The 136,517-nt window shown below is 48.9% G+C and overlaps 2 protein-coding genes across 10 annotated transcripts in view; one reads left to right on the forward strand and one right to left on the reverse strand.

Annotated features, from left to right (window-relative positions):
• Positions 1-956: 956 nt before the first annotated feature.
• LOC138768125 (uncharacterized) lies at positions 957-71,995 on the forward strand. 9 transcript variants are annotated; one of them, XM_069946185.1, is made up of 9 exons: positions 961-1,499; positions 6,129-6,413; positions 15,470-15,712; positions 29,939-30,031; positions 37,063-37,110; positions 46,437-46,484; positions 49,057-49,104; positions 54,332-54,379; positions 71,429-71,995. In XM_069946185.1, exons 1-9 carry the CDS (start codon positions 1,442-1,444, stop codon positions 71,470-71,472), a joined length of 915 nt encoding a protein of 304 aa, XP_069802286.1. In that variant the 5' UTR covers positions 961-1,441; the 3' UTR covers positions 71,473-71,995. The 9 variants fall into 9 exon arrangements, with proteins under 9 accessions (XP_069802295.1, XP_069802289.1, XP_069802294.1 ...); XM_069946194.1 differs by lacking the exon at positions 15,470-15,712 and having other exon boundaries at positions 957-1,499; XM_069946188.1 differs by lacking the exon at positions 37,063-37,110 and having other exon boundaries at positions 959-1,499.
• Positions 71,996-91,138: 19,143 nt separating this feature from the next.
• Positions 91,139-136,517, reverse strand: part of PWP2 (PWP2 small subunit processome component) — a 63,524-nt gene continuing 18,145 nt past the window's right edge. The window contains exons 3-21 of the mRNA XM_069946039.1: positions 136,452-136,517; positions 136,276-136,375; positions 134,582-134,725; positions 134,351-134,486; positions 132,300-132,496; positions 131,215-131,358; positions 130,834-130,904; positions 130,243-130,379; positions 128,657-128,805; positions 101,805-101,952; positions 100,348-100,498; positions 98,092-98,272; positions 97,137-97,284; positions 94,196-94,304; positions 94,050-94,115; positions 92,853-93,071; positions 92,126-92,276; positions 91,937-92,011; positions 91,139-91,521 (exon numbers count right to left, since the gene is read on the reverse strand). The exon at positions 136,452-136,517 is cut by the window's right edge and continues 29 nt beyond it. Of these exons, the coding sequence (XP_069802140.1) occupies positions 91,371-91,521; positions 91,937-92,011; positions 92,126-92,276; positions 92,853-93,071; positions 94,050-94,115; positions 94,196-94,304; positions 97,137-97,284; positions 98,092-98,272; positions 100,348-100,498; positions 101,805-101,952; positions 128,657-128,805; positions 130,243-130,379; positions 130,834-130,904; positions 131,215-131,358; positions 132,300-132,496; positions 134,351-134,486; positions 134,582-134,725; positions 136,276-136,375; positions 136,452-136,517 (2,543 nt within the window). The 3' untranslated portion in view covers positions 91,139-91,370. The remainder of the gene's footprint in view (positions 91,522-91,936; positions 92,012-92,125; positions 92,277-92,852; positions 93,072-94,049; positions 94,116-94,195; positions 94,305-97,136; positions 97,285-98,091; positions 98,273-100,347; positions 100,499-101,804; positions 101,953-128,656; positions 128,806-130,242; positions 130,380-130,833; positions 130,905-131,214; positions 131,359-132,299; positions 132,497-134,350; positions 134,487-134,581; positions 134,726-136,275; positions 136,376-136,451) is intronic.

Below are 136,517 nucleotides of genomic sequence, written 5' to 3' on the forward strand. Positions count from 1 at the left end.
TATACTATCACACAGGAGTATATACACTATCACACAGGAGTATATACTATCACACAGGAGTATATATACTATCACCCAGGAGTATATACTATCACACAGGAGTATATACTATCACACAGGAGTATATACACTATCACACAGGAGTATATACACTATCACACAGGAGTATATACACTATCACACAGGAGTATATATACTATCACACAGGAGTATATACTATCACACAGGAGTATATATACTATCACACAGGAGTATATATACTATCACACAGGAGTATATACTATCACACAGGAGTATATATACTATCACACAGGAGTATATACTATCACACAGGAGTATATATACTATCACACAGGAGTATATATACTATCACACAGGAGTATATACTATCACACAGGAGTATATATACTATCACACAGGAGTATATACTATCACACAGGAGTATATATACTATCACACAGGAGTATATATACTATCACACAGGAGTATATATACTATCACACAGGAGTATATATACTATCACACAGGAGTATATATACTATCACACAGGAGTATATATACTATCACACAGGAGTATATACTATCACCCAGGAGTATATACTATCACACAGGAGTATATATACTATCACACAGGAGTATATACTATCACACAGGAGTATATATACTATCACACAGGAGTATATACTATCACACAGGAGTATATATACTATCACACAGGAGTATATATACTATCACACAGGAGTATATATACTATCACACAGGAGTATATATACTATCACACAGGAGTATATACTATCACACAGGAGTATATACTATCACACAGGAGTATATATACTATCACACAGGAGTATATACTATCACACAGGAGTATATATACTATCACACAGGAGTATATATACTATCACACAGGAGTATATACTAGGATGAGAAATCCGGAACCCGGTTAGTTTCGGTTTCTCTTTCTCCCGGGCGCCATCTTGCGCCTCCTCCCGGGTGTGAGGTGTCGGTTGTCCCCGGTGTCCCGGTGTGAGGTGTCGGCTGTCCCCGGTGTCCCGGTGTGAGGTGTCGGCTGTCCCCGGTGTGAGGTGTCGGCTGTCCCCGGTGTCCCGGTGTGAGGTGTCGGCTGTCCCCGGTGTCCCGGTGTGAGGTGTCGGCTGTCCCCGGTGTCCCGGTGTGAGGTGTCGGCTGTCCCCGGTGTGAGGTGTCGGCTGTCCCCGGTGTCCCGGTGTGAGGTGTCGGCTGTCCCCGGTGTGAGGTGCGGCTGTCCCCGGTGTGAGGTGTCGGCTGTCCCCGGTGTGAGGTGTCGGCTGTCCCCGGTGTGAGGTGTCGGCTGTCCCCGGTGTGAGGTGTCGGCTGTCCCGGGTGTGAGGTGTCGGCTGTCCCGGGTGTGAGGTGTCGGCTGTCCCCGGTGTGAGGTGTCGCCTGTGCCCGGTGATAGGTGATGGGTCCCCGGGCTCAGCTCCTCCTGCTGCTCGGTCTCCTGAGCTGCTGCTGCCGAGGTGAGTGATTAGGGAAGCGGGAAACCATGAAGGGAGAGCGGGGAGGGGAGAGGACCGCGCCCGGGAGACGGAGCCATGGCTGTAATACTGGTATATCATCCACAGGACTGTATATACTCCTATATATCATCCACAGGACTGTATATACCTCCTATATATCATCCACAGGACTGTATATACCTCTATATATCATCCACAGGACTGTATATACCTCTATATATCATCCACAGGACTGTATATACCCCCTATATATCATCCACAGGACTGTATATACCTCTATATATCATCCACAGGACTGTATATACCCCTATATATCATCCACAGGACTGTATATACCCCTATATATCATCCACAGGACTGTATATACCCCTATATATCATCCACAGGACTGTATATACCCCTATATATCATCCACAGGACTGTATATACCCCTATATATCATCCACAGGACTGTATATACCTCTATATATCATCCACAGGACTGTATATACCCCTATATATCATCCACAGGACTGTATATACCCCTATATATCATCCACAGGACTGTATATACCTCTATATATCATCCACAGGACTGTATATACCCCTATATATCATCCACAGGACTGTATATACCCCTATATATCATCCACAGGACTGTATATACCCCTATATATCATCCACAGGACTGTATATACCCCTATATATCATCCACAGGACTGTATATACCCCCTATATATCATCCACAGGACTGTATATACCCCCTATATATCATCCACAGGACTGTATATACCTCTATATATCATCCACAGGACTGTATATACCCCTATATATCATCCACAGGACTGTATATACCCCTATATATCATCCACAGGACTGTATATACCCCTATATATCATCCACAGGACTGTATATACCCCTATATATCATCCACAGGACTGTATATACCCCTATATATCATCCACAGGACTGTATATACCCCCTATATATCATCCACAGGACTGTATATACCCCTATATACTGGTATATCATCCACAGGACTGTATATACCCCTATATATCATCCACAGGACTGTATATACCTCCTATATATCATCCACAGGACTGTATATACCCCTATATATCATCCACAGGACTGTATATACCCCTATATATCATCCACAGGACTGTATATACCCCTATATATCATCCACAGGACTGTATATACCCCCTATATATCATCCACAGGACTGTATATACCCCTATATACTGATATATCATCCACAGGACTGTATATACCCCTATATATCATCCACAGGACTGTATATACCCCTATATATCATCCACAGGACTGTATATACCTCCTATATACCGATATATCATCCACAGGACTGTATATACCCCTATATACCGATATATCATCCACAGGACTGTATATACTCCTATATATCATCCACAGGACTGTATATACTCCTATATATCATCTACAGGACTGTATATACTCCTATATATCATCCACAGCACTGTATATACCCCCTATATATCATCCACAGGACTGTATATACCCCCTATATATTATCCACAGGACTGTATATACTCCTATATATCATCCACAGGACTGTATATACCCCCTATATATTATCCACAGGACTGTATATACTCCTATATATCATCCACAGGACTGTATATACCCCTATATACCGATATATCATCCACAGGACTGTATATACTCCTATATATCATCCACAGGACTGTATATACCCCTATATATCATCCACAGGACTGTATATACCCCTATATACCGATATATCATCCACAGGACTGTATATACCCCTATATATCATCCACAGGACTGTATATACCCCTATATACTGATATATCATCCACAGGACTGTATATACTCCTATATATCATCCACAGGACTGTATATACTCCTATATACCGATATATCATCCACAGGACTGTATATACCCCTATATATCATCCACTGGACTGTATATACCTCCTATATATCATCCACAGGACTGTATATACCCCTATATATCATCCACAGGACTGTATATACCCCCTATATATCATCCACAGGACTGTATATACCCCCTATATATCATCCACAGGACTGTATATACCCCTATATACTGATATATCATCCACAGGACTGTATATACCCCTATATATCATCCACAGGACTGTATATACCCCTATATATCATCCACAGGACTGTATATACCTCCTATATACCGATATATCATCCACAGGACTGTATATACCCCTATATACCGATATATCATCCACAGGACTGTATATACTCCTATATATCATCCACAGGACTGTATATACTCCTATATATCATCTACAGGACTGTATATACTCCTATATATCATCCACAGCACTGTATATACCCCCTATATATCATCCACAGGACTGTATATACCCCCTATATATTATCCACAGGACTGTATATACTCCTATATATCATCCACAGGACTGTATATACCCCCTATATATTATCCACAGGACTGTATATACTCCTATATATCATCCACAGGACTGTATATACCCCTATATACCGCTATATCATCCACAGGACTGTATATACTCCTATATATCATCCACAGGACTGTATATACCCCTATATATCATCCACAGGACTGTATATACCCCTATATACCGATATATCATCCACAGGACTGTATATACCCCTATATATCATCCACAGGACTGTATATACCCCTATATACTGATATATCATCCACAGGACTGTATATACTCCTATATATCATCCACAGGACTGTATATACTCCTATATACCGATATATCATCCACAGGACTGTATATACCCCTATATATCATCCACTGGACTGTATATACCTCCTATATATCATCCACAGGACTGTATATACCCCTATATATCATCCACAGGACTGTATATACCCCCTATATACCGATATATCATCTACAGGACTGTATATACCTCTATATATCATCCACAGGACTGTATATACCCCCTATATACCCCTATATATCATCCACAGGACTGTATATACTCCTATATATCATCCACAGGACTGTACATACTCCTATATACCGATATATCATCCACAGGACTGTATATACCCCTATATATCATCCACAGGACTGTATATACCTCCTATATATCATCCACAGGACTGTATATACCTCCTATATATCATCCACAGGACTGTATATACTCCTATATATCATCCACAGGACTGTATATACTCCTATATATCATCCACAGGACTGTATATACTCCTATATATCATCCACAGGACTGTATATACCTCCTATATATCATCCACAGGACTGTATATACCCCTTTTTACCAATATATCATCCACAGGACTGTATATACCCCCTATATATCATCCACAGGACTGTATATACCTCCTATATATCATCCACAGGACTGTATATACCCCCTATATACCGATATATCATCTACAGGACTGTATATACTCCCTATATACCGATATATCATCCACAGGACTGTATATACCCCTATATATCATCCACAGGACTGTATATACCCCCTATATATCATCCACAGGACTGTATATACTCCCTATATATCATCCACAGGACTGTATATACTCCCTATATATCATCCACAGGACTGTATATACTCCTATATATCATCCACAGGACTGTATATACCTCCTATATATCATCCACAGGACTGTATATACCTCTATATATCATCCACAGGACTGTATATACCTCCTATATACCGATATATCATCTACAGGACTGTATATACCCCTATATACCAATATATCATCCACAGGACTGTATATACCCTCTATATATCATCCACAGGACTGTATATACCTCTATATATCATCCACAGGACTGTATATACCCCTATATATCATCCACAGGACTGTATATACCCCTATATATCATCCACAGGACTGTTGCTGAGCGGCAGTGATGATGATGATGATGATGGTTGTTGTTGTTATTACAGGTTAGTGATGATGATGATGATGATGGTTGTTGTTGTTATTACAGGTTAGTGATGATGATGATGATGGTTGTTGTTACAGGTTAGTGATGATGATGATGGTGGTTGTTGTTACAGGTTAGTGATGATGATGATGATGATGGTGGTTGTTATTACAGGTTAGTGATGATGATGATGGTGGTTGTTGTTATTACAGGTTAGTGATGATGATGATGGTGGTTGTTGTTATTACAGGTTAGTGATGATGATGATGATGGTGGTTGTTGTTATTACAGGTTAGTGATGATGATGATGGTGGTTGTTATTACAGGTTAGTGATGATGATGATGGTGGTTGTTATTACAGATTAGTGATGATGATGATGGTTGTTGTTATTACAGATTAGTGATGATGATGGTGGTGGTTGTTGTTATTACAGGTTAGTGATGATGATGATGGTTGTTGTTGTTATTACAGATTAGTGATGATGATGATGGTTGTTGTTGTTATTACAGGGTAGTGATGATGATGATGGTTGTTGTTATTACAGATTAGTGATGATGATGGTGGTGGTTGTTGTTATTACAGGTTAGTGATGATGATGATGGTTGTTGTTGTTATTACAGATTAGTGATGATGATGATGGTTGTTGTTGTTATTACAGGGTAGTGATGATGATGATGGTGGTTGTTGTTGTTATTACAGGTGAGGAGCAGGTAAAGTTGCTGAGCGGCAGTGACGCGGTCTTCCGGGCAGACGTCAGTGATCGGCCCTCGGAGATCACCTGGCTGATTGGTCGGGATAAGATTGTGGACCTGGAGCAGGGGAGGCTGCCCGACTTCTACAGGATGAAGGAGCGAGTGGTCGCTGATCTAGAGAAGGGGACGCTGATCCTGAAGGTGGTGACCCCGGCAGACAGCGGACAATACCGGGCCAATCGGTTGGTCGAGGGCAAAATATTCACCAACGACTTCAGACTCCTGGTGTTCGGTGAGTGCGGGGGGAGTGACCGCCATGTAGGCGAGGGCGCCATCATCTGTGGTGTCACATGGAAACTCAGGGGCGGAGAGGCTCTGTGCTGTATATGTAACGATGGTCTGCAGACATATCCTCTATACATGGGTGGGGGTATATAAGGTGTAATAGTCTGCCGATATATCCTCTATACATGGGCAGGGCAGCGGTATATAAGGTGTGATAGTCTGCAGACATTCTCTATACATAGGCATGGCGGGGGTATATAAGGTGTGATAGTCTGCAGATATATCCTCTATATGGAATATCTTCCTATATACAGGCGAAGGCAAAAGACAGCAGCAGTCGAAAAATTAAAAAAAAAGTGTCTTTATTTCAGCTCAATTCTACAACATTTTGTTCTAAGATTAAGAGCCTTATCAGGCAGTGTTCAGACATGTGCTCCGGCAGGGTATATACCACATCACAGATCAGCAATACTAGTGCAATCAAATTCATAGAGTATAAATAGCAGTAACAGTGCTGTGATATACAGGAGATAAGAGTCCCCACACACCGTACAGTGCCTGATCCTAATGATAGACAGCTGGGCAAACAGCGGGATCACTCACCAGGTGACCTCACAGCAGTGTCAGCGCATGTCCTGACCTCACAGGTATCTACCGCTTTCCCATTGGCTCGCTCAGCGTACGGGTCATATGATAATAGAGAATATATGGCCTATTGTGCTGATGGTAAATAAAGAATACACACTCAATGACTGTGCTCTCATGGGTGATGTGTACCCACAGGTAAGTATCGCAACCGAAAACCATGGCCTCCCCACTTACTGAGACACAAGGAGATACCGTGCTTGGGACTCCAATCCCCCGTGTGAGATGGGATAAGGTATATAAAAACCGCAGCAGTGTGCACAATAGCCTAACAGTATATAGAGAACAGACGGCCACCATCATCCTGGTTCTCTATTGCCCTTTGTTGCCCACAGGACAATAAATAAACCACCAAAAGCCTAGATATTTACATTACAATGCTCCAATGTACCCAGTATGGAGGCAGGTCTCCTGAGCAAGCGTCCCGCATTATACTTGTTCAGTGACCATTTTGTTTGGCTCATCTCCGTCTGCTTAGAAAGTCCGCCATCCGAATCATTTTCTAGGGCTACTGTTGGACTCTTCCCAGCAAATGTCTTTTCTCCCAGCAGCAAAATAACAGGCAATAGGAGTAAGAGTCCAGGAGCTATTTCTAACTCACAGGCCTACCTTCAGACAAGCAATGTCCGTTCTAGGCTTATTAACCTCTTGCATCCCAGCAGTATAATGGGCGCAGTTCAGAAGCAGGTTCCTACAGGCAGAGATATTGCAGAAGTGGGATGGGTCCTAAGGGTCGCTAGACAGCTCCTTCCTCCTTTCCCTGCAGTGGTGACTGGAACCACAAAATCTAGCCAGAGGGGTCCAATGGTCCCCTCAGCATGTGGTTTGGATCACCACGGATGCCAGCCCATGGGGATGGGAGGGGGCTCACTCTCAACAGAGCTACCTGCAGGGCTCATGACCAGAACATCTAGCTCACTCATCATCCACTTACAAAGAGCTCTATGCAATAACTGGCCTAAAGTCTCTGATTGGTGGCAGGAACGTCCAAATATACTCAGACAATACCACAGCCGTGGCATACGTCAACAAACGGAGGCACAAGAGCACCCTCACTATCAAGCCTTTCACATCACATTTTTTTGTTGGCAGAGGAGAACCTTTGCTCACTCTCAGCGGTTACCCAGAGGGAAAAGAAAACCGGATGGCCGATTTTCTGAGCAGAATGGAGCTGAACCAAACAAAATGGTCACCGAACAAGTATGTTTTCAACCTAATAACAAAAAGATTTGGTTCTCCAACGTTCGATCTCTTTGCCTCCAGGGAAAACAAGAAACTGAAAAGATGTTATCCCCTGAAGCCAAAATACTTCCCTACAGCTATAGATGCCTTCTCGCAAAACTGGGAGGTGGAGAGGGGGTACGCCCCCCTTTCCCTTAATTTCCAGAGTTATCAGGAAGGTTAGAGAAGACAGGGCCTCAATTATTCTAAACGCAACATTTTGGCCCAGAAGGACGGTGTTTACGCTTCTGAGGCAACTCTCAGTCACACAACCGTGGATCCTTCTGGAGTAGGACGACCTGTTCTGCCCCCAGCATCAAACAGGTTACATCTGACTGCTTGGGAGCTGAAAGGCTAGGGAATCTCAATCAGTCGGATCCTGTCTGTGCTATGGAGAGGGGAGGGGGGAGAAGGTAGATTAGTCAGCAGCAGAGAACAAAGGATTACACAAGGGGGGAGCTATTCAGAGGTCAGAGAGGTCAGTGGTGACATCAGAGGAGATAGCCCGGCCATGTAAGCTCATTCCTGGACTTTAAGTTGGCAGATAACTCCCTTATCAAGAAGTTCATTACAGCAACTTCTAGGTTGAACCCGCCTGAAAGGATCACGGTACCACCCTGGGACCTGAACTTGGTTCTAGGCACCTTAACAGCACCCCCCTTTGAGCCCTTGCAGGATCTCACAATTAAAATACATACATCGGTTTAAAGGAAACCTCTCCCCCCCTGTGTCGGGGTGACAGGCTCCCGACCCCCCGTTAGATCCCCCTATACTTACCTCATCGCGCTGGGTCCCGCTTTCTGAGCCAGTCGGGTGACTGAGATTTCAGTGCCCCAAGCCCAGTGCGCGCGCTCACAGGAGAGTCCGATGCCCATAGAGAATGACGGAGCATCGGACTCACCATTCATTCTCTATGAGCATCTGACTCTCCTGTGAGCGCGCACGCCGGGCTTCAGGCGCTGAAATCTCAGTCACCCGACCGGCTCAGGAAGCGGGACCTGGCGGGATGAGGTAAGTATAGGGGGATCTAACGGGGGGTCAGGAGCCTGTCACCCCGGCACGGGGGGTGACAGGTCCTCTTTAAAAAAATTTGAGAAACTTATCCTTAAAGAAATACTTAATTTTTTCTTATTAATTAATATAGAAAAAACTGAGTTCACTCACACCAAACCAAACAACAACTACGCTCAGACAAATTTAAAACCAAGATCCACATTTCACCCCATCAACGAGTATTCGAAACCTTCGTTACCTTGGATACAGCAGATATACGTAAAGTGAAAACGTATAAAAAAAAGGGGATACAACAATTTAACAAAAACTGAGAGAGAATCCTTAACTAAACTCCAAGATGATAAAGCAATCACCATCCGACCAGCGGATAAAGGAGGAGGGATAGGGATTCAGGACACGTCAGAGTATCGATGTGAGGCATTAAGGGTCTTGAATGATAAAAAAAAACATATAAAATTCTCAAGAAAGATCCAACGGATGAATTTTTTAAACTTTTAAAAATCTTGGTAGATCAGGGGCAAGAGCAGGACCTTATCAATGAAATGGAGGCAAAATTTATCCTAAATAATACCCCCCGACTACCTGTATTTTATCATTTGTCAAAAATCCATAAAGATGACAAAAAAGCGCCTGGCAGACCTATAGTGTCAGGCATAGAATGCCTGACAGCTAATCTATCCAAGTATGTGGATACACATCTGCAAAGCTGCCTATCTGAAAGACAGTAAACATGTTCTGCAGATTCTAGAGACCTTGGAATGGAGAGAGGATTACTTCTTAGGGACACTTGATGTGACATCCCTCTACACAGCTATAGAAAATGGAAAAGGCAGGGAAGCAGCGGAGTATTTTTTGAAAAAAATCTAAAAAAAAATACCCAGAGGAACAGGCAAATTTTATTGGGGAGTGCATAGAATTTATTTTAACTAAAAATTATTTTCTACATGAAGGAATTTTTTATATACAGTCGTGGGGTACCGCGATGGGGACGAGGTTCGCGCCGGCCTATTCTAATCTATACATGAGGAGGTGGGAAGAGGCCACCATATTTCCCACGGGAGGGCTGAGTGCGAACCTCGTCCTCTGGAAGAGATTTATAGACGATATTGTGTTTATATGGAAAGGGGGCGAAGAGAACCTTCAAGGATTTTTAAAAGATTTAAATAAAAATTAATTTTATCTACATTTTGCACCCACGTATAGCACAAAATCCATTAACTTTTTAGATTTGAATATTTTTATTAAAAATGGAAAAATATGCAGCAGGACATATAACAAACCCACTGATAGCAATAGTTACATTGCATTAGATAGCTGCCATTTGCCATCTTGGCTATTGAATATACTAAAAAGCCAATTTCTGAGACTTAGGCCCCCTTCACACGTCCGGAAAATCTGCCCGGATTTCCTATCAAGAAATCCGGACGGATTTCTGGACCCATAGACTTGCATTAGACACGGACACCCTTCCGGATAATAGGTCAGGATTTTTTAGATCCTGTCCTATTTTCATCCGGAAACCCGGTCCGGACGCTCCCGTAGAAGCCTATGGGAGCGCCCGAGCTCCGGACGCTTTCCTGATGCACATCAGGAAAGCGTCCGGACCTCCGGATGGCCTGACAGAGCTCCCCTCACTACCCCTTCGCTCCTCATATCCCTCATCCGCCACCCCCCACCCCCCGAACCTCACTGGCGGCCTCCTGCTCTAATCGGCTGGCCGCCGGGACTTCTCACCCACCCCCCCCGGGACCTGATGATGAAGCCCAAACGCCGCGCCCCCCCCCCTCCCCCCCGGAACTCAACACCTGCAGGTTCCCCCCGGGACTCAACACCTGCTGTGCTGCCGCTGCTCCCGCTCCGCGGTCCCCAGCCTCCCGTCCCCGTGCCTGGAGATCGTCCCGCGCAACCCCGCACCTGCAACACCCCCCCCCCCCCCCCCCCCCCGGCGACCGCAGCAGGTTGCCCCCGCTCCCCGGGACTCACCACCGCCTGCCCCTGCTCCCGCCGCTCCTGCTCCTTCAGCGCTGATCAACGGCCGCCGAGACTGGTGAGATAAACCCCCCCCCCTCGAGTAAAACTCCCATCATGTGTCCTGCTAACAGGTCATGATGGAAGTTGTAGTTCTGCAGCCTGTGGCCATCCAGGTTGCAGGACTACTACTCCCATCATGCCCTGCTGACAGGTCTTGATGGGTGCTGTAGTTGTGGCCATCCAGGTTGCAGAACTACAACTCTCATTATGACCTGTCAGCAGGGCATGGTGGGAGTTGTATTTCTGAAACCTGGATGGTCTCAGATGGCAAAACTACAACTCCCATCGTGCCCTGCTGACAGGATATTATGGGATTTGTAGTTCTGCAACCAGTGGCCATCCAGGTTGCAGAACTACAACTCCCATCATGGATTGCCTTCATGGCATGATGGGAGTTGTAGTTTTGCAACCTGCGGCCCTTTCAGGTTGCAGAACTACAACTCCCATCATGGATTGCCATCAGGGCATGATGGGGTTGTAGTTTTGCAATCTGCGGTCATCCAGGTTGCAGAATTACAACTCCTATCATGTGCTATTGGCAGTTCAAATGGGAGTTGTAGTTCTGCAACAAATAAAAGGTTGACACGGTATAAGAGGGGTGAGGCAGTGGCATAGTAGAACTACATTTCCCATCATGATGTGTGTGGTAATATGCAGGACTACATCCCCCAGCATGGTATATAGGGTAGGCTGTAGAACTACATCTTCCAGCATAGTGTGTAATAATATGCAGGACTACATCACATAATGGGAGTTGTAGTTCTGCAACAGATAAGATGACACATGGTATGAGGGGGAGATGTGACACAGTACACAAGGGGGTAAGGGGGCACGATACACATAGGGGACACAAGGGCACGGTGGCACGGTACATGAGGGGCAGAGGGTGGCACGGTACATGAGGGGGAGACGGTGGCACGGTACATGAGGGGGAGACGGTGGCACGGTACATGAGGGGGAGACGGTGGCACAGTACATGAGGGGGAGACGGTGGCACGGTACATGAGGGGGAGACGGTGGCAGGCTACATGAGGGGGAGACGGTGGCACGGTACATGAGGGGGAGACGGTGGCAGGCTACATGAGGGGGAGATGGTGGGACGGTACATGAGAGGGAGATGGTGGCACGGTGCACTAGGAGCGATGTGGGTACTTGTGATGTATGTTGGCATACTAGACCATATTAAACACTTTTTTTTCTGATCAGGAAATCCTGAAGGCTTTTCCTGATGGTTTCCTGAAGGTAAAAACGGATTACTGTCAGGAAATCCTGAAGGTTTCCTGATACTTTCCTGATGACATTTGAAGCCTCCTGATCAGGATTTCCTGACAGTAAAAACTGACACTGACGTGTGAATGGGGCCTAAGGAGGAACTACACAGATGTGGGGGATTTTCAGGATGAAGCTGAGGAATTGAAAGGCAAATTTATACAGAAAGGATACAATGGAAGCGTACTACAAGGTACGATAGAGGAGGTTTTACAACTGAAGAGGGAGAACCTCATAAAAGAAAGAGAAGAACAGGATGAAAGAAAAGAAGTTTTAAAATCCCTATCATAACCACCTACTCCGATAAATCGGGAGCCTTCAAGAAAATGATAAAAAATAGGTGGGAAATACTTAAACAGGATAAAATTATAGGCGATCTAATCCCAGCAAATCCCAAATTCATTTTTACAAAAACACAAAATATAGGGAATATTGTAGCTCCCACAGTGCGTAATAAGGAGAATAGAAATATGGGTAGTAATAATGCTATACTAGCACATAAAGTAGGTTTCTATCCTTGTAGATTTTGTAGGCCGTGCAAAAAAAATGGGTATGAAAAAGGAGGTAATGGAGATCGCTAACCAGGATGGGTCACATAGGGTTAAAATCAAAGAGCACATTACTTGCCATTCAAAAGGAGTGATCTACTACATTACGTGTCCGTGTCAAAAAATGTATATCGGAAGGACAAAGAGCTTTACATACAAGGATTAATGAACATGTCTACAATATCCAGAGACAATATGAGGGACATCTTCTAAGGAGAAACATGAAGAAAAAATAAACTATTCATCATTCTGTGCAATAGAGAAAATAAAGAGAGATTGGAGAAAAGGAGACTTCATCAAGAAGATGTCCAGAGCAGAAAGTAAACACTACTTTAATACAATACTGCCATCAGGATTCCATTCAGAAATTGAGTTATTTGCATTCTTGCAAGGATTGCAGGGGTTAAGTCTCTTGGAGTTCAAGCTGTCTATAAAAAGCCACACTAGATGGAAGGGCGGATCTTCTTGAGAAAGAGGGGTGTACCCCTCGAAACATGTCGGAGGTATTCTGACCCTTTCAGGAATCAGTAGTAGATGTGACGTCACACTGAACTTCTGAGACTTTGAATTTTTGAGAGGCTTACCTGTTCTACATAAGTACCAGATAACAGAGCCGTCACCGGCCAGGACGCAAAGAACTGAGGACCGAGGATTAGAACAGCAAACCAAGTATTGTCTTGTATATTGGAACAACAGACTAAACCCGCTGTACTACCGGAGCACATCAGGACTCTGCTATGTAATCACAGTGAGAGGGTGAGCGCGTTTATCTTCATAAGTATACAAACTGACCTTGGAGAGTATACTGCTGTGATTAGGGGAACGCTGCTATCTATACTGAACATAATGCCTATCATTTAATATATACTATTTGTGTCTCTATATATATTTATCTTCCACACTCCATTGTAGTGAGAGGATTAACCATAGTGTGCACACAGCCTGAGAATAAATAGGCACTACTTCAAGCCAACGCCCTGAGGACTTAGCAATTAAGAGGAGCCGATCAGATACCTTGTTTTATATAGTTCCATAAACAGCAGGAAATTGTGCTACCATCTTTTTGTGACCAACCAAAGAACACAGGGGAGGAAGCTTTTCAGAACCTTGCTGTTAGGAGGTGTCCTAGATGCTACTAAAGAATTTTGCTCATCAGAGAACCTTCTGGTCCAGTTAAGATGGCAGCAAATCAGTAGATGGATCAAACAAGCATTGGCCTACTCTTGTAAGGGGGAAACCCCCCCCCCACCACCACCACCATACTTTTCAGCAGACTTACAGGTCTGTATCTACATCATGGGCGGAAAGGGCAGAAGCGTCTATACACAAATTAGTAGAGCCGCTACATGGAGCTCAGTGCATACCTTTTTGAAGCACTATAGACTTCAGTTGAGTCCTCTTTCCGATATGTCCTTTGGCCGGAAAGTCCTCTCGGCTGTTGTCCCTCCCTATAATTATTTCTTTTTTAATTCTCCAGGGGTGCGGTCATGGGCAAAAGGGTAAAAGCAGAATTACTTACTGGTAATTGTGTTTTCACGAGCCCATGACAGCACCCCTCACTTATACCCGTCCCTTATGTTATATTTATGAGTTGTTATAATTATTTAAGTAGTTTGCAAATATAGAGTCTCCTCCTGCTGAGTACTTTTGTAGAACTGAGGCGTGGAGAGGGGTGTCCTTCTTTTCTATGTTTCCTGTCCGGCGGTGGGTGCTTCTCTCCCCAGGGATGCTGTCATGGGCTCATGAAAACACAATTATCTGTAAGTAATTCTGCTTATATGGGTGTGGGTGTGTGTGTGTGTGTGTGTATGTATGTGTATATATATGTATGTGTATATATATATATATATATATATATATATATATATATATATATATATATATAATCAGGCACAGAGCCCTGTACCACTTGGTGCCTACTGTTCGGGGCTTCATCAAAACCTCAGATGGTCACTCCTTCTCCGAAGTTTTATCAGTAGAAAAGGCTTCAGTTTTCACATCAGTGTTGGGACCAGGCTACATTGGATGGGAATGGACTGTCTCCTCCCCTTGTCGGGAATGGGCTGCCTCCTCCCTGGGTTGGGAACAAGCTGCCTCCTCCCCGGGTTGGGAATGGGCTGTCTCCTCCCCGTGTCGGGAATGGGCTGTCTCCTCCCCGTGTCGGGAACAAGCTGCCTCCTCCCCGGGTTGGGAATGGGCTGTCTCCTTCCTGGCGGCGGAATCGGGTTGTCTCCTCAGCCCCATGAGTGCTCATGCAGATGTGTTATAGGCAGATGGGGGCACACTTATATGTGCACGCTCTCTCATCACTATCTAATGGATAATTCTTCTACAGATCATGTTTGTCCAGTTGTCATCCGTAACTCCACAACGGGGAACAATGTTACGCTGCAGTGTAAGTGCTCTGACCGGGGAGCTCAGCCCTCAAAGTATGAATGGTACAACCATACTAGCCGTTTGTCCGGAGAGGAGAGCCTTATGGTCCAGAAAGGGGAGTCCGCACAGTTGTACCGATGTGTCGCCAGCAATGACCTCTCCAAGAGTGAAGCCAATGTCACCGTGCCTGCCCAGACAACAGGTGAGTACGAGTGATAGGTGTCCGTGGTGACTCGTGCCCCAAGGATCGGATGGTTACCCCCTTGTTTACTCATCTGACACATTCTCTTCTCCCGCTGTCTTAGCGATGGCGTAGTCTCCACAATCCATTATGTGCTGCGGCTGGATCATAGGGAAGAGTCACCAAAGAGATAGAGGAAGGTGACCATCTTTGTGACATGCCACCCAAAATCTGAAGATGAATCCAGCCCATGTATTGCAGCGGGCGGTTCAGGCCGTTCTCAGGATCCCTACTAGTTACTGTGTGAAGAGATGTAAGGCCTGTAGTTATAGTCAGGAGAGGATGGGGAGGTCTGTCTGTGGAGCTCGGGTCAGTATGAGTCCAGGATCCGGCCCGCATCTTCCAGAACCCATGTGTCCTCCATACTGTGGCCCTGCAGCAGGGTTTCTGACACAGCTGTTGCCCAGGGGTTGTCGAGTCTGTACTGCTGTTTTTGCCTGGCGAAAGGTTACATAAGAGCACATTCACCATTGTTATACCCGCTAAAGCTGATGACCTTTACGCCGCTTGGTTTAACCCCTAGGCGTATATTAGCATGAAATCCTACAAACTCTAGTAACCACCCTACTATCTTACATAAAGGATACCATGGACCTCTTGTCCAAAATAGAAGGCCTTGTAAAAGAGGAACAAGCCTTAATATGCAGTATCGACATTGAGACCACATTTTTCTCTATAGAGATCTGGATCCATCTGACCGGCCGTGTTTCTCCCGAGTGATCCGTTTGTCTGGGCCATTTTATCGGGATCCATCTGAGCCGCCATGTATCTTTATAGAGATCTGGATCCATCTGACCGGCCGTGTTTCTTCCGAGTGATCCGTGTGTCTGGGCCATTATATCTGGATCCATCTGACCGGCCGTGTTTCTTCTGAGTGATCCGTGTGTCTGGGCCATTATATCTGGATCCATCTGACCGGCCGTGTTTCTCCCGAGTGATCCGTGTGTCTGGGCCATTATATCTGGATCCCTCCGACCGGCCGTGTTTCTCCCGAGGGATCTGTGTGTCTGGGCAATTATATCTGGATCAATCTGACCGGCCGTGTTTCTCGCGAGTGATCCGTGTGTCTGGGCCATTTTATCGGGATCCATCTGAGCCGCCATGTATCTCTATAGAGATCTAGATCCATCTGACCGTCCGTGTTTCTTCTTAGTGATCCGTGTGTCTGGGCCATTATATCTGGATCCATCTGACTGGCCGTGTTTCTTCCGAGAGATCCGTGTGTCTGGGCCATTATATCTGGATCCATCTGACCGGCCGTGTTTCTCCCGAGTGATCCGTGTGTCTGGACCATTATATCTGGATCCATCTGACCGGCCGTGTTTCTCCCGAGTGATCAGTGTGTCTGGGCCATTATATCTAGATCCATCTGACCGGCCGTGTTTATCCCGAGTGATCCGTGTGTCTGGGCCATTATATCTGGATCCCTCTGACCGGCCGTGTTTCTCCCGAGTGATCCGTGTCTGGGCCATTATATCTGGATCCATCTGACCGGCCGTGTTTCTCCCGAGTGATCTGTGTGTCTGGGCCATTCTATCTGGATCCATCTGACCGGCCGTGTTTCTCCCGAGTGATCCGTGTCTGGGCCATTATATCTGGATCCATCAGAGCCGCCATGTATCTTTATAGAGATCTTGATCCATCTGACCGGCCGTGTTTCTCCCGAGTGATCCGTGTGTCTGGGCCATTTTATCGGGATCCATCTGAGCCGCCATGTGTCTCTATAGAGATCTGGATCCCTCTGACCGGCCGTGTTTCTTCCGAGTGATCCGTGTGTCTGGGCCATTATATCTGGATCCCTCTGACCGGCTGTGTTTCTCCCGAGTGATCCGTGTGTCTGGGCCATTATATCTGGATCCATCTGACCGGCCGTGTTTCTCCCGAGTGATCCGTGTGTCTGGGCCATTTTATCGGGATCCATCTGAGCCGCCATGTATCTTTATAGAGATCTGGATCCCTCCGACCGGCCGTGTTTCTCCCGAGGGATCTGTGTGTCTGGGCAATTATATCTGGATCAATCTGACCGGCCGTGTTTCTCCCGAGTGATCCGTGTGTCTGGGCCATTTTATCGGGATCCATCTGAGCCGCCATGTATCTCTATAGAGATCTAGATCCATCTGATCGGTCGTGTTTCTTCTGAGTGATCCGTGTGTCTGGGCCATTATATCTGGATCCATCTGACCGGCCGTGTTTCTCCGGAGTAATCCGTGTGTCTGGATCCATCAGAGTCGCCATGTATCTTTATAGAGATCTGGATCCATCTGACCGGCCGTATTTCTCCCGAGTGATCCGTGTGTCTGGGCCATTTTATCGGGATCCATCTGAGCCGCCATGTGTCTCTATAGAGATCTGGATCCCTCTGACCGGCCGTGTTTCTTCCGAGTGATCCATGTGTCTGGGCCATTATATCTGGATCCCTCTGACCGGCCGTGTTTCTCCCGAGTGATCCGTGTCTGGGCCATTATATCTGGATCCCTCTGACCGGCCGTGTTTCTCCCGAGTGATCTGTGTGTCTGGACCATTATATCTGGATCCCTCTGACCGGCCGTGTTTCTCCCGAGTGATCCGTGTGTCTGGGCCATTATATCTGGATCCATCTGACCGGCCGTGTTTCTCCCGAGTGATCCGTGTGTCTGGGCCATTTTATCGGGATCCATCTGAGCCGCCATGTATCTTTATAGAGATCTGGATCCATCTGACCGGCCGTGTTTCTTCCGAGTGACCCGTGTGTCTGGGCCATTATATCTGGATCCATCTGACCGGCCGTGTTTCTTCCGAATGATCCTTGTGTCTGGGCCATTATATCTGGATCCATCTGACCGGCCGTGTTTCTCCCGAGTGATCCGTGTGTCTGGGCCATTATATCTGGATCCATCTGACCGGCCGTGTTTCTCCCGAGTGATCCGTGTGTCTGGGCCATTTTATCGGGATCCATCTGAGCCGCCATGTATCTCTATAGAGATCTAGATCCATCTGACCGGCCGTGTTTCTTCTGAGTGATCCGTGTGTCTGGGCCATTATATCTGGATTCATCTGACCGGCCGTGTTTCTCCCGAGTGATCCGTGTGTCTGGGCCATTATATCGGGATCCATCTGACCGGCCGTGTTTCTCCCGAGTGATCCGTGTGTCTGGGCCATTTTATCGGGATCCATCTGAGCCGCCATGTATCTTTATAGAGATCTGGATCCCTTCCGACCGGCCGTGTTTCTTCTTAGTGATCCGTGTGTCTGGGCCATTATATCTGGATCCATCTGACCGGCCGTGTTTCTCCCGAGTGATCCGTGTGTCTGGACCATTATATCTGGATCCATCTGACCGGCCGTGTTTCTCCCGAGTGATCCGTGTGTCTGGACCATTATATCTGGATCCATCTGACCGGCCGTGTTTCTCCCGAGTGATCAGTGTGTCTGGGCCATTATATCTAGATCCATCTGACCGGCCGTGTTTATCCCGAGTGATCCGTGTGTCTGGGCCATTATATCTGGATCCCTCTGACCGGCCGTGTTTCTCCCGAGTGATCCGTGTCTGGGCCATTATATCTGGATCCCTCTGACCGGCCGTGTTTCTTCCGAGTGATCCGTGTGTCTGGGCCATTATATCTGGATCCCTCTGACCGGCCGTGTTTCTCCCGAGTGATCCGTGTGTCTGGGCCATTTTATCGGGATCCATCTGAGCCGCCATGTATCTCTATAGAGATTTAGATACATCTGACCGGCCGTGTTTCTTCTGAGTGATCCGTGTGTCTGGGCCATTATATCTGGATCCATCTGACCGGCCGTGTTTCTCCCGAGTGATCCGTGTGTCTGGGCCATTTTATCGGGATCCATCTGAGCCGCCATGTATCTTTATAGAGATCTGGATCCCTTCCGACCGGCCGTGTTTCTCCCGAGTGATCCGTGTGTCTGGGCCATTTTATCGGGATCCATCTGAGCCGCCATATATCTCTATAGAGATCTAGATCCATCTGACCGGCCGTGTTTCTTCTGAGTGATCCGTGTGTCTGGGCCATTATATCTGGATCAATCTGACCGGCCGTGTTTCTCCCGAGTGATCCGTGTGTCTGGGCCATTTTATCGGGATCCATCTGAGCCGCCATGTATCTCTATAGAGATCTAGATCCATCTGACCGGCCGTGTTTCTTCTGAGTGATCCGTGTGTCTGGGCCATTATATCTGGATCCATCTGACCGGCCGTGTTTCTTCCGAGAGATCCGTGTGTCTGGGCCATTATATCTGGATCCATCTGACCGGCCGTGTTTCTCCGGAGTGATCCGTGTGTCTGGACCATTATATCTGGATCAATCAGAGCCGCCATGTATCTTTATAGAGATCTGGATCCATCTGACCGGCCGTGTTTCTCCCGAGTGATCCGTGTGTCTGGGCCATTTTATCGGGATCCATCTGAGCCGCCATGTGTCTCTATAGAGATCTGGATCCCTCTGACCGTCCGTGTTTCTTCCGAGTGATCCGTGTGTCTGGGCCATTATATCTGGATCCCTCTGACCGGCCGTGTTTTTCCCGAGTGATCCGTGTCTGGGCCATTATATCTGGATCCCTCTGACCGGCCGTGTTTCTCACGAGTGATCCGTGTGTCTGGGCCATTTTATCGGGATCCATCTGAGCCGTCATGTGTCTCTATAGAGATCTGGATCCCTCTGACCGGCCGTGTTTCTCCCGAGTGATCCGTGTGTCTGGGCCATTTTATCGGGATCCATCTGAGCCGCCATGTATCTTTATAGAGATCTGGATCCATCTGACCGGCCGTGTTTCTTCCGAGTGATCCGTGTGTCTGGGCCATTATATCTGGATCCATCTGACCGGCCGTGTTTCTTCCGAATGATCCGTGTGTCTGGGCCATTATATCTGGATCCATCAGAGCCGCCATGTATCTTTATAGAGATCTTGATCCATCTGACCGGCCGTGTTTCTCCCGAGTGATCCGTGAGTCTGGGCCATTTTATCGGGATCCATCTGAGCCGCCATGTATCTCTATAGAGATCTAGATCCATCTGACCGGCCGTGTTTCTTCTGAGTGATCCGTGTGTCTGGGCCATTATATCTGGATCCATCTGACCGGCCGTGTTTCTCCCGAGTGATCCGTGTGTCTGGGCCATTATATCGGGATCCATCTGACCGGCCGTGTTTCTCCCGAGTGATCCGTGTGTCTGGGCCATTTTATCGGGATCCATCTGAGCCGCCATGTATCTTTATAGAGATCTGGATCCCTTCCGACCGGCCGTGTTTCTTCTTAGTGATCCGTGTGTCTGGGCCATTATATCTGGATCCATCTGACCGGCCGTGTTTCTCCCGAGTGATCCGTGTGTCTGGACCATTATATCTGGATCCATCTGACCGGCCGTGTTTCTCCCGAGTGATCCGTGTGTCTGGACCATTATATCTGGATCCATCTGACCGGCCGTGTTTCTCCCGAGTGATCAGTGTGTCTGGGCCATTATATCTAGATCCATCTGACCGGCCGTGTTTATCCCGAGTGATCCGTGTGTCTGGGCCATTATATCTGGATCCCTCTGACCGGCCGTGTTTCTCCCGAGTGATCCGTGTCTGGGCCATTATATCTGGATCCCTCTGACCGGCCGTGTTTCTTCCGAGTGATCCGTGTGTCTGGGCCATTATATCTGGATCCCTCTGACCGGCCGTGTTTCTCCCGAGTGATCCGTGTGTCTGGGCCATTTTATCGGGATCCATCTGAGCCGCCATGTATCTCTATAGAGATTTAGATACATCTGACCGGCCGTGTTTCTTCTGAGTGATCCGTGTGTCTGGGCCATTATATCTGGATCCATCTGACCGGCCGTGTTTCTCCCGAGTGATCCGTGTGTCTGGGCCATTTTATCGGGATCCATCTGAGCCGCCATGTATCTTTATAGAGATCTGGATCCCTTCCGACCGGCCGTGTTTCTCCCGAGTGATCCGTGTGTCTGGGCCATTTTATCGGGATCCATCTGAGCCGCCATGTATCTCTATAGAGATTTAGATACATCTGACCGGCCGTGTTTCTTCTGAGTGATCCGTGTGTCTGGGCCATTATATCTGGATCAATCTGACCGGCCGTGTTTCTCCCGAGTGATCCGTGTGTCTGGGCCATTTTATCGGGATCCATCTGAGCCGCCATGTATCTCTATAGAGATCTAGATCCATCTGACCGGCCGTGTTTCTTCTGAGTGATCCGTGTGTCTGGGCCATTATATCTGGATCCATCTGACCGGCCGTGTTTCTCCGGAGTGATCCGTGTGTCTGGACCATTATATCTGGATCAATCAGAGCCGCCATGTGTCTCTATAGAGATCTGGATCCCTCTGACCGTCCGTGTTTCTTCCGAGTGATCCGTGTTTCTGGGCCATTATATCTGGATCCCTCTGACCGGCCGTGTTTTTCCCAAATGATCCGTGTCTGAGCCATTATATCTGGATCCCTCTGACCGGCCGTGTTTCTCACGAGTGATCCGTGTGTCTGGGCCATTTTATCGGGATCCATCTGAGCCGTCATGTGTCTCTATAGAGATCTGGATCCCTCTGACCGGCCGTGTTTCTCCCGAGTGATCCGTGTGTCTGGGCCATTTTATCGGGATCCATCTGAGCCGCCATGTATCTTTATAGAGATCTGGATCCATCTGACCGGCCGTGTTTCTTCCGAGTGATCCGTGTGTCTGGGCCATTATATCTGGATCCCTCTGACCGGCCGTGTTTCTTCCGAGTGATCCATGTGTCTGGGCCATTATATCTGGATCCCTCTGACCGGCCGTGTTTCTCCCGAGTGATCCGTGTGTCTGGGCCATTATATCTGGATCCATCTGACCGGCCGTGTTTCTCCCGAGTGATCCGTGTGTCTGGGCCATTTTATCGGGATCCATCTGAGCCGCCATGTATCTTTATAGAGATCTGGATCCATCTGACCGGCCGTGTTTATTCCGAGAGATCCGTGTGTCTGGGCCATTATATCTGGATCCATCTGACCGCCCGTGTTTCTTCCGAATGATCCGTGTGTCTGGGCCATTATATCTGGATCCATCTGACCGGCCGTGTTTCTCCCGAGTGATCCGTGTGTCTGGGCCATTATATCTGGATCCATCTGACCGGCCGTGTTTCTCCCGAGTGATCCGTGTGTCTGGGCCATTTTATAGGGATCCATCTGAGCCGCCATGTATCTCTATAGAGATTTAGATACATCTGACCGGCCGTGTTTCTTCTGAGTGATCCGTGTGTCTGGGCCATTATATCTGAATCCATCTGACCGGCCGTGTTTCTCCCGAGTGATCCGTGTGTCTGGGCCATTTTATCGGGATCCATCTGAGCCGCCATGTATCTTTATAGAGATCTGGATCCCTTCCGACCGGCCGTGTTTCTCCCGAGGGATCTGTGTGTCTGGGCAATTATATCTGGATCAATCTGACCGGCTGTGTTTCTCCCGAGTGATCCATGTGTCTGGGCCATTTTATCGGGATCCATCTGAGCCGCCATGTATCTCTATAGAGATCTAGATCCATCTGACCGGCCGTGTTTCTTCTGAGTGATCCGTGTGTCTGGGCCATTATATCTGGATCCATCTGACCGGCCGTGTTTCTTCCGAGAGATCCGTGTGTCTGGGCCATTATATCTGGATCCATCTGACCGGCCGTGTTTCTCCGGAGTGATCCGTGTGTCTGGACCATTATATCTGGATCCATCAGAGCCGCCATGTATCTTTATAGAGATCTGGATCCATCTGACCGGCCGTGTTTCTCCCGAGTGATCCGTGTGTCTGCGCCATTTTATCGGGATCCATCTGAGCCGCCATGTGTCTCTTTAGAGATCTGGATCCCTCTGACCGTCCGTGTTTCTTCCGAGTGATCCGTGTGTCTGGGCCATTATATCTGGATCCCTCTGACCGGCCGTGTTTTTCCCGAGTGATCCGTGTCTGAGCCATTATATCTGGATCCCTCTGACCGGCCGTGTTTCTCACGAGTGATCCGTGTGTCTTGGCCATTTTATCGGATCCATCTGAGCCGTCATGTGTCTCTATAGAGATCTGGATCCCTCTGACCGGCTGTGTTTCTCCCGAGTGATCCGTGTGTCTGGGCCATTTTATCGGGATCCATCTGAGCCGCCATGTATCTTTATAGAGATCTGGATCCATCTGACCGGCCGTGTTTCTTCCGAGTGATCCGTGTGTCTGGGCCATTATATCTGGATCCCTCTGACCGGCCGTGTTTCTTCCGAGTGATCCATGTGTCTGGGCCATTATATCTGGATCCCTCTGACCGGCCGTGTTTCTCCCGAGTGATCCGTGTGTCTGGGCCATTATATCTGGATCCATCTGACCGGCCGTGTTTCTCCCGAGTGATCCGTGTGTCTGGGCCCTTTTATCGGGATCCATCTGAGCCGCCATGTATCTTTATAGAGATCTGGATCCATCTGACCGGCCGTGTTTCTTCCGAGTGATCCGTGTGTCTGGGCCATTATATCTGGATCCATCTGACCGGCCGTGTTTCTTCCGAATGATCCGTGTGTCTGGGCCATTATATCTGGATCCATCTGACCGGCCGTGTTTCTCCCGAGTGATCCGTGTGTCTGGGCCATTTTATAGGGATCCATCTGAGCCGCCATGTATCTCTATAGAGATCTAGATCCATCTGACCGGCCGTGTTTCTCCCGAGTGATCCGTGTGTCTGGGCCATTATATCTGGATCCATCTGACCGGCCGTGTTTCTCCCGAGTGATCCGTGTGTCTGGGCTATTATATCTGGATCCATCTGACCGGCCGTGTTTCTCCCGAGTGATCCGTGTGTCTGGGCCATTTTATCAGGATCCATCTGAGCCGCCATGTATCTCTATAGAGATTTAGATACATCTGACCGGCCGTGTTTCTTCTGAGTGATCCGTGTGTCTGGGCCATTATATCTGGATCCATCTGACCGGCCTTGTTTCTCCCGAGTGATCCGTGTGTCTGGGCCATTTTATCGGGATCCATCTGAGCCGCCATGTATCTTTATAGAGATCTGGATCCCTTCCGACCGGCCGTGTTTCTCCCGAGGGATCTGTGTGTCTGGGCAATTATATCTGGATCAATCTGACCGGCCGTGTTTCTCCCGAGTGATCCATGTGTCTGGGCCAATTTATCGGGATCCATCTGAGCCGCCATGTATCTCTATAGAGATCTAGATCCATCTGACCGCCGGGTTTCTTCTGAGTGATCCGTGTGTCTGGGCCATTATATCTGGATCCATCTGACCGGCCGTGTTTCTTCCGAGAGATCCGTGTGTCTGGGCCATTATATCTGGATCCATCTGACCGGCCGTGTTTCTCCGGAGTGATCCGTGTGTCTGGACCATTATATCTGGATCCATCAGAGCCGCCATGTATCTTTATAGAGATCTGGATCCATCTGACCGGCCATGTTTCTCCCGAGTGATCTGTGTGTCTGCGCCATTTTATCGGGATCCATCTGAGCCGCCATGTGTCTCTATAGAGATCTGGATCCCTCTGACCGTCCGTGTTTCTTCCGAGTGATCCGTGTGTCTGGGCCATTATATCTGGATCCCTCTGACCGACCGTGTTTTTCCCGAGTGATCCGTGTCTGGGCCATTATATCTGGATCCATCTGACCGGCCGTGTTTCTCCCGAGTGATCCGTGTGTCTGGGCCATTTTATCGGGATCCATCTGAGCCGCCATGTATCTCTATAGAGATCTAGATCCATCTGACCGGCCGTGTTTCTTCTGAGTGATCCGTGTGTCTGGGCCATTATATCTGGATCCATCTGACCGGCCGTGTTTCTCCCGAGTGATCCGTGTCTGGGCCATTATATCTGGATCTCTCCGACCGGCCGTGTTTCTCCCGAGTGATCCTTGTGTCTGGGCCATTATATCTGGATCCATCTGACCGGCCGTGTTTCTCCCGAGTGATCTGTGTGTCTGGGCCATTATATCTGGATCCATCTGACCGGCCGTGTTTCTCCCGAGTGATCCGTGTCTGGGCCATTCTATCTGGATCCATCTGACCGGCCGTGTTTCTCCCGAGTGGTCCGTGTCTGGGCCATTATATCTGGATCCATCTGACCGGCCGTGTTTCTCCCGAGTGATCCGTGTCTGGGCCATTATATCTGGATCCCTCTGACCGGCCGTGTTTCTCCCAAATGATCTGTGTGTCTGGACCATTATATCTGGATCCCTCTGACCGGCCGTGTTTCTCCCGAGTGATCCGTGTGTCTGGGCCATTTTATCGGGATCCATCTGAGCCGCCATGTATCTTTATAGAGATCTGGATCCATCTGACCGGCCGTGTTTCTTCCGAGTGACCCGTGTGTCTGGGCCATTATATCTGGATCCATCTGACCGGCCGTGTTTCTTCCGAATGATCCTTGTGTCTGGGCCATTATATCTGGATCCATCTGACCGGCCGTGTTTCTCCCTAGTGATCCGTGTGTCTGGGCCATTATATCTGGATCCATCTGACCGGCCGTGTTTCTCCCGAGTGATCCGTGTGTCTGGGCCATTTTATCGGGATCCATCTGAGCCGCCATGTATCTCTATAGAGATCTAGATCCATCTGACCGGCCGTGTTCCTTCTGAGTGATCCGTGTGTCTGGGCCATTATATCTGGATCCATCTGACCGGCCGTGTTTCTCCCGAGTGATCCGTGTGTCTGGGCCATTATATCTGGATCCATCTGACCGGCCGTGTTTCTCCCGAGTGATCCGTGTGTCTGGCCCATTTTATCGGGATCCATCTGAGCCGCCATGTATCTCTATAGAGATCTAGATCCATCTGACCGGCCGTGTTTCTTCTGAGTGATCCGTGTGTCTGGGCCATTATATCTGGATCCCTCTGACCGGCCGTGTTTCTCCCGAGTGATCCGTGTGTCTGGGCCATTTTATCGGGATCCATCTGAGCCGCCATGTATCTTTATAGAGATCTGGATCCCTTCCGACCGGCCGTGTTTCTTCTTAGTGATCCTTGTGTCTGGGCCATTATATCTGGATCCATCTGACCGGCCGTGTTTCTTCCGAGAGATCCGTGTGTCTGGGCCATTATATCTGGATCCATCTGACCGGCCGTGTTTCTCCCGAGTGATCCGTGTGTCTGGACCATTATATCTGGATCCATCTGACCGGCCGTGTTTCTCCCGAGTGATAAATGTGTCTGGGCCATTATATCTAGATCCATCTGACCGGCCGTGTTTATCCCGAGTGATCCGTGTGTCTGGGCCATTATATCTGGATCCCTCTCACCGGCCGTGTTTCTCCCGAGTGATCCGTGTCTGGGCCATTATATCTGGATCCCTCTGACCGGCCGTGTTTCTCCCGAGTGATCCGTGTGTCTGGGCCATTATATCTGGATCCCTCTGACCGGCCGTGTTTCTCCCGAGTGATCCGTGTCTGGGCCATTATATCTGGATCCCTCTGACCGGCCGTGTTTCTCCCGAGTGATCCGTGTGTCTGGGCCATTATATCTGGATCCATCTGACCGGCCGTGTTTCTCCCGAGTGATCTGTGTGTCTGGGCCATTATATCTGGATCAACCTGACCGGCCGTGTTTCTCCCGAGTGATCCGTGTCTGGGCCATTATATCTGGATCCATCTGACCGGCCGTGTTTCTCCCGAGTGATCTGTGTGTCTGGGCCATTATATCTGGATCCATCTGACCGGCCGTGTTTCTCCCGATTGATCCGTGTCTGGGCCATTATATCTGGATCCATCAGAGCCGCCATGTATCTTTATAGAGATCTTGATCCATCTGACCGGCCGTGTTTCTTCTGAGTGATCCGTGTGTCTGGGCCATTATATCTGGATCCATCTGACCGGCTGTGTTTCTTCCGAGAGATCCGTGTGTCTGGGCCATTATATCTGGATCCATCTGACCGGCCGTGTTTCTCCGGAGTGATCCGTGTGTCTGGATCCATCAGAGCCGCCATGTATCTTTATAGAGATCTGGATCCATCTGACCGGCCGTGTTTCTCCCGAGTGATCCGTGTGTCTGGGCCATTTTATCGGGATCCATCTGAGCCGCCATGTGTCTCTATAGAGATCTGGATCCCTCTGACCGGCCGTGTTTCTTCCGAGTGATCCGTGTGTCTGGGCCATTATATCTGGATCCCTCTGACCGGCCGTGTTTCTCCCGAGTGATCCGTGTCTGGGCCATTATATCTGGATCCCTCTGACCGGCCGTGTTTTTCCCGAGTGATCTGTGTGTCTGGACCATTATATCTGGATCCCTCTGTCCGGCCGTGTTTCTCCCGAGTGATCCGTGTGTCTGGGCCATTATATCTGGATCCATCTGACCGGCCGTGTTTCTCCCGAGTGATCCGTGTGTCTGGGCCATTATATCTGGATCCATCTGACCGGCCGTGTTTCTTCCGAATGATCCGTGTGTCTGGGCCATTATATCTGGATCCATCTGACCGGCCGTGTTTCTCCCGAGTGATCCGTGTGTCTGGGCCATTATATCTGGATCCATCTGACCGGCCGTGTTTCTCCCGAGTGATCCGTGTGTCTGGGCCATTATATCTGGATCCATCTGACCAGCTGCGTTTCTCCCGAGTGATCCGTGTGTCTGGGCCATTTTATCGGGATCCATCTGAGCCGCCATGTATCTCTATAGAGATTTAGATACATCTGACTGGCCGTGTTTCTTCTGAGTGATCCGTGTGTCTGGGCCATTATATCTGGATCCATCTGACCGGCCGTGTTTCTCCCGAGTGATCCGTGTGTCTGGGCCATTTTATCGGGATCCATCTGAGCCGCCATGTATCTTTATAGAGATCTGGATCCCTTCCGACCGGCCGTGTTTCTCCCGAGGGATCTGTGTGTCTGGGCAATTATATCTGGATCCATCAGAGCCGCCATGTATCTTTATAGAGATCTGGATCCCTCTGACCGGCCGTGTTTCTCCCGAGTGATCCTTGTGTCTGGGCCATTATATCTGGATCCATCTGACCGACCGTGTTTCTCTTGAGTGATCCGTGTCTGGGCCATTCTATCTGGATCCATCTGACCGGCCGTGTTTCTCCCGAGTGGTCCGTGTCTGGGCCATTATATCTGGATCCATCTGACCGGCCGTGTTTCTCCCGAGTGATCCGTGTGTCTGGGCCATTATATCTGGATCCATCTGACCGGCCGTGTTTCTCCCGAGTGATCCGTGTTACTGGGCCATTATATCTGGATCCATCTGACCGGCCGTGTTTCTCCCGAGTGATCCGTGTGTCTGGGCCATTATATCTGGATCCATCTGACCGGCCGTGTTTCTCCCGAGAGATCTGTGTGTCTGGGCCATTATATCTGGATCCATCTGTCCGGCCGTGTTTCTCTTGAGTGATCCGTGTCTGGGCCATTCTATCTGGATCCATCTGACCGGCCGTGTTTCTCCCGAGTGGTCCGTGTCTGGGCCATTATATCTGGATCCATCTGACCGGCCGTGTTTCTCCCGAGTGATCCGTGTGTCTGGGCCATTATATCTGGATCCATCTGACCGGCCGTGTTTCTCCCGAGTGATCCGTGTTACTGGGCCATTATATCTGGATCCATCTGACCGGCCGTGTTTCTCCCGAGTGATCCGTGTGTCTGGGCCATTATATCTGGATCTATCTGACCGGCCGTGTTTCTCCCGAGTGATCCGTGTGTCTGGGCCATTATATCTGGATCCATTTGACCGGCCGTGTTTCTCCCGAGTGATCCGTGTGTCTGGGCCATTATATCTGGATCCATCTGACCGGCCGTGTTTCTCCCGAGTGATCCGTGTGTCTGGGCCATTATATCTGGATCCTTCTGACCAGCCGTGTTTCTCCCGAGTGATCCGTGTGTCTGGGCCATTATATCTGGATCCCTCTGACTGGCCGTGTTTCTCCCGAGTGATCCGTGTGTCTGGGCCATTATATCTGGATCCATCTGACCGGCCGTGTTTCTCCCGAGTGATCCGTGTGTCTGGGCCATTATATCTGGATCCTTCAGAGCAGGCCCGGTTACTCCGATCACTGATGTGATTTTATAGTGAAATTGATCCGTAGAGTTTGGATCTTCTGCTGCTCTCCGGGTTCAGGGGTCGAATATCCATACAGGTAGGATCCAGGGCCTGTGACACACATGATAGATAGATAGATATGTTACTAATCATAAGAAATGGGAGGAATAAGAGGTGTGAACAGTGTGATAGAGTGTGAGGTGCTGTCTCATCCCTGATCTCTGCTTTATCCAACAGCTAGTGGGAAAAGGTCATATGGTCTTTACGGTCTGATCATCCTGCCGATCATAATTGTCTTCATCGGCCTTGGAGTACTACACAGAAAAGGCAGTAAGTACATCCTGCGTGTCCAGAATCTGCCCCTGTACAAAGTACATCCATCAGCCATAACATTAATAACCCGTCTCCTCGGACCCGGCCTGACTATGACCCCCTCCATGACTGTGACCCCCTCCTCCATCACTGTGACTGTGACCCCCTCCTCCATCACTGTGACTGTGACCTCCTCCATCACTGTGACTGTGACCTCCTCCATCACTGTGACCCTCTCCTCCATCACTGTGACTGTGACCTCCTCCATCACTGTGACTGTGACCTTCTCCATCACTGTGACTGTGACCTCCTCCATCACTGTGACTGTGACCTTCTCCATCACTGTGACTGTGACCTCCTCCATCACTGTGACCCGACCTCCTCCATCACTGTGACTGTGACCTTCTCCATCACTGTGACTGTGACCTTCTCCATCACTGTGACTGTGACCTCCTCCATCACTGTGACCTCCTCCATCACTGTGACTGTGACCCCCTCCTCCATCACTGTTACTGTGACCCCCTCCTCCATCACTGTTACTGTGACCCCCTCCTCCATCACTGTGACTGTGACCCCCTCCTCCATCACTGTGACTGTGACCCCCTCCTCCATCACTGTGACTGTGACCTTCTCCATCACTGTGACTGTGACCCCCTCCTCCATCACTGTGACTGTGAACCCCTCCTCCATCACTGTGACCTTCTCCATCACTGTGACTGTGACCCCCTCCTCCATCACTGTGACCTTCTCCATCACTGTGACTGTGACCCCCTCCTCCATCACTGTGACTGTGACCTTCTCCATCACTGTGACTGTGACCCCCTCCTCCATCACTGTGACTGTGACCTTCTCCATCACTGTGACCTTCTCCATCACTGTGACCTCCTCCATCCCTGTGACTGTGACCTTCTCCATCACTGTGACTGTGACCTCCTCCATCACTGTGACTGTGACCTCCTCCATCACTGTGACTGTGACCTCCTCCATCACTGTGACCATCTCCTCCATCACTGTGACCATCTCCTCCATCACTGTGACCATCTCCTCCATCACTGTGACCATCTCCTCCATCACTGTGACCATCTCCTCCATCACTGTGACCATCTCCTCCATCACTGTGACCATCTCCTCCATCACTGTGACCATCTCCTCCATCACTGTGACCATCTCCATCACTGTGACCTCCTCCATCACTGTGACCCCCTCCTCCATCACTGTGACTGTGACCTTCTCCATCACTGTGACTGTGACCCCCTCCTCCATCACTGTGACTGTGACCCCCTCCTCCATCACTGTGACCTTCTCCATCACTGTGACTGTGACCCCCTCCTCCATCACTGTGACTGTGACCCCCTTCTCCATCACTGTGACTGTGACCCCCTCCTCCATCACTGTGACTGTGACCTTCTCCATCACTGTGACCTTCTCCATCACTGTGACCTTCTCCATCACTGTGACCTCCTCCATCACTGTGACTGTGACCTTCTCCATCACTGTGACCTTCTCCATCACTGTGACCTCCTTCATCACTGTGACTGTGACCTCCTCCATCACTGTGACTGTGACCTTCTCCATCACTGTGACTGTGACCTCCTCCATCACTGTGACCCGACCTCCTCCATCACTGTGACTGTGACTTTCTCCATCACTGTGACTGTGACCTTCTCCATCACTGTGACTGTGACCTCCTCCATCACTGTGACCTCCTCCATCACTGTGACTGTGACCCCCTCCTCCATCACTGTTACTGTGACCCCCTCCTCCATCACTGTGACTGTGACCCCCTCCTCCATCACTGTGACTGTGACCCCCTCCTCCATCACTGTGACTGTGACCTTCTCCATCACTGTGACTGTGACCCCCTCCTCCATCACTGTGACTGTGAACCCCTCCTCCATCACTGTGACCTTCTCCATCACTGTGACTGTGACCCCCTCCTCCATCACTGTGACTTTCTCCATCACTGTGACTGTGACCCCCTTCTCCATCACTGTGACTGTGACCCCCTCCTCCATCACTGTGACTGTGACCTTCTCCATCACTGTGACCTTCTCCATCACTGTGACCTCCTCCATCCCTGTGACTGTGACCTTCTCCATCACTGTGACTGTGACCTCCTCCATCACTGTGACCTCCTCCATCACTGTGACCATCTCCTCCATCACTGTGACCATCTCCTCCATCACTGTGACCATCTCCTCCATCACTGTGACCATCTCCTCCATCACTGTGACCATCTCCTCCATCACTGTGACCATCTCCATCACTGTGACCTCCTCCATCACTGTGACCCCCTCCTCCATCACTGTGACTGTGACCTTCTCCATCACTGTGACTGTGACCCCCTCCTCCATCACTGTGACTGTGCCCCCCTCCTCCATCACTGTGACCTTCTCCATCACTGTGACTGTGACCCCCTCCTCCATCACTGTGACTGTGACCCCCTTCTCCATCACTGTGACTGTGACCCCCTCCTCCATCACTGTGACTGTGACCTTCTCCATCACTGTGACCTTCTCCATCACTGTGACCTTCTCCATCACTGTGACCTCCTCCATCACTGTGACTGTGACCTTCTCCATCACTGTGACCTTCTCCATCACTGTGACCTCCTTCATCACTGTGACTGTGACCTCCTCCATCACTGTGACTGTGACCTTCTCCATCACTGTGACTGTGACCTCCTCCATCACTGTGACCTCCTCCATCACTGTGACCATCTCCTCCATCACTGTGACCATCTCCTCCATCACTGTGACCATCTCCTCCATCACTGTGACCATCTCCTCCATCACTGTGACCTCCTCCATCACTGTGACCCCCTCCTCCATCACTGTGACTGTGACCTCCTCCATCACTGTGACTGTGACCTCCTCCATCACTGTGACTGTGACCTCCTCCATCACTGTGACTGTGACCTCCTCCATCACTGTGACTGTGACCTCCTCCATCACTGTGACTGTGACCCCCTCCATCACTGTGACTGTGACCCCCTCCATCACTGTGACTGTGACCTCCTCCATCACTGTGACCCCATCCTCCATCACTGTGACTGTGACCCCCTCCATCACTGTGACTGTGACCCCATCCTCCATCACTGTGACCCCATCCTCCATCACTGTGACTGTGACCTCCTCCATCACTGTGACCCCATCCTCCATCACTGTGACTGTGACCCCCTCCATCACTGTGACTGTGATCTCCTCCATCACTGTGACTGTGACCTCCTCCATCACTGTGACCATCTCCTCCATCACTGTGACTGTGACCTCCTCCATTACTGTGACTGTGATCTCCTCCATCACTGTGACCTCCTCCATCACTGTGACCCCCTCCTCCATCACTGTGACCTCCTCCATCACTGTGACCTCCTCCATCACTGTCATCTCCTCCATCACTGTGTTCTCCTCCATCACTGTGACTGTGACCTCCTCCATCACTGTGACCTCCTCCATCACTGTGACCTCCTCCATCACTGTGACCTCCTCCATCACTGTGATCTCCTCCATCACTGTGACCTTCTCCATCACTGTGACTGTGACCTCCTCAGGTACAGCTACAGAACACTGTCACCCCCTTAGGTACAGCTACAGCACACCGTCACCACCTCAAGTACAGCTACAGCGCACCGTCACCACCTCAGGTACAGCTACAGCACACTGTCACCACCTCAGGTACAGCTACAGCACACCGTCACCACCTCAGGTACAGCTACAGCACACTGTCACCCCCTCAGGTACAGCTACAGAGCACTGTCACCACCTCAGGTACAGCTACAGCACACTGTCACCAGCTCAGGTACAGCTACAGCACACTGTCACCAGCTCAGGTACAGCTACAGCACACTGTCACCAGCTCAGGTACAGCTACAGCACACTGTCACCACCTCAGGTCTCTCCTGCGTCACTATTATCTGCTGAGTGTGTCCTGTGTCACTATTATCTGCTGAGTGTGTCCTGTGTCACTATTATCTGCTGAGTGTGTCCTGTGTCACTATTATCTGCTTAGTGTCTCTCCTGTGTCACTATTATCTGCTGAGTGTGTCCTGTGTCACTATTATCTGCTGAGTGTATCCTGTGTCACTATTATCTGCTGTGTCTCTCCTGTGTCACTATTATCTGCTGAGTGTGTCCTGTGTCACTATTATCTGCTTAGTGTCTCTCCTGTGTCACTATTATCTGCTGAGTGTGTCCTGTGTCACTATTATCTGCTGAGTGTCTCTCCTGTGTCACTATTATCTGCTGAGTGTCTCTCCTGTGTCACTATTATCTGCTGAGTGTGTCCTGTGTCACTATTATCTGCTGAGTGTGTCCTGTGTCACTATTATCTGCTGAGTGTATCCTGTATCACTATTATCTGCTGAGTGTCTCTCCTGTGTCACTATTATCTGCTGAGTGTCTCTCCTGTGTCACTATTATCTGCTGAGTGTGTCCTGTGTCACTATTATCTGCTGAGTGTCACTCCTGTGTCACTATTATCTGCTGAGTGTCTCTCCTGTGTCACTATTATCTGCTGAGTGTGTCCTGTGTCACTATTATCTGGTGTGTATGTGTCACTATTATCTGATCAGTGTTTCTTGTGTCACTATTTTCTGGTGAGTGTCTCTCCTGTGTCACTATTATCTGCTGAGTGTGTCCTGTGTCACTATTATCTGCTGAGTGTCTCTCCTGTGTCACTATTATCTGCTGAGTGTCTCTCCTGTGTCACTATTATCTGCTGAGTGTCTCTCCTGTGTCACTATTATCTGCTGAGTGTGTCCTGTGTCACTATTATTAGTGACACAGGAGAGACACTCAGCAGATAATAGTGACACAGGATACACTCAGCAGATAATAGTGACACAGGACACACTCAGCAGATAATAGTGACACAGGAGAGACACTCAGCAGATAATAGTGACACAGGACACACTCAGCAGATAATAGTGACACAGGACACACTCAGCAGATAATAGTGACACAGGAGAGACACTCAGCAGATAATAGTGACACAGGACACACTCAGCAGATAAGTGACACAGGACACACTCAGCAGATAAGTGACACAGGACACACTCAGCAGATAATAGTGACACAGGACACACTCAGCAGATAAGTGACACAGGAGAGACACTCAGCAGATAATAGTGACACGGGAGACACTCCAGATAATAGTGATACATGACACACTGAGCACATAATAGTGACACAGGAGAGACACTCAGCAGATAATAATGACAAGTGAAACACACTCAGCAGATAATACACACAATACAGACACTGACCCCAAAGTATACGTACAACACAAACAGGGGAGACAATACACAAGTGGCACACACACATGACACACCATCACATGATATTAGTGATTAGAGATGAGCGAACCTGGAGCATGCTGGAGCCCATCCGAGCCCGATCGTTCGGCATTTAATTAGCGGTGGCTGCTAAAGTTGGATAAAGCCCTAAGGCTATGTGGAGAACATGGATATAGTCATTGGCTGTATCCATGTTATCCAGACAACCTTAGAGCTTTATCCAAGTTCAGCAGCCCCAGCTAATCAAATACCGAAAGTTCGGATCGACTCAACCTGAACCCGGTTCGCTCATCTCTATTAGAGATACATTACATTCACCAGATAATAGTGACACAAGACACACTGATCAGATAATAGTGACACATACACACCAGATAATAGTGACACAGGACACACTCAGCAGATAATAGTGACACATACACACCAGATAATACTGACACATACACACCTGATAATACTGACACAGGACACACTCAACAGATATTAGTGACACAGGACACACTCAGCAGGTAATAGTGACACAGGACACACTCAGCAGATAATAGTGACACAGGACACACTCTGCAAATAATAGTGACACAAGAGAGACACTCAGCAGATAATAGTGACACAGGAGAGACACTCACCAGAAAATAGTGACACAAGACACACTGATCAGATAATAGTGACACATACACACCAGATAATAGTGACACAGGACACACTCAACAGATAATACTGACACAGGACACACTCAGCAGATATTAGTGACACATGAGAGACACTCAGCAGATAATAGTGACACAGGAGAGACACTCAGCAGATAATAGTGACACAGGAGAGACACTCAGCAGATAATAGTGACACAGGACACACTCAGTAGATAATAGTGACACAGGACACACTCAGCAGATAATAGTGACACAGGACACACTCAGCAGATATTAGTGACACATGAGAGACACTCATCTGCTGAGTGTGTCCTGTGTCACTATTATCTGATGAGTGTCTCTCATGTGTCACTAATATCTGCTGAGTGTGTCCTGTGTCACTATTATCTGCTGAGTGTGTCCTGTGTCACTATTATCTGCTGAGTGTGTCCTGTGTCACTATTACCTGCTGAGTGTGTCCTGTGTCACTATTATCTGCTGAGTGTCTCTCCTGTGTCACTAATATCTGCTGAGTGTCTCTCCTGTGTCACTAATATCTGCTGAGTGTCTCTCCTGTGTCACTATTATCTGTTGAGTGTGTCCTGTTTCACTATTATCTGCTGGGTGTGTCCTGTGTCACTATTATCTCTTATGTATGTGTCACTATTATCTGATCAGTGTGTCTTGTGTCACTATTATCTGGTGAATGTAATGTATCTCTAATAGAGATGAGCGAACGTTCGGTATTTGATTAGCGGGGGCTGCTGAACTTGGATAAAGCTCTAAGGTTGTCTGGATAACATGGATACAGCCAATGACTATATCCATATTCTCCACATAGCCTTAGGGCTTTATCCAACTTTAGCAGCCACCGCTAATCAAATGCTGAACGATCGGGCTCGGATGGGCTCCAGCATGCTCCAGGTTCGCTCATCTCTAATCACAAATATCATGTGATGGTGTGTCATGTGTGTGTGCGCCACTTGTGTATTGTCTCCCCTGTTTGTGTTGTACGTATACTTTGGGGTCAGTGTCTGTATTGTGTGTATTATCTGCTGAGTGTTTATCTTTTTATATATTTATCTTGTGCAAGTTTAAAAAAAAACTTCTCGTCTCTCACATACCAGGACATCAAGATGGAGGAAAACAGAGCGGCAACCAAGAACCTGGAGCAGGTAAGCATCTGATTAATAAGCCGGCTGGTGTGTGTCATATGTCACTATTGGCTGGTGAGTGTGTCTCCTCTATGGTGTGTTTGTGTCACTGTTATCTGGTGTGTCTTGTGTCACTATTATCTGGTGAATGTAATGTATCACTAATATCATGTGATGTTGTGTCATGTGTGTGTGCCATTTGTGTATTGTCTCCCCTGTTTGTGTTGTACGTATACTGTGGGGTCAGTGTCTGTATTGTGTGTATTATCTGCTGAGTGTGTTTCACTTGTCATTATTATCTGCTGAGTGTCTCTCCTGTGTCACTATTATGTGCTCAGTGTGTCATGTATCACTATTATCTGCTGAGTGTCCTGTTTCACTATTATCTGTTGAGTGTGTCTTGTGTCACTATTATCTGCTAAGTGTCTCTCCTGTGTCTCTATTATCTGCTGAGTGTCTCTCCTGTGTCACTATTATCTGCTGAGTGTGTCCTGTGTCACTATTATCTGCTGAGTGTCTCTCCTGTGTCACTACTATCTGCTGAGTGTGTCCTGTGTCACTATTATCTGCTGAGTGTGTCCTGTGTCACTATTATCTGCTGAGTGTGTCCTGTGTCACTATTATCTGGTGTGTATGTGTCACTATTATCTGATCAGTGTTTCTTGTGTCACTATTTTCTGGTGAGTGTCTCTCCTGTGTCACTATTATCTGCTGAGTGTGTCCTGTGTCACTATTATCTGCTGAGTGTCTCTCCTGTGTCACTATTATCTGCTGAGTGTCTCTCCTGCGTCACTATTATCTGCTGAGTGTCTCTCCTGTGTCACTATTATCTGCTGAGTGTGTCCTGTGTCACTATTATCTGCTGAGTGTGTCCTGTGTCACTGTTATCTGCTGAGTGTGTCCTGTGTCACTATTATCTGCTGAGTGTCTCTCCTGTGTCACTATTATCTGCTGAGTGTGTCCTGTGTCACTAATATCTGCTGAGTGTGTCCTGTGTCACTATTATCTGGTGTGTATGTGTCAGTATTATCTGCTGAGTGTGTCCTGTTTCACTATTATCTGCTGAGTGTCTCTCCTGTGTCACTAATATCTGCTAAGTCTCCTGTGTCACTATTATCTGTTGAGTGTGTCCTGTGTCACTATTATCTGCTGAGTGTGTCCTGTGTCACTATTATCTGCTGAGTGTGTCCTGTGTCACTATTATCTGCTGAGTGTGTCCTGTGTCACTATTATCTGCTGAGTGTGTCCTGTGTCACTATTATCTGGTGTGTATGTGTCACTATTATCTGGTGTGTATGTGTCACTATTATCTGATCAGTGTGTCTTGTGTCACTATTTTCTGGTGAGTGTCTCTCCTGTGTCACTATTATCTGCTGAGTGTGTCCTGTGTCACTTTTATCTGCTGAGTGTCTCTCCTGTGTCACTATTACCTGCTGAGTGTGTCCTGTGTCACTATTACCTGCTGAGTGTGTCCTGTGTCACTATTATCTGTTGAGTGTCTCTCCTGTGTCACTAATATCTGCTGAGTGTCTCTCCTGTGTCACTAATATCTGCTGTGTCTCCTGTGTCACTATTATCTGTTGAGTGTGTCCTGTGTCACTATTATCTGCTGAGTGTGTCCTGTGTCACTATTATCTGCTGAGTGTGTCCTGTGTCACTATTATCTGGTGTGTATGTGTCACTATTATCTGATCAGTGTGTCTTGTGTCACTATTTTCTGGTGAGTGTCTCTCCTGTGTCACTATTATCTGCTGAGTGTCTCTCCTGTGTCACTATTATGTGCTGAGTGTGTCCTGTGTCACTATTATCTGCTGAGTGTGTCCTGTGTCACTAATATCTGCTGAGTGTCTCTCCTGTGTCACTAATGTCTGCTGAGTGTGTCCTGTGTCACTATTATCTGCTCACTAATGTCTGCTGAGTGTGTCCTGTGTCACTATTATCTGCTGAGTGTCTCTCCTGTGTCACTATTATCTGCTGAGTGTGTCCTGTGTCACTATTATCTGGTGTGTATGTGTCAGTATTATCTGCTGAGTGTGTCCTGTGTCACTATTATCTGCTGAGTGTGTCCTGTGTCACTATTATCTGGTGTGTATGTGTCACTATTATCTGGTGTGTATGTGTCACTATCATCTGATCAGTGTGTCTTGTGTCACTATTTTCTGGTGAGTGTCTCCCCTGTGTCACTATTATCTGGTGAGTGTGTCCTGTGTCACTATTACCTGCTGAGTGTGTCCTGTGTCACTATTATCTGATGAGTGTGTCCTGTGTCACTATTATCTGATGAGTGTGTCCTGTGTCATTATTATCTGTTGAGTGTCTCTCCTGTGTCACTAATATCTGCTGAGTGTCTCCTGTGTCACTATTATCTGCTGAGTTTGTCCTGTGTCACTATTATCTGCTGAGTGTCTCTCCTGTGTCACTATTATCTGCTGAGTGTGTCCTGTGTCACTATTATCTGCTGAGTGTGTCCTGTGTCACTATTATCTGATTAGTGTGTCTTGTGTCACTGTTTTCTGGTGAGTGTCTCTCCTGTGTCACTATTATCTGCTGGGTGTGTCCTGTGTCACTATTATCTCTTATGTATGTGTCACTATTATCTGATCAGTGTGTCTTGTGTCACTATTATCTGGTGAATGTAATGTATCTCTAATAGAGATGAGCGAACGTTCGGTATTTGATTAGCGGGGGCTGCTGAACTTGGATAAAGCTCTAAGGTTGTCTGGATAACATGGATACAGCCAATGACTATATCCATGTTCTCCACATAGCCTTAGGGCTTTATCCAACTTTAGCAGCCACCGCTAATCAAATGCTGAACGATCGGGCTCGGATGGGCTCCAGCATGCTCCAGGTTCGCTCATCTCTAATCACTAATATCATGTGATGGTGTGTCATGTGTGTGTGCCATTTGTGTATTGTCTCCCCTGTTTGTGTTGTACGTATACTGTGGGGTCAGTGTCTGTATTGTGTGTATTATCTGCTGAGTGTGTTTCACTTGTCATTATTATCTGCTCAGTGTCTCTCCTGTGTCACTATTATGTGCTCAGTGTGTTATGTATCACTATTATCTGCTGAGTGTCCTGTTTCACTATTATCTGTTGAGTGTGTCCTGTGTCACTATTATCTGCTAAGTGTCTCTCCTGTGTCAATATTATCTGCTGAGTGTCTCTCCTGTGTCACTATTATCTGCTGAGTGTGTCCTGTGTCACTATTATCTGCTGAGTGTCTCTCCTGTGTCACTATTATCTGCTGAGTGTGTCCTGTGTCACTATTATCTGCTGAGTGTCTCTCCTGTGTCACTATTATCTGCTGAGTGTCTCTCCTGCGTCACTATTATCTGCTGAGTGTCTCTCTTGTGTCACTATTATCTGCTGAGTGTCTCTCTTGTGTCACTATTATCTGCTGAGTGTGTCCTGTGTCACTAATATCTGCTGAGTGTCTCTCCTGTGTCACTAATATCTGCTGAGTGTGTCCTGTGTCACTATTATCTGCTGAGTGTCTCTCCTGTGTCACTATTATCTGCTGAGTGTGTCCTGTGTCACTATTATCTGGTGTGTATGTGTCAGTATTATCTGCTGAGTGTGTCCTGTTTCACTATTATCTGCTGAGTGTCTCTCCTGTGTCACTATTATCTGTTGAGTGTGTCCTGTGTCACTATTATCTGCTGAGTGTGTCTTGTGTCACTATTATCTGCTGAGTGTGTCCTGTGTCACTATTATCTGCTGAGTGTGTCCTGTGTCACTATTATCTGCTGAGTGTGTCCTGTGTCACTATTATCTGGTGTGTATGTGTCACTATTATCTGGTGTGTATGTGTCACTATTATCTGATCAGTGTGTCTTGTGTCACTATTTTCTGGTGAGTGTCTCTCCTGTGTCACTATTATCTGCTGAGTGTGTCCTGTGTCACTTTTATCTGCTGAGTGTCTCTCCTGTGTCACTATTACCTGCTGAGTGTGTCCTGTGTCACTATTACCTGCTGAGTGTGTCCTGTGTCACTATTATCTGTTGAGTGTCTCTCCTGTGTCACTAATATCTGCTGAGTGTCTCTCCTGTGTCACTAATATCTGCTGTGTCTCCTGTGTCACTATTATCTGTTGAGTGTGTCCTGTGTCACTATTATCTGCTGAGTGTGTCCTGTGTCACTATTATCTGCTGAGTGTGTCCTGTGTCACTATTATCTGCTGAGTGTGTCCTGTGTCACTATTATCTGCTGAGTGTTTCCTGTGTCACTATTATCTGGTGTGTATGTGTCACTATTATCTGATCAGTGTGTCTTGTGTCACTATTTTCTGGTGAGTGTCTCTCCTGTGTCACTATTATCTGTTGAGTGTGTCCTGTGTCACTATTATCTGCTGAGTGTCTCTCCTGTGTCACTATTATCTGCTGAGTGTGTCCTGTGTCACTATTATCTGCTGAGTGTGTCCTGTGTCACTATTATCTGATCAGTGTGTCTTGTGTCACTATTTTCTGGTGAGTGTCTCTCCTGTGTCACTATTATCTGCTGAGTGTCTCTCCTGTGTCACTAATATCTGCTGAATGTGTCCTGTGTCACTATTATCTGCTGAGTGTCTCTCCTGTGTCACTATTATCTGCTGAGTGTGTCCTATGTCACTATTATCTGGTGTGTATGTGTCAGTATTATCTGCTGAGTGTGTCCTGTGTCACTATTATCTGCTGAGTGTGTCCTGTGTCACTATTATCTGGTGTGTATGTGTCACTATTATCTGGTGTGTATGTGTCACTATCATCTGATCAGTGTGTCTTGTGTCACTATTTTCTGGTGAGTGTCTCTCCTGTGTCACTATTATCTGCTGAGTGTGTCCTGTGTCACTATTACCTGCTGAGTGTGTCCTGTGTCACTATTATCTGATGAGTGTGTCCTGTGTCATTATTATCTGTTGAGTGTCTCTCCTGTGTCACTAATATCTGCTGAGTGTCTCCTGTGTCACTATTATCTGATGAGTGTGTCCTGTGTCACTATTATCTGCTGAGTTTGTCCTGTGTCACTATTATCTGCTGAGTGTCTCTCTTGTGTCACTATTATCTGATGGGTGTGTCCTGTGTCACTATTATCTGCTGAGTGTGTCCTGTGTCACTATTATCTGCTGAGTGTGTCCTGTGTCAGTATTATCTGGTGTGTATGTGTCACTATTATCTGATCAGTGTGTCTTGTGTCACTATTCTGGTGAGTGTCTCTCCTGTGTCAGTATTATCTGATGAGTGTGTCCTGTGTCACTTATCTGCTGAGTGTCTCTCCTTTGTCACTATTATCTGCTGAGTGTGTCCTGTGTCACTATTATCTGGTGTGTATGTGTCACTATTATCTGATCAGTGTGTCTTGTGTCACTATTTTCTGGTGAGTGTCTCTCCTGTGTCACTATTATCTGCTGAGTGTCTCTCCTGTGTCACTATTATGTGCTGAGTGTGTCCTGTGTCACTATTATCTGCTGAGTGTGTCCTGTGTCACTATTATCTGCTGAGTGTCTCTCCTGTGTCACTATTATCTGCTGAGTGTGTCCTGTGTCACTATTATCTGCTGAGTGTCTCTCCTGTGTCACTAATATCTGCTGAGTGTGTCCTGTGTCACTATTATCTGCTGAGTGTGTCCTGTGTCACTATTATCTGCTGAGTGTCTCTCCTGTGTCACTAATATCTGCTGAGTGTCTCTCCTGTGTCACTATTATCTGCTGAGTGTGTCTCCTGTGTCACTATTATCTGCTGAGTGTCTCTCCTGTGTCACTATTATCTGCTGAGTGTCTCTCCTGTGTCACTATTATCTGCTGAGTGTGTCCTGTGTCACTATTATCTGCTGAGTGTGTCCTGTGTCACTATTATCTGCTGAGTGTCTCTCCCGTGTCACTATTATCTGCTGAGTGTCTCTCCTGTGTCACTATTATCTGCTGAGTGTGTCCTGTGTCACTATTATCTGCTGAGTGTGTCCTGTGTCACTATTATCTGATGTGTGTCTTGTGTCACTATTATCTGCTGAGTGTGTCCTGTGTCACTATTATCTGCTGAGTGTCTCTCCTGTGTCACTATTATCTGCTGAGTGTCTCTCCTGTGTCACTATTATCTGCTGAGTGTGTCCTGTGTCACTATTATCTGCTGAGTGTGTCCTGTGTCACTATTATCTGCTGAGTGTGTCCTGTGTCAGTATTATCTGCTGAGTGTGTCCTGTGTACCTATTATCTGCTGAGTGTCTCTTCTGGGTCACTATTATCTGCTGAGTGTCTCTCCTGGGTCACTATTATCTGCTGAGTGTGTCCTGTGTCACTATTATCTGCCGAGTGTGTCCTGTGTCACTATTATCTGCTGAGTGTCTCTCCTGTGTCACTATTATCTGCTGAGTGTGTCCTGTGTCACTATTATCTGCTGAGTATGTCCTGTGTCACTATTATCTGCTGAGTGTGTCCTGTGTCACTATTATCTGCTGAGTGTGTCCTGTGTCACTATTATCTGTTGAGTGTCTCTCCTGTGTCACTAATATCTGCTGAGTGTCTATCCTGTGTCACTATTATCTGCTGAGTGTCTCTCCTGTGTCACTATTATCTGCTGAGTGTGTCCTGTGTCACTATTATCTGTTGAGTGTCTCTCCTGTGTCACTAATATCTGCTGATTGTGTCCTGTGTCACTATTATCTGCTGATGTCTCCCCTGTGTCACTATTATCTGCTGAGTGTCTCTCCTGTGTCACTATTATCTGCTGAGTGTGTCCTGTGTCACTATTATCTGCTGAGTTTGTCCTGTGTCACTATTATCTGTTGAGTGTCTCTACTGTGTCACTATTATCTGCTGAGTGTGTCCTGTGTCACTTATCTGCTGAGTGTCTCTACTGTGTCACTATTATCTGCTGAGTGTGTCCTGTGTCACTTATCTGCTGAGTGTCTCTCCTGTGTCACTAATATCTGCTGAGTGTGTCCTGTGTCACTATTATCTGCTGAGTGTGTCCTGTGTCACTTATCTGCTGAGTGTCTCTCCTGTGTCACTAATATCTGCTGAGTGTGTCCTGTGTCACTATTATCTGCTGAGTGTGTCCTGTGTCACTATTATCTGCTGAGTGTGTCCTGTGTCACTATTATCTGTTGAGTGTCTCTCCTGTGTCACTAATATCTGCTGAGTGTCTATCCTGTGTCACTATTATCTGCTGAGTGTCTCTCCTGTGTCACTATTATCTGCTGAGTGTCTCTCCTGTGTCACTATTATCTGTTGAGTGTCTCTCCTGTGTCACTAATATCTGCTGAGTGTGTCCTGTGTCACTATTATCTGCTGATGTCTCCCCTGTGTCACTATTATCTGCTGAGTGTCTCTCCTGTGTCACTATTATCTGCTGAGTGTGTCCTGTGTCACTATTATCTGCTGAGTTTGTCCTGTGTCACTATTATCTGTTGAGTGTCTCTACTGTGTCACTATTATCTGCTGAGTGTGTCCTGTGTCACTTATCTGCTGAGTGTCTCTACTGTGTCACTATTATCTGCTGAGTGTGTCCTGTGTCACTTATCTGCTGAGTGTCTCTCCTGTGTCACTAATATCTGCTGAGTGTGTCCTGTGTCACTATTATCTGCTGAGTGTGTCCTGTGTCACTTATCTGCTGAGTGTCTCTCCTGTGTCACTAATATCTGCTGAGTGTGTCCTGTGTCACTATTATCTGCTGAGTGTGTCCTGTGTCACTATTATCTGCTGAGTGTGTCCTGTGTCACTATTATCTGTTGAGTGTCTCTCCTGTGTCACTAATATCTGCTGAGTGTCTATCCTGTGTCACTATTATCTGCTGAGTGTCTATCCTGTGTCACTATTATCTGCTGAGTGTCTCTCCTGTGTCACTATTATCTGCTGAGTGTCTCTCCTGTGTCACTATTATCTGTTGAGTGTCTCTCCTGTGTCACTAATATCTGCTGAGTGTGTCCTGTGTCACTATTATCTGCTGATGTCTCCCCTGTGTCACTATTATCTGCTGAGTGTCTCTCCTGTGTCACTATTATCTGCTGAGTGTGTCCTGTGTCACTATTATCTGCTGAGTTTGTCCTGTGTCACTATTATCTGTTGAGTGTCTCTACTGTGTCACTATTATCTGCTGAGTGTGTCCTGTGTCACTTATCTGCTGAGTGTCTCTACTGTGTCACTATTATCTGCTGAGTGTGTCCTGTGTCACTTATCTGCTGAGTGTCTCTCCTGTGTCACTAATATCTGCTGAGTGTGTCCTGTGTCACTATTATCTGCTGAGTGTGTCCTGTGTCACTTATCTGCTGAGTGTCTCTCCTGTGTCACTAATATCTGCTGAGTGTGTCCTGTGTCACTATTATCTGCTGAGTGTGTCCTGTGTCACTATTATCTGCTGAGTGTGTCCTGTGTCACTATTATCTGTTGAGTGTCTCTCCTGTGTCACTAATATCTGCTGAGTGTCTATCCTGTGTCACTATTATCTGCTGAGTGTCTCTCCTGTGTCACTATTATCTGCTGAGTGTCTCTCCTGTGTCACTATTATCTGTTGAGTGTCTCTCCTGTGTCACTAATATCTGCTGAGTGTGTCCTGTGTCACTATTATCTGCTGATGTCTCCCCTGTGTCACTATTATCTGCTGAGTGTCTCTCCTGTGTCACTATTATCTGCTGAGTGTGTCCTGTGTCACTATTATCTGCTGAGTTTGTCCTGTGTCACTATTATCTGTTGAGTGTCTCTACTGTGTCACTATTATCTGCTGAGTGTGTCCTGTGTCACTTATCTGCTGAGTGTCTCTACTGTGTCACTATTATCTGCTGAGTGTGTCCTGTGTCACTTATCTGCTGAGTGTCTCTCCTGTGTCACTAATATCTGCTGAGTGTGTCCTGTGTCACTAATATCTGCTGAGTGTGTATATGTCACTATTATCTGATCAGTGTGTCTTGTGTCACTATTATCTGGTGAATGTAATGTATCTCTAATAGAGATGAGCGAACCGGGTTCAGGTTCGAGTCGATCCGAACTTTCGGCATTTGATTAGCGGGGGCTGCTGAACTTGGATAAAGCTCTAAGGTTGTCTGGATAACATGGATACAGCCAATGACTATATCCATGTTCTCCACATAGCCTTAGGGCTTTATCTAACTTTAGCAGCCACCGCTAATCAAATGCCGATCGATCGGGCTCGGATGGGCTCCAGCATGCTCCAGGTTCGCTCATCTCTAATCACTAATATCATGTGATGGTGTGTCATGTGTGTGTGCCACTTGTGTATTGTCTCCCCTGTTTGTGTTGTACGTATACTTTGGGGTCAGTGTCTGTATTGTGTGTATTATCTGCTGAGTGTTTATCTTTTTATATATTTATCTTGTGCGAGTTTAAAAAAAAAAATCTCGTCTCTCGCATACCAGGACATCAAGATGGAGGAAAACAGAGCGGCAACCAAGAACCTGGAGCAGGTAAGCATCTGATTAATAAGCCGGCTGGTGTGTGTCATGTGTCACTATTGGCTGGTGAGTGTGTCTCCTCTATGGTGTGTTTGTGTCACTGTTATCTGGTGTGTCTTGTGTCACTATTATCTGATCAGTGTGTCTTGTGTCAGTATTATCTGGTGAATGTAATGTATCACTAATATCGTGATGGTGTGTCATGTATCAGTGTTTGCCACTTGTGTTTTGTCTCCCCTGTTTGTGTTGTACGTATACTGTGCGGTCAGTGTCTGTATTGTGTGTATTATCTGCTGAGTGTGTTTCACTTATCATTATTATCTGCTGAGTGTCTCTCCTGTGTCACTATTATGTTCTCTGTGTCATGTATCACTATTATCTGGAGTGTCTCCCGTGTCACTATTATCTGCTGAGTGTGTCCTGTGTCACTATTATCTGCTGAGTGTCCTGTGTCACTATTATCTGCTGAGTGTCCTGTGTCACTATTATCTGCTGAGTGTGTCCTGTGTCACTATTATCTGTTGAGTGTCTCTACTGTGTCACTAATATCTGCTGAGTGTCTCTCCTGTGTCACTATTATCTGTTGAGTGTGTCCTGTGTCACTATTATCTGCTGAGTGTGTCCTGTGTCACTATTATCTGCTGAGTGTCCTGTGTCAGTATTATCTGCTGAGTGTGTCCTGTGTCACTATTATCTGCTGAGTGTGTCCTGTGTCACTATTATCTGCTGAGTGTCTCTCCTGTGTCACTATTATCTGCTGAGTGTGTCCTGTGTCATTATTATCTGCTGAGTGTGTCCTTTGTCACTAATATCTGCTGAGTGTCTCTCCTGTGTCACTATTATCTGTTGAGTGTGTCCTGTGTCACTATTATCTGCTGAGTGTGTCCTGTGTCACTATTATCTGCTGAGTGTCCTGTGTCAGTATTATCTGCTGAGTGTGTCCTGTGTCACTATTATCTGCTGAGTGTGTCCTGTGTCACTATTATCTGCTGAGTGTCTCTCCTGTGTCACTATTATCTGCTGAGTGTGTCCTGTGTCATTATTATCTGCTGAGTGTGTCCTTTGTCACTATTATCTGCTGAGTGTCTCTCCTGTGTCACTATTATCTGCTGAGTGTGTCCTGTGTCATTATTATCTGCTGAGTGTGTCCTTTGTCACTAATATCTGCTGAGTGTGTCCTGTGTCACTATTATCTGTTGAGTGTGTCCTGTGTCACTATTATCTGCTGAGTGTGTCCTGTGTCACTATTATCTGCTGAGTGTCCTGTGTCAGTATTATCTGCTGAGTGTGTCCTGTGTCACTATTATCTGCTGAGTGTGTCCTGTGTCACTATTATCTGCTGAGTGTCTCTCCTGTGTCACTATTATCTGCTGAGTGTGTCCTGTGTCATTATTATCTGCTGAGTGTGTCCTGTGTCACTATTATCTGATCAGTGTGTCTTGTGTCACTATTATCTGGTGAATGTAATGTATCTCTAATAGAGATGAGCGAACCGGGTTCAGGTTGAGTCGATCCGAACTTTCGGCATTTGATTAGCGGGGGCTGCTGAACTTGGATAAAGCTCTAAGGTTGTCTGGATAACATGGATACAGCCAATGACTATATCCATGTTCTCCACATAGCCTTAGGGCTTTATCCAACTTTAGCAGCCACCGCTAATCAAATGCCGAACGATCGGGCTCGGATGGGCTCCAGCATGCTCCAGGTTCGCTCATTTCTAATCACTAATATCATGTGATGGTGTGTCATGTGTGTGTGCCACTTGTGTATTGTCTCCCCTGTTTGTGTTGTACGTATACTGTGGGGTCAGTGTCTGTATTGTGTGTATTATCTGCTGAGTGTGTTTCACTTGTCATTATTATTTGCTGAGTGTCTCTCCTGTGTCACTATTATCTGCTTAGTGTGTCATGTATCACTATTATCTGGAGTGTCTCCTGTGTCACTATTATCTGCTGAGAGTGTGTCATGTGTCACTATTATCTGCTCAGTGTGTCCTGTGTCACTATTATCTGCTGAGTGTGTCCTGTGTCACTATTATCTGCTGAGTGTCTCTCCTGTGTCACTATTATCTGCTGAGTGTGTCCTGTGTCACTATTATCTGCTGAGTGATGTCATGTGTCACTATTATCTGCTGAGTGTCACTATTTTTTATTGAGTGTCCTGTGTTATCTGGTGTGTATGTGTCACTATTATCTGGTGTGTGTGTGTGTGTGTCACTATTATCTGGTGTGTATGTGTCAGTATTATCTGGTGTGTGTGTGTGTCACTATTATCTGGTGTGTATGTGTCACTATTATCTGATCAGTGTGTCTTGTATCACTATTATCTGGTGTGTATGTGTTACTATTATATGATCAGTGTGTCTTGTGTCAGTATTATCTGGTGAATGTAATGTATCACTAATATCATGTGATGGTGTGTCATGCATCAGTTTGTGCCACTTGTGTATTGTCTCCCCTGTTTGTGTTGTACGTATACTGTGGGGTCAGTGTCTGTATTGTGTGTATTATCTGCTGAGTGTTTATCTTTTTATATATTTTTCTTGAGCGAGTGTAAATAAAACTTCTCGTCTCTCCCATACCAGGACATCAAGATGGAGGAAAACAGAGCGGCAACCAAGGTCCTGGAGCAGGTAAACATCTGATTAATAAGCCGGCTGGTGTGTGTCATGTGTCACTATTGGCTGGTGAGTGTGTCTCCTCTATGGGGTGTTTGTGTCACTGTTATCTGGTGTGTCCTGTGTCACTATTATCTGATCAGTGTGTCTTGTGTCACTGTTATCTGGTGTGTCCTGTGTTACTATTATCTGCTGAGTGTCTCCCCTGTGTCACTATTATCTGCTGAGTGTCTTTCCTGTGTCACTATTATCTGCTGAGTGTGTCCTGTGTCACTATTATCTGCTGAGTGTCTTTCCTGTGTCACTATTATCTGCTGGGTGTGTGTTTGTCATATTTGTATTCAGTGGTCATTGTGTATTGTCTTCTAAATGTCATATGTGTATTGTGTGTGCCCTGTGTCAGTATTATCTGGTGTGTATGTGTCACTATTATCTTGTGTGTCCTGAGTCACTATTATCTACATACACAAAAGATAGTGACACAGGACACACACAATACACATACGACATTTAGAAGACAATACGCAATGACCACTGAATACAGATATGACAAACACACACCCAGCAGATAATAGTGACACAAGAGAAACACTCAGCAGATAATAGTGACACAGGAGAGACACTCAGCAGATAATAGTGACACAGGAGAGACACTCAGCAGATAGTGATCTGATGAGGATTCTGGTCGCACATGGCAGTGGGGAGGAGGGGAAAGGAGCCTATATGTGGTTTTAAAAGTCTTGTATTGTCATTTATTCTGTTTATCCCTGAGGAAGGGGGGTACAGTATTCTCCTGATACGTGTTGGGTTGTGTTTAAATAAATGTTTTCTACTTACCTGAAGTGCCAATAATATATAGTTAGTGAATAGTGAAGCTCAAGGAGGTTTGAAGTGTCTGAAGCATTCCCTGTGCAATAAGGTGTGTGCTACTGCTGAGCTGGACAAGTTGAAGTTTGAGCAGCCATGAAGTTCCCAATGTCATAAGGAGATATAAGAAAAGGATGTTCCTGGCCTGGGAGGTGGGGGGGGGGCAGTCTGGCTACTATTCCCTTCTGAACAGTGAGTTAACTCATATATCTGAGAAGCTAAGGCCGTTTATTGCTATTTATGAAACTAGTATCCGCTCTCCATAACCAGACCTAGCATGGCAGTGAGCACACAGAGAACCATTAAAAGTGAGTGAGGAAGCAAGTGAGCCTTCAAAAAATTATACCAGACACAGCATGGCATTGAGCACACAAAGAACCATTAAAAGTGAGTGAGGAAGCAAGTGAGCCCACCCAAAATTTATACCAGACACAGCATGGCAGTGAGCACACAGAGAACCATTAAGAAAAATTAAAATATTAAATTAAGAAAAAAGTATAATATATCTATACATGATGTCTTAGTAAAGGGTGGTGTGGTACATCATAATGCAAATGTTTTTGGGGGGGGGGGGAGCAAACATCCTTCTAAACTATCAAAGTGGTAAAAGTGAACACAAACTGTGCAATCAAACAACAACAACCAATGAAAAGTGAGATACGTGCAGAACTTTAAACTTTTTACAATGTGAACTAGGAACTGAAAACTATGAACCCATCAATAGTGACATCCCATTCCCTAGTTGACTAATGTGACAATTCTAAGTGCTAACAAACAAGCATGAGCACAGCTAGATAGATTTCTCTCTCATACTGTGCAAACTTACAATATGTATATATCCCAACAAATTAAACTGAAGGGGTAACCATCATTTCCAAATTTCTGACGTGTCACCAACTTGTTAGGGTCCAAGTGCTGACCCTAACCCTACTTGCTTAAAGGAAGGGGCAGAGGGCCCTCAGCAGAGTGCGGCATCTGTTCCTTCCTGATCATCAGTTCCCAGATAGACAAACAGAAACAAAAAGGTGACGATTTGACCACCTCTGCCCTATTTTGGCAACTGTTGGGGGTAAGGAGGCTGACATGTCAATATGAAAGTTATAGTCACGTCAAGCGAGTCACGTCAATTTGAGTTACATCCATGACAACAGCCTCACTGTCTGCCAACCGGGTCTCATCGTCATCATCAGACACCTCTTCCAACCCCGCTTGCAAGTCCCCACTCTCATCACCCACTGACTGCCTGAGCTGCATAGTTTGGTCATCGGGACAGATCAACTGCTCCGGTTGCTCTGACTCAGGGAAGGGTCCAGAAAACAGTTCCTGGGAGCATGGTGGGGGTGGTGGATCTGATTCCCATCTTTCACTGGAGGGGCCAGGCTGTGGAGAAGGAGGCTGAGCTAATGGAGCAAGTGTTCCACTCCCTTGGGTAGCATGGGTGGACTGCGTGGAAGACTGTGTGGATAAGAGTGGTGGATAAGTTACTGGACACATTATCCACTATCCACGTGATCACCTGTTCACACTGCTGCGGTTTCATTATCAGTCTACCATGAGACCCCGTAAGTTGAGCAAAGAAGCTAGGGAGTGAACGTCTGCGGTGTGCCACTGCTACCTCCTTAACAGGTGCTGCTGTGTCACCCTGCCCTAAACCACGGCCTCTGGCAACGGCATCGCTTGGAACCTGTCGTCCTCGACCCTCACCCCTGGGGTTCACCATTTTATGGACACTGCACTGTATGGTACTTAGATAGGCCTTGCGTATGAAATACAGAAATCAGGAAAAATACTTGTGCTCCCGCAAGTTTTGGGGGGCTGTACGGTACAGTCTGGTAGTAGCTGGACCTATACACACTCTGTGACACCCCATTACAATGAGCAGTGAAGTGCTATGCAGGTGTACTACAAATCCCAGCAATACAGTGTAGTACCCACGAGTTTTGGGGGGCTGTACGGTACAATCTGGCTAGGCCAGCTGTCAGTCACCATCAAGGGTACACCTGATGCCTCTCGACCGGGGGTGGTAAGGCCACGGCTAGACAAAAAAAAACCCCAAAAAAACAGCTGGCTGGTTGGCGGGGGCGCGATCGGCGGGCCCCCGGCAACCAGTCCCGCTCCTCTGCAGACGTTGTGTGACGTCAGAGCATGGCAGTGAGGACACAGAAGCATTAGAAGTGAGTGAGGAAGCAATTGAGCCTCCCAATAATTAGGCCAGACACAGCATGGCGGAAGACTTGGCTGTTGGCTGAGAATTGAAGTAGGAGGAGGAGAGGAGCTAACAAGAATCTTCATGTTGAGCTGCTTTCCCTGGGTGGACAGTTGAATTCAGGTGAAATCCAGGCTTTGTTCATTTTTATAAACGTCAGCCTGTCAGCGCTGTCAGTTGACAGGCGGGTGCGCTTATCAGTTATGATGGCACCAGCTGCACTGAAGACCCGCTCTGACAACACACTAGCGGCAGGGCAGCACAGCACCTCCAAGGCGTAAAGCTCCAGTTCGGGCCACGTATCTAGCTTTGCAACCCAGTAGTTGTAGGTAGAGTGATCGGGAAGGACGGTGGTATGGTCAGCAAGGTGCAAGGTACTCCCTCACCATCTTCCTGAAGGCTTTCCCCCTTCTCTGTCTAGACTGAGGACGGTTGCTGGGGTGCCATGAAACTGTCAAAAGGCCTTGGAGAATGTTCCCCTGCCCCTTGACAAGCTGCCTGCTCCACTGCTCCTCTCCCCCGCTCTTTGGCCCACAGAACTACGTCCTCTGGCGCTAGTGGTGTCAGATGGGAAGTACATTTTCAGCTTCTGCACCAGGGCCTGTTGATATTGATTCCCTCTCATACTGCGTTCCTCGGCAGGAATGACAATGGAAAAGTTCGGTTTGTGCCGAGGGTCCAGGAGGGTGAACACCCAGTAATCTGTATTATCCAAAACTAGTAGTAAACGTGGATGCCAGTTAAGGCCCAGCAACAAGGAGGCAAGGGCAGGCACACCAGTAGTCAACATGGATGTCAGTTAAGGCCCAGCAGTAGCCAACAAGGAGGCAAGGGCAGGCACACCAGTAGTCAACATGGAGGCCAGTTAAGGCCCAGCAGTAGCCAACAAGGAGGCAAGGGCAGGCACACCAGTAGTCAACATGGAGGCCAGTTAAGGCCCAGCAGTAGCCAACAAGTAGCCTTCTACCCCAGCACCCTTTCAATTTTCAGTTTGAATGTAGCAGTTGGGTTAACATTCTATTGAAGTTCTATGCAGGTGTACTACAAATCCCAGCAATACAGTGTAGTACCCACTAGTTCAGGGGGGGCTGTATGGTAAAATCTAGTAGTGGCTGGACCTAGATACACGCTGTGATACCCCCTTACAATGAGCAGTGAAGTTTTATAAAGGTGTACTACAAATCCCAGCAATACAGTGTAGTTCCCACTAGTTTAGGGGGGGGGGGCTGTATGGTAGAATCTAGTAGTGGCTGGACCTATACACACTCTCTAACACCCCCTTACAATGAGCAGTGAAGTTCTATGCCGGTGTACTACAAATCCCAGCAATCCAATGTAGTACAGCAGGACCACCAGCCCCAAAATCAAAAAGGAGTACACTGAGCACTTCTTAGGGGTGTGTATGCAACACCTAATGTCCCCTTTCTGCCAGCAGCCAATCACCACAGTGTGCTGGTGAAATCGCGGTAGCAGCACTACAACTCCCAGCCAGCAGTCTGTAGTAATAGTATTAATAAAAGCTTTAAGCCCTTACAAGGTCTGTGTGTTTGTATTGCTAGTATATACCCTGCCTACTAGAAGGCTATATCCTACACTGACACTCTCCCTGACCAGCAGCAGCTCTCTCCCTGATCTCTCACAGCGTGCGTCTGAAGCCAGCACTGCCCCCGCCCAGTTTTATATGGCAGGGTCATCTGATCTGGCCAACCAATCGCTGCTATCGACATGTATGGGTCCCACGTCATCGCAGGATGCACCAAAGAGTCTCCTGCATGTTTATTGGCTGAGAAATAGCGGCCAAACTTACAGGAAATGGATGATGAGATTTCCTCGAGTATCGCGAGATGCTCGTCCGAGTAACGAGTACCATGGAGTACCCTAATACTCGATCGAGTACCAAGCTCAGACCAGCACGCTCGCTCATCACTAGTCACTATTATCTGATCAGTGTGTCTTGTGTCACTATTATCTGGTGAATGTAATGTATCACTAATATCATGTGATGGTGTCATGTATCAGTGTGTGCCACTTGTGTATTGTCTCCGTTTGTGTTGTACGTATACTTTGGGGTCAGTGTCTGTATTGTGTGTATTTTCTGCTGAGTGTTTATCTTTTTATATATTTATCTTGTGTGAGCGTAAAAAAAATGTCTCGTCTCTCACATACCAGGACATCAAGATGGAGGAAAACAGAGCGGCAACCAAGGTCCTGGAGCAGGTAAGCATCTGATTAATAAGCCGGCTGGTGTGTGTCATGTGTCACTATTTCAAAGCATCCGATCCTCCACTCCAAACCTAGGATAGTATCAGGCGCAGGTCCAAGATTAAAAGGCATTAAAAGTGATGGTAAAAATTTTATTTATTAAAACACAACACATTTCGAAGTTGTGCCGACTTCTTTCTCAAGTGTTTACAAGTAAAATCATTCTAGGATGTATAAAAAGTGTGCACATGCTCAGAACAAGCACGACACAGATGGTGACTATTTGCATAATGAATCGATCCTCCCATTGTGGGTAAGTTGTAGTTCAAATACACATGATTGTAAGCAGCATACATGCAACTAACATTGTTACAAAATATATAATAAAATAAATAAAACATATATATATGTATTTCAGGAAAAATCCGTTTCATATATCTATCTAAAAATCTTGCCTATCTTGTATTTTCAATCGTTTCATTTAGTCCCTGTGGAGTGGAGAGTTTGAAAATACAATAAGATTCTCTATTTATCAGTTCTGGAATCTGCTCAAGAATAATAAGTGTTAAATCTGTTGGGTTACTTTGATGGCAAATAAAAAAGTGTTTAGATACACTATGGAGAAGGAAAGATTTTTTAATGTTAGATCTATGTTTATTCATATGGGACCGCACCGTCTGAACTGTGCGGCCCACGTATTGCAAGCCGCATCTACACTCAAGTAGATATATCACAAACTGAGTGGCGCAGGTAAATTTACCACGTATCGTGTATGATTCTCCTGTGATTCTGGATCTGAATGTAGTAACTGGATCCGGTAACATCCATTCACAACATAAGCACCGATTGTGCTGACATCTCATGGAGACCACTTCCCTTTCATCTGAATCCACAAAATTAAGATTCGTGTCTTGGATTTTACGTAGTCTGCTGGGGGCTATATGACCCCGTAAGGTTTTTGTTCTGAGAAAGATAATATTAGGTCTTTTGGGTATAACTCATTTTAAAACCGGGTCATCACACAAAATGGACCAATTTTTCTGTAGGTAATTTTTAATTACTGAAGCACCACAGTTATATTCCGTAATGAAAGAAAAGTTATTTTTATTTTTAATAATATTTTTGTTTTTAGTCTTTTCGTTCATGTTATTTAAAATATCTCTTTGTGTCATTTTTTTTATTTATATTATAAGCTTTTTTAAGAATTTTTTCCGGGTACCCCTTATTTAAAATTCTATTTTTTAAAATATTTGCTTGTTCTGCGTAATCATTATTATTACTACAGTTCTTCCTTACACGTTGCTATTGCCCGAAGGGGACGTTTTTTAACCACTGCGGTAGGTGACAGCTACTATATTCAAGAAAGCTGTTCACATCCACACTTTAAAAATGAGTTTTTGTAGAGACTTTATCTTCTATTTTCATTAGAGTGATATCTAAAAAGTCTATATTATTAGAACTGAAATTCAATGTAAATTTTATTCCCCAATTATTGTCATTAAGTTCATCAACAAAACATTGTGCCTCCTCTTCTGTACCCGTCCAAATAAAAAAAAGATTGTCTATAAAACGACGATAATATGATACTGATTTTATATAATATTGGGACTATGCGATGACACTCGCCTCGAAATGTCCCATGAATAAATTAGCAAAACTTGGTGTGAAGCGAGTGCCCATCGCACAGCCCCTGACTTGCTTGTACACATGATCTTCAAACATAAAAATATTATGATCTAAAATAAATTTCATACCGTCATGAATAAATTGTATTTGTGATTTTTCTAATTCAGTGTCTAAATTCAAGTAGTATAAAGCCGCATTTAAACCCAAATCTACACTCACCGGCCACTTTATTAGGTACACCCTGCTAGTAACAGGTTGGACCCCCTTTTGCCTTCAGAACTGCCCCAATCCTTGGTGGCATAGATACAACAAGGTGCTGGAAGCTTCCTCAGAGATTTTGGTCCATAGTGACATGATGGCATCACACAGTTGCCGCAGATTTGTCGGCTGCACATCCATGATGCCAATCTCCCGTTCCACCACATCCCAAAGATGCTCTATTGGATTGAGATCTGGTGACTGTGGAGGCCATTGGAGTACAGTGACCTCATTGTCATGTTCAAGAAACCAGTCTGAGATGATTCTAGCTTTATGACATGGCGCATTATCCTGCTGAAAGTAGCCATCAGATGTTGGGTCCATTGTGGTCATAAAGGGATGGACATGGTCAGCAACAATACTCAGGTAGGCTGTGGCGTTGCGATGCTCAATTGGTACCAAGGGGCCCAAAGAGTGCCAAGAAAATATTCCCCACACCATGACACCACCACCACCAGCCTGAACCGTTGATACAAGGCAGGATGGATCCATGCTTTCATGTTGTTGACGCCAAATTCTGACCCTACCATCCGAATGTCGCAGCAGAAATCGAGACTCATCAGACCAGGCAACGTTTTTCCAATCTTCTACTGTCCAATTTCGATGAGCTTGTGCAAATTGTAGCCTCAGTTTCCTGTTCTTAGCTGAGCGGAGTGGCCCCCGGTGTGGTCTTCTGCTGCTGTAGCCCATCTGCCTCAGAGTTGGCCGTACTGTGCGATCAGAGACGCTCTTCTGCCTACCTTGGTTGTAACGGTTGGCTATTTGAGTCACTGTTGCCTTTCTATCAGCTGGAACCAGTCTGCCCATTCTCCTCTGACCTCTGGCATCAACAAGGCATTTCCGCCCACAGAACTGCCGCTCGCTGGATGGTTTTTCTTTTTCGGACCATTCTCTGTAAACCCTAGAGATGGTTGTGCGTGAAAATCCCAGTAGATCAGCAGTTTCTGAAATACTCAGACCAGCCCTTCTGGCACCAACAACCATGCCACGTTCAAAGGCACCAAATCCCCTTTCTTCCCCATACTGATGCTCGGTTTGAACTGCAGGAGATTGTCTTGACCATGTCTACATGCCTAAATGCACTGAGTTGCCGCCATGTGATTGGCTGATTAGAAATTAAGTGGAAACGTGCAGTTGGACAGGTGTACCTAATAAAGTGGCCGGTAAGTGTATATCAATATTCGAATATAGTGAAGTGACATCTAGAGTAATAAAAGAAAAATTAGATGAAGTGAAAGATTGTAACTCATAAATTAACTGTGACGAGTCCTTAAGAAATGACGGTAACTCCCAAACATACTTCTGTAAATAAAGATCAATATAGTGGGATAAATTAGATGTAAGGGACCCTATTCCCAAAATAATAGGGCGCCCCGGTGGACTAACTAAACTTTTGTGGATTTTTGGCAAATAATAAAAATGTGCTAAATTAATATCAGAGACCAGCAGGAATTGTTTTTCTTTTTTGTTAAGGATACCTGCTTCAATGGCTCCCTCCATCTCAGGAATATAAAATGTCATATATAGAAATGATAGAGGGAGCCATTGAAGCAGGTATCCTTAACAAAAAAGAAAAACAATTCCTGCTGGTCTCTGATATTAATTTAGCACATTTTTATTATTTGCCAAAAATCCACAAAAGTTTAGTTAGTCCACCGGGGCGCCCTATTATTTTGGGAATAGGGTCCCTTACATCTAATTTATCCCACTATATTGATCTTTATTTACAGAAGCAGGGCCGGCCTTTGGGGTGTGCGACCAGTGCGGTTGCACAGGGCGCATCACTCCAGGCCGGCAGGGGGGGCGCTTGGGGAGGAGACACTGAGACAGCTGCACATCTAGGGCGGGCAGGACAGACATACACATAGCATGAGCTGACAGTGCAAGACACATACACACAGCATGAGCTGACAGATTGTGACAGTGTCTTGCACTGTCAGCTCGTGCTGTGTGTATGTCTGTCCTGCCCGCCCTGATCGTTCCTCCAGCTGGCCGCCCTGCACCCTGCTCCTTTCTAACGGCGCTCCTGCAGACTACTAAACCAAAGCTAAGTATGCAGAGCTTCCTCCCTCTGCCCGGCAGCCCTAGCGCTTGCACAGCTGATCGCCTGCCCCTGCGTCTCCTGCTATAGTGTATCGGCATGCCGGCGGCGCTCCTGCAGACAGAGAGACAGCAGCACACATTTCTATAGCTAGACGTGCAGCTGTCTCTTCTGCCTGTGCGCTTCCCCTGGCTCCGCCCCGCTCCTGTTCTCTCACCCTCCCTGCGCGCCGACGTCACCAGGCACCCGCTCAGCACGTCCTAAAAGGCAGTGGTGCCTCTTCTGTCATCCTGCTGGTGAGTACCACTGGGATGGGGGGGGTGCTGCTTTGTGATTTAATTGTGGGGGTCTGCTGGAGGGGTGGGGAGGCTGTAGGATTTAGTGTATGTCCCTATTAGGGGGTCCCAACAGAGGCCTATGGAGGTTAAGACCTCTGTTGGGACCTCCTAATAGTGATATACACTAAATCCTACAGCCTCCCACCCCTCCAGCAGACCCCCACACTCAAATTACTACCATCCTGAGCGGTGGGAGGCTGTAGGATTTATTCTATGTCACTATTAGGGGTAGTGACCTAGAACAAATGCCAGGGCTGTTATTGGCTCTGTGAGCAATGTACTTTTTTATTTTACTTTACAGATAGAAGAAAGAAGACCGGACTACTGCAGAAAGCTGATTTTAACTTATCTATTTAATAAAAGGGTCAATGAGGGGTCTCGGGCGAGTTTTATTTCAATAAAGATCTTATTAAAATTCTTGTGGGGTTTTTCTTACTTATTTTTGGCTTAGTAGTGGAAGCCGTCTAATAGATGGCGTCCATTTCTAAGCCAGGGCTTAGTGTTAACCCGTAGAAGGGCTAACACTAACCCCCCACTTATTACCTGGGTACCCACCGCCACCAGGGGTACTGGGAAGAGCCAGATACCGTCAGGCCTGGAGCGTCAGAAATTGGCGCCCCTGGACTGGGCGGCAGCAGGCTGGTGTTATTAGGCTGGCAATGGCCAAAATAAATGGCCCCTGCCACCCTGATAGTGTCAGGCTACTGCTGCTTGTTTTTTTTATCTGGCTGGTTATGAAAAATAAGGGGGACCCCACACATTTTTTTTTAATTATTTATTTAATGCATGGGATCCCCTTTATTTTCCATAACCAGCCAGATAAAAGCAAAAAGCTGCAGACTGATGCTATCAAGCTGGGAACAGCCAAAATAAGTGGTCCTTGTCGTCCTGGTAGTCTCAGGCCGCTGCTGCTTGTATTTTTTTAAAATCTGGTTATGAAAAATAGGGGGTAACCTGCGCTTTTTTATTTATTTATTAGACTATTGCATAGCATCCCCCCTATTTTCCATAATCAGTCTGATAAAAAAGCCAAGCAGCAGCAGCCTTACATTATCAGGGTGGCCAGGACCGCTTGTTTTGGCCATTGTCAGCCTAATAACACCAGTCTGCTGCCGTACAGTCCTGGACCGTAATTTTCTCACGCTCCAAGCCTGACTGTATCTGCCTCTTCCCAGTACCCCAGGTTGTGGTAGGTACGGGGGTAATAAGTGGGGAGGTTAGTATTAGCTGTTGTATGGGCTAATGCTATAGCAATGGATACCGTCTATTAGACAGCTTCCATTACTAAGCCATAAATAAGGAAGAAAAAAAACACAATAGTATAATAAGATCGTTATTGAAATAAAACTTTCCTAAGAACCCTTTTATTAAATAAGTTAAAAAAAAATCTTCTTTCCAAAGTAGTCCGGTCTTCTTTCTTCTATCTTAAAACAATAAACTATTAAAAATATAAACAATAGAAAAATTATACTTCCCTTCTCTACCATCCAACTTTGTCAGTACTAATTGCTACAGGGTTTCCTGTTGCATTCAGGGAAAGTACAGAATAGCAAACTGCACAGAGCAGTGTACTGTATCCAGCATAAACAAGTTGCTTCATTGCTGGTGTATATGAATGTGTATGGTATACTGACTGCTGGTATATGTATGCATTTACTATATCTACTGCTGGTATATATGTATTTATTTGCCTAATAAACTATCATTTTGCTAATAGCTGGGGTAACATGGGAATAGTTGCCACACAATTGATTGTAGCATTAAGTCCAGACTTTGCCCTGTTGACAGCAGTATGTAAACAATGCAAATGGCAATCCTTGTGGTATAGGGGGATGGATCTGGGCCTGTTGCATCCTGTACTAGGCGTTTGTGGCTGCCATTAATTTGGACAGTATGAGCAATCCAATGGTTGCACATACAACCCGGGGCACTTTCCTTTAACTGTGAAACTTAAGAGGAACCTATCTTTTACTATCACATATTATAAGACAGCAAATGGTAGTTTATGATATCAGGTGCGCAAAATCGAAAACAAAAAGCACTAAAAGAACTTGAAGACAAAAAATGTGCAGGGTCTTTAAAGAAGCTGTTTCAGAAATCATCTGAATCAAGCAGTCCATGCCCCTCAAAGGAGACAGCTGCAGAACAACATGTAGAGATGCACAGCGAAGGTCCAGTTGAAATTGATCTGGGTGAAGCTTCCACGTCAGGACAATTATTAAACCTTGATGGCTCTCCACACTGTGAATCAGAGACAATGACAGGGGATCCTCAGGTTAGAGGAAATGTTAACCCTGAAGTTGGAGAAGATCTAGAGGAAGAGTCTGCAACTGGCGCAGCAGTTGATCACCATGACACTGATATTCCAGAAGACCCCAGTAACTGATTGACACTGACCCTGCTTTGTGGCCTACTACATTAACAACCAAAGTAGTAGATCAGATTGTGGAAAATGGGCCTGTTTACATAACAGATATTGAGTTCAAAAAAGATGCAAATGACTGTCACTTTTCAGCTGAATTCTAGAAGAGAATTTTGGTTAATGGACAACACTGCAGGAGACCAGTGGTTGGTGTACTTAAAATATACAAACAAAGTAGTCTGCTTTTGTTGTAAATTGTTTAATAGAAAACCAAGGTCATCTCTTGCTTTGGAGGGATCTCAGGACTGGCAGCATATGTCATCTATATTAAAATCACATGAGTCCTCACCAAATCACTTTTTAGCAGAAAGTAAATGGCTAGAGACTCAGGTTCGACTCAAGACGAACACAACAATAGATTCTAACATGCAAGCGTTAATGAATCAAGAAAAGCAACACTGGAGAGGAGTTTTGGAAAGGCTTGTAAGTATTGTCCAGTTTCTTGCCGAGAGGAATTTGGCCTAAAGAGGTAGTTCTGATCGTCTTTTTACTCCCAATAATGGGAACTTTTGGGTTTTGTGGAGCTACTTGGAAAGCTTGACAGAGTGATGGCTGAACACCTTCATCGTGTTGTCTCCAGAGAAACAACAGACCACTACTGTGGTAAAACCATTCAAAATGAGATTATTACTTTGATGGCAAACCAAGTTGTTAACAACATTGTTCCCACACGCTGCAAGAAGGCAAAGTATTACTCCATAATACTAGACTGCACTCCTGATCTGAGCCACAAAGAACAAATGTCATTCACCATTCGCTTCTTGGATGAACTATCTGACATATACACAGTTAAGGAGCATTTTATCGGCTATAGAAATGTTGTAGACACAACAGGAAAGGGATTGTCTAATTCCATTCTTCAGTTTCTGAGTGAGAGAGATTTAGATATTAATGACTGTCGTGGTCAAGGCTATGAGAACCGTGCAAACATGGCTGGAAAACACAACGGCCTTCAAGTTTTACAAAAAAATGCTTGTGCTGTCTTTGTGCCATGTGGATGTCACTGTCTTAATCTTGTGGTTGGAGATGCAGCAAGGTCAAGTAAAGACTCAAATACATTGTATTAGGCCAAAAAGATCCTTATTATGTTCTTTTCTCTGGTTCCCTTAAAAGGTGGAAAATCTTGACTGACCATGTTACAGGTCTAACTTTTAAAAACCCTTGTCTACTACAAGGTGGGAATGCGGGATTGACTGCCTTAAACCCTTTCGTTATCAGTTAGGAAAAATAAACGAGGCATTAGTTGCACTTATATCTAAGGGAAACAACATTGAGCCAAATGTGTCTTTTGAAGCCAGGACCCTTTCTCAGAAGATCACTGATTTTAAGTTTATTATGTCATTTATTATATGGTATGACATATTGTTTCAGATAAACATTGTTAGTAAAGACATGCAAAGACAAACCTCTGATCTCACTACAGTGACAGATGTCATTCACAAGTGTCTCGAATTTAATAGGAATTTCCGGGAAAATGGATTTAACATGGCACTGCAGAATGCAAAAGAGATTGCTGACAGCTTGAATTTGGAGCCGGTGTTTAGGTCACAGGCCTGCATCCGACTGAAGAAGTCTTCCTTTGATTATGAAGGATGGGATGAAGCAATAACTGACCCTCAATTTTTTTTGCCTTTAGTAGACACAGCGTTGACATCTTTGGCAGAACGGTTCAAACAATTAGAAAGCCATAACAAAATATGGGGATTTTTATACGACATCAAAAGTAATAGTTTTTCTAGAGAAGACCTGAGAAAGTTGTTTAGATCTACAGGCTGCGCTGGTAAATGGAACCAAATCTAATGTCAATGGAGAAGAGTTGGCCCAGGAATTCTTCCACATTCAAAGTATTCTACCTCAAGATACTAAAACTCCTCTCGATGTGCTGAACTTCATAAGCAAAAATATTCTGACTGACACCTTTCCTTATCTGTGGGTAGCACTTCGTATATTATTGACAATACCTGACACGGTGGCTTCAGGGGAACGTAGTTTTTCCAAATTAAAACTAATTAAAACTTACTTGAGGTCATCAATGTCAGATGACAGACTAACAGCTTTAGCAGTGCTGTCCATTGAGAATGACATTCTCCGAACACTGGACATGAATACCACTATTGATGAAGTTATGTTCTGAGCAGCCAGGGAGCTCATTTATTTGTTTTACGTTGCACTGAGTACTAAATGTGTACAGTTGAAATTGATTGCTGCAGTTTTGTTGTTATTTATCTAATTATTATTATTTAACAAATAAATAAAGAATGCTGTTTGTGGAAGAATTACTTGCATTTTTTATACAACTATACATAAATTGGGGGGGCACCGAAAGAAAGTTTTGCACAGGGCGCCAACTACCCTAAGGCCGGCCCTGTACAGAAGTATGTTTGGGAGTTACCGTCATTTCTTAAGGACTCGTCACAGTTAATTTATGAGTTACAATCTTTCACTTCATCTAATTTTTCTTTTATTACTCTAGATGTCACTTCACTATATTCGAATATTGATATAGATTTGGGTTTAAATGCGGCTTTATACTACTTGAATTTAGACACTGAATTAGAAAAATCACAAATACAATTTATTCATGACGGTATGAAATTTATTTTAGATCATAATATTTTTATGTTTGAAGATCATGTGTACAAGCAAGTCAGGGGCTGTGCGATGGGCACTCGCTTCACACCAAGTTTTGCTAATTTATTCATGGGACATTTCGAGGCGAGTGTCATCGCACAGTCCCAATATTATATAAAATCAGTATCATATTATCGTCGTTTTATAGACAATCTTTTCTTTATTTGGACGGGTACAGAAGAGGAGGCACAATGTTTTGTTGATGAACTTAATGACAATAATTGGGGAATAAAATTTACATTGAATTTCAGTTCTAATAATATAGACTTTTTAGATATCACTCTAATGAAAATAGAAGATAAAATCTCTACAAAAACTCATTTTTAAAGTGTGGATGTGAACAGCTTTCTTGAATATAGTAGCTGTCACCTACCGCAGTGGTTAAAAAACGTCCCCTTCGGGCAATAGCAACGTGTAAGGAAGAACTGTAGTAATAATAATGATTACGCAGAACAAGCAAATATTTTAAAAAATAGATTTTTAAATAAGGGGCACCCGGAAAAAATTCTTAAAAAAGCTTATAATATAAATAAAAAAATGACACAAAGAGATATTTTAAATAACATGAACAAAAAGAGTAAAAACAAAAATATTATTAAAAATAAAAATAATTTTTCTTTCATTACGGAATATAACTGTGGTGCTTCAGTAATTAAAAATTACCTACAGAAAAATTGGTCCATTTTGTGTGATGACCCGGTTTTAAAATGAGTTATACCCAAAAGACCTAATATTATCTTTCTCAGAACAAAAACCTTACGGGGTCATATAGCCCCCAGCAGACTACGTAAAATCCAAGACACGAACCTTGATTCTGTGGATTCAGATGAAAGGGAAGTGGTCTCCATGAGATGTCAGCACAATCGGTGCTTATGTTGTGAATGGATGTTACCGGATCCAGTTACTACATTCAGATCCAGAATCACAGGAGAATCATACACGATACGTGGTAAATTTACCTGCGCCACTCAGTTTGTGATATATCTACTTGAGTGTAGATGCGGCTTGCAATACGTGGGCCGCACAGTTCAGACGGTGCGGTCCCATATGAATAAACATAGATCTAACATTAAAAAATCTTTCCTTCTCCATAGTGTATCTAAACACTTTTTTATTTGCCATCAAAGTAACCCAACAGATTTAACACTTATTATTCTTGAGCAGATTCCAGAACTGATAAATAGAGAATCTTATTGTATTTTCAAACTCTCCACTCCACAGGGACTAAATGAAACGATAGAAAATACAAGATAGGCAAGATTTTTAGATAGATATATGAAACGGATTTTTCCTGAAATACATATATATATGTTTTATTTATTTTATTATATATTTTGTAACAATGTTAGTTGCATGTATGCTGCTTACAATCATGTGTATTTGAACTACAACTTACCCACAATGGGAGGATCGATTCATTATGCAAATAGTCACCATCTGTGTCGTGCTTGTTCTGAGCATGTGCACACTTTTTATACATCCTAGAATGATTTTACTTGTAAACACTTGAGAAAGAAGTCGGCACAACTTCGAAATGTGTTGTGTTTTAATAAATAAAATTTTTACCATCACTTTTAATGCCTTTTAATCTTGGACCTGCACCTGATACTATCCTAGGTTTGGAGTGGAGGATCGGATGCTTTGAAGTAACCAGTGTGGCTCCTGGGAGTGGCTGCGGTTCATTTGCCTACACACTATCGCTGAGAGTTGTGCCTTGCATGTCTCTTGCATTAGTTTTTACCGTGCGTATCACACTATGGAGCGCTGTTCACATTTGTATCTATCTCATGTGTCACTATTGGCTGGTGAGTGTCTCTTCTCTGTCACTATTATCTGCTGAATAAAAGGGGAAATTTTGGCAGCACATCTATGACTCTGTTCACACTGCAGGTTGCACGCTGCTTGTGGCTTAAGTACAGAAAAAAATAAAAAGGTGCAACAGCAACTGACAGGTGTAAGGGCCTATCGTATATACTTCTCCCAGCGTACACACGGTAAACACCTACCTACTTTAAAATGTAATTTTTTATTTTTTTTTTAAAGTGAGGATCTTAGCAAACTATTTGATCAAACAGAGTGTACCATGTCGCCAACGTTAAAGAGTCACTGTCGTATTTTTTTTTTTTTTTTGCAGAAATCAATAGTCCAGGTGATTTTAAGAAACTTTGTAATTGGGTTTATTAGCCAAATCTGCCATTATCTGCATGTAAAAAGCCTTTTCCCAGGTCCCCCCCCCTCCTTCCTCTTTTTCATCCACTCCAAAAAAATCTGAAAATTGTGACTTGTTGCAGGAGACGTCCCCTGTCTGTTCTAGGGAGAGGGGAGGGGGGAGGAGGAAGGAGGGAGTTAGCCGGCAGCAGAAAGCAGATAACAGAGGATTACAGGCACAGAGCTGGGTGACAGCTGTAATCTGAGCTCAGACAGGTCACTGGTGATGGTCAGAAGAGATAACGGGTGAGGGATTTGTAGATTAACTCTTTGTTGTCCTGTTTTGGTCTTTTCTTTAGCTCTCTCCATAGGAGAACAATGAAGACAGGGGGGAGAGCTTCAAACTGCTTTTTCATGATAAAAATGCATTTTTCGGATAATAAACCCAATAACAAAGTTGATTAAAATCGCCTGGACTATTGATTTCTGCAAAAAAAAAAATTCACGACAGTGACACTTTAAGGCGTCCTCGAGACATGGACCCTACTCCAGCATTCTCACAGTAGCAATGGCCTCTTCTGGGCTGCTGCCAAAAGTGGCTACCTCCTGCTGGCCTGCACTCCACACATGTCCCAAGGGTTCTATAAAAGAGATCATTTGGCCCCTATCTGCCCAGTTGTAGCTTATTCAGCCCAGGAGAGGCCATTGCTAGTGTGAAAATGCTGGAGAAGGGTCAATGTCTCGAGGACACCTTAAAGGGAACCTGTCACCCCCCGTGCCGGGGTGACAGGCTCCCGACCCCCCGTTAGAGCCCCCTATACTCACCTAATCCCGTCGGGTCCCGCTTCTGGAGGTGGTCGGGTGATGAAGATCTCAGCCGCTGCAGCCCGGCACGCGTGCTGAGAGATGAGTCCAACACCCATAGAGAATGACGGAGCGCTGGACTCTCCTGTCATTCTCTATGGGTGTTGGACTCATCTCTCAGCGCACGCCGGGCTGCAGCGGCTGAGATCTTCATCACCCGACCACCTCCAGAAGCGGGACCTGGCGGGATTAGGTGAGTATAGGGGGCTCTAACGGGGGGTCGGGAGCCTGTCACCCCGGCACGGGGGGGTGACAGGTTCCCTTTAACGCTGGCGACATGGTACAATCTGTTTGATCAAATAGTTTGCTAAGATCCTCACTTTTCAAAAAAAAAATTATATTTTAATTTTTAATATTTACAGAGTAGGTGTTTACCATGTGTACGCTCGGAGGAGTATTTACGGTAGGCCCTTACACCGGGGGGTGCTGTTGCACTTTTTGAATGTCTCTCCTTTGTAACTATTATCTTCTGAGAGTGTCATGTGTCATTATTATCTGCCGAGTATCATGTGTCACTAGTATCTTCCGAGTGTGTCATGTGTCACTATTATCTGCTGAGTGTCACTATTATCTGCTGAGTGTGTCATGTGTCCCTAGTATCTGCCGAGTGTGTCATGTGTCATGTGTAACTATTATCTGCTGAGTGACTCTCCTTTGTCACTATTATCTTCTGAGTGTCCCTATTATCTGCTGAGTGTGTCATGTGTCCCTAGTATCTGCCGAGTGTGTCATGTGTCACTATTATCTGCCGAGTGTGTCATGTGTCACTATTATCTGCTGAGAGTGTCATGTGTCATTATTATCTGCTGAGAGTGTCATGTGTCCCTAGTATCTGCCGAGTGTGTCATGTGTCATTATTATCTGCTGAGAGTGTCATGTGTCCCTAGTATCTGCCGAGTGTGTCATGTGTCACTATTATCTGCCGAGTGTGTCATGTGTCACTATTATCTGCTGAGAGTGTCCTGTGTCATTATTATCTGCTGAGTGTGTCCTGTGTCACTAGTATCTGCCGAGTGTCATGTGTCACTAGTATCTTCCGAGTGTGTCATGTGTCACTATTATCTGCTGAGAGTGTCATGTGTCATTATTATCTGCCGAGTGTCATGTGTCACTAGTATCTGCCGAGTGTCATGTGTCACTAGTATCTTCCGAGTGTGTCATGTGTCCCTAGTATCTGCCGAGTGTGTCATGTGTCACTATTATCTGCCGAGTGTGTCATGTGTCACTAGTATCTGCCGAGTGTGTCATGTGTCACTATTATCTGCCGAGTGTGTCATGTGTCACTAGTATCTGCCGAGAGTGTCATGTGTCACTAGTATCTGCTGAGTGTGTCATGTGTCACGATCTGCCGAGTGTGTCATGTGTCATTATTAGCTGCTGAAAGTGTCATGTGTCACTAGTATCTGCCGAGTGTCATGTGTCACTAGTATCTTCCGAGTGTGTCATGTGTCACTATTATCTGCCGAGTGTGTCATGTGTCACTAGTATCTTCCGAGTGTCATGTGTCACTATTATCTTCCGAGTGTGTCATGTGTCACTATTATCTGCCGAGTGTCATGTGTCACTAGTATCTTCCGAGTGTGTCATGTGTCACTATTATCTGCCGAGTGTGTCATGTGTCACTATTATCTGCCGAGTGTGTCATGTGTCACTAGTATCTTCCGAGTGTCATGTGTCACTATTATCTTCCGAGTGTGTCATGTGTCACTATTATCTGCCGAGTGTCATGTGTCACTAGTATCTTCCGAGTGTGTCATGTGTCACTATTATCTGCCGAGTGTCATGTGTCACTATTATCTGCCGAGTGTGTCATGTGTCACTATTATCTGCCGAGTGTGTCATGTGTCACTATTATCTGCCGAGTGTGTCATGTGTCACTATTATCTGCCGAGTGTGTCATGTGTCACTATTATCTATTTCAGTGAGTAGGCTCTCCAGGATGGGTGTTTAATAAAAGTTAAAAGATTTATGATATTCTAATGTCAGACAGATATTATATTGATGTGGTTTAATAAAAAAAACTTATAAGGCAAAACATGAAACAATGTCTAGTAGTTCACAGAATAGCATCTAATAATTCCTGATAAGGTACATAAAAATTGTCCAGTCCGTGAATTTGTATATTGTCCGATTATAAAAGCTTATAAGCCGTGCAGGGCCCTTTGCCCTGGTAGCTCCTAAAACCCAGATGTAAAAAATAACAATGGAAATGGAAGTAAATATCTTATAGCCTATAGTCTTAATGGTTGGTTGAATGTAGTAGTTGTTTGGAAGTAGTTGTCTTGTAGCGCTTGGTGTTAGTGCAGACTTGTAAATATATATGCTGGTCCAATATTGGAAGCGTAAGGAAGAAATTCAGTAGCGCTTAATGTTACTGTTCAATGTAGCAATTATGTGTAGAAAGGTTCAATAGTGCTTGATGTTAGTGTGTGACACAGCTCCGCGTGGTTGTTACATATAACAATAGTTCAGCAGTGCTTGATGTTAGTGTGTGACACAGCTCCGTCTGGTTGTTACATATAACAATAGTTCAGCAGTGCTTGATGTTAGTGTGTGACACAGCTCCGTCTGGTTGTTACATATAACAATAGTTCAGCAGTGCTTGATGTTAGTGTGTGACACAGCTCCGCGTGGCTGTTACATATAACAATAGTTCAGCAGTGCTTGATGTTAGTGTGTGACACAGCTCCGCGTGGTTGTTACATATAACAATAGTTCAGCAGTGCTTGATGTTAGTGTGTGACACAGCTCCGTCTGGTTGTTACATATAACAATAGTTCAGCAGTGCTTGATGTTAGTGTGTGACACAGCTCCGTCTGGTTGTTACATATAACAATAGTTCAGCAGTGCTTGATGTTAGTGTGTGACACAGCTCCGTCTGGTTGTTACATATAACAATAGTTCAGTAGTGCTTGATGTTAGTGTGTGACACAGCTCCGCGTGGCTGTTACATATAACAATAGTTCAGCAGTGCTTGATGTTAGTGTGTGACACAGCTCCGTCTGGTTGTTACATATAACAATAGTTCAGCAGTGCTTGATGTTAGTGTGTGACACAGCTCCGCGTGGCTGTTACATATAACAATAGTTCAGCAGTGCTTGATGTTAGTGTGTGACACAGCTCCGCGTGGCTGTTACATATAACAATAGTTCAGTAGTGCTTAATGTCCTATGCGGGATAGTTCAGTATAATATCTGCATATACTGTAGCGTTTTATGGTTTAATTGCGCTTGCTGTTTTCATGTAGAATCATAAGTGGAGCCGTCATACACATAGCGCTTTGTGGTTTAAAAAGTCGGTACAGTGAGTATGAAAGCTGGTAATATATAGACCTCTCACCAGACTTCTAGTGGTTGTCAGGCACACGGCAATCTCCAGGATCGGCGGAGCGTTACTGGGCGAGGAGCTCACCAGCGCGGTTGTGGAGATGTCCTGCTCTCACTGTATCTCTTGGAGGTCCGTGCCGTTCACCGTCCTGTATCAGGTCCTGCTCTGCTGTATCTCTGAGAGGTCCGTGCCGTTCACCGTCCTGTATCAGGTCCTGCTCTGCTGTATCTCTGAGAGGTCCGTGCCGTTCACCGTCCTGTATCAGGTCCTGCTCTGCTGTATCTCTTGGAGGTCCGTGCCGTTCACCGTCCTGTATCAGGTCCTGCTCTGCTGTATCTCTGAGAGGTCCGTGCCGTTCACCGTCCTGTATCAGGTCCTGCTCTGCTGTATCTCTTGGAGGTCCGTGCCGTTCACCGTCCTGTATCAGGTCCTGCTCTGCTGTATCTCTTGGAGGTCCGTGCCGTTCACCGTCCTGTATCAGGTCCTGCTCTGCTGTATCTCTGAGAGGTCCGTGCCGTTCACCGTCCTGTATCAGGTCCTGCTCTGCTGTATCTCTTGGAGGTCCGTGCCGTTCACCGTCCTGTATCAGGTCCTGCTCTCGCTCTATGTCTCGGAGGTCTGTGCCGTTCACGTTCACTGTCCTTTATCAGGTCCTGCTCTCGCTGTATCTCTTGGAGGTCTGTGACGTTCACGTTCACCGTCCTTTATCAGGTCCCGCTCTCGCTTTATCTCTCTGAGGTCTGTGATGTTCCTGTTCACCGTCCTGTATTACGTCCTGCTCTCGCTGTATGTCTCGGAGTTCCGTGCGTTCACGTTTACCGTCCTGTATCAGGTCCTGCCGGAACTGTTGGAGCGTCTCCATGTTGGAAATCGCTCACTCATTTAAATTGCTGTTAACGTTCGTGTTGGGAGACTATGGCTATTGATCAAGTGAATTGTAAAAATAGCTCTGTTATCCTCTTTAGACGCGTTTCAGGAGTTTACTGAGGAAAGAAGCGAGCAAAGTGTGGATAACTGCTCCTGTTGTTACTTGTACGGGGTGTTGGGGTTTAGATATTCAGGGGTCCTGTTGTTACTTGTACGGGGTGTTGGGGTTTAGATATTCAGGGGTCCTGTTGTTACTTGTACGGGGTGTTGGGGTTTAGATATTCGGGGGTCCTGTTGTTACTTGTACGGGGTGTTGGGGTTTAGATATTCGGGGGTCCTGATGCTACATGTACGGGGTGTTGGGGTGTAGATATTCGGGGGTCCTGATGCTACATGTATGGGGATGTTGGGGTGTAGATATTCGGGGGTCCTGATGCTACATGTACGGGGTGTTGGGGTGTAGATATTCGGGGGTCCTGATGCTACTTGTACAGGATGTTGGGGTACATGATTAAGGATATAACTCTTTGTTCTCTCCGCAGATCCTGATCTCCTTGCACTGGAGGAAACCTCATCCCTATTATAAGAACGATGGCCCCTGGGACCGGTGAGAGGATGAGACGGGCGCAGTCATGTGATCAGCTGGGTCACTCCCGCTGTCAGCCATGTTGCCGGATAGGCCTGATATAACTTGTGTGTGGAGCTCTGCTGCCTCAGCTTTTGTATATACATTTTTTATATTTATACAGTCACTTTTAAACCCTTGTATCGCTGGCTTACTGTGAAGGAATAATGTCTTCAGTACCGGGATCCAATCATCACCAACGCTGTAAATACGGGAGCCGTCCTCTGTATTATATCTAGAGTCCTCCGGACATGGAGGACCATGTGACTTGGCTCGGGAGAGGAGCTTTAAAAAAAAAAACAATAAAAATTAAAGACTTCTATTTCTACTGCTTCAGTGGGGTGGGACCTCTCGCTCCGGACCCCTGCCGCTGCTATACGGACATCAGCATTCCATGTCAGACTGGAGGAGCCACACTTTCCATCCAGCCGCTTCGGTTTTTCACCATTTTAAATTACAGCTAATTACAGGTATTAAAACGTAACCTTTGTTCTGTAGTGTATATACAGTGCTAAGCTTAAGGTCCCCATGTGTCCTACGATGCAGCAGTATACTAGTGTATGTGCAGAGCCGGCAGATCGGCCTTTAGATGCAGGTGGAGAGCGTTGTTCTGTGGGGTTAGAAATCACCTTACGTTGTTCAGAAGGGACCGGGTGGGCAGAAGGGGAGGAGGAGTATGTCTGTATGTCAGAAATTATATTAAAGTGAGTGTAAAAGATGCAATAGTGGGTGATGACTGTGATGATGTGGAAGCATTATGGGTAGAACTACAGAAGGAGGTAAAGAGTGAAAAAATTATTCTTGGTGTAATCTATAGACCCCCCAACATTACTGAGGAGGTAGATGGTCAGCTGAATAGACAAATAGAGCGGGCTGCCCGGGAGGGGTCAGTAGTGGTAATGGGGGACCTCAACTACCCAGATATAGATTGGGGTCACGGTTCAGCTAAAACCACAAAGGGGGGGAATTTCTTAACCTCCTGCAGGATAATTTTCTGGGCCAGTTTGTGGAGGAGCCAACTAGAAGTGATGCCTTGTTGGATCTGGTTATTTCGAACAACGCTGAGCTGGTTGGGGATGTCACTGTCCATGAACACCTGGGTAATAGTGACCACAATATAGTGACTTTTAGCTTAAAGTGTAGAAAAGAAAAACATGTTGGGAGGGCAAAAACTCTTAATTTTAAAAGGGCCAATTTTCCTGGGTTAAGGGCAGAACTTCAGGGCATAGACTGGGAGCGGCTGCTGTCACATACGGATACAGCTAATAAATGGGAAATCTTCAAATCCATATTAAATAACTGTACTGCCAAATATATTCCTATGGGTAACAAATATAAACGGTTAAAATCCAATCCCACATGGCTTACAACCGAGGTTAGAAGGGCTATAAATGAGAAAAAAGGGGCATTCAAAAAATATAAATCAGAGGGGTCAGCTGTAGCCTTTAAACATTACAAAGAAGTCAACAAAACCTGTAAAAGTGTAATAAAAGCAGCAAAAATTCACAATGAAAGGCAGGTAGCTATAGAAAGCAAAAGAAACCCCAAAAAATTCTTCAAATATATTAATGCAAAAAAACCAAGGTCAGAGCATGTAGGACCCCTAAATAATGGTGAAGGGGAATTAATAACTGGGGATCAGGAGAAAGCTGAGTTACTTAATAAGTTCTTCAGTTCTGTATATACAAAAGAGGATGGAGCTGTGGTGGGTGGGGCCAGTACTGAGGTGGGTGGGGCCAGTGCTGCTAACACATGTAATGTACTGAACTGGTTTACTATAGATATGGTCCAAGAAAAATTAAACAAACTCAATGTAACAAAAGCTCCTGGGCCTGATGGATTGCACCCCAGAGTTCTTAGGGAACTCAGTTCTGTAATTTCACTACCCTTGTATGAAATATTCCGTGATTCTTTGCTTACTGGTATTGTGCCGAGGGACTGGCGTAAGGCAAATGTAATGCCGATCTTCAAAAAGGGCTCTCGAACTTCCCCAGGTAACTATAGACCCGTAAGCTTAACGTCCATTGTGGGGAAACTATTTGAGGGGCTTATAAGGGACTACATCCAGGAATATGTAGTGGTTAATAGTATTATAAGTGATAACCAGCATGGCTTTACTAAGGACAGAAGCTGTCAAACCAACCTGATATGTTTCTATGAAGAGGTAAGTAGAAGCCTGGATGGCGGCGCGGCTGTGGATATCGTGTACCTGGATTTTGCAAAAGCGTTTGACACAGTTCCTCATGGACGTCTGATGGGTAAGTTAAAGTCTATCGGTTTGGAAAATTTAATGTGTAACTGGATTGAAAACTGGCTTAATAATCGTACCCAGAGAGTGGTGGTCAATGATTCCTACTCCAAATGGTCCCCGGTAATAAGTGGTGTACCCCAAGGGTCAGTACTGGGCCCTCTTCTGTTTAACTTGTTTATTAATGATATTGAGAATGGAATTAACAGCAATGTTTCTATCTTTGCAGATGACACCAAGCTTTGTAGTACAGTACAGTCTATGGAGGATGTGCAGATGTTACAGGATGACTTAGACACACTGAGTGTTTGGGCGTCCACTTGACAAATGAGGTTCAATGTGGATAAATGTAAAGTTATGCACCTGGGTACTAATAACCCACATGCATCATATGTCCTGGGGGGAGTAATAACCCACATGCATCATATGTCCTGGGGGGAGTTACTCTGGGAGAGTCGCTGATGGAGAAGGATCTGGGTGTACTTGTAGATAATAGACTACAGAACAGCACACAATGTCAGTCAGCTGCTTCTAAGGCCAGCAGGATATTGTCATGCATTAAAACAGGCATGGACTCACGGGACAGGGATATAATATTACCGCTTTATAAAGCTTTGGTGCGGCCTCATCTGGAGTATGCCGTCCAGTTTTGGAACCCGATTCATAAAAAGGATGTTCTAGAGCTGGAGAGGGTACAAAGACGGGCAACTAAACTAATAAGGGGAATGGAGCATCTTAGTTATGAGGAGAGATTAAAAGAATTACATTTGTTTAGTCTGGAGAAGAGACGTTTAAGGGGAGATATGATTAATTTATTTAAATATATAAATGGCCCCTACAAGACATATGGGGAAAAGATCTTCCAGGTAAAACCCCCTCAAAGGACAAGGGGGCACTGCCTCCGCCTGGAGAAAAAAAGGTTCAACCTCCGGAGGCGACAAGCCTTCTTTACAATGAGAACTGTGAATCTGTGGAACAGTCTACCACAGGATCTGGTCACAGCAACAACAGTAGAGGGCTTCAAAACAGGGCTAGACAAGTTCTTAGACCAAAATAATATAGATGCATATGTATAGAACCTATCACCCCTCCCCCTTCCCTGTATCCATCCCCTCCTTGGTTGAACTTGATGGACATGTGTCTTTTTTCAACCGTATTAACTATGTAACTATGTAACTATGTAACCTCCAATATATAGCACTGGGCTGGCTCTACTTCCACATATTGGTGGCGTTGTGTGATGGGTTGGGTTAGCTGTCACCTCCAGTGACACACGTTTTGTCGGCTATCCGTCTCTTTGTTTAAGGGTTGCTGTGTTTGAAGGTACTTTAGCACCGGTGCGCTGCTGGTCCTCTGCCCTCACCAAGGCTAATCTTGATGGATGTAGTCACATAAGTATAGGAGGTGTGCACGGGAGCAACAGTACGAGAACGAGTACAGCTGAATACACATACGGGGTAAGTGAAAAAACGATAAGATCGAATAAAAGAACGTTTTTTTCATTTACCCGGTGAGGCGAGGGGGCAAGCCCCGAGGGGCTCTCGATGAGTAACCAAATGTTGCAATTTAGTGCTGCAGACATGGTACAAGAGATCTAAAAATCCATCATACTAGCAGTGGTACGCTTACCCTGTATGTGTATTCAGCTGTACTCGTTCTCCTGTTCCTGTGCACACCTCCTATACTTACTAAGGGCCCGATCAATGGTGTAAACGAGCGCCGATCTGCTAGATTGCCGCTTGTTTACTGGGCCTATTCCACGGCCCGATGATTGTTGATCGAGGGCTGCAGGGACATGGTTACCGATGTCCTTGCAGCCCTTGCAGCATACATTACCTGTCAGGTCTTCTCCTCCGCTCTCTCTTCCTCCCCGGGTCCCACGCACTCCAGCATGGCCTGTCGGCTGACAGCCCACTCAGCCAATCACAGGCCATGGTGGTCCCGGCCTGTGATTGGCTGAGCGCTCCGTCAGCTGACAGGCCATTCTGAAGCTAGAGCGTGCGGGACTCATGGGAGGAAGAGAGAGCGGAGGAGAAGCCCTGCTGGTAATGTATTGTGCTTCTCAAATCGTCGGTCGCCTGCCGTGCACCGCTATTCCACCGTAGCGATGCGCGGTGGGGGAATGATGATTTTAGGTCTGGCCCTAAATGAACGATCAGCCAATGAAACGATCATCAGCTGATCGTTCTCTCTATTCCACCGAGCGATAATCGTCCGAATGGGGACAGTTCGGCCGATTATCGTTCCTGTGGAATAGGGCCCTAAGGCTAATCTTGGATGTAGCCACATAAGTGAGGGCAGAGGACGCTAACCGGCAGCGCACCGGTGCAAAAGAACCTTCAGACACTGTAAGGGTCCTATTACACAGAACGATAGTCGTTATTGCGTACGTTACTATGTTTATTCCTTCTGATCCCAGCAAAACAATAAACAATCAATGTGCAATTACACTGAACGATTAGTGAAAAAATGCGGAACTTAATCGTTCGCTGTAAATCCACATTCGTTCACTTAATGATAATTTTAGGTTCAGACCTAAATAAATGATCAACGACACAATTTTTCGATTGTTGCCTGCAATTACACAGAACGGTTATTGTTTAAATTCAGCTAACCCAATCCATCACACGACGCCACCAATATGTGGAAGTAGAGCCAGCCCAGTGCTATATATTGGAGGTGATTTCTAACCCCACAGAACAACGCTCTCCACCTGCATCTAAAGGCCGATCTGCCGGCTCTGCACATACACTAGTATACTGCTGCATCGTAGGACACATGGGGACCTTAAGCTTAGCACTGTATATACACTACAGAACACTATTCTTATTAACCACATACTGAATAAAAGTTATGTTTTAATACCTTTGGGCAAGTCTAGGTAATCTGCCATCTGGCAAAAAAACGCAGCTATTAATCATACCTCCTGCAAGGTCAGAATCACCTATCCTTATAGAGGTGTAATGCTCGGTGGTAGGGATGGTCCGAACCTGCCGAGGTTTGGGTTCGTACGAACCTGAACTCTTGCAATGATTCCCGCTGTCTGCCCGCTCCATGGAGAGGGTGTATACAGCGGGAGGACCACCTGGAAAACTGGGATCCAGGCAAAACCATAGCCATAGGCTGTATCCCAGTTTTTCAGGCGGTCCTTCCGCTGTATCCAACTGGTGCACAGAGCGGCCAGACAGCGGGAATCTGATGCTGAGCGTTCGGGTTCAAACCCGAACATCGGCAGGTTCGTACCATCCTTACTCGGTGGTGCAGAAGTATCAGGCCCGCACTATCACATCCTAGTGGGGGGAGAAGAGAGGGGAACAAAACAGCTTTACTTAAACGTCTTCATTACACAGATGGTTGGCGGTGGCCGTAACTGCTGGGCCGGTGATGCTGGATAACTGCACTATTAGGCTGCCTTTTTTTTTTTTTTTGTGCAACAATATTAAAACCTAAACGGCCTTTGGTTTCCTTGTGATTTCAGTAACAGATTGTAAATTTCCTGATGTATAATAACAATCCAAAATAATACTAATAATAAGTATAAAAGCTCCCAATACATTCACTGTGACCAAAAGCTGCCACTCACTGGGGTTATAGAAGAGGAGATCCCACTCCCCTATATCTCTATAGCCCACCCTCAGGAGAGAAGATCCTGCTCCCCTATATCTCTATAGCACACATACAGGGGAATAGGATCTCCTCCTCTGAGGGTGTGCTATAGAGATATGGGGGAGCAGGATCTCCTCTTTTCTGTGTGTGTGCTATAGAGATATAGGGGAGTAGGATCTTCTCTCCTGAGGGTGTGCTATAGAGATATAGGGGAGCAGGATCTTCTCTTCTGTGTGTACTATAGAGATATTTCAGGTCATTTGCGATCATTTATTGTTAATCAACGGAAAATAAAAATGGCTCCACCTAACGGTGTTGGGCAGAGGTGGGGCAGATGGGAAGGTAAGGAGCACCTCCTTGGAGCGGGTTTTCCTTCAGTGACGTTCAGCAGTCCTGGACAATCGTCTTCGAGTTGAGAGCGGAGGTAACGGGAGTTGTAGAAGGTTGCGGCTGCTTTTGTGTCATTGAGAGAAGACATGGTGGAGAGCGTCCGGAGTCGGTGTGTGAACATTCAGGTGTCTGAGGTCGTCCAATCCCAGGTTTCCTGTACGGTAAAACCCTTGTATGCGCCAGTATGGTTACAAATAGAGTATGGTTTATAATAGATCAGACATTGATGACATGATTAGTGATGAGCGAGTACTAAATGGCTCGGGTGCTTGGTACTCGAGACAAATATCTCCCGATACTTGGGTGCTCGTTTCGAGTAACGAACCCCATTAAAGTCAATAGGAGACACAAGCATTTTTGCAGGGGACCCAAGTTCGGTAGAGGGAAGGTCGTGTGAAAACCTGTCAACCTCAGAAAATGATGGAAACACAACGGAAATGGACAGGAAACAGCAGGGGCAGCATGTATGCATGCCTCTGAGGCTGCCTAATGGCACCATTATGCCAAATTCTAGGCAACAGCCTGGTTAAAACAGAGGTAGGCATAGGGACCACCTAAAAACTCAGCCTGACACATCATGGCACTGAGAACACAGGGAACCATTAAAACAGGTAGTATATGATGAACCACCCCAAAATTTAGCCTGAGACAGCATGAAGGTGAGGACAGAGTGACCAAGGTAGAAGCGGTAGCCAGTCAGCCTTCAAAAAATTATACCAGACCTAGCATGGCAGTGAGCACACAGAGAACTATTCAATGTTTTGGGAGGCTCACTTGCTTCCTCACTCACTTTTGAGTGAGGCCAGAGGCAGGGATTTACAATGGACACAAACCTAGGTGCTGACAACTAACTGGCTAGGCTGTCAGTTGACAGGCGGGTGCGTTAATCAGTGATGATGGCACCAGCTGCACTGAAAACCCGCTCTGAAAACGCTAGCGGCAGGGCAGCCCAGCACCTCCAAGGCGTAAAGCGGCAGTTCGGGCCACGTATTGTTTTGCAACCCAGTAGTTGTATGTAGCAGAGTGATCGGGAAGGACGTTGGTATGGTCAGCAAGGTATTCCCTCACCATCTTCCTGAAGGGTTCCCCCGCTACTCTGTCTTGACTGGGGGCGGTTGACATAGTCTTGCTGGGGTGCCATGAAACTGTCAAAAGGTCTTGGAGAGTGTTCCCCTGCCCCCCTGCCTGCTCCACGCTCCACCCCTTCTTTCCCCTGCTTTTTGGACCACAGAACTACGTCCTCTGGCGCTAGTGGTGTCAGATGGGAAGTACATTTTCAGCTTCTGCACCAGGGCCTGTTGATATTGATTTACTCTCATACTGCGTTCCTCGGCAGGAATAAGAGTGGCAAAGTTTTGTTTGTACCGAGGGTCCAGGAGGGTGAACACCCAGTAATTGGTGTTATCAAAAAAAAATTTAACCCGAGGGTCACGGGAAAGACAGCTTAACAAAGTCAGCCACGTGCGCCAAGGTACCAACACGCAAGCACTCTCTCTTCTCAAAAGGCTTAAAGGACAACTCCGGCGGGACCCCCCCCCCCCCCCAAAAAAAAAACAAAAAACACAGACACCATACTCACCATCCGCCATCCAGCGATGTCTCCTGCTTCCGGGTCCATGAGAGAGAAAAGGCTGCCAGTGCGCTTGCGCACCGGCAGCCTTTTCATTGGCTGGAGCGCATCACATGGCTTCCAGCAAGCTCAGCCAATCAGGGCTGAGCAAGCTGAAAGCCATGTGATGCGCTCCAGCCAATGAAAAGGCTGCTGGTGCGCATGTGCCATTCACTCTCAATGAAGACGCCGAAGAGGAAGACCCGGACCGCCCCCCAGCTCTGACGTCACCCGTCACCAGATGCCGCCCGGGAGAAGAGGACCGTGACGACCGTAATAGGTAATGTATACATTCTTTAACTTCCGGGGTGGGGGGTCGGGCGTCGGAAAGTGGGGGAAGGGGGCCAGACCGGGTATTTAACCACATTACAAAGTTATATAACTTTGTAATGTGTGTTAAATAAGCCAAAAAATTTTTTCGCCGGAGTTGTCCTTTAATTTCCTCCCAATTCCTCCTCTTCAGGCCATACACGCTCAACATCTAAGGATTGAGCATGGGTACCATCTTCAGTCGCGGCAACAGTCTGCTCTTCTTCCTCATCCTCTACTCTTGGGTAAGAAACTGACATCTGGGTGGTCTGGCTATCTAGCGGCGGATGTTCTTCCTCCGTCTCCTGAGACGAAGGTAAAGTCTCAGACTTCAGGCTGAGCAGGGAGGTTTTAAGCAGACACAGCAGCGGGATGGTGAGGCTGATGATGGCGGCATCTCCGCTGACCATCTGTGTTGACTTATTGAAGGGGCTCAATACCTGACAGATAGCAGACATCCACGTCCACTCCTCATTGTAGATTTGAGGTAGCTGACTGACCTGACTACCGCTTCTTACCAAGGTTGACATCTGGCATTCCACAATGGCTCTGCTTTGCTGGTAAACCCTGGCTACCCTTGAAGGTGGAATTCCACCTCGTGAGCACGTCACACAGCAGTCTGTAAGCCGGCAGTTGCAAGCGCCTTTGCACTGCCCTAAGGGTGGCAGCATCCAGGGTTGACTTGCGGAAATGCGCACAGATGCGCCGCAGTCAGCCAAATTGGGGTAGGTCTTAAGGAACCGCTACACCACTAGGTTGAACACGTGGGCCAGGCATGGTACATGTGTGAAGCTGCTGAGTGGCAGAGCCGCCATTAGGTTCTGCCCGTTGTCACACACAACCATTCCTGGTTTGAGACTCCGTGGCGCGAGCCAAAGATCTTTCTGCGCCGTGATGCCCTGCAACAGCTCCTGGGCTGTGTGCCTCTTGTCGCCTAAGCTCAGCAGTTTCAACACCGCCTGTTGGCGCTTATCCACCGCACTGCTGATGCAGCTAGCGCTACGAAATGGAGGCAATGTGCTCATGGAGGGTAATAGAGAGGAGGAGGAGAAAAAGGTATACAAATCATGAGAGACCGCGACCGAGGTAGACCCCGCAATCCATGTGGGCAGCACATGAGCGAAACCAGGGTCAGACTGTCCCAGCCTCCAGCAAGTTGACCCAATGTACCGTCAGAGAGATATAGTGTCCCTGCCCGCCAGCACTTGTCCACGTGTCCGTGGTTAGGTGGACCTTGTCGCTGACCGCGTTGGTCAGGGCACGGATGATGTTATCCGACACGTGCAGGTGTAGGGCTGGGACTGCACACTGTGAAAAGTGGCGGCTGGGGACAGAGTACCGAGGGACAGCCACCGCCATGAGGTTCCTAAAAGCCTCTGTCTCTACCAGCCGATAGGCAAACTGCTGAGCTTGGAGATGCTGCCCTATGTGCACATTTAGGGCTCATTCACACTGAAATTTCAGCGCAGAAATTCTGCTGCTTTTGCTCTGTCGTTAAAATAGGTGCAGAGCTAATTTCCACTGTGTTGAATGGAAATTCTGCTCTGCAGTTCACACGGTGGAATTTCAGCACTGAACTAATCCGCTTTCCGCCAGAAGAATGAACATGTTCATTGTTCCGCTAGCAGAAGCCTATACAAATCAATGGGGCTCTGATTTTCTGTTTCAGCGCGGAATACAAGCTTATTCAGCGCGGAATACAAGCTTATTCAGCGCGGAATACAAGCGGAACTTCCACGCTGAATCAGCGCGGAAATGGGGAGAAAAGGGGGGGGGAGGAGGAATCTAGTATATATTCTGGTATAGTCTAGTTTACTCGCCAAATACTCGCTGAATTTCAGCGCTGAATGCATGCGGATTCAGCGCGGATTCCTCGAGTATTCCGCGCTGAATTTGTCAAGAGCTGATTACGAGCTGAACACTTTCCTAGCGTAATATGCAGGGATTCTGCTTACATTCTGCTCGGAATTCAGCATCAGTTGATTTCAGGCGGAAATATTTCCTTGCGTAATCCGCCCCTTTTGCTCTGTGTGAACGTAGCCTTAGGGCTTGTGCATGCGGATGAGTGGCAGTGTATTTGCACTTCAACTGTCCCTGCAGCAGACCTTTGAGCAGAACGCTGTGCTTGGACACCTTGCTGGAGGGTGTTGAGCATCGTGGAGGTGAAGGGGTGCATGTAGGGTGGGAGGCGCTCGTGCCTGGGGCCTGGACGGGGGGACTGACAGAGCCAGCACTCATTTGCCTGCGCATGCTGGTAGTTGTTAGGCTGGTAGTGGTGGCTCCCCTGCTGATCCTGGCGTGGCACACGTTGCACACTACAGTCCGTCGGTCATCCGCACTTTCTTCAGACTTTGGAACATCTAGGCCTGGCCACGAGAGTTTGACTTCTAGAAACAGTTGCTGATCTACTCGCTCTGCCCCTGCTTCTCCCTTTGCCCACCGGTCCTGTGGGTAAACTTGCCTCCCCCTCAGAGGCACGGCCTTCACTAGCCTTATCCACCCAGCTCGGGTCAGTCACCTTGTCCTCATCCACCAGCTCTTCCTTAAATTCCTCACTCGGCTGCCCACTCTGAGTTACATCCATGACAACAGCCTCAGTGTCTGACAACCGGGTCTCATCGTCATCAGACGCCTCTTCCAACCCCGCGTGCAAGTCCCCACTCTCATCACCCACTGACTGCGTGAGCTCCATAGTTTGGGCATCAGGACAGATCAACTGCTCCGGTGGCTCTGACTCAGGGAAGGGCCCAGAAAACAGTTCCTGGGAGCCTGGTGGTGGTGGTGAATCTGAATCCCTTCTTTCCCTGAAGGGGCCAGGCTGTGGGGAAGGAGGCTGAGCTGCTGGAGCAAGGGTTCCACTCCCTTCGGTAGCGTGGGTGGACTGCGTGGAAGACTGGGTGGTGGATAAGTTACTGGACACATTATCCACTATCCACGTGATCACCTGTTCACACTGCTGTGGTTTCATTATCAGTCTACCATAAGACCCCGTAAGTTGCACGAAGAAGCTAGGGAGTGAACATCTGCTGTGTGCCACTGCTCCCTCATCAACGGCTGCTGTGTCACCCTGCCCTGAACTACAGCCTCTGCCAACTGCATCACTTGGAACCCCTCACCCTTGACCCTTACCCCTGGGGTTCACCATTTTACAGACACTGCACAGTATGGAACTTAGATAGGCCTTGAGTAAGGAATACAGAAATAAAAAAATATACTAGTAGTCCCACTAGTTTTGGGGAGGCTGTGAGATTCAATCTGGTGGTGGCTGCACCTATACACTCTGTGACACCCCCTTTACACTGTGCAAGCCAAGCAGTAGTGAACTTAGATAGGCCTTGTGTAAGAAAAAGAGAAATCAGAAAATATAGTAGAGGGCCCAAGAAAATAGTACTGAGGACGTCTTGGGGTGTGTATGCAACACCTAATGTCCCCTTTCTGCCAGCAGCCGGTCACCATAGTGTGCTGCCGAAATCGTGGTAGCAGCACTGCAAGTCCCAGCCAGCAGTCTATAGTAATACTATTTAAAATGATTTGAAGCCCTGAAAAGGTCTGTGTGTTTGTATTGCTGGTATATACTGTACCCTGCCTACTGGAACGCTAATTCCCTTCCTAACACTCTCCCTGCACAGCAGCAGTTCTGTCCCTGATCTCTCACAGCATGCGTCTGAAGCCAGCACTTCCAGCGCCCAGTTTTATATGGCAGAGTCATCTGATCTGGCCAACCAATCACTGCTATGGACATGTATGGGCCCCACGTGAGTGCAGGATGTACCAAAGAGTCTCCTGCATGTTTATTGGCTGAGAAATAGCGCCCAAACTTACAGGAAACGGATGATGGATGAGTATCTCGCGTTACTTGAGAAAATCTCGAGTAACAAGTACCATGGAGTACCCTAATACTCGATCGAGTACCAAGCTCAGACCAGCATGTTCACTCATCACTACTTATGATTTGGATTATATATTATTTAACCCCTTGCCGCATATGGACGTACCGGCACGTCCAAATCTGCATACAGTTCCTGCAGATGGACGTGACGGTACGTCCACGGGATGACAGGGGCGCAGGAGCTGCAATCCTATCATCCCCGGCGGGGCCCGGCTGTCAGTGATAGCCGGGCACCCGCCGCAACTGCCGAGATCCGCGCCGAGCCCGGATCCCGGCAGTTAACCCCTTAGTGACCGCCGATACGGCGGTCACTAATGGGCCGGCGCTGCAGTGCTTTTCATCTCCCCCAACCGTGAATCCACGGTGGGGGGAGATGAAATAAGTGAATCAGACCCCAGATCAGCACCCCCCCCTCCTAGTAGCCAGTCACTAACCCCCCTCCCCCGGAGACCATCGGATCCAAGATGGCCACCGCCATCGCTGTGAACATGAGTATATCTGTTCAGAGCGATGGAAATGTAAAAATGAATTAAAACCCCATGCTCTCCGCCACTGGAGGTATCGGAGAGCATGGGGCAGTGATCGGGGACTCCCCTGTGGGGTCCCGGAACAGGCGATCGGCGGTATATACTATATACCGCCGATCGCCTGTTCACAGTGCAGGGATGCACTTTTTATCCCCTGTCACCATCAATGATTGGTGACAGGGGATAAAAAGTGTCAGGGTCCATCCCCCAAGTCGCCCCCCGCCCCCCACCTCCCCCAGTCACCCCCCATCCCCTAGTCACCCCCCCCCCGTCCCCATATACTCACCTGAGCCTGGAGCTCCTTCCTCCTCGACGTCCTGGCTGGTTATGAAGTGCGCATGCGCTACATAACCAGCCAACTCTGAAAATTTAAAGTGACAGAGGCCAATTTGGTCTCTGTCACTGAACTATGATTACTGTGATAGAAAATATCACAGTAATCATAGTAATATAGTGAAAATGAATGTGTAAAGTACAAGAATGTGTAAAGTACAAAAAGAGACAAACATACAAAAAAATAAAACACACACTTTTTATTATAGTAATAATTGCAGTTTACTCCTAAATTACCCCTAACCCCCCCAGATTACCCGTAACCCCCCCAGGTTGTTCTTAATCACGTCAGATTGCACGTAACCCCCCAGATTACACGTAACCACCGCACATTGCTCGTAACCACCGCACGTTGCCCGTGACCCCCTCCAGATTGTCCGTAATCACCCCAAATTACATGTACCCACCCCAGATTACCTATAAGCACTTCAGTTTATCCGTAACAAATCTAGATTGTCTGTAACCCCCCCCCCCCCCCCCAGGTTGCCCTAACCACCGCAGGTTGCCGTAATCATGCCAGATTACATGTAACCCCCCCAGATTGCACGCAACCACCGCAGGTCGCCTCTGACCACCGCACCTTGCCACTGACCACCCCAAATTGCCAGTGACCCCCTCCAGATTGCTCGTAACCATGCCAGATTACAGGTACCCACCTCAGATTACCTATGAGCATTTCAGTTTATCCGTAACCACCCCAGATTGCCCGTAACCACAGCAGGTTGCCTGTAACCACCCTAGATTGCCTGTAACCACAGCAGGTTGCCTGTAACCACCCTAGATTGCCTGTAACCACAGCCGGTTGTCCGTATCCTTGTCAGGTTGCCTGTAACCACCCCAGGTTTTCCGTATCCACGTCAGGTTGCCTGTAACCACCCCAGGTTGCCTGTAACCACAGCAGGTTGTCCGTATCCACACCACATTGCCTGTAACCACCCCAGGTTGCCTGTAACCACAGCAGGTTGTCCGTATCCACACCACATTGCCTGTAACCACCCCAGGTTGTCTGTAACCACCCCAGGTTGTCCGTATCCACGTCAGGTTGCCTGTAACTACCCCAGGTTGCCTGTAACCACCCAAGGTTGTCCGTATCCACGTCAGGTTGCCTGTAACTACCCCAGGTTGCCTGTAACCACCCAAGGTTGTCCGTATCCACGTCAGGTTGCCTGTGACCACCCCAGGTTGTCTGCAACCACAGCCGGTTGTCCGTATCCTTGTCAGATTGCCTGTAACCACCCCAGGTTGCCTGTAACCACAGCAGGTTGTCCGTATCCACCCCAGGTTGCCTGTAACCACCCCAGGTTGTCCGTAACCACAGCAGGTTGTCCGTATCCACCCCACGTTGCTCGTAACCACCCCAGGTTGTCCGTATCCACCCCACGTTGCCCGTAACCACCCCAGGTTGTCCGTATCCACCCCACGTTGCCCGTGACCACCCCAGGTTGTCCGTATCCACCCCACGTTGCCCGTAACCACCCCAGGTTGTCCGTATCCACCCCACGTTGCCCGTGACCACCCCATGTTGACCATATCCACCCCATATTGTCTGTAACCACAGCAGGTTGTCTGTGTGCACGCCACGTTGCCCGTAACCACCCCAGGTTGCCTGTGACCACCCCATGTTCACCGTAACCACCCCAGGTTGCCTGTGACCACCCCATGTTGACCATATCCACCCCATGTTGACCATATCCACCCCAGATTGTCTGTAACCACAGCAGGTTGTCTGTATGCACGCCACGTTGCCTGTAACCACCCCAGGTTGCCTGTGACCACCCCATATTCACTGTAACCACCCCATGTTCACCGTAACCACCCCAGGTTGTCCGTATCCACCCCAGATTACCCGTAACCACCTCCAGATTACCCGGAACCACCCCAGACTGTCCGTAACCACCCCACGTTACCTGTAATCTCATTTTCTTTATTGTATTTTAGTAACTGCGCTGCGCTATTCTAATAACTATTACTAGCTGCGGTTTTGCTCCAGCAAATTGGCGCTCCTTCCCTTCCGATCCCCGCTGTCTGCCCATACAGTGGTTTATGCCCACATATGGGGTACTGTTCTACTCAGGAGAACCTGCTTTACAGATTTCGGGGTACATTTTTTCTCCTGTTCCTTGTGAAATTTTGAAATTTCAAACTAAATGAACATATTATTGGAAAAATTCGAGTTTTTCATTTTTACTGGCCAATTTTGAATACTTTCCTCCAATACCTGTGTGGTCAAAATGCTCATCCTACCCCAAGATGAATTCTTTGAGGGGTGCACTTTCCAAAATGGGGTGTCTTATTGGGGGGGGGGGGTCACTCCGCTGGCACTACAGGGGCTCTGTGGGTTTATGCCCACATATGGGGTACCGTTGTACTCAGGAGAACCTGCGTTACAGATTTTGGGGTGAACTTTGGGGAGAAATTTCAAACTAAAGGAATATATTATTGGAAAAATTCGTGTTTTTTATTTTTACTGTTTACTTTTGAATACTTTCCTCTAATACCTGTGGGGTCAAAATGGTCATTACACCCCAAGATAAATTCTCTGAGGGGTGCACTTTCCAAAATGGGGTGACTTATGGGGAGATTTTACTCTGCGGACACTACAGGGGCTCTGCAAACGCACCTGGCGCTCAGAAACTTCTACAGCAAAATCTGCATTGAAAAAGCTAATTGGCGCTCCTTCCCTTCTGAGCCCCGCTGTGTGCCCATACAGTAGTTTATACCCACATATGATGTAACGTTCTACTCAGGAGAACCTGCGTAATAAATTTTGGGGTAATTTTTTTCTCTTGTTTCTCGTGAAATTGAGAAATTTCAAACTAAACGAACATATTATTGGAAAAATTCGAGTTTTTCATTTTTACTGTCTACTTTTGAATACTTTCCTCTAATACCTATGGGGTCAAAATGGTCATTACACCCCAAGATAAATTCTCTGAGGGGTGCACTTTCCAAAATGGGGTGACTTATGGGGAGATTTTACTCCGCTGGCACTACAGGGGCTCTGCAAATGCACCTGGCGCTCAGAAACTTCTTTAGCAAAATCTGCATTGAAAAGGCTAATTGGCGCTCCTTCCCTTCTGAGCCTCGCTGTGTGCCCATACAGTGGTTTATGCCCACATATGGGGTACCGATCTACTCAGGAGAACCTGCGTTACAGATTTTGGGGTACTTTTTTTCTTGTTCCTTGTGAAATTGAGAAATTTCAAAGTAAACGAACATATTGGAAAAATTCGAGTTTTTCATTTTTACTGTCTAATTTTGAATACTTTCCTCTAATACCTGTGGGGTTAAAATGCTCATCTTACCCCAAGATGAATTCTCTGAGGGGTGTACTTTCCAAAATGGGGTGACTTATGGAGAGATTTTACTCCGCTGACACTACAGGGGCTCTGCAAACGCACCTGGCGCTCAGAAACTTCTACAGCAAAATCTGCATTGAAAAAGCTAATTGGCGCTCCCTCCCTTCTGAGCCCCGCTGTGTGCCCATACAGTGGTTTATGCCCACATATGGGGTACCGTTGTACTCATGAGAACCTGCGTTACAAATTTTGGGGTGCTTTTTCTATCATGTTCCTTTTTAAAATGAGAAACTTTAATCTAAATGTATATATTATTGGAAAATTTTAATTTTCCATTTTTTTACGGCCTAATGGTGAATACTTTCCTCCAGCCCCTGTAGGGTTAAAATGCTCATTATACCCCTAGATTAATTCTTTAAGGTGTGTAGTTTCCAAAATGGGGTCACTTATGGGGGTTTCCAGTATACAAGCCTCCTAAATCAACTTAAAAAAAGAACTGGTCCCTAAAAAAATCAGTTTTGGAAACTTTCATGAAAATGTGGTAATTTGCTGATAAATTTCTAAGCCCCGTAACACCCTAAAAAAGTAAAATATGTTTATGAAATGAGGCCAGAATAAAGAGGACATATTGGTAATGTGACTTAGTAACCAATTTATGTGCTACGACTTTCTTTTTTTAGAAGCAGAGAATTTCAAAGTTCATAAAATGCAAATTTTTTAAATTTTTCATGATATTTTCATGTTTTTCACAAAAACACACAAAGTAGTGACCAAATTGTGCCACTAATATAAAGTGCCATATCTGACGAAAAAACAATCTCAGAATCGCTAACATACGTTAAAGCATCACTGAGCTATGAGAGCATAAAGTGAGACAGGTCAGATTTTGAAAAATGAGCCTGGTCATTAAGGCCCAAATAGGCTTAGTCTTGAAGGGGTTAATGTCTTCTACAGTTCTCCACAATATCAGATCATGGACATCACTAATCACTATTAGGACAACTGGTACAAAGCCATGGAGGCTTGGAGAAATACTCTGATGGTCATAGCGGTAGAGGCCAACAGCAGATAGGCCGCTCCTTTCTGTTCCCCAGACACAATGGAGCTGACCAAGGGACAACACAGCAAGAACGGTATCATGGAGCAAAGAAGCAACATGGCCCAGGCAGAGGGATCCAGATTTCTGCGGTGAAACACAGCCGCTCAGGTGGATCCAGATCTCTGCGGTAAAACACAGCCGCTCAGGTGGATTCGGATGTATGCGGGGAAAAATGGCCGCTCAGATGGATCCAGATCGCTATGGTACCATGCTGATGGGAATCGGGCCTTTCCTGTCCAGTGATAAGCATTCTAGCTGGCGGAGGAGGATTATTTGTGGGGGAAGGTTTTCTTGGTGCACCCTAATTCCTTTGATACCTGTAGATGGATATTTGAACAGGATGACTGAGCTGTAACAACTATAGATGAGCAAACCTCGAGCATGCTCAAATTCATCCGAACCCGAGCGTTCAGCATTTGATTAGGGGTGGCTGCTGAAGTCGGATAAAGTCCTAAGACATAAATACAGCCAATGACTATATCCATGTTTTCCAGCTTTATCCAACCTCAGCAGCCACCACTAATCAAATCCCGAATGCTCCGGTTCGGATGAACTCGAGCATGCTCGAGGTTCGCTCATCTCTAGTGACAACCAAGTTATTACCCCTGTGGATGCAGCCGGAAGACTGCCAGAGCTCAGATCATTACAGTGATCCCCCGACCTTTACAACCCGGAATATAAATCTACCTCCTTTAAAGATGTCTATAAGAAGAGGTTGTAGAAAACCTTAAAGAGTCACTGTCGTATTTTTTTTTTTGCAGAAATCAATAGTCCAGGCGATTTTAAGAAACTTTGTAATTGGGTTTATTAGCCAAATCTGCCATTATCTGCATGTAAAAAGCCTTTTCCCAGGTCCCCCCCTCCTTCCTCTTTTTCATCCACTCTGAAAAATCTGAAAATTGTGACTTGTTGCAGGAGACGTCCCCTGTCTGTTCTATGGAGAGGGGAGGGGGGAGGAGGGAGGAGGGAGTTAGCCGGCAGCAGAAAGCAGATAACAGGATTACAGGCACGGAGCTGGATGACAGCTGTAATCCGAGCTCAGACAGGTCACTGGTGACTGTCACAGGAGATATCCCGTGAGGGATTTGTAGATTAACTCTTTGTTGTCCTGTTTTGGTCTTTTCTTTAGCTCTCTCCATAGGAGAACAATGAAAACAGGGGGGAGAGCTTCAAACTGCTTTTTCATGATAAAAATGCATTTTTCGGATAATAAACCCAATTACAAAGTTTCTTAAAATCGCCTGGACTATTGATTTCTGCAAAAAAAAATTCACGACAGTGACACTTTAAGATGGTCACCCATGCACAGTATGGCGCGATCCTTTCTAACGAGGCCGATAATCCTGCACTTGGTATTTATTATGATGGGGAATCTGCTGGCACAGACGCCTAGTAAGAACCTCAGGCTGCCATTACATCAGGTGAGCTTCCACAATGTCACCACAGAGAAGTAATCCAATCCCCTGAACCGGCAATCGCACAAGAACTGCTATAGTATCTGTCAGCTCTTAGGGTCCTATTCCACGGGCCGAGGAGGGCCCGATCAACGATGTAAACAAGGGGCGATCTGCTACATCGCCGCTCGTTTACTGGGCCTATTCCACAGCCCAATGATCGGTAACAATGTCCCTGCAGCCCTCGCTCAACGATGTCCTTGCCGCATCATACATTACCTGTCCAGGTTTCTTCTCCGCGCTGTCTTCATCCCCGGGTCCCGAGCCTGTGTTTGGCTGAGCGCTCTGTCAGCTGACCGGCCATTCTGAAGATAGAGCGCGCAGGACCCGGGGATGAAGACAGCGTGGAGAAGAAACCTGGACAGGTAATGTATGATGCTGCTGCTTGTCAAATCGTCGGTCGCCCGCCGTGCAACGCTATTCAACCGTAGCGATGCGCGGTGGGAGAACAAGGATTTTAGGTCTGGCCCTAAATGAACGATCAGCCGATGACACGATCGGCTGATCGTTCTCTCTATTTCACCGAACGATAATCGGCCGAATCGGGCCAATTATCGTTACTGTGGAATAGGGCCCTTACAGTGGCGTCTAAAGGGAACCTGTCACTGTACATGACAGCGGCAGGCACCACAAGATCGCTGCCAGGCAGCCATCACACACACAAGTCCCCACATTATATTTCCCTTTTCTTTTTAAATCCACTTTTAATTTTGCCTCATAAACTGCTGTGAAAAGAACGTCAGGTAAAAAAAAAGAAGCAACCTGCAGCTTCCCAGGAGCTCATGGCGGCCGCTCTAGACCAACAACCCCCACATAGGGAGTCAGCTGTAGTCTCTCCTGAGTAAAACTACAAAAGGACCCAAGGAAAACAAACCCAGCTTTAATATTACACCAATGGCGCAGGTCACCGCGCTGTATATCTATATACATATGTTCCTATAAAGCACTGAGAATCCTGTAGATCTTCACCAGAGTCTTCATGCCGTGTAACATCCACAATCCCCTCCCAAGGAGTAATGGAGACCAGACCACAAGTCCTTACTCTGATCAGGTGTACAAAGTAAAGAGGTACCAACAATCCAACATCTCATCCCCATCAATCATCAGTCTCTGCTTCTCCAACACCATCATCCATAGATTCCAGCTCAGAGTCCAGGTCACTGTCCCGGTCTGACGCCTCACGCTTTACACCTCGTTGCTTAGACAGGCAGACGGCAAACCTCATGTTGTATCGATTCCAATCGCAGCTAAAAGACAGAGACATCAGAATAAACTAAAGACGGAGACAGGGGAGGAGCTACAGCCGAAAAGACGGGGACAGGGGAGGAGCTACAGCCGAGAATATGGGAGACAGGGGACAGAGGAACGCCTACAGCCGAGAAGAGGGAGACGTGATGGGGACAGGGGACAGGCTACAGCAGAGAATACGGGAGACGGGACAGAGGAACGCCTACAGGGGAGAAGAGGGAGACGTGATGGGGACAGGGGAGGGGCTACAGCCGAGAAGACGGGGACAGGGGACAGGCTACAGCAGAGAATACGGGAGACGGGACAGAGGAATGCCTACAGCCGAGAAGAGGGAGACGTGACGGGCTACAGCCGAGAAGACGGGGACAGAGGACTCGGATAACCAAGATGGATTAGGGATCTTATTGCACTTACAGCTTTGCGATGTCGGTGAAGTGCCCCTGAATACTCTTCTGCAGGGAGTGAATGGTCGGCATTAGGGAAACTGATCTGAAGATGGAAAGAAGAGGCTTAATATTGAGTTGACTGTCCTAAGACACTATTATCTGGGAAGATACACACAGTGGTTCCCGAGTTACATACAGAGATTCCTCGGGCACTTACCGTGTCTTCAGCTTCTGGCCGTGCTGCATCAGTAATTCATGAGCCCAGATGAGGTAAAACTGCAGGTGGCGGGAGCTGTCAATCTGACCTGCCAGGAAGGCCAGCAGGCGCTCCACATAGAGCTCCGGGAGGGAGGAGCACAGGACCTGAACTGACACGAGAAAGTGACATCACCACCACCGATATAATGTACTAGACACAGGAGGGTGACGTCACCCTCCTGTGTCTGGTACATTACGTTTGTGGTGATATCCCCACCAGTGACATACACATAATATAATGTATCAGACACAGGAGGGTGACATCACCACCAGTGACATACACATAATATAATGTATCAGACACAGGAGGGTGACATCACCACCAGTGACATACACATAATATAATGTATCAGACACAGGAGGGTGACATCACCACCAGTGACATACACATAATATAATGTATCAGACACAGGAGGGTGACATCACCACCAGTGACATACACATAATATAATGTATCAGACACAGGAGGGTGACATCACCACCAGTGACATACACATAATATAATGTATCAGACACAGGAGGGTGACATCACCACCAGTGACATACACATAATATAATGTATCAGACACAGGAGGGGGACATCACCACCAGTGACATACACATAATATAATGTATCAGACACAGGAGGGTGACATCACCACCAGTGACAAACGTAATATACTGTTGCAGACGTGGCTGGTACTTACTGTCCATGTGTGGCACGCTCTCCAGCACCTCCTGTAGGAGGCGCTCTTCGTTAAGCCTCATGGCCATCACAATGGCTCGAGTCCACTCGCCTTTACGTAGCGTCCGGTGTACACTCCCGGCTGTTACCTCTTCATCCAGCTGGAAGGGGTCAAACACCGAACTGGAGTCAAGGGAGTAGATGAGGAGGCCCTCAGTGGAGGTGGCGGCCCAACTGCGCCCTGAAAAAGAAAAATGAGATTCCCACAGTTATCCCAAATGCATTACTGTATACTACTCCCTAAACTGTATGCAGTCACATTGTATAGAAGGTGACTGCACATAGTATAGGGGGAGGAGTATAGAATGTGACTGCACATAGTATGGGTGTGGGGGGGGGGGGGGGGGGGGGTGGTAAAGTGACTGCACATAGTATGGGGTGAGGAGTATAGAATGCAACTGCACATAGTATGGTGGGGGTACAGAAAGTGACAGTATGGGAGGGTACAGAAAGTGACTGCACATAGTATGGGGGGGGATACAGAATGTGCAGTCACTGTCAGTATGGGGGGTACATAGTATGGGGGGGATACAGACAATGTGCAGTCACTTTCTGTACCCACCATACTGACAGTGACTGCACATAGTATGGGGGGAGGTGCAGAAAGTGACTGCACATTGTACCCCCCCCCCTCCCATACTATGTGCAGTCAATGTGCAGTCACTTTCTGCACCTCCCCCCATACTATCTGCAGTCACTGTCAGTATGATGGGTACATAGTATGGGGGGGGGGGGGGGGGGGGGGTACAGACTGTGACTGCACATAGTATGGGGGGGGGGGGGGGTACAGAAAGTGACTGTGCAGTCACTTTCTGTACACCCCCCCCATACTATGTGCAGTCACTGTCTGTACCCCCCCCCCATACTATGTGCAGTCACTGTCTGTACCCCCCCCCATACTATGTGCAGTCACTGTCTGTACCCCCCCATACTATGTGCAGTCACTGTCTGTACCCCCCCCCATACTATGTGCAGTCACTTTCTCTACCCCCCATACTATGTGCAGTCACTTTCTCTACCCCCCATACTATGTGCAGTCACTTTCTCTACCCCCCATACTAAGTGACTGCACATAGTATGGGGGGGGGGGGGTAGAGAAAGTGACTGCACAGTCTGTACTCCAGCCCTTTTTCGGTGTCCCATCCACATAATCATTTACCGGTTGGACAGAATCGCAGTGATGTCACACGGATTTCAGGCTTGAAGTGTCGGGAGCTCATGTCACCTGAAAAACATCAATGAATTAATGTGACTATAAGGAGACTGCAGCACTGACTGCGAGACCGGCACGAGACAGTGCGCTACCTTTACGGACACCTGGAAGACTCAATGTGACGCCATTCTCGTCCCCCGCTCCCTCATCCACCAGAGCAAGACTCCCAAACTCTGTCATCTTACGGCGGTCCAGGAACTCCTAATGGGAGGGGGAGGCAGAGAAGTGTCAAAGGACTGGAGGGGCGGGCGAGAGGGGCGGGCGCAAGACTGGAGGGGCGGGCGCGAGGGGCGGGCGCAAGACTGGAGGGGCGGGCGCAAGGCGAGAGGGGCGGGCGCAAGGCGAGAGGGGCGGGCGCAAGGCGAGAGGGGCGGGCGCAAGGCGAGAGGGGCGGGCGCAAGGCGAGAGGGGCGGGCGCAAGGCGAGAGGGGCGGGCGCAAGGCGAGAGGGGCGGGCGCAAGGCGAGAGGGGCGGGCGCAAGGCGAGAGGGGCGGGCGCAAGGCGAGAGGGGCGGGCGCAAGGCGAGAGGGGCGGGCGCAAGGCGAGAGGGGCGGGCGCAAGGCGAGAGGGGCGGGCGCAAGGCGAGAGGGGCGGGCGCAAGGCGAGAGGGGGCGGGCGCAAGGCGAGAGGGGCGGGCGCAAGGCGAGAGGGGCGGGCGCAAGGCGAGAGGGGCGGGCGCAAGGCGAGAGGGGCGGGCGCAAGGCGAGAGGGGCGGGCGCAAGGCGAGAGGGGCGGGCGCAAGGCGAGAGGGGCGGGCGCAAGGCGAGAGGGGCGGGCGCAAGGCGAGAGGGGCGGGCGCAAGGCGAGAGGGGCGGGCGCAAGGCGAGAGGGGCGGGCGCAAGGCGAGAGGGGCGGGGCGCAAGGCGAGAGGGGCGGGCGCAAGGCGAGAGGGGCGGGCGCAAGGCGAGAGGGGGCGGGCGCAAGGCGAGAGGGGCGGGCGCAAGGCGAGAGGGGCGGGCGCAAGGCGAGAGGGGCGGGCGCAAGGCGAGAGGGGCGGGCGCAAGGCGAGAGGGGCGGGCGCAAGGCGAGAGGGGCGGGCGCAAGGCGAGAGGGGCGGGCGCAAGACGAGAGGGGCGGGCGCAAGACGAGAGGGGCGGGCGCAAGACGAGAGGGGCGGGCGCAAGACGAGAGGGGCGGGCGCAAGACGAGAGGGGCGGGCGCAAGACGAGAGGGGCGGGCGCAAGACGAGAGGGGCGGGCGCAAGACGAGAGGGGCGGGCGCAAGACGAGAGGGGCGGGCGCAAGACGAGAGGGGCGGGCGCAAGACGAGAGGGGCGGGCGCAAGACGAGAGGGGCGGGCGCAAGACGAGAGGGGCGGGCGCAAGACGAGAGGGGCGGGCGCAAGACGAGAGGGGCGGGCGCAAGACGAGAGGGGCGGGCGCAAGACGAGAGGGGCGGGCGCAAGACGAGAGGGGCGGGCGCAAGACGAGAGGGGCGGGCGCAAGACGAGAGGGGCGGGCGCAAGACGAGAGGGGCGGGGCGCAAGACGAGAGGGGCGGGCGCAAGACGAGAGGGGCGGGCGCAAGACGAGAGGGGCGGGCGCAAGACGAGAGGGGCGGGCGCAAGACGAGAGGGGCGGGCGCAAGACGAGAGGGGCGGGCGCAAGACGAGAGGGGCGGGCGCAAGACGAGAGGGGCGGGCGCAAGACGAGAGGGGCGGGCGCAAGACGAGAGGGGCGGGCGCAAGACGAGAGGGGCGGGCGCAAGACGAGAGGGGCGGGCGCAAGACGAGAGGGGCGGGCGCAAGACGAGAGGGGCGGGCGCAAGACGAGAGGGGCGGGCGCAAGACGAGAGGGGCGGGCGCAAGACGAGAGGGGCGGGCGCAAGACGAGAGGGGCGGGCGCAAGACGAGAGGGGCGGGCGCAAGACGAGAGGGGCGGGCGCAAGACGAGAGGGGCGGGCGCAAGACGAGAGGGGCGGGCGCAAGACGAGAGGGGCGGGCGCAAGACGAGAGGGGCGGGCGCAAGACGAGAGGGGCGGGCGCAAGACGAGAGGGGCGGGCGCAAGACGAGAGGGGCGGGCGCAAGACGAGAGGGGCGGGCGCAAGACGAGAGGGGCGGGCGCAAGACGAGAGGGGCGGGCGCAAGACGAGAGGGGCGGGCGCAAGACGAGAGGGGCGGGCGCAAGACGAGAGGGGCGGGCGCAAGACGAGGGGGGCGGGCGCAAGACGAGGGGGGGCGGGCGCAAGACGAGAGGGGGCGGGCGCAAGACGAGGGGGGCGGGCGCAAGACGAGGGGGGCGGGCGCAAGACGAGAGGGGCGGGCGCAAGACGAGGGGGGCGGGGAGGGCGCGAGCGCAAGACGAGGGGGGCGGGGAGGGCGCGAGCGCAAGACGAGGGGGGCGGGGAGGGCGCGAGCGCAAGACGAGGGGGGCGGGGAGGGCGCGAGCGCAAGACGAGGGGGGCGGGGGGGGGCCCACGCGCAAAACGAGGGGGGCGGGGAGGGCGCGAGCGCAAGACGAGGGGCGCGGGGAGGGCGCGAGCGCAAGACGAGGGGGGCGGGGAGGGCGCGAGCGCAAGACGAGGGGGGCGGGGAGGGCGCGAGCGCAAGACGAGGGGGGCGGGGAGGGCGCGAGCGCAAGACGAGGGGGGCGGGGAGGGCGCGAGCGCAAGACGAGGGGGGCGGGGAGGGCGCGAGCGCAAGACGAGGGGGGCGGGGAGGGCGCGAGCGCAAGACGAGGGGGGCGGGGAGGGCGCGAGCGCAAGACGAGGGGGGCGGGGAGGGCGCGAGCGCAAGACGAGGGGGGCGGGGGGGGCGCGAGCGCAAGACGAGGGGGGCGGGGGGGGCGCGAGCGCAAGACGAGGGGGGCGGGGAGGGCGCGAGCGCAAGACGAGGGGGGCGGGGAGGGCGCGAGCGCAAGACGAGAGGGGCGGGGAGGGCGCGAGCGCAAGATGAGAGGGGTGGGGAGGGCGCGAGCGCAAGATGAGAGGGGTGAGGGTAGAGAGAAAGAGCGCAAGGCTAAAAAAGAGCGTAAAAGACAGTAAGAGATACAAGACAGACAGGGAGGACAGACAGGAGACAGCCCCCCGCCCTCACCTCCATGGCGTCCAGAGAATAATTACAGGAGATCTCAAACTTCTTGGCGAGCAGCTGCTCCTTGGTGTGGTAAATACACACAAAGCGAGAGGCGCCGCCGGCGAGGAGAGCATGCCCGTCCGCCGAGTAACACAGAGTAGAGAAGGCCCTGAGGAATAGACAGCGGTCAGCGGGAGGGGGGGGGCTGTCAGCAGGTGTGTGTGTGTGTGTGTGTGTGTGGGGGGGGGGGGGGGAACTAACAGCAGGTGTGGGGGGGGGGGGGGGGGGGGAGGCAGCTGTCGGCAGGTGTGGGTGGATGGGCTGTCGGTAGGTGTGGGGGGGGGGGCGGCTGTCGGCAGGTGTGTGTGTGTGTGGGGGGCAGCTGTCGGCAGGTGTGTGGGGGCTGGCAGTAAAGGCTGTGCGGTCAGCAGGTGTGGGAGGGGGGCGGCAAGTGTTGGCTGTTGGCAGGTGTGTGTGTGGGGGGGGGGGGCAGCTGTCGGCAGGTGTGTGGGGGCTGGAAGTAAAGGCCGTGCGGTCAGCAGGTGTGTGTGGGGGGGGGGGGTCTTCTGTCAGAAGGTGGGGGCGGGGGGCGCTGTCGGCAGGGGGGGCGCTGTCGGCAGGTGAGAGGGGGGGCGGCTGTCGGCAGGTGTGGGAGGGGGGGCGGCTGTCGGCAGGTGTGGGAGGGGAGGGCGGCTGTCGGCAGGTGAGAGGGGGGGCGGCTGTCGGCAGGTGTGGGAGGGGAGGGCGGCTGTCGGCAGGTGTGGGAGGGGAGGGCGGCTGTCGGCAGGTGTGGGAGGGGGGGCGGCTGTCGGCAGGTGTGGGAGGGGGGGCGGCTGTCGGCAGGTGTGAGTGGATGGGCTGTCGGCAGGTGTGTGTGTGGGGAAGGGGAGGGGCGGCTGTCGGCGGGTGTGTGTGTGGGGGGGCAGCTGTCGGAAGGTGTGTGGGGGATGGCAGTAAAGGCCGTGCGGTTACTCACTTCCCCTTGGCGGAGTGTTTGGCAGTAATCTTATCGGTCTCTTTCCGTCCCAGCTGCAGGTCGTGTCTCCCCTCGATGGATCCCGTCTGAGTCCCCTTCTCTGGGTCCCACAGGGTGATCTGACCATCCAGAGAAGCCACCGCCAGCTCCCCGCCATCAGGCCGGAACGTGACAACCAGCGCTAAGGAAGAGATGGAACGTGTGGTCACCCATCACCCACACACGACTATTCAGACTCCGGCAAATATGTGTGGCCTCCTGCTCACAACTAACACTGACCACCATCACACACACACAAATCCCAGCCTCCCCCCCAATACACAATCCCAGCCTCCCCCCCCAATACACAATCCCAGCCTCCCCCCCCCCCAATACACAATCCCAGCCTCCCCCCCCCCCCAATACACAATCCCAGCCTCCCCCCCCCCAATACACAATCCCAGCCTCCCCCCCCCAATACACAATCCCAGCCTCCCCCCCCAATACACAATCCCAGCCTCCCCCCCCAATACACAATCCCAGCCTCCCCCCCCCCCAATACACAATCCCAGCCTCCCCCCCCCAATACACAATCCCAGCCTCCCCCCCCAATACACAATCCCAGCCTCCCCCCCACCCCAAATACACAATCCCAGCCTCCCCCCAATACACAATCCCAGCCTCCCCCCCAATACACAATCCCAGCCTCCCCCCCAATACACAATCCCAGCCTCCCCCCCAATACACAATCCCAGCCTCCCCCCCAATACACAATCCCAGCCTCCCCCCCAATACACAATCCCAGCCTCCCCCCCAATACACAATCCCAGTCTCCCCCCAATACACAATCCCAGTCTCCCCCCCAATACACAATCCCAGCCTCCCCCCCAACACACAATCCCAGCCTCCCCCCAATACACAATCCCAGCCTCCCCCCCAATACACAATCCCAGCCTCCCCCCCAATACACAATCCCAGCCTCCCCCCAATACACAATCCCAGCCTCCCCCCCAATACACAATCCCAGCCTCCCCCCCAATACACAATCCCAGCCCCCCCCACAGACACACAATCCCAGCCTCCTTCCCCCGCGCGCACACACACAATCCCAGCCTCCCTCCCCCGCACACACACACACAATCCCAGCCTCCTTCCCCCACGCACGCACGCACACACAAACACACAATCCCAGCCTCCTTCCCCCACGCACGCACGCACACACAAACACACAATCCCAGCCTCCTTCCCCCGCACGCACACACAATCCCAGCCTCCTTCCCCCGCACACACACACACAATCCCAGCCTCCTTCCCCCGCGCACACACACACACACAATCCCAGCCTCCCTCCCCCGCACACACACACACACAATCCCAGCCTCCTTCCCCCGCACACACACACACAATCCCAGCCTCCTTCCCCCGCACACACACACAATCCCAGCCTCCTTCCCCCGCACACACACACACAATCCCAGCCTCCTTCCCCCGCGCACACACACACACACAATCCCAGCCTCCCTCCCCCGCACACACACACACACAATCCCAGCCTCCTTCCCCCGCACACACACACACAATCCCAGCCTCCTTCCCCCGCACACACACACAATCCCAGCCTCCTTCCCCCGCACACACACACACAATCCCAGCCTCCTTCCCACGCACACACACACACATACAATCCCAGCCTCCTTCCCGCGCACACACACACACACACACACACAATCCCAGCCTCCCTCCCCCGCACACACACACACACAATCCCAGCCTCCTTCCCCCGCACACACACACACAATCCCAGCCTCCTTCCCCCGCACACACACACACAATCCCAGCCTCCTTCCCGCGCACACACACACACACACATACAATCCCAGCCTCCTTCCCCCGCACACACACACAATCCCAGCCTCCTTCCCCCGCACACACACACAATCCCAGCCTCCTTCCCCCGCACACACACACACACACACAATCCCAGCCTCCTTCCCCCGCACGCACGCACACAATCCCAGCCTCCTTCCCCCGCACAAACACACACACAATCCCAGCCTCCTTCCCCCGCACACACACACACACACAATCCCAGCCTCCTTCCCCCGCACACACACACACACACACACACACACACACACACACACAATCCCAGCCTCCTTCCCCCGCACACACACACAATCCCAGCCTCCTTCCCCCGCACACACACACACACAATCCCAGCCTCCTTCCCCCCCCCACACACACAATCCCAGCAGCCTCAGCCAATCACCTCCTTACCATCGGCAGTCAGGCTCAGGGTCTCGGTGGTCCTCCAGCTGTCGGTCATGTGCCAGAGTCTCACAGTCCGGTCCCAGGAGGCGGTGGCCAGGACAGACTTCCAGGGGTTAAAGGCCACACAGCTGACCGGCCCCTCATGTCCAGCTAACACCTAACAGGGTAACATAACAATCCTCTGAGGTCACATGATGCCAAAGGACAGTGAAGGGGTGTGGTCTCATTAGGGGGTGTGGTTAAGTGCTCCTAGTGTAGAGCGGTGGGGAAAGGATCCTGCTGCAGCCAGATCGGTATAGCGGTATAGCGGTATCTGGGGGGGCGAATGTAAACTGTACTCCCATCCAGCCCGGGGGGGGGGGGGGGGGGGGGGGGGGGGGGGGTTGGGTTGGGCTGTACTCCCATCCAGCCAGGGAGAGGGGGGTTGGGCTGTACTCCCATCCAGCCAGGGGGGGGGGGGGGGGGGGGGTTGGGCTGTACTGCACTCACATCCAGCCAGGAGGAAGGGAGAGGGGGGTTGGGCTGTACTCCCATCCAGCCAGGGGGGGGTTGGGCTGTACTGCACTCACATCCAGCCAGGAGGAAGGGGGAGGGGGGTTGGGCTGTACTCCCATCCAGCCAGGGAGAGGGGGGTTGGGCTGTACTCCCATCCAGCCAGGGAGAGGGGGGTTGGGCTGTACTCCCATCCAGCCAGGGGGGGGGGGGGGGGGGGGGCTGTACTGCACTCACATCCAGCCAGGAGGAAGGGGGAGGGGGGTTGGGCTGTACTCCCATCCAGCCAGGAGGAAGGGGGAGGGGGGGTTGGGCTGTACTCACATCCAGCCAGGAGGAAGGGGGAGGGGGGGTTGGGCTGTACTCACATCCAGCCAGGAGGAAGGGGGAGGGGGGTTGGGCTGTACTCCCATCCAGCCAGGAGGAGGGGGGAGCGGGGTTGGGCTGTACTCCCATCCAGCCAGGAGGAAGGGGGAGGGGGGGTTGGGCTGTACTCCCATCCAGCCAGGAGGAAGGGGGAGCGGGGTTGGGCTGTACTCCCATCCAGCCAGGAGGAAGGGGGAGGGGGGTTGGGCTGTACTCCCATCCAGCCAGGAGGAAGGGGGAGCGGGGTTGGGCTGTACTCCCATCCAGCCAGGAGGAAGGGGGAGCGGGGTTGGGCTGTACTCCCATCCAGCCAGGAGGAAGGGGGAGGGGGGTTGGGCTGTACTCCCATCCAGCCAGGAGGAAGGGGGAGGGGGGTTGGGCTGTACTCCCATCCAGCCAGGAGGAAGGGGGAGGGGGGTTGGGCTGTACTCCCATCCAGCCAGGAGGAAGGGGGAGGGGGGTTGGGCTGTACTCCCATCCAGCCAGGAGGAAGGGGGAGGGGGGTTGGGCTGTACTCCCATCCAGCCAGGAGGAAGGGGGAGCGGGGTTGGGCTGTACTCCCATCCAGCCAGGAGGAAGGGGGAGGGGGGTTGGGTGGTACTCACATCCAGGAGTCTCCCGGTCTGCATACTCCACACATAGACCTCATACGAGTCTTGTGCCCCGGCGCACACAAGGTCACCACTCCCGTCTACAGTCAGGCATGAGAACTGGGTCGGCCGCGGAGACGTGAACGTCCTGAAGTTACGATACCTGGAAGGAAACAGAGCCCATGACCTGCCAGCCAGCAGATGACCTGTATACATAGATCCTTCCACACATACATATATCCACCCAGATACACACACCAAAAGAAAAGGTTTGCTGAACGGCAGTGTGGCCCAATGGCTCAAGTTCGGGTGCTCAGTCTCATGGTCCCGGACCCAGGTCCCGGCGATACAAAAAATGTAGAGATGAGGCGGCACTCCAGATATAAGTGAAGAAAAAGTGGTTTGGTTTATTCACCCAACATGCAACGTTTCAATCTACTCAATGAGATCTTTGTCAATATGTGTCTGTACACATATACCCACCCAGATATACATATATCCACTCCTCAAAAGACATGAACAGAGCCCTCAGATCACCCCTGCTAGATGTGACATATATATATATATATATATACCCCTCCTAGATGTGACTGATATATATATATATACCCCTCCTAGATGTGACATATATATATATACACCCCTCCTAGATGTGACATATATATATATATATATATACACCCCTCCTAGATGTGACTGATATATATATATATACACCCCTCCTAGATGTGACTGATATATACACACCCCTCCTAGATGTGACTGATATATATATATACCCCTCCTAGATGTGACTGATATATATATATACCCCTCCTAGATGTGACTGATATATATATATACCCCTCCTAGATGTGACTGATATATATATATACCCCTCCTAGATGTGACTGATATATATATCCCTCCTAGATGGGTAGTCTTATATTCTAGGTTCTTCACAGTAGCCGCCTATTGCTGTGATTCCTGCTTTGCACTCTTAGCATTCTCATGATAATCTACAAGCGGTAGTCACTGGAAATGGTTGTCGCTCCCCGGGCGGGCGGCCCTGTCCCTCCACGACGGGGGGCCCCCCGTCAGGTATAATACATGGATTTCTTGCCTTATGGGGTCGGGACCCTCCGTTGTGTTGTGCAGCAGTCCGGTGGATACACGGCCGATAGTCCGACTGAAGAGACTGTTAGAATTTGTATTATGGCAAGAAATAAGCAGCCGAGTAAGAAAAACGAGCGGCCGTTATTACTGTAAGAAATACAAGTCAGTCCGAGAAACTGGGAAAACTGGGAAAGTCTCCAAGTGCAAAAACCATCAAGTGCTACAAAGAGACTGACTGACATGAGGAGCCCAGGAGAGGAAGAGCAAGGGTCACCTCTACTGCGGGGGAGAAGATCATCACAGTCACCGACCTCAGAGATCACAGGTAACAGCAGCTCAGAGACCAGGTCAGTGCCGGCACACAGAGATATAGCAGCAGAGACATCTCTACAACAACTGGTAAGAGGAGACTGTGCAGCAGCAGAGACATCTCTACAACAACTGGTAAGAGGAGACTGTGCAGCAGCAGAGACATCTCTACAACAACTGGTAAGAGGAGACTGTGCAGCAGCAGCAGAGACATCTCTACAACAACTGGTAAGAGGAGACTGTGCAGCAGCAGAGACATCTCTACAACAACTGGTAAGAGGAGACTGTGCAGCAGCAGAGACATCTCTACAACAACTGGTAAGAGGAGACTGCGCAGCAGCAGAGACATCTCTACAACAACTGGTAAGAGGAGACTGTGCAGCAGCAGAGACATCTCTACAACATCTGGTAAGAGGAGACTGTGCAACAGAGACATCTCTACAACAACTGGTAAGAGGAGACTGTGCAGCAGCAGCAGAGACATCTCTACAACAACTGGTAAGAGGAGACTGTGCAGCAGCAGCAGAGACATCTCTACAACAACTGGTAAGAGGAGACTGTGCAGCAGCAGCAGAGACATCTCTACAACAACTGGTAAGAGGAGACTGTGCAGCAGAGACATCTCTACAACAACTGGTAAGAGGAGACTGTGCAGCAGCAGCAGAGACATCTCTACAACAACTGGTAAGAGGAGACTGTGCAGCAGCAGAGACATCTCTACAACAACTGGTAAGAAGAGACTGTGCAGCAGCAGAGACATCTCTACAACAACTGGTGAGAGGAGACTGTGCAGCAGCAGCAGAGACATCTCTACAACAACTGGTAAGAGGAGACTGTGCAGCAGAGACATCTCTACAACAACTGGTAAGAGGAGACTGTGCAGCAGCAGAGACATCTCTACAACAACTGGTAAGAGGAGACTGTGCAGCAGCAGAGACATCTCTACAACAACTGGTAAGAGGAGACTGTGCAGCAGCAGAGACATCTCTACAACAACTGGTAAGAGGAGACTGTGCAGCAGCAGAGACATCTCTACAACAACTGGTAAGAGGAGACTGTGCAGCAGCAGCAGAGACATCTCTACAACAACTGGTAAGAGGAGACTGTGCAGCAGCAGCAGAGACATCTCTACAACAACTGGTAAGAGGAGACTGTGCAGCAGCAGCAGAGACATCTCTACAACAACTGGTAAGAGGAGACTGTGCAGCAGCAGAGACATCTCTACAACAACTGGTAAGAGGAGACTGTGCAGCAGCAGCAGAGACATCTCTACAACAACTGGTAAGAGGAGACTGTGCAGCAGCAGCAGAGACATCTCTACAACAACTGGTAAGAGGAGACTGTGCAGCAGCAGAGACATCTCTACAACAACTGGTAAGAGGAGACTGTGCAGCAGCAGCAGAGACATCTCTACAACAACTGGTAAGAGGAGACTGTGCAGCAGCAGAGACATCTCTACAACAACTGGTAAGAGGAGACTGTGCAGCAGCAGAGACATCTCTACAACAACTGGTAAGAGGAGACTGTGCAGCAGCAGAGACATCTCTACAACAACTGGTAAGAGGAGACTGTGCAGCAGCAGAGACATCTCTACAACAACTGGTAAGAGGAGACTGTGCAGCAGCAGCAGAGACATCTCTACAACAACTGGTAAGAGGAGACTGTGCAGCAGAGACATCTCTACAACAACTGGTAAGAGGAGACTGTGCAGCAGAGACATCTCTACAACAACTGGTAAGAGGAGACTGTGCAGCAGAGACATCTCTACAACTGGTAAGAGGAGACTGTGCAGCAGCAGCAGAGACATCTCTACAACAACTGGTAAGAGGAGACTGTGCAGCAGAGACATCTCTACAACAACTGGTAAGAGGAGACTGTGCAGCAGCAGAGACATCTCTACAGCAACTGGTAAGAGGAGACTGCGCAGCAGCAGAGACATCTCTACAACAACTGGTAAGAGGAGACTGTGCAGCAGCAGAGACATCTCTACAACAACTGGTAAGAGGAGACTGTGCAGCAGCAGCAGAGACATCTCTACAACAACTGGTAAGAGGAGACTGTGCAGCAGCAGAGACATCTCTACAACAACTGGTAAGAGGAGACTGCGCAGCAGCAGAGACATCTCTACAACAACTGGTAAGAGGAGACTGTGCAGCAGCAGCAGAGACATCTCTACAACAACTGGTAAGAGGAGACTGTGCAGCAGCAGCAGAGACATCTCTACAACAACTGGTAAGAGGAGACTGTGCAGCAGCAGAGACATCTCTACAACAACTGGTAAGAGGAGACTGTGCAGCAGCAGAGACATCTCTACAACAACTGGTAAGAGGAGACTGTGCAGCAGCAGAGACATCTCTACAACAACTGGTAAGAGGAGACTGTGCAGCAGCAGAGACATCTCTACAACAACTGGTAAGAGGAGACTGTGCAGCAGCAGAGACATCTCTACAACAACTGGTAAGAGGAGACTGTGCAGCAGCAGCAGAGACATCTCTACAACAACTGGTAAGAGGAGACTGTGCAGCAGAGACATCTCTACAACAACTGGTAAGAGGAGACTGTGCAGCAGAGACATCTCTACAACAACTGGTAAGAGGAGACTGTGCAGCAGCAGAGACATCTCTACAACAACTGGTAAGAGGAGACTGTGCAGCAGCAGAGACATCTCTACAACAACTGGTAAGAGGAGACTGTGCAGCAGCAGCAGAGACATCTCTACAACAACTGGTAAGAGGAGACTGTGCAGCAGCAGAGACATCTCTACAACAACTGGTAAGAGGAGACTGTGCAGCAGCAGAGACATCTCTACAACAACTGGTAAGAGGAGACTGTGCAGCAGCAGAGACATCTCTACAACAACTGGTAAGAGGAGACTGTGCAGCAGCAGAGACATCTCTACAACAACTGGTAAGAGGAGACTGTGCAGCAGCAGCAGAGACATCTCTACAACAACTGGTAAGAGGAGACTGTGCAGCAGAGACATCTCTACAACAACTGGTAAGAGGAGACTGTGCAGCAGAGACATCTCTACAACAACTGGTAAGAGGAGACTGTGCAGCAGCAGAGACATCTCTACAACAACTGGTAAGAGGAGACTGTGCAGCAGCAGAGACATCTCTACAACAACTGGTAAGAGGAGACTGTGCAGCAGCAGCAGAGACATCTCTACAACAACTGGTAAGAGGAGACTGTGCAGCAGCCTTCATGGTGTAATAGCTGCTAGGAAGCCGCTGCTGAGGACGGGCACCAAGCAGAAGAGACTTGTTTGGGTAGAGAACACCAGGAATGGACATGAGACCAGTGGAAATCTGCACTTTGGTCTGAGGAGTCAGAATCTGAGATCTTTGGTTCCAATCACCGGGTCTTTGTGCGACGCAGAAAAGGTGACTGGATGGAGTCTACATGGCTGGTGCCCACTGTGAAGCATGGAGGGGGAGGTGTGTGTGATGGGGTGTGTGTGTGTGTGTGTGGGGGGGGGGCTTTGCTGGTGACACTGTTGGGGATTTATTCAAAATTAGAGGCATACTGACACAGCATGGCTACCACAGCATCTTGCAGCGGCCGCTATTCCATGCGGTTTGCGTTTAGTTAGACGATTATTTTTCAACAGGACAATGGCCCCAAACTCACCTCCAGGCTGTGTAAGGGCCATGTGACCAAGGAGAGTGATGGGGGGGCTACATGACCAGGAAGCAGAGTGATGGGGGGCTACATGACCAAGAAGCAGAGTGATGGGGGGGCTACATGACCAAGAAGCAGAGTGATGGGGGGGCTACATGACCAAGAAGCAGAGTGATGGGGGGCTACATGACCAAGAAGCAGAGTGATGGGGGCTACATGACCCCTACAAGGCCCGGGCATTCTCCTGATGAGGTGGCTGTATGACCTCCCTACAAGGCCCGGGCATGCTCCTGATGAGGTGGCTGTATGACCTCCCTACAAGGCCCGGGCAGGCTCCTGATGAGGTGTATGACCTCCCTACAAGGCCCGGGCATGCTCCTGATGAGGTGTATGACCTCCCTACAAGGCCCGGGAATGCTCCTGATGAGGTGTCTGTATGACCTCCCTACAAGGCCCGGGCATGCTCCTGGTGAGGTGTCTGTATGACCTCCCTACAAGGCCCGGGCATGCTCCTGATGAGGTATATGACCTCCCTACAAGGCCTGGGCATGCTCCTGATGAGGTATATGACCTCCCTACAAGGCCCGGGCATGCTCCTGATGAGGTGTATGACCTTCCTACAAGGCCCGGGCATGCTCCTGATGAGGTGCCTGTATGACCTCCCTACAAGGCTCGGGCATGCTCCTGATGAGGTGTATGACCTCCCTACAAGGCCCGGGCATGCTCCTGATGAGGTGTCTGTATGACCTTCCTACAAGGCCCGGGCATGCTCCTGATGATATGTATGACCTCCCTACAAGGCCCGGGCATGCTCCTGATGAGGTGTCTGTATGACCTCCCTACAAGGCCCAGGTATGCTCTTGATGAGGTGTATGACCTCCGTACAAGGCCCGGGCATGCTCCTGATGATATGTATGACCTCCCTACAAGGCCCGGGCATGCTCCTGATGAGGTGTCTGTATGACCTCCCTACAAGGCCTGGGCATGCTCCTGATGAGGTGTCTGTATGACCTCCCTACAAGGCCCGGGCATGCTCCTGATGAGGTGGCTGTATGACCTCCCTACAAGGCCCGGGCATGCTCCTGATGAGGTGTCTGTATGACCTTCCTACAAGGCCCGGGCATGCTCCTGATGAGGTGTCTGTATGACCTCCCTACAAGGCCCAGGCATGCTCCTGATGAGGTGGCTGTATGACCTCCCTACAAGGCCCGGGCATGCTCCTGATGAGGTATATGACCTCCCTACAAGGCCCGGGCAGGCTCCTGATGAGGTGTATGACCTCCCTACAAGGCCTGGGCATGCTCCTGATGAGGTGTATGACCTCCCTACAAGGCCTGGGCATGCTCCTGATGAGGTATATGACCTCCCTACAAGGCCCGGGCATGCTCCTGATGAGGTATATGACCTCCCTACAAGGCCCGGGCAGGCTCCTGATGAGGTGTATGACCTCCCTACAAGGCCTGGGCATGCTCCTGATGAGGTGTATGACCTCCCTACAAGGCCTGGGCATGCTCCTGATGAGGTGTATGACCTCCCTACAAGGCCCAGGCATGCTCCTGATGAGGTGGCTGTATGACCTTCCTACAAGGCCCGGGCATGCTCCTGATGAGGTGTATGACCTCCCTACAAGGCCCGGGCATGCTCCTGATGAGGTGTCTGTATGACCTCCCTACAAGGCCCGGGCATGCTCCTGATGAGGTATATGACCTCCCTACAAGGCCCGGGCATGCTCCTGATGAGGTGTATGACCTCCCTACAAGGCCCGGGCATGCTCCTGATGAGGTGTCTGTATGACCTCCCTACAAGGCCCGGGCATGCTCCTGATGAGGTGTCTGTATGACCTCTCTACAAGGCCCGGGCATGCTCCTGATGAGGTATATGACCTCCCTACAAGGCTCGGGCATGCTCCTGATGAGGTGTCTGTATGATCTCCCTACAAGGCCTGGGCATGCCCCTGATGAGGTGTATGACCTCCCTACAAGGCCCGGGCATGCTCCTGATGAGGTAGCTGTATGACCTCTCTACAAGGCCTGGGCATGCTCCTGATGAGGTGTCTGTATAACCTCCCTACAAGGCCCGGGCATGCTCCTGATGAGGTGTCTGTATGACCTCCCTACAAGGCCCGGGCATGCTCCTGATGAGGTGTCTGTATGACCTCCCTACAAGGCCCGGACATGCTCCTGATGAGGTGTCTGTATGACCTCCCTACAAGGCCCGGGCATGCTCCTGATGAGGTGTATGACTTCCCTACAAGGCCCGGGCATGCTCCTGATGAGGTGTATGACCTCCCTACAAGGCCCGGGCATGCTCCTGATGAGGTGTCTGTATGACCTCCCTACAAGGCCCGGGCATGCTCCTGATGAGGTGTCTGTATGACCTCCCTACAAGGCCCGGACATGCTCCTGATGAGGTGTCTGTATGACCTCCCTACAAGGCCCGGGCATGCTCCTGATGAGGTGTATGACTTCCCTACAAGGCCCGGGCATGCTCCTGATGAGGTGTATGACCTCCCTACAAGGCCCGGGCATGCTCCTTATGATGTGTCTGTATGACCTCCCTACAAGGCCCAGGCATGCTCCTGATGAGGTGTCTGTATGACCTCCCTACAAGGCCCGGGCATGCTCCTGATGAGGTGTATGACCTCCCTACAAGGCCCGGGCATGCTCCTGATGAGGTGTATGACCTCCCTACAAGGCCCGGGCATGCTCCTGATGAGGTGTCTGTATGACCTCCCTACAAGGCCCGGGCATGCTCCTGATGAGGTGTATGACCTCCCTACAAGGCCCGGGCATGCTCCTGATGAGGTGTATGACCTCCCTACAAGGCCCGGGCATGCTCCTGATGAGGTGTCTGTATGACCTCCCTACAAGGCCCGGGCATGCTCCTGATGAGGTGGCTGTATGACCTCCCTACAAGGCCCGGGCATGCTCCTGATGAGGTGGCTGTATGACCTCCCTACAAGGCCCGGGCATGCTCCTGATGAGGTGTCTGTATGACCTCCCTACAAGGCCCGGGCATGCTCCTGATGAGGTGTATGACCTCCCTACAAGGCCCGGGCATGCTCCTGATGAGGCGGCTGTATGACCTCCCTACAAGGCCCGGGCATGCTCCTGATGAGGTGGCTGTATGACCTCCCTACAAGGCCCGGGCATGCTCCTGATGAGGTGTATGACCTCCCTACAAGGCCCGGGCATGCTCCTGATGAGGTGGCCGATTGTCTCCTGAGGGATCTCCTCCCAGACCTGGACTAAAGCAGCCGCCAACTCCTGGACAGTCTGTGCTGCAATGTGACGTTGGTGGATGGAGGAGACATGATGTCCCCGATGTGCTCAATGGGATTCAGGGGAACGGGCGGCCAGTCCATAGCTTCACTGCCTCCATCTTGTAGGAACTGCTGACACACTCTGGCCACATGAGGTCTAGCAGTGTCCTGCATTAGGAGGAACCCCAACCGCTCCAGCATATGGTCTCACAAGGTCTCTGAGGGTCTCGCTACCTAATGGCAGTCAGGCCACCTCTGGCAAGGGCTGTCCGGCCCCTAAAGAGATACCACCCCCCCCCCACACACACACACCATTACTGACCCACTGCCAGACCGCTCATGCTGAAGGACGTTGCAGGCAGCACATTGCGCTCTGCGGCGTCTCCAGACTCACATGTCACATGTCCTCAGTGTGATCCTGCTCTCATCTGTGAGGAGCACAGGGGGCGCCAGAGGGAAATCTGCCAATCCTGGTGATCTCTGGTAAATGCCAAGCATCCTGGTAAGCCCCTGGGGTGCCTAATGTAAGGGGCTCATGGGGTTGCCTCGGCTCCCTCCTAGTTAGGGTTAGATGAGCAGTCAGGTTTAGTTAATAAAGAGGTGTTATAAGTAGCAGATAGGGGTTAGTCCTAACTCCCTCCCCTTATAGTCATAATAGTATAATCCTATTAGTTATGTGGTAGTAGTTTGTCGCTAGGCAGATTAACAGGTCGGTGATTGGCGGAGAAGAAACAGATCACGTGATGACGGCGCTTCAAATAGAAGTCAAGGCGGGAAGATTCTGTCAGTCGACGTGAGCAAGCAAGAAGAACGAGTTCCCCTGCCCTCCCTCCCTAACATCCTGCCACCATGTTTGTTTAGAGAATCGATTTTTGGGGGATGTCACCCTATCGGGTGGACTGATTTGTTCTGAATCTTATAAGTTATTTATTATTTATACTATTTATGAGAAATAAAAAAAAGTTAAAGAGTACAAGAAAAAATGAGTTTTATAAAAGAGTAATCTTAAATACCGTATTTTCTTGCGTATAAGACGACCCCTGACTTTTAAGCAGATTGTCAGGGATTCGCCTTCTACGCCAGAAAATGTTAACCCCTGCCTGACCGCAGCCTTGCTGTGATCAGGTAGGGGTTAACTGCAGCTAAACCAATGAAAACAACCAACAGTTAACTCACCCGGGCCCGTTCCCGGCCTCTGTGAATCTTCTCCTCCGCTCATGTTGCCGGCACAGCCAGTGTGACGTGTACGTATGTACGTCACACTGGCTGCGTCGGCAACATGAGCGGAGGAGAAGACGTGCAGAGGCCGGGAACGGGCCCAGGTGAGTTAACTGTTTTTTTTTTTTAAATGTTCGCCCCATACGGTGGGGATGCAGGACATTTTTGAGCCCCCCCACCTTATGGGGCAACCATACCCAGCGTATAAGATGACCCCCGACTTCTGACAAGATTTTTCGGGGTTAAAAAGTAGTCTTAGGGGGCGTGTCTGGCCGCTTAGTGAAGGAGCTCCACTCACCGCTGCCTGCCACTTCAGCTTCACCAGCTTCAAACGCCCGCTACTCTCCATTCAGCCTAGGGAGACACTTGTGGGACACTCTGGACACCCCTGGATCCTCTCCTCGCCCTCCCTAGACCCCCACACCCAGCACGGTCCGACGGTGTATACCGCCACCTCAGGAGCGCCCATCATCTTGGTGACAGTAAGTCGGCTGTACCATCTCCCCCCGCGGCTGCATAGGCCTGACCCGGATCATCTCCGTACGCCAGAGGGGGGTAATTACCGTCTGGGTCCGCCTGCTTAACGGTCTCCCCATCCTCCGGTCTCATACCAGCCGCAGCATACTCACCTGGGAAGCGCTGGAAAGCGGGGATCCGCCATCTTGCGCCCGGAGGCGCCTCCCTGCTGTCGCCACATGGCCAGGACAAGGGACTCTTCTGTACCGCAGATAGCCTTGAGTACTCCGCTCTCCGTCTCATTAGCAGCAGAGCACTGACTGGCTTGGTAGCGTGCAGCCAATCAGGGTTCAGTGCTCCGCATCCCCACACGCTTCAGAGTGGGGGTCCCCCGAGGCTGCAGTAATTTATCAGGGGTCGTCGGGCTCAGTGCCGGTCACCAGTTACATGGGCCGGCACTGCACTACAGCAGGTGAATGCGGGGTCTGGCGTCAATCATCACGCCGCAGAACCCCCCCCCCCCACACACACACACACACACCTTGTCAGCGATGCCGACCGAGTCCCGGGAGGGGATGCGGCGGGCGGCATTACTTCATTCATAGCTACCAGACACCCGGCTGCCCGCCGCATCCCCTCCCCCAAGGGACTCAGGGTCGGCATCGGTGGGAAGTAATGTTTATCGGCTGCTGATCCCCCCCGGCCCCCCTCCCTGTGTCCCTGTCAGAGATCGCTCACCCCCGGAGCGTGCTGCTGGCCCCGATCTCTGCACTGGTCTGAAGCACCTGTACTCAGCTGACAGGCGCTGTGTATGGAGCAAGACAGAAATCTCTCCTGCCTCAGTCACACAGCGCCTGTCAGCTACTGAGTACAGGGGCTTCAGACCAGTGCAGAGATCGGGGCCAGCAGCACGCTCCGGGGGTGGGGGTGAGTGATCTCTGACAGGGACACAGGGAGGGGGGCCAGGGGGGGGGGGGATCAGCAGCCGATAAACATTACTTCCCCACCGATGCCGACCCTGAGTCCCTGGGGGGAGGGGATGCGGCGGGCAGCCGGGTGTCTGGTAGCTATGAATGAAGTAATGCCGCCCGCCGCATCCCCTCCCGGGACTCAGTCGGCATCGCTGACAAGGTGGGGGGGGGGGGGGGGTTCTGCGGAGTGATGATTGACGCCAGACCCCGCATTCACCTGCTGTAGTGCAGTGCCGGCCCATGTAACTGGTGACCGGCACTGAGCCCGACGACCCCTGATAAATTACTGCAGCCTCGGGGGACCCCCACTCTGAAGCGTGTGGGGATGCAGAGCACTGAACCCTGATTGGCTGCACGCCACCAAGCCAGTCAGTGCTCTGCTGCTAATGAGACGGAGCGCGACGCCGGCTGGGTGACGTCACCGAACCGGAAGGAGAAGAGGATCCGAGCCACAAGATCACGTGACCGGACCGGAGATCTCCTTGGGGGGCCAATAAACAACAGGTAAGTATATTAGGAAAGGGTTAACCCTTTCCTTTGCTAAATTATTGATTTTCCCTGGAATACCCCTTTAAGTATTATATTTAGAGCCATTAGGGCGCCGTGTTTATTAAATTTACGCTAGTTTGGCGACTGAGTTTTTGCTCTGATGAGATCGCTATTTGTATTCTGGTCTACTATTTTCTAAGTCACATGAGTAGTGCCCTTTTGCTGGGCTAGTCCAGACCTTTACCCACCCCCCCCATCCCATAGGGGTGCTTTTGTGGGATCTCTGGACCCCTCCTTACTTTTGAGTTGGAGGATTCTAGTGGACCCCCGTAAGTTATACATACACAACGGTTGTTAACTTACCCCATTTTGGATTACCCAGGGCGACCCCCTCAGGGCTTTTCAGGTCACCCTGGTATAGTTGCCTATAAGCTTAGTTATTATATATTGCGACTACTTTAGAGGTAAAAATAGTACATATTTTACGTTCACCTCATTCATTGCCTGTTTTAATTTAGTGTATATTTTTGTCTCTGTGTCTGTACCCCCCCAGAGTGATTTTCCCTTCCTTGCCCGGCGTCTGAACTTTCGATACCTGGTGGGCACCCTACATTTGTGCGATTTCATCTGTGACATAGTGATATTTGTGCTGCCTGGTGATGACCCGGTTACTCTCCCTAAATATACATGGACTTAACACTCATGCTAAACCAAGACTGGCCCTGACGGATTTTAAGGCTGCTAAAGCCGATCTTCCTACAGGAGACACATTTCGACTCCTCCGGTAACTTTAATTTTGCTAAAAACAACTACCCTAAGCTCATACTCAGCATTCTGCAGTAAGAAACGTGCAGGAGTAGCGATATTGCTTTCTAAACACTGCCCTATGCGGGTTACGGCCACAGAATTAGATCCCGGAGGCCGATACTTGATTCTCCAAGGGACCTATAGAGGCTCCCCTATCACCTTATGTAATGTTTATGTACCCAACGCCCATCAAATTAGGTTTTTAAATAGACTCTTGCTTAAGCTTTCACAGCTTCCCCCCACTACACTCATCCTTGGTGGAGATTTCAATATGATCTTCTCAGACAGGTTAGATCGCTTCTCCCCAGCACAGCCCCGTACTCCGCCTTCTTCCACAGCATTATCTGCAGAATTTCGTAAACTAATTTGCAAACATTCCCTATACGATCTGTGGAGAATTAATGGCCCAAGAGACAAATCGTACTCCTTCAACTCGTCCCCACATGGTACCTTTAGAAGGATTGACTATTTCTTTGGGAATATCATGGGGCTCCGACGTATGGCGGATGCTTCCATGGGCCTTATTACATGGTCCGATCACGCCCCCATCATCTTGGATTTAAAAGATGACGTCACACATGTAAAAACGTGCCACTGGCGCATGAACGACTCTCTCTTAAAGACCCCCCACCTCAAAGAATCCCTAACCTCTTCCCTGACAGCTTTTTTCTCTGAGAGTCTGGGCTCTGTGGAGGCCCCGGTGGTTCTGTGGGAGGCCCATAAGGCTGTAATGAGAGGCCACTGTATCTCCCTAAGCTGGAAGTTGAAAAAGGACAGAAATCATTTGATGGAGCAATTGACTGCTCAGCTGCGGAAATGCGAAGCAGCTCTGATGGTGATGGCAAAGCCCTCTCTCTCACTACTGCGGAAGGTTATTGGCCTCCGAGCAAAGTGAAGAGCACGGCCCTGCATAAAGTTGAAAAACTACTTTTGTACGAAAGAGGCAACAAAGCCCACACATTACTAGCTAAACAACTGCGTGACCGTACTGAGCAGCAAACTCCCCATGAACTTCGTGATAGAGATGGTACCATGATTCATGACCCGACGGTCATAGATGAAAAATACTTAACCCGCTTGTATAATTTACCCACGACACTACCAGGGGACCCTACCAGTTACCTACGCTACCATCGGAAGCTTTAGCTGAACTAAATGCCGAAATCTCGGGAGAGGAGCTGGGAGAAATACTGAAGGCTTTGCCAACAGGCAAATCCCTGGGGCCTGATGGGTTCACCTATCTCTATTATCGCACTTCGCCCCTCTTAACCCCTCATCTACTTGCCTTGTTTAATACACTCATGTACGGTGCCCCACTGCCTACATCATTGACTCATGCCTATATCTCCTTAATCCCCAAACTGGGTAAAGATCCGGCGGACTGTGGGAGTTATCGCCCTATTAAATGCTGACCTCAAAATATACACCAAAATCCTGGCCTCCCGCCTGTGGGCATGGCTCCCTCAGCTTATTGACAAAGACCAGGTTGGATTCGTCCATGCCGACAGGGGGGCGACAACACTAGGAGGGCTGCAGATCTGATAGACGCTGTGAACAAGTAACATGGGTCAGCGTTATTACTAAGCCTTGACACAGAGAAGGCCTTCGATCGCTTGGGCTGGCCGTTTATGATGAGTCTTGGAGACATTTGGCCTTCAAGGAGCCTTTCTCCGGGAGGGCGTAGGTCTTTATTCTTCCCTTACAGCCTCTATCAAATTCCCATCTGCCATGTCGGACGTGATTAGCATTAATAATGGCACCCGCCAGGGGTGCCCTTTGTCACCGCTGATATTTGTACTCTGTATTGAACCCCTGGCGGTGGCCATACGTCATCATGCTGACATCCACGGGATACACATACGGGGGAAGGAATATAAATGATCTTTGTTGGCCGATGATGTCCTACTCACCTTAAAGGAGAAGTCCAGCCAAAATTAATTTTTGATATGTTGTTACTTATGAAAAGTTATACAAATTTCTAATGTACATTAATTATGGGAAATGCACATATACTGCTATTTCCCTTAATTTAGTAGATCAGGAAGTGTTAGAAATATCTCTGAAGAAGTGACGTCACGACCCAGGGTGTAATTCCTATGGAGTGTCCAGCAGGGGGCGCTCTCTATATAGAAGTCTATGTGACTTTATTGTTTCTATGGGTTTCTATGTAATGTAATGTAATGTAGTGTACAGTGCTTTATTGAATGAATACATCTATGGAATACTTTGGGGAGCAAGTGTCCTTGCTCCCCAAAGTATTGCATAAATGTATTCATTCAATACATTCAATACACAGTAAGCCCGCCGATCCGCCGCATTTCCGCCAAATTTCCGCCGCATTCCCGCCGATCCGCCACACGCTGATACGCCGCATTCCCGCCGATCCGGACCATATACATTGAACTACAGCTCCCATCATCTGCTTATAGTATGAACAGGTGATGGGAGCTGTAGTTGGGTAAGGGATATGACATGCCGCCGGGCGCAGGGGGGAGCCGCTCAGTACACAGGAGCGCTCCCACCTCCTCCTCCTCCTCCTCCTTCCGTGATAACTTCCGCCTATACCAATGCCGAGTCCCTGCCTGGCCGCCGCTCTCCGCTCTCCCCCCCATACATACCGGCTCCCGATGCATCCTGGTGTCCGCGCTGATGCCGGGAGCCGGTATATGTGAGCGGAGAGCGGCGGCCAGGCAGGGACTCAGCATTGCTATAGGCGGAAGTTATCCCGGAAGGAGGAGGAGGAGGGGGGAGCGCTCCTGTGTACTGAGCGGCTCCCCCCTGCGCCCGGCGGCATGTGATATCCATTACCCAGCTACAGCTCCCATCACCTGTTCATACTATAAGCAGATGATGGGAGCTGTAGTTCAATGTATATGGTCCGGATCGGCGGGAATGCGGCGGATCAGCCTGTGGCGGATCGGCGGAAATGCGGCGGATCGGCGGGCTTACTGTGTATTGAATGAATACATTTATGCAATACTTTGGGGAGCAAGGACACTTGCTCCCCAAAGTATTCCATAGATCTATTCATTCAATAAAGCACACTGTACATAACATTACATTACATAGAAACCCATAGAAACAATAAAGTCCCATAGACTTCTATATAGAGAGCGCCCCCTGCTGGACACTCCATAGGAATTACACCCTGGGTCGTGACGTCACTTCTTCAGAGATATTTCTAACACTTCCTGATCTACTAAATTAAGGGAAATAGCAGTATATGTGCATTTCCCATAATTAATGTACATTAGAAATTTGTATAACTTTTCATAAGTAACAACATATCAAAAATTAATTTTGGCCGGACTTCTCCTTTAACCCAACCACACATATCCCTCCCCAACCTTCATACACTGCTAGATTCCTTTGGACGTCTCTCTGGCTATAAGATAAATGCATCCAAAACAGAAGCATTAGCTATAAGCATACCTGACCCCCTGTTAACCACGCTCCGAGCAAACTTTAGATATAACTGGAAGGGTAGCACACTTAAGTTTCTTGGAGTACAGATCACAAACTCGTATTCCTTCTTGTATGCACATAATTTCCCTAAACTGTTTGCTGAGATTCCAACTTTGTTAGAAAAGTGGAACACACTTCCTATATCTATGCTGGGACGGAGAGCGGCGGTTAAAATGACCATTTTACCCAAAATTCTCTATTATTTCGAAACCCTTCTGATATCTGTCCCCATGAGTGCACTGAAAGGGCTTCAATCATCCATCCTGCACTTTGTATGGGCCTATAGGCAACATAGAAGAGCCAAGGATATTCTGCAAGCTCCTAGGAGGCTGGGTGGTTTGGCCTTTCCCTGATCTAACCTGCTATTATTGGGCAGCCCACTTACGTTATATTCCCGCTTGGTCTTCGCCCTTGGCCTATACGAAGTGGATGATGCTTGAAAAGCTATGGATAGCCCCAGTCCACCCCAATTCCCTCTTATGGGACATCCCCCGATACACCTTTACAGGGTCCAATGTTAGGCCCTATAAACCATACTAGGCAAATACCACAGTCTCCATCCCGACTGCATTTGAGAGATTGTGTAAAGCTGGGGTGTTTACCAAAGGGCTCATCTCTGATATATATTGTATCTTGAAGAGTCCCCCCCCTGACGTAGACACCAGATATCCGTATATGTCTAATTGGGAGGCACTCTTTGGGAGGTTACTGCCTCAGTCGGTCTGGGGTGTGATATGGGATAGGGCAGCTAAGACATCTATATGCACCACTTATAAAGAAAATCTATATAAAATGATGCTCTTCTGGTATCACACCCCAGACTTTCTGCACACCATGAACCCTTCTTTATCTAACGTGTGCTGGAGATGTGGGAGTGGAGTGAATACTCTTCAGCATATCTATTGGACGTGCCCTCTGATAGTGTTGTACTGGGAAATGCTGAGAGATGTGATAAAGGACGTCACAACCTTGGAGATACGTTAAATAGAAAACAGGATCTAAGGGTATCTTCTGTGAAGCTGGGGCGCAACATCATGAAATTCCTACTTCATGTTCTCACTGCGGCTAGATGCTTGGTAGCTCGATTTTGGAAGAGAGTAGTGGTACCCACCAAAAATGATCTTTTTACGCGGATATTAGATGTTAGGAACATGGAACAACTCACAGCCATGATCAACAACAGACTGGAACACCTTAAAAAAGTCTGGGACATATGGGATGTGTATTGGGCAGAGCAGGAATCAGGTAATACTAGGGTTTCTCACCGGGTACAACCGTGATTCACTCTAGGCCCTTCCCAATCCCCCCCCCCCTCAACCCTTCCCTTGTGTTTCTCGTCCTGTCCTATTCCCCCCTAACGGTTCTTATAACGGCTGTATCTAAGGATTTTCTCTTTTTGCTCTAATCTTTATTAGATATTTTGGGATATAATGCCAACTTTGCAACCCTTGTTTTGTTTTATTCGACTCAGTTGTATTGTTATGTAGATATTGATTTTCTATGGTATCTTTTATTCCGGAAAATGTAAAATTTCAATTAAAATACAATAAAAAAAAAAAGTAGTCTTATATGCCGGGAAATACGGTAAACACCGTGGCCAACATTCCACAAGTTTAACTCAGTTGTCATGTGTCATTATTTATAAGGGGTGGAGGAAGGGGGTAGGTTTAAGTAAATAGGAGTCAGAAGGGTTATGCTGAGTGCATTCCCATGCAGGGTGTTGGGCTGTGAGCACAACCCCCATCTGTGGACGTCGAACGTTCAAACCATCCTCATGGAGTCGGTTTCTAAAAGTTTGTGCAGACACATTTGTGGCTGCTGGAGGACATTGCGCAGGGCTCTGGCAGTGCTCCTCCTGGTCCTCCTTACAGAGGCAGAGGTAGCGGTCCTGCTGCTGGGGTGTTGTCCTCCTACGGCCTCCTCCACATCTCCTGGTGTACTGTCTCCTGATAGCGCTTCCAGCCTCTGGGCACTACGGCCTCCTCCACATCTCCTGGTAGCCTCCAGCCTCTGGACACTACGGCCTCCTCCACATCTCCTGGTAGCCTCCAGCCTCTGGACACTACGGCCTCCTCCACATCTCCTGGTAGCCTCCAGCCTCTGGACACTACGGCCTACTCCATGTCTCCTGGTAGTGTCTCCAGCCTCTGGACACTACAGCCTCCTCCACCTCTCCTGGTAGCCTCCAGCCTTTGGACACTACGGCCTCCTCCATGTCTCCTGGTGTACTGGCCTGTCTCCTGGTAGTGTCTCCAGCCTCTGGACACTATGGCCTCCTCCACGTCCCCTGGTGTACCGGCCTGTCTCCTGGTAGTGTCTCCAGCCTCTGGACACTACGGCCTCCTCCACATCTTCTGGTAGCCTCCAGCCTCTGGACACTACGGCCTACTCCATGTCTCCTGGTAGCCTCCAGCCTCTGGAAACTACGGCCTCCCCTATGTCTCCTGGTGTACTGGCCTGTCTCCTGGTAGTGTCTTCAGCCTCTGGACACTACGGCCTCCTCCACGTCTCCTGGTGTACTGGCCTGTCTCCTGGTAGTGTCTCCAGCCTCTGGACACTATGGCCTCCTCCACATCTCCTGGTGTACTGGCCTGTCTCCTGGTAGCCTCCAGCCTCTGGACACTATGGCCTCCCCCATGTCTCCTGGTGTACTGGCCTGTCTCCTGGTAGTGTCTCCGGCCTCTGGACACTACGGCCTCCTCCACGTCCCCTGGTGTACTGGCCTGTCTCCTGGTAGCCTCCAGCCTCTGGACACTACGGCCTCCTCCACCTCTCCTGGTAGCCTCCAGCCTCTGGACACTACGGCCTCTTCCACCTCTCCTGGTGTACTGGCCTGTCTCCTGGTAGCCTCCAGCCTCTGGACACTACGGCCTCCTCAACCTCTCCTGGTAGCTTCCAGCCTCTGGACACTACGGCCTCCTCCACCTCTCCTGGTAGCCTCCAGCTTCTGGACACTACGGCCTACTCCATGTCTCCTGGTGTACTGGCCTGTCTCCTGGTAGCCTGCAGCCTCTGGACACTACAGCCTCTTCCACGTCTCCTGGTGTACTGGCCTGTCTCCTGGTAGCCTCCAGCCTCTGGACACTACGGCCTCTTCCACCTCTCCTGGTGTACTGGCCTGTCTCCTGGAAGCCTCCAGCCTCTGGACACTACGGCCTCCTCCACCTCTCCTGGTAGCCTCCAGCCTCTGGACACTACGGCCTCCTCCACCTCTCCTGGTGTACTGGCCTGTCTCCTGGTAGCCTCCAGACACTACGGCGGCCTCCACCTCTCCTGGTGTACCAACCTGTCTCCTGGTAGCCTCCAGCCTCTGGACACTACGGCCTCCTCCACCTCTCCTGGTGTCGAACCTGTCTCCTGGTAGCCTCCAGCCTCTGGATACTACCCTGACAGACACAGCAAACCTTTTTGCCACAGCTCACATTGATGTGCCATCCTGGATGAGCTGCACTACCTGAGCCACCTGTGTGGGTTGTAGAGTCCGTCTCAGTGTGAAAGCTCCAGCATTCAAAAGTGACCAAAACGTCAGCCAGAAAGCCTAGGTAGTGAGAGGTGGTGTGTGCTCCCCACCTGCAGGACCCTCTGTTACTGAGGGGGTCTCACTGACTGCAGGTGACAGTGTGAAGGTATATAATAATATAAATATATATCAAAAACCATTGCTATTCCTTAACTTCAGTCTTAGTCCAATATATATTTAGCATATGGAATCTGCGTGTGAAGGTTTTCTGTTTCTGCCATGCTGCTGGACAACAGACCCTCTTGTCAATCAAGCTATTCCATCCTGGATGTAATGAGAGGAGCCTTGGCCCTAAATGGAAGTACCAGACCATTGCTGGGAAGTTATAATTATGCAAAGAACTGTGCCCTGTCTCTGGACTGTAGCCAATGAGAAGTTCACATGTGTATTCTTGTCCATTTTGAGCCCACCCTAAACTGTATAAGACCCCACTGTATTTACAATAAAGTGGTGCACCCTGCTGAGAGAGGAGCGATACCAACGCACGTGTTTGGTGTTATTTTCTCACTGCCGGCCTCAGCGTTATAATTTGGACAGGGATGGTCATTCGAAGAAGGGCGATAAAAGCCAAGTCACCCTTTCAGTGGCATTTCCAACGTGGGGCTCGAGGTCTTCACGGGACAATTGATCGCGAGGACCGACAACTTGCTACATACTGGATGACCCCAGGACCCGCCTAAATTAGGAGGCTGATCACCTCCACTAAAACACGGTAAGTCTACTGATTTTTTATAAATCTGTGGCTTATGCGTGTATTAGACGGTCCTTGGGAAACTGGGTGTGGCTATGTCGATCCTTTAGATCAGGACTGAACGGCCAGTTTTATTGTCCCTGTTGTACTGACCCAAGAACCCTTATTGTGTATATGTATATATATATGTGCATACACAGCCGTACCGACTGACCATACCCTGGGTTGGTGGAAGTGGTTTCCCTTAGGAACTGTGTGACTGAGGACTCTTTTTAGAGGACTCTTGGTTAGAGGAATAGTTTACAGTTATCGGTTGTTCATTTTTACTGTGTCAGTGACATTTTATATGTCCAGGAACTGTGAGGGACCTCTGGGGATTATTAAGTCGTGCTCCACACTGCGGGGGACGTGGGACCCTTGTTGTGTATAAATTGGACCCTACATTGTGGAGGACGCGGGATCTCTACAGGTAATCTCTACAGGTAACCGCCTCCTGTTGAGACCGATAGATTAGCTACGGTAATAACACGAGGAGTAGGCTGACGCAGGGAGACTGGGCGCGGTGTGACGCGGAAGTAGGATTTTCACTCAGTTGCTCAGTTTTTGGGGGTTACTGAACTCCAAAGGGAAGATTATGACTGTATTGAATACTCTGTCTGAGGAAGGTTGTGATTTTTCTTTTTTGCTGTTTTTTGTATTTTTACGGGGGTCAGCGAGCATCCTGGACAGTGTGTGTGACCTTTTGGTCTCACACGCAGGATATTTTTGTACACAGGATAGCATTCGGTGTAATCCGATATTCACCTTGTGAAACAATTTGGGATTAGCCCTGATTGAATCACGGGGGAAGAAACAAGCTGACACCTGGACGGCGATGTAGGGGAACCAGTCATAGTCCCCTGCGGGGAACAGAAACCAACAAACATAATGAAAGGCTTACGATTTTTGTTTAAGCCAAAAGTGTGTCTTGAGGGATACAGGACTCCAGTGGAGTTGGTGGTTTGTAGAGATAAAAAGCTGATGGATTTGTGTGGGATATATGTAATTGGAATATTGTAATGGAAAAGTTTTGTTTATTTGAGATAAAAATAAAAGTGAGGTAAATTAATGGGAAAAACCAGAGTTGTATTGTGGGGACAATTTTGTTGTAGGGCCCTTAGAGCAAGTAAGTTATCTGTGAAGGGATTTTTAGGGTTAAAGAGAGACTGTTTAGAGGATCTGTGTTTTTGGTTCCATTTTTAGATCCTGTGACCTGTGTATTGGCTTCTGGCTAGGGAGTTATTTTTGAAGCTGCCTCTGTAATTGATAGGGCAAGGAAGAATACACAGAGAATTTCTCCATAACAGACTGACAGGTGATAGAAGACCGAAGCAGCATTACACTTATTAATGAAAAGATCAGGAAAATGTATAAATTAGGTGAATCTGAATATTTGAGTAGGAATGCATTCAATGATGTAATGAAACAGGGAGTTATCAGGCCTGGTATAGGTATTGGCTAGAAGTAGCCCAGTACATAAAGGATAGTGATTTATTGGCAAATGACCCGGAGTAAAAAGTAGTTATTCTGTTGTTAGCAGCAATATAGAAGAATATGCTAATTAATACATTGTAATTATAATTTGACCCTGAGAGAAGAGAATGATTAGTTATTAGTTGTTAGTATAACAAATGTATGGTTTAGGGTTATATTTTTCTTCCCCTAAAATTTCCTGTGGAAAAGGTTGAAAGTTATTAATAAGTATTGGAGTCATTCCTCAGATGTCAGGAAGAATTTGTATGTACAATGTTTCTCTATTGTATCTATTACTTTTCCACATAATATAGCATTATTAGATTATTTCCGGAATCACTCCCAATGGCTAAGTTTTATAATATGTGATTCTAATGTTATTCTCTCTCGTTACAGAGTCTCTATGTAACAGAATATGTGCATCCTTGTATATAATGGTGGATTGTAAATAGTGGCTTTGTGTTAGCATGCACTGTTTTATACTATGTTGTTAATATGTTGTACTAATATAACAGAATGCATTTGATTAAACAATGTATTGTATCTACCAAGTCTTGTTGCATGATATTTTAATTCCCATTTAGTGTGAGCATAAAAGCATGGGCTTAGGAGGTGATTGATGGGAACAGGACGGCCTGGAATGTCCTGAGACAGATACATACATTTGTGTCCATGTTTTCTCTTTTATGTCTATTTTGTCTTTAGAAGAATTTTTTTGGAAAGGCCTATATATATTTGTGTTCACCATGGAAGGATCAGAATATTGAGGAACAACCAATACACCGAGACTTGTTGGATCCATTAAACATCTATTTTTGGGACTTTCCTATGAAAATACTAAAAAGTTGCAATGCGCATTTTTAGATGGTGGAGTAAATGTAAAAGTTATCTATGACGAATGAGTGACGTGTTGTAGCAGCTGCTCAGTAAGGGGAATGTATGGTACCATATGTGTGTGTGATGTGACAAAACGATTGTAATAAACCATGTGACTAGGGAAAAAGTGTCTTCGTTATAATGTTTACTTAAGGAAACATAGGGGAAAAAAATATATATATATATATTAAGTGCACAATGTTTTATCCTGTGTCTTATCAGACATTATAGTAAAAATATTGACATTTATCCGAATATACATAAAGATACATTTCAGAGGTACATGATGATTTAGATACAAGGGGGTAATTTTAATCGTGGTTATAATGATGTCATAATCAGAATTTTGTTTTTATTTCTACAGGACTCTTTATGGTGGGATTTCAAAAGAATTTACATATAATGACACAGATGCAGTGTATATACCTACAGGCGTATAATTATTGGATAGGTGTATGGATAAGTGCATGTATATATACACACAGCTGTATGGTCATTGGGAATATCTGATTATTGTTAGTGGGTCCTTGTTAGTATACTTCCCATCACTGATGTCTCAGATTACAGTAAGACAGCTGCCAAGTTCAGCGAATGTTTCACATAGATCAATCTGGGTTTAAACACCACTCACTGATACCAATTTGTGGGTAATAATGTTAAAAACAATATAATGTGGGAATATTAATAAAAATGACATTTTATGTTGTGACATTGTTTAGGTAAATAAAAGACTTAGTATATACATTGGAATAACACATGAGCACAAACATTAACAAAACAAGGTCTATAATAAGCATATTGTTCTATTATATAGAGAATAGTGTTTTTAGTCAAAAACATTCAAATGATGTTTTTAAAGTAATTGTGGTAATGCTTCTTCATTGAATATGTTTACAATAGCTTGGATCTTTCATATTATTTCCGTAACATATTCATTGAATGAAACATTCTATCTTAAGGATGTTGAGAACATCTATAGGTATACGGTTTCCAGTACATATCTAGACTTGGGTAAAGACAATTTAAATTACTTGTAACTTTTGAAAGGCCATATCTTATTGATTATGTTATTGATTATCTTATTGATTATCTTATTGATTAGGTTATTGATTATCTTATTGATTAGGTTATTGATTATCTTATTGATTAGGTTATTGAACATTTTAGTAAATGAGGTTTTTGATATGGAAGTATTTAAGACAAATAGAATTCTATGTTATGGTACACTGTGATTATCATAGGATAGCAAGGATTACCAAGTTTTTGGTATAGGACAGGGAAGGAAAGAAGATCTTCAATCAAGACACCAAAGCTTACAATTCTTTACAAAGATTCTTGATATCTGATATTTACAAACTCCAGCAGATGACCAGAAGCAAGAGAAAGAGACTGGCCTGTAACTTTATCCAAGTGAAGCACTTGATGGGAGAACATGAATCATGGGCAGTTTTTGCTATTGTTTTGTTTAGTCAACAGACATGCTGAGATCTCTAGTACTACATCCAGCACTATCGCTATATTATCATTGAACTTTCTTCAGGCCATCTATCCTGGGACTATGCCATCTTCATGAGCGACATTTTCTGTAACCTTATCAAGCTAACTACAGATGCCATGACCTGAGACCAAGTATGCGGCCTATGAGAGAAGTTGTGTATGATTCTTTACAGTCTGCAACAAGTTTACAATGGACTTTAAAAATACTTTGTTCATTTAATTGAATCTCCTCAAGTGGTCACGATGAGAGAGGAAAGCCTATATCTATATAAGCTGACTAAGAAAGGACTACGCTACGCTATGAGATGTCTGCTTCAGGTACTGATGTTATAGAATTAAAGACGACCCTTGCAGAGGTTTCCTATGAGAAGTCAGATGAAATGTGAAAGCTGCTGTTCATCAAGGGGGGTTTCAAGGATTTTTAACCCTTGGTTTGCTCTTACAGAGGCCTAGCAGATGTTACCTCACAGTTTCAACTCCAGAGAGACTACACAAAGAAACAAAGAATGCTTTCCATACAAATAAAGTGAAGTGGATGGCTGCATGAGGAATAATCTATGGACATTAGCTTGTTGTTTACTTTTTTATTATTTGAATGAACTTTTAAGAACTTTAGCAATCAAATATTTAATTAATAATGAGGGAGATCTATAATTTTGCTATACCAAGAAGAATGAAGTCATCTGAACTACTAAATTTATCATGGCTCACAATGAAGACAAGAAGGTGCATTTTTAGATTAGGTTTAGCTAGTATTCTATTGTTTTATGAAACCAATCACAGTTTATCATAACACAAATATTATAAATCACAGTATGCTTATATCTATAGTCCTTATAGACAGGTTATTATGGACATTGCCATGTGTATCCATGAGAGGAGATGAAGAAAGAAGATTCAGTAATGGTTTGCTTCTAAGGTTATTGTTCATTGAAAAATCTTAATGCTTTGAAGGATCGATACAATGTATCTCACCCTCATGAGGGGGAATGTTAAATATGATGGGTTGATTTTACAATGAACAATTGGATTGTATGAGTGCACTTTATATAAACTACTGATACCATTGTAGTACAGCACTATTCATAATTTCATATGCACTATTCATGGTTTTATATCATATGGAGGGTAGTGTTGCTAGTTATAAATACGAACATAGTATATAGTACGATATCTATACATATATAACTGTAAACAGGTTATGCAGACATATAGAGGTATATTTGTCATGGTCACATATGTGTAGACGCATACACATAATTATAATAAACACACCCAAACATGACATTCACAGACAGTGTATTTTGTGTAATTGAACTCTTTTTAATTTTTCTATAAGTCTTTTGATTTGTTTTTAAGCCCAGTTATGACCGCACCGGTTTCTGTCAATAGCAACAGACAGATTTAGGAGAGGTAGATGAGGGGGTTTGTGTAATAATGATATAAGATTTTGGGTAAAAGATAATTTTAATGTGATGACTCTAGATATTGGGGAGTTGTAACATTAAAGTAAATGGGAAATGATTATGATTCCGATGATATTCCCTCTCTTTAGACGACCATATATTATCAAGGTTGTAATAGCATAAAATAGGATTCAGGGATAATTTAGTGGGAGTCTCCTGGTCCTGGGAAGTCCAAGTACAAAGGGGGGTGACCCATTAGGGGCCGCTCGTCTCAAAATTGGTGAAACCTCCTTTACCCTACCCGCCTGGGACCAGACGGACTCAAAGGCCCCAAGGGATATTAGGGAAAGTTTATGAATTGCAATTGTTTTTAGGGGGGACTGTGAAGGTATATAATAAAATATATAAAAAATTGTAATTCCTTGACTCAGTCTTAGTCCAATATATATTTAGCATATGGAATCTGCGTGTGAAGGTTTTCTGTTTCTGCCATGCTGCTGGACAACAGACCCTCTTGTCAATCAAGCTATTCCATCCTGGATGTATTGAGAGGAGCCTTGGCCCTAAATAGAAGTACCAGACCATTGCTGGGAAGTTATAATTATGCAAAGAACTGTGCCCTGTCTCTGGACTGCAGCCAATGAGAAGTTCACATGTGTATTCTTGTCCATTTTGAGCCCACCCTGAACTGTATAAGACCCCTCTGTATTTACAATAAAGTGGTGCACCCTGCTGAGAGAGGAGTGATACCAACGCACGTGTTTGGTGTTATTTTCTCACTGCCGGCCTCAGCGTTATAATTTGGACAGGGATGGTCATTCGAAGAAGGGTGATACAAGCCAAGTCACCCTTTCAACAGAGTGTCAGTCAATGCGGCCGGTGAGAGTGTCAGTCAGTGCGGACGGTGAGTGTCAGTCAGTGCAGCCTCCTGAGTGGACAGTCTGATGTCACAGAAGTCTCAGTTACTTGGAGTTATATTGTGTTGTTTAAAGGACAACTCCCACAAAAAATTTTTTTTTGCTCATTTAACACACATTACAAAGTTATATAACTTTGTAATGTGGTTAAATACCCGGTCTGGCCCCCTTCCCCCACTTTCGGACCCCCGACCCCCCACCCCGGAAGTTAAAGAATGTATACATTACCTATTACGATCGTCACGGTCCTCTTCTCCAGGGTGGCATCTGGTGACGACGACGTCAGAGCCGGGGGGCAGTCCGGGTCTTCTTCCTCTTCGGCGTCTTCATGCAAAGTGAATGGGGATGAAAAGGCTGCTGGTGCACATGCGCACCAGCAGCCTTTTCATTGGCTGGAGCGCATCACATGGCTTCCAGCTTGCTCAGCCCTGATTGGCTGAGCTTGCTGGAAGCCATGTGATGCGCTCCAGCCAATGAAAAGGCTGCCGGTGCGCAAGTGCACTGGCAGCCTTTTCCATCCCCTGGACCCAGAAGTCGGAGACATCGCTGGACGGCGGCGACGGAGAGGCGGACGGCGGGCGAATCGAGTGGCGATCGTCACCGGAGAGATGGTGAGTATGGTGTCTGTGTGTGTCTGTGTTTTTTTTTTTTTTTTTGGGGGTCCCGCGGGAGTTGTCCTTTAAGTGTTCCCTTTATATTTTTTAGCAATGTATATACACCCACATATCCATACCAGTATACATATATACACTCACCTCAACAAGCTGTAGGCTCTGACGGTGCCATCCAGAGAGGCGCTGAGCACCACCTGCCCGTTGTTGGTGACGGTGACCGCTGTGACGCTACTTGTGTGGTCGGTAAACGTCACAAAGCAGAAGCCGCTACTTGTATCCCAGATCTTCACCTGCGGAGAGACGGGGTCACATGACTCCAAAGAGACCTCCGACCTTGATCACATGACCCCACAGAGGGACCTCCTACCTTACCCACATGACCCCACAGAGGGACCTCCTACCTTACCCACATGACCCCACAGAGGGACCTCCTACCTTACCCACATGACCCCACAGAGGGACCTCCTACCTTACCCACATGACCCCACAGAGGGACCTCCTACCTTACCCACATGACCCCACAGAGGGACCTCCTACCTTACCCACATGACCCCACAGAGGGACCTCCTACCTTACCCACATGACCCCACAGAGGGACCTCCTACCTTACCCACATGACCCCACAGAGGGACCTCCTACCTTACCCACATGACCCCACAGAGGGACCTCCTACCTTACCCACATGACCCCACAGAGGGACCTCCTACCTTACCCACATGACCCCACAGAGGGACCTCCTACCTTACCCACATGACCCCACAGAGGGACCTCCTACCTTACCCACATGACCCCACAGAGGGACCTCCTACCTTACCCACATGACCCCACAGAGGGACCTCCTACCTTACCCACATGACCCCACAGAGGGACCTCCTACCTTACCCACATGACCCCACAGAGGGACCTCCTACCTTACCCACATGACCCCACAGAGGGACCTCCTACCTTACCCACATGACCCCACAGAGGGACCTCCTACCTTACCCACATGACCCCACAGAGGGACCTCCTACCTTACCCACATGACCCCACAGAGGGACCTCCTACCTTACCCACATGACCCCACAGAGGGACCTCCTACCTTACCCACATGACCCCACAGAGGGACCTCCTACCTTACCCACATGACCCCACAGAGGGACCTCCTACCTTACCCACATGACCCCACAGAGGGACCTCCTACCTTACCCACATGACCCCACAGAGGGACCTCCTACCTTACCCACATGACCCCACAGAGGGACCTCCTACCTTACCCACATGACCCCACAGAGGGACCTCCTACCTTACCCACATGACCCCACAGAGGGACCTCCTACCTTACCCACATGACCCCACAGAGGGACCTCCTACCTTACCCACATGACCCCACAGAGGGACCTCCTACCTTACCCACATGACCCCACAGAGGGACCTCCTACCTTACCCACATGACCCCACAGAGGGACCTCCTACCTTACCCACATGACCCCACAGAGGGACCTCCTACCTTACCCACATGACCCCACAGAGGGACCTCCTACCTTACCCACATGACCCCACAGAGGGACCTCCTACCTTACCCACATGACCCCACAGAGGGACCTCCTACCTTACCCACATGACCCCACAGAGGGACCTCCTACCTTACCCACATGACCCCACAGAGGGACCTCCTACCTTACCCACATGACCCCACAGAGGGACCTCCTACCTTACCCACATGACCCCACAGAGGGACCTCCTACCTTGCCGTCATCTCCCCCGGTGACGATGTGCTGGCCGTCAGGGGAGTAACACAGCGCCGCCATGTTATTGAAGTGTCCCTGCTGTTTCAGGATGTAGGACTCGCTCTGCCATTCCCAGACCAGTAACTGCCCCAGACCTGTGGACACAGTAGCCATTACCCACTGGGGGGCGCACACACACACCCACCACAGGGGGGGGGGCGCACACACACCACCGGGGGGGGGGCGCACACACCACGGGGGTGGGGGGTGCGCACACACCACAAGGGGGGGGGGGGAGGGGGGGGGGGAGGGGGGGCGCACACACCACAGGGAGGGGGGAGGGGGGCGCACACACCACAGGGAGGGGGGAGGGGGGGCGCACACACCACAGGGAGGGGGGAGGGGGGGCGCACACACCACAGGGGGGGGGGGAGGGGGGGCGCACACACCACAGGGGGGGGGGGGGGGGGCGCACACACCACAGGGGGGGGCGGGGGGCGCACACACCACAGGGGGGGGGCGGGGGGCGCACACACCACGGGGGTGGGGCGCACACACCACAGGGGGGGGGGGGGGGGGGGTAGGGGGAGCGCGGCGCACTGTACTCACCACTGCTGCCAAATGCCATCCAGTCCCCGCTGCTGTTTATAGTGATGGAGGAGACACTCTGATCTGAAATACTATGGGACAAGGCAGCGTTAACCCCATAACTGAGGACCCAGGAGGGCGGCAACACACCCCAATACAGAGGATGCAGGGGGCAATACACCCCAATAAAGGGGGGCATCAATACACCCCAATAAAGGGGACGCAGGGGGCAGCAGTACAGCCCAATACAGGGGGGCAGCAATACAGCCCAATACGGGGGAGGGGGGGGCGGCAATACACCTCAAAACAGGAGACGCAGGGGGCAGCAATACAGGGGGGGCGGCAATACACCCCAATGCAGGGGGCAATACACCCCAATACTGGGGCTGCAGGGGGCAGTACCTGAGGGAGTGGATGAGACTGAGCTCCGGCAGCTCGTGGATGTGGAATGCTCCGGAAGAGAAGCCGGTCACCAGGATGTTCAGCTTCTTGTGGAAGGCGGCCGCGGTCAGCGAGGTGAAGTCTCCTTCTTTATTAAAGAAATGTCTGAGGAAAGAGACAAGATGTCACCAGGAGGCTCCCCGCCCCCACAGAACCAGAGACTCCTCCCCTTACAGGGGCGCTGGGGAGACAAGAGGTCACCAGGAGGCTCCCCGCCCCCACAGAACCAGAGACTCCTCCTCTTACAGGGGCGCTGGGGAGACAAGAGGTCACCAGGAGGCTCCACCCACAGAACCAGAGACTCCTCCCCTTACAGGGGCGCTGGGGAGACCAGATGTCATCCGGAGGCTCCACCCACAGAACCAGAGACTCCTCCCCTTACAGGGGCGCTGGGGAGACAAGATGTCATCCGGAGGCTCCACCCACAGAACCAGAGACTCCTCCCCTTACAGGGGCGCTGGGGAGACCAGATGTCATTCGGAGGCTCCACCCACAGAACCAGAGACTCCTCCCCTTACGGGGGCGCTGGGGAGACAAGATGTCATCCGGAGGCTCCACCCACAGAACCAGAGACTCCTACCCTTACAGGGGCGCTGGGGAGACAAGAGGTCACCAGGAGGCTCCACCCACAGAACCAGAGACTCCTCCCCTTACAGGGGCGCTGGGGAGACCAGATGTCATTCGGAGGCTCCACCCACAGAACCAGAGACTCCTCCCCTTACAGGGGCGCTGGGGAGACAAGATGTCATCCGGAGGCTCCACCCACAGAACCAGAGACTCCTACCCTTACAGGGGCGCTGGGGAGACCAGATGTCATCCGGAGGCTTCACCCACAGAACCAGAGACTCCTCCCCTTACGGGGGCGCTGGGGAGACAAGATGTCACCCGGAGGCTCCACCCACAGAACCAGAGACTCCTCCCCTTACAGGGGCGCTGGGAAGACAAGAGGTCACCAGGTAGCCCCGCCCAGACCCTTTCCTCGACAAGCACAGTGGGCGCTGACAGTAGGGGGGACAGGGAGGACTCAGGTAGATGGAGTTACTTACTTGGCGCTCCTCTTGTAGCGCACCCTGTGGCTCTTCTCCTCTGCGCTGGGATTGGCTGAGCCCCGGATCTCTTCTCCTACCTCTTCACGGGGTTCCTCTAGTTGAAGTTTCTTTTTCGGCTCTCTGGGCAGCAGCTGACTGAGCTCGGTATCACAGTCCCACATACAGAGCGCGGCATCGGCACTGACAGTGTACAGCTAGGGGGAGGAGACAGGGAGTGATGGGAGGAGACCGGGCACCAAATGGTGTACAGCTAGGGGGAGGAGACAGGGAGTGATGGGAGGAGACAGGGCACCGGATGGTGTACAGCTAGGGGGAGGAGACAGGAAGTGATGGGAGGAGACAGGGCACTGACAGCGTACAGCTAGGGGGAGGAGACAGGGAGTGATGGGAGGAGACAGGGCACTGACTGAATACAGCTAGGGGGAGGAGACAGGGAGTGATGGGAGGAGACAGGGCACTGACTGAATACAGCTAGGGGGAGGAGACAGGGAGTGATGGGAGGAGACAGGGCACTGACAGTGTACAGCTAGGGGGAGGAGACAAGGAGTGATGGGAGGAGACAGGGCACTGACAGTGTACAGCTAGGGGGAGGAGACAGGGAGTGATGGGAGGAGACAGGGCACTGACAGTGTACAGCAAGGGGGAGGAGACAGGGCACTGACAGTGTACAGCTAGGGGGAGGAGACAGGGAGTGATGGGAGGAGACAGGGCACCGGATGGTGTACAGCTAGGGGGAGGAAACAGGGAGTGATGGGAGGAGACAGGTCACTGACGGTGTACAGCTAGGGGGAGGAGACAGGAAGTGATGGGAGGAGACAGGGCACTGACAGTGTACAGCTAGGGGGAGGAGACAGGAAGTGATGGGAGGAGACAGGTCACTGACGGTGTACAGCTAGGGGGAGGAGACAGGAAGTGATGGGAGGAGACAGGTCACTGACGGTGTACAGCTAGGGGGAGGAGACAGGAAGTGATGGGAGGAGACAGGTCACTGACGGTGTACAGCTAGGGGGAGGAGACAGGAAGTGATGGGAGGAGACAGGGCACTGACGGTGTACAGCTAGGGGGAGGAGACAGGAAGTGATGGGAGGAGACAGGGCACTGACGGTGTACAGCTAGGGGAAGGAGACAGGGAGTGATGGGAGGAGACAGGGCACTGGATGGTGTACAGCTAGGGGGAGGAGACAGGGAGTGATGGGAGGAGACAGGGCACTGGATGGTGTACAGGTACAGGGAGAAGACAGGGCACCGGATAGTGTACAGGGAGGAGACAGGGCACTGACAGTGTACAGCTAGGGGGAGGAGACAAGGAGTGATGGGAGGAGACAGGGCACCAGATGGTGTACAGCTAGGGAGAAAAGATAGGGCACCGGATGGTGTACAGGTACAGGGAGGAGACATGGCACTGACAGTGTACAGCTAGGGGGAGGAGACAGGGAGTGATGGGAGGAGACAGGGCACTGACAGTGTACAGCTAGGGGGAGGAGACAGGGAGTGATGGGAGGAGACAGGGCACCGGATGGTGTACAGCTACAGGGAGGAGACAGGGCACCGGATGGTGTACAGGTACAGGGAGAAGACAGGGCACCGGATGGTGTACAGGTACAGGGAGGAGACAGGGCACCAGATGGTGTACAGGTACAGGGAGGAGACAGGGCACCGGATGATGTACAGGTACAGGGAGGAGACAGGGCACCGGATGATGTACAGGTACAGGGAGGAGACAGGGCACCGGATGATGTACAGGTACAGGGAGGAGACAGGGCACCGGATGATGTACAGGTACAGGGAGGAGACAGGGCACCGGATGATGTACAGGTACAGGGAGGAGACAGGGCACCGGATGGTGTACAGGTACAGGGAGGAGACAGGGAACCGGATGGTGTACAGGTACAGGGAGGAGACAGGGAACCGGATGGTGTACAGGTACAGGGAGGAGACAGGGCACCGGATGGTGTACAGGTACAGGGAGGAGACAGGGCACCGGATGGTGTACAGGTACAGGGAGGAGACAGGGCACCGGATGGTATACAGCTACCACACACACTTACATCCAGACTGTCCTCCTGGAAGAAGCAGGACACAATGGCGTCCTTGTGGCCTCCCAGACAGTAGTAGATTAGATTCTGCCAGCGCTCTGCTCCAAACACCCATGTGGTCATGTCCTTACTGCCGACTGCAAAGCATCTAGTGAAGAAGGCGGGGTCAGAGGGAGGAGCATAGTACATGCAGCACCACATGGCAGGTGCACCACTATTACCCTCCCCCACTATGGCACCTACTTGGAGTCATCTGTCCAGTCGATGCAGGTTGTTTCGTCGTAAGGACCATAGAAGGATTTATCCAGAACAAAGGCATTGAACTCCCGCCTCCTCCCTGGAGCGTGATAGAGGAGCGCCACCGATCCCTTACACACCACAAATCTCCTGCGGCACCGGGAGAGGGGTCAGCAGAGAGAAGGAAACATCCCCCCAACCCCACAGTGACATCAGAAACCGTGCCAGCCCCCCCCCACAGTGACATCAGACACCGCACACACACACCCACAGTGACATCAGACACCGCGCCAGCCCCCCCCACAGTGACATCAGACACCGCGCCAGCCCCCCCCACAGTGACATCAGACACCGCGCCAGCCCCCCCCCACAGTGACATCAGACACCGCGCCAGCCCCCCCCCACAGTGACATCAGACACCGCGCCAGCCCCCCCCCCCCACAGTGACATCAGACACCGCGCCAGCCCCCCCCCCCCAGTGACATCAGACACCGCGCCAGCCCCCCCCCCCCACAGTGACATCAGACACCGCGCCAGCCCCCCCCACAGTGACATCAGACACCGCGCCAGCCCCCCCCAAAGTGACATCAGACACCGCGCACCCTTCCCCCCCCCCCCCCCCCCCCCGCCGGCCCCCACAGTGACATGACACCGCCCTGCCGGCCCCCACAGTGACATCAGACACCGCTCACCCCTCCGAACAGTGACATCAGACACCCCCCCACACAGTGACAGACACCGCAACCCCCCCCCCCCCAAACACACACAGTGACATCAGACACCGCACTCCCCCCCCCCCACACACACACACACACACAGTGACATCAGACACCGCACTCCCCCCCCACACACACACAGTGACATCAGACACCGCACTCCCCCCACACATACAGTGACATCAGACACCGCACTCCCCCCACACATACAGTGACATCAGACACCCCCCCCACACAGTGACATCAGACACCCCCCCACACACAGTGACATCAGACACCGCACTCCCCCCACACAGTGACATCAGACACCGCACTCCCCCCACACAGTGACATCAGACACCCCCCCCCACACACACAGTGACATCAGACACCCCCCCCACACAGTGATATCAGACACCCCCCCCACACAGTGATATCAGACACCCCCCCACACACAGTGACATCAGACACCCCCCCACACACAGAGACATCAGACACCGCACTCCCCCCACAGTGACATCAGACACTCCCCCCACAGTGACATCAGACACTCCCCCCACAGTGACATCAGACACCCCCCCCACACACAGTGACATCAGACACCCCCCCACACACACAGTGACATCAGACACCGGACTCCCCCCCCCCCCCCCCACACACACACAGTGACATCAGACACCGCACTCCCCCCCCCACACACACACACAGTGACATCAGACACCGCACTCCCCCCCCCCCACACACACACACAGTGACATCAGACACCGCACTCCCCCCCCCCACACACACACAGTGACATCAGACACCGCACTCCCCCCCTCCCCCACACACACACAGTGACATCAGACACCGCACTCCCCCCCTCCCCCACACACACACAGTGACATCAGACACCGCACTCCCCCCCCACAGTGACATCAGACACCCCCCCCCCCCCCCCACACACACACAGTGACATCAGACACCGCCCCGACGCCCACCACCACAGTAAGGTAGCGCACTCACCTGCCATCAGGGGAGAACCTCACCGCCTGCACCGGCTGCTGGAAATGGAAGTGATTGAGGACGGACTTGGTGACTGTGCTGATGAGAAGGGCAGAGCCCTCTGTGAAGAAAGCCGACAGAGTGTCACACTACAAGACCACCGCAACCACCCAGAACCCCCCAGGACAGGACCGCACCTTCATCCACCAGGATTCCCAGAGCGCCATCCGGAGACAAAGCAACACATGTGATGTTACAGCGCG

This window comes from Dendropsophus ebraccatus, chromosome 11, assembly GCF_027789765.1.
Source record: "Dendropsophus ebraccatus isolate aDenEbr1 chromosome 11, aDenEbr1.pat, whole genome shotgun sequence".
In the NCBI taxonomy this organism is placed as follows: domain Eukaryota; kingdom Metazoa; phylum Chordata; class Amphibia; order Anura; family Hylidae; genus Dendropsophus; species Dendropsophus ebraccatus.

What these genes read in the sequence shown, in the direction of transcription:
- LOC138768125 (XM_069946185.1), top strand. Translation starts at nt 1,442, where the DNA reads ATGGGTCCCCGGGCTCAGCTCCTCCTGCTGCTCGGTCTCCTGAGCTGC. An exon ending in CCTGAGCTGCTGCTGCCGAG is followed by an intron (nt 1,500 to 6,128) that starts GTGAGTGATTAG and finishes TTGTTATTACAG; the next exon opens with GTGAGGAGCAGGTAAAGTTG. An exon ending in CTTCAGACTCCTGGTGTTCG is followed by an intron (nt 6,414 to 15,469) that starts GTGAGTGCGGGG and finishes ATTCTTCTACAG; the next exon opens with ATCATGTTTGTCCAGTTGTC.